The sequence below is a fragment of the Equus quagga genome, chromosome 5 (assembly GCF_021613505.1).
Source record: "Equus quagga isolate Etosha38 chromosome 5, UCLA_HA_Equagga_1.0, whole genome shotgun sequence".
NCBI lineage: Eukaryota > Metazoa > Chordata > Mammalia > Perissodactyla > Equidae > Equus > Equus quagga.
The window spans coordinates 101,844,795-101,988,973 of NC_060271.1; the positions used below are offsets into that span (position 1 = coordinate 101,844,795).

General features: G+C 47.6%; 1 protein-coding gene across 1 annotated transcript; it reads left to right on the forward strand.

Annotated features, from left to right (window-relative positions):
• The first annotated feature begins 94,748 nt into the window (after positions 1–94,748).
• Positions 94,749–97,954, forward strand: SIX2 (SIX homeobox 2). The gene is made up of 2 exons (XM_046663159.1): positions 94,749–95,409; positions 97,624–97,954. The coding sequence occupies exons 1-2, from the start codon at positions 94,850–94,852 to the stop codon at positions 97,952–97,954; spliced, it is 891 nt and encodes a 296-aa protein (XP_046519115.1). The 5' UTR covers positions 94,749–94,849.
• Positions 97,955–144,179: the final 46,225 nt, after the last annotated feature.

Genomic DNA, 144,179 nt, shown 5'->3' on the forward strand with positions numbered 1-144,179 from the left:
GGGAAACTGGGGACATGGGAGACAGGTTAAGATTAGGAGCTTCATGGAGCTGTCTGGAGGTGAGAGTTAGGTGTTAAAGGATGATCTAGGAGTTCTGGTCTTCTCGGAGTAATTGACATAAACAGGAAGAAAGGGCATGACGGAATAAACCAGATGGTCTGCAAGGCAGACTATGGCCATGAGGGTGGGAGTGTCTTGTGCGAGCACACAGAACTCTGAGCCCACTTTACTCCTGCTGATGGAGATGAGGAGGCTGGGGGGAGGTTGCATTACCCTCGGTCTGTATCTGATTACCTTATCAGGAAAAAAATGCCTACCAATTAGTCCTATTTTGGTGTTCCTTCAACTCCAGGTGTCTCTATCTTAATGACAAGTGTAATTCACTCTCTCGGACTGAACATAACAAGTCAGGGATGCCCCGGAAGGCCAGGCCTCCACCAGACTAAACTTCTGGACTCCTCATCCATGCAGCTGCTCCCAACTCAGAATTCCAACTAGAATGTCCAGCCCGACGGGCCCTCTGAGGGCCCTCATCCTCGCTGCCTTCTAATGAGCTGGCCTGGGCTGTTCTGTAAACTGTTGAAGCCATCTTCAGCTCACTCTAAACCGGAAGGACTAGATGTATATCGGGAGAAACCAAAACACTGTTTGATTAATCACCACCTTGCAAGCAGGAGAGTGATGGCTGGGCACGAAATGTGGTCGTTATCTAAATGGACTGCCGGCCTGTCCCCGGGATGCCGAACAAATGGACTCCCCTCTATTTATAAACAACCCTGAGGGATGAGCAGCTCGGTTTACGTTGGGAAGGGGCCATCATTCATTTTTATCCATCATACTTGCTTTTAGTGATATTACACACACACCCTGCTTGGGCTAGAATCTCAACAATGCAAGAAGTTTATGTGCTTTTAACACCAATTTTGAGGGTCTCTGTGTACATTTCATCATGTGAGGGTAACGGTGGGACTGAAACACAGTGTGTGAGCTGATTTCTTCCTCAGGGCCTCATGCAGGGTTCACGATGAAGATGAAATGGGGTAAACTACTGTTGGCCCCCAGGGTATGTTTGTGAACTGCAGGTGACTACAGGAGGGGAGAAGGCATGAAGCACTTAGACAACCAGGAATCTCCTAGCAGGAAAGGGCGTGAAGTGGAGCCAGGTGAGGAAGACCGTCTGTGATGTGCAGGTGAGCCTGGTGCAGCCCTGGCCTGAAGCAGACATTTGGTACGTAACATTTGCTAAATGGATAGAAGAAGAGAAGGGGGGCCTGGAAAGAGCAGAATCCCTCCACTTTGTGAATACAAATTACTTAACATTAGAAGAGCATTTTCATCTTTTTCAGCTCTCCTCAGATAATAATTCTTATGTTGAAAATAGCCCTGAGCGGAGGGCAAGGAATCTGATTCTCACTTCCTAGATGAGGCATCTGAAGCCCCAGGCAGCGAGGAAGCTAGCTCAAAGTCACCCCTGTGTTAACTGCAAGGTCAAGGCAAAGCCGCAGTTTTCAGATTCTCAGCTTAGGAATCATTCCACTCCGTCCTTAGCGTCTCTACTGTATGTGGAGCTCTGTGAGGATGCCGAAGTCTCTTCCTTCCACTTCCACCCAACCAGGGAGGAAAGAAAGACAGTCTTATGAAACCATCAGACACCAGGCAGAGATGCTGTCTCTGTAGGAGCTGAGAGGGAAAATGAGAGGGTGAATCAGGGCATCCCTGAGGCTGTGGGGCTGGTGTCCTTACAGCGGCGCTGTCGCAAAGTAACATGATGTGAGCCTCACAGGTCAATTTACATTTTCTAGTGGTTGCACTACAAAAAGTAAAAAGAAACAGGTGAAATTAAATTTAATAATATATTTAGTCACACACAATATCCAAAATATTATCAACACATAATCAATATACTCGATTATTAATGAGATATTTTAAATTCTTTTGTTTGGGTTAAAGCTTTCAGATCCCATGTGAATTTTATTTTATTTTTTAACAGCTTTATTGAGGAATAATTGATTTACAAAAAACTGCACATATTTAATGTATACAAGTCAATGAGTTTGGACACGTGTATACATCTGTAAAACCTCCCCACCCATGTATATTTTAAACCTCTATTCAAATTCTAAATTTTTATTAGAAATACTTGATTTATATTTAGATTTCACAGAATATCCAGTTGAAAAAGTAGATTCACATATGAAGGTTGTTCCAAACAGACTTAAAAGTTTTCTATTGGCTTAAGTATCAGTTTTTAAATTTAAATTTAAATGAACTAAATTAAATATATTTAAAACTCAGTTCTTCAGTCGTGCTAGCACATTTGAGGTGCTCGGGAACCACACATGGCTCTTGGCTACCATATTAGATGGCTCAGCCCGGGACTAATAGTGGCAGCCACAGTGGTGGAAGCTTGGCTGTTTATAAATTCTCAGATTCTGGGAAGTGGGCCAGGCTTTCCCTTTCCCATCCCGCACCTGCCTGGCATCTTCTTTCCATTTGTTATCCTGTTCAGTGTGACTCCTTACAGCGAGGACAGGCCTCAGTCTGTGACCCACCCATTAAGGGATGAATAACTGCAGGACGTGGTGCGTGTGGATTTGGAATTCCGCTCTCGTCTCCTCTGACAAGGAGGCTAGTGCGATGTCATGGCACGCCAGTGCCCTCTCAGGCCCACAGAAGGATAATGATCCTTCCCCATGGCTGTCAACATACACACACAACCCCTACACACCACACACACACACACAATCCCCCATACACACCACACGCACCACATATACACACACATACACACCATGCACACATATACTCACACACCATAAACTCACGCATCTGTTCTTCCAAGGTCTCTGATGTTGAGTGAGGAGGAGGAACTGTCCATTCTACATTGTTGACCCTCAAAACTTAATTTTTGAATGATAGGCTTTATGCACTGAACTGGAAGTTTGGAGACCTATGATCTATTTCTGGTTCTACTGCCACTGAGCCATGTGTAACCCAGACCAAACCAATGAACTCCAGTTTCCTGTAAAATGAGAGGTTAGGTCCTTCCCAGAGCTGATATTCTAGTCCAGGGATTGGCAAACTACTGCTCCGGGGTCAAATATGGCCACACCCATTCGTTTACATATTGTCTGCGGCTGCTTGCAACTCTGATCTCTCAGAGTTGAAGGTTTGGGCCAGAGACTATATGGCCCACAAAGCTGAAAATATTTCCTCTATAGTCTTTTATAGAATGAGTTAGCTGATCCTGTTCTTGTCTATGGTCTCAACTCATTTTAATCCTCTCTACATGTTAATTTTATTCCTTATTCACTCAACAAAAATTCATTGGTCACATTATTGTACAACATATTGTGAAAATTGCTGAAATACGATGGTGACCAATACAGACAGTCATTGCCCTCAGGAATTTTAACATTCTTGCTCAGAGTAGAGGCTGGATCTCTGGTGTGATAGAGACTGCTGCTGTCCTCCAGTGGCCATCTCCACTTCGTCCATACAGTGATGGTTAATTTATGTGTCAACCTGGCTGGCCCATGGGGTGCTCAGATATTTGATCAAACATTATTCTGGGTGTTTCTGTGAGGGTGTTTTTGGATGAGATTAACATTTAATCAGTGGACTGTGAATAAAGCAGATTGCCCTCCATAATGTGGGTGGGCCTCATCCAATCAGTTGATGGTCTGAATAGAACGAAGAGACTGGCAGCAAGAAAGAATTCTCCAGTCTGCTGGCCTTCAAACTGGAACTGCAGCCTTAGCTCTTCTGGGTCTCTAACCTGCCAGCCTACTCTGCAGATTTTGGGCTTGCCAGCCTCCATACTTGCATGAGCCAATTCCTTATAACAAATCAGTTTCTATATGTAAATGCATCCTATTGATTCTGTTTCTCTGGGGACCCCTGACTAATACATATAGTAACAGAAATTTTAGCTGGCAAATGGCCATCTGGAATAAAGACTACGTTTCCCAGTCTCTCTTGCAGTTAGGTGTGGTCATGTGGCCAATGGGATGCAAGCAGATGTTCACGTAGCAGATTCTAAGGACCTTCCTTAAAAGATTGCTGGCACGTGGCTTTTGCTGTCTCTTTCCCTCTTTCTTATTCCTGCTGCTTGTAACAGAGATGTGGCAGGGGGTGCTCCATCTTTGACCACAGGAGAAGGAGGACCAACCTGTGAATTGGAGATCTCCAAAAATGAGGAGAACTCAGAATGAATCTAGGTTCCTGAGGGCTCTGTAGAGCAAAGCCACTATGTTGTTGTTCTTGTTTTTTTACAGATTGGCACCTGAGCTAATATCTGTTGCCAATCTTCTTCTTCCTTTTTTTTTTCTTCTTCTTCTCCCCAAGGCCCCCCAGCACATAGTTGTATATTCTAGTTGTGAGTGCCTCTGGTTGTGCATGGCCTGATGATCGGTGCCATGTCCACACCCGGGATCCGAACCTGTGAAACCCTGGGCCGCTGAAGCTGGAGCACAGGAACTTAGCCACTCAGCCACGGGGTCGGCCCCCACTGTGTAGTTTTGAAATTTTGCTTGAGAGAAAAATGAACTTCTTTGTCTAATCCACTGCTATTTTGGATGTTTGTTACAAGTAGCCAAACCTGATCCTAAATGACCTACCCAGCCCTTCCTGTGTCCCTCAGCTGTGCCTGAGGACAACATCTGCTGCAACCGAGGGGACCTGCCACTGAGTCCAGAGTGTGCTGAATGCACGTGTGTAGGTCATGATTGCATTTACAGATCCCAGAGGCTAGGTTGGGACAAAGTAGGGTTGTCCTCCCATGGAAGTAAGTTTAAAAAGAAATGAGGATTGTAAGCTGAACATTACGGTTCCTCCTCTCTCCCATGGATAGATGAAATTCTGTTTAAAAAACAAAAATTTTTTTTTTAAATCAGTCGGTTGAATAGTTTTTCCTTGTTTTTAATGGAATGTGGTTTTTTTTCAAACATGGTACTAAAGTGTTGAAGTGAGCTATTTCTGTTCTTTAAGGTGACTTGGATATTACAGGGTACAAATATACCTATGTGTCTTAGACTGTATTGCAGGCACATGGCATTCATAGCCACGTTTTTCTTCCCATAAAAATATTTTTTACATGCAAAACAAATGTTCGCTAAACTGATAAAAACTCTGTGTGTAGTCCCTGCCACAGCCTCACCCACCAGCGCTGTGCAAAATGTCTCTCGTATTAGAGATGCCAGTCATCTGCTTTGTCGGCGCCCTGACTCACAACCCATGCTCCTAAGAAGCACATTCCCCACCCACAGCTGACTGCACTCTGGGTGGGTGCCCCACACAAGGGCAGCCAAGTCACGGGGCTCTGCCCCGTCAAAATGATCAAGGCCAGTTGAGCCAGTTACACTTCTCTTAAGACACAGAGAAACAACCATTTAGTTTTGGGAACAGAGGCCAAAAGTTGTACAGAGAGTTGCCACAAGTGAGAGGAGCGGGCAGTTATGATGGGCCACATGCAAGGTGGAGTAACAGAAACTCTGAGTAAGAGGAGAAGAGAATGGAACAGACAGGTAGACAGGCAAAATGGAACAAGAAATGTTGGGAGAGACCGCCCTCTCCAGGGCTGCCTTGATTCCTCCTAGCTTTCCAGGCCCTGGTCCATTTCCAGCTCCAGCGCACGTGCTCCTGCAGCAAAGCCACATCTACAGGGACCTGGGGAGTTCCTCCTCTTCAATGGTCTGTCCTTTGCCCCTTTCCACTTTGCCCAGTCTTAATGGGGCCAGGTAATCTCTGAATGCATCACAGCCAGACTGCAAACACCAGCTCTTCCCCTAAGGACTGTTCACTCAAGTATTCCTGAGAGTGTCAAACAGAAGAGGACAAAGGGCAATTTTCTGGAAGGGCAGATGTAAAACTTGAGGGAACAAAACCTGCCATCTTGCCGCTTGGAGTGGGGCCTCTTAGAGGCATTTGTTGGGCTCTGGGCTTCTTCAGAGTTAGAGGTTGCCTCTGATGGGAACCCCAGGAAACAGTTGAAGACAGAGAGGAAATACCTTCCGCTGAAGTTAATCTTAAAAGGTGGGGATTATACTGTGAACACCCCAACTTCTTCCGTTTCTCTTTGGCTGAATAAGACCAAGCCTTGTTTGCTGGTCAAAGCTAAACAAGGCAGTGTCTCTTTGGACTCCTCCTCAACAACCCCTCTGCCGCCCCGAGGCTATCTCAGGCCTGAAAGACCCATAAATGTAGGTCTGTGTGTAGAAACTAGTTTTGGGTCTCTCACTGAAACCCAACCCCCAGCCCAGCCATACAGCATGAGCTCATTCTGCCCCAACTGGGAGAATGAGAAAATGGTCTGTGAATTTCTCTTCCACTCTGTCAAAATAAGAACAGAAAAAATACACCTCTGCAAAAGTGTTTTCTTTCAGCTTTTATTTGCACACATTCTGTATAATTATGGTCAGCAAGAGGACATTTTCCACAGCCACACTGGCAGTATTTTCCACACAAAGGTTTATGCTGGCGGGCAGCCTACCCTTGAGCTATTTATTTGTGTGGTGGATAAAAAGCCATCAGACCTATGGCCAGTTAGACCCCAGCAAAATGTTTTCACTTGGCCCTCTCCTGTAACAGGGCGTATTATTCTAATTTCCCCTCCACCCCTTGTCCATCTTACACAGGTAAAGTGGTTCAATATGGGGCAACCATCTTCACACAACCAACTCTATGGTATACCTTTCACTTAACTACTAATGTCCACATTTTAAAATGCTTCTTCCTATCTTTCAAGATCTTAGAAGTTTCTTATCCAAGTTTATTCCTCATGACTCCATCCTGTTCCCTCTCTATCCAGTTAAGCCTTTTGCTTCACTGGCCCCTCACACACCAAGCCCATTTCCTCCATCAGGCCATTTTTTATGCTGTGCTCCACCGTCCGGACCCTGAATGCCTGCCTCCTTCCTTCAGCTTCTCTGAACCCTACCCACCATTCAACACACAGTTCTGGCCCCCTTCTCAGGGAGGCCCTCACTGACTGCTGAAGTTGTCCCAGTTCTTCCTTCCTTCCATGTATGAGCTGGCTACTAGCTGCCCATTTGTAATTAATGAGTCACTAGACAAGTTGATCAAAATGTTGACATTGGTTTGTGCATAGAGCCGTAGCATAAATCAAATAATTCATTTAGCAAGTATTTACTGAGCACCCACCTTATGTTCAGCCCAGTGGGGAACATTTCATGTCAGAAATGTGTGGGGATTCATGGGTGAATTAGACCTGTTTCTATCCTTGAGGAATTTGTAGAGACCTTTGAGAATACAATCTAAATAAATGAAAGAACTATCCCAGAGCTGGGGCCCAAAGTATGATGGTTCTTCAAGAAAACATGAGGTAGACAAGAAGGGTAGGAAGAGCCAACGCCATCCCCTAAAGTGGGGCAGGGGTTGGGAGGCAGTTCCAGCTGATGGCAGAGCCAGCTTTCTACTGTTCGTTGGATGGATAGATGGAAGGATGGATGGATGCATGAATGGATGGATGTGAGTATGGATGAACCAACAGATGGATGGTCCAAAAGGCGTCCATCCATCTACCAATTCAAGAAACATTTAGGGAACACTTACTATGTCTCAGTCATGGAGGATACTTAGATGATAAGAAGCCTCAGTGAGATTGTAGTCTAGTCCAGTGGCACGGCAATTCAGTCATAAGTCAACCAACAGTGACTTTAAAAGTTCAAAGAGAAGTAATAATAGCTACCATTTTTTAAGCCCCTGTAATATGTTAGGTGCTTTTGAAACATTATTGTTATATTTCCCACTCTGGGGTGCTGTAGCAAGCTCGTAGGGGCACTGAGAGTTATTCTAAACTTTGAAGGAAGCATAATGATACTCAACATCTGTTAGACACTGTGCAAACTACTAGCTCGAGGTGGTTCACAGTTTTAACATGAGATTCTGCGACATTCCTTTTGGTGATGTCATATCTTGCAGAGCCGGGTCTTTGGGGGCGTCTACAATAAATAAACAAGAACCAAATGAAAATCAACATGGAACAGGAGATGGGGGCAGCAGGGTCCAATGAGACTCCAAGGTTTGAGAATTTGTACAGTGCCCGCGAGATGCATACATCTCATTAATAAGTAATTGTTGCTACTTAAGGATGAAATAAAATGATTACTTGTTTTCTTTCAATGTGTATCTATTACTTTGTCCGGACATAAATACTTCCTAAATTGTTTGGTCCTGATTTCTTAATAAATGGGACTCTTAGGTGTTTCTTAAGGTCTAGAAACACAGAAAACACTGAAAAAATCACTAAGGACAACTTGAACTGAGAAAGTTTGAGAACTTCTGCATTCTTGCCAATTCTCTCAGGTTGCTAACTTGCCAAAGATCACACAGGTAGTAAGTTCCAGAGTCAGGATTTGAATCCAGATCTCTTCTAGCGGTCTCTAAGCCCACATCACTTTTGCTTATAATAACGATGGCAGCTCAGTGGGCTTATCGAGATGGGTAGGCAGGACAACACGGTGGGGCAGAAGTTGGAGAAGTGAGGTGGGACTGGCAGATCATGGAACTGAGAGGACTTGATCAGAGCCTTGACAGGCACACTGCCCAGTCAGTCTGTTCTGTCACCTTTTTGGTGCTGAGTTTCCATAGGACCCTGGTCTGGTGGGAGGAACAGCAAACAACCCTAAAAGGTGTGCAGCAAACAGACCCTATGATTTTGACAGGGCTGATCACACTGAGAGGGAGAGAGGGGGAGGGTGTGGAGACCATGGTGACCTGTCAGAAATGGAGGCTGAGTCTGCACACATTTTGAGGGACAAATAATTTTTTTTTTTTTTTGCAGCCTGCTGATTTTTGAAAATGTGAGCGGCTGCTGTCGCAGTAACACCCCCAAATGACCAGGCTTCGGTCATTTCAGGTGGGCAGAGTCCAACCAAGATTGTGAGGAGAGTGGAGGCAAGTTCCCCTGAGAGAGAAACCCTCTGGAATTGGGAAAAACTTAGGTCAACATCATTTGAACCTTGACCTCGTGCTCTTCTGTCCCCTGGCAGACGTTTCCTCAACCTCCAGAAATTCCTTCTGACTTAAGGGGAGACTCCTCCTCCCTCACCCTGAGAGGCCTCCAAAGTGGGCTGGAACAGAGTCGGGGCAGGACCCCAGGGAGGCACGAAGGGCCCCGTGAGTGTGGAGAGGCTTCTCTGCAAAGATCTTCAAAGGCTGAGCCCGAGGCGCTGAGCCCCCAGGAGGGCCTGCTCGGAGGAGGAGCGCTGGAGGGAGAGCCGCCTGAGGGGCCGACAGAGACCCCCTACTGCGGCAGCAAGCCAGCTTGTAGGAGCCCCCGAGAAGCCTAATTCAATTACTCTTATCAGAATGCCTCTGAACTTAACAAAGCAGATAATCAGTTCCAGAGACAGATACTGTGTGGGGGGCCAAAATTATTTTGCTTCCCAAAATTGGAGGCTGAAATCGGAGATGTTTGGGTAATGGAAAACACAATCTCTCCCTGGGCCCCACTCCCCCCGGGTACCCACACCTGAGACACCCCTGTCATTGGAGCCAATGAGGCTGGGGTTCAACATCCACATCCATCTTCTCCTTAAGACACCTGGCTGTAACCTTGACCTCCTTCCGATACCCTCTTTGTGCCGTCACCAGAAAGAAGCTGTGTAGAGGCTGGAAGCAGGAAGGGAAAGGGATTAACATTTATTGAGTCCCCCCCCCCATATGTTTCAGGCTCATCAGATACATTCTCTAATTTAAACCACCCAATGTGTCTTTTGAAGAAAAATGTTAGTGCCATCCCATTACAGAAGGCAATGGAGATTTGGAAAAGTTAAATCAGTGCCTGAGGACTGGCTCCTCTGAGCAACACAGGTTAGAGTCCCACACAGGTATCAGACTACTGCTGATTGTCCAGACTCTGTCCGTCTCTAAAGGCGAGCTCTCAGCTCCTGATTACCGGGAACTGTAGAACATACAATGTTAGCACCAGAAGGAACCTCTCCTATCAGTGGATCACACCCCTTACTTACTTATTTAAACTTGCTGTTTTTATTAGGTAATATTTGATGTGTACAGAATAACACGTACGTGTACATGTAAAATCTTGAAGCACAGTCATCCTAAGACCTGTGAACCCCCTGCTCCACCTGAGAACTAGACCATCACAACGGATGCTCCTTCCACGTTTTTCTGCCACCTCCCCCACAGAAATAACTACTATCTTGAATTTTGTGTTTATAGTTCCCTTGATTATTTTTATTTTTTGCCAAATACGTTTGTGTGATACGTTGCATCATCAGTTCTTTAGATACCCTTTGACATATGACTTCCCAGTTCCTCCCATTAGGGGTGGAATAAATTTCCCCGGCCATTGACGTTAGATTTGCTTTGGCCAGTAGAATGTTGTAGGCAGTGACGGCTGCCAGTTTTGAGCTTAGGCACTAAGGGGTGTTACCTATTTCCACTTTCTCTTCTTATATTTCTGCGTGTGCCATGAAAAGACAGTGCTCCAGGTCACCTGCTAGTCCAAGGAGGATGAGACATGAACTCTAAGCCCAGCTGAGTCCAGACTTGATCAACCAATCCCAGCCGACCCACAGACACCTGAGCAAGAAGATGAATGTCAACACCTGCTGAGTTTTGGACTAGCTTGCTACACAGCATTATTGTGGCAATGGCTGATGATACACAATGTATCTCTAAACAGCATATTGTTTACTTCTGCTTGGTTTTGAGCTTTGAAAAATAATAATTAATATGGCATGTCATCGTCTACTACTTACTTTTCTTTCCCACCCAGCATTGTGTTTCTGAGCTTAATCCAATGGAATATAATACAGCAAATGCACTATGACGATACCCCCCTCAGTTTGGAGATGAGGAAGGTGAAAGATCCACGGAGCTCATGAATGGCTGAGCCAGCTTGGGGGCCCAAGTCTCATTCCCTCAGCAACTATGTATTGAATATAAGCAGATCGCTTTCCTCAGTGCTGAGAATATAAAGGTGAACGGGACACATAAGATTCTCGCCCTCGAGGCCCTTGCATTACAGAGGCCACTTCATGGAAAGAGGGCAACGCACGTTTGTGTCTTCTATCATATCACTGCCAGCATTTGCCTGTTGCATCTGCCCTGCCAGCTATTTCCCCTCATTCCATTCACCAACTCCTATCCCTGGGGGAGATGGTGTAATTAAGGCAGGATGTGAGGAGAGCAGGCAGATAGCTCTCCTGGGGAGAACTGCTGGCAGGCTGAGTTCCAGGGGAAGAGGCCAAAGTAATAGGGAAGCTCGGGCGCCAGGATTGATTACTTTTGGGAGGCAGGTTCGCGTTTCTGCAGATGACATGTGTCTGCAGGGAGCAGGCAGCTGTCTGGGCAGAGTGGGCCCTGCAGTGAGCCCAACAGCCCCATGGACTTGGCTCCTGGAGTGACCACAGTCATCAGCAGAACATGTTTGGGAGACAAAGAAAGGATGAGAAATGTTCCTCCCCCTTGAGGACTTTGCAGTCAAATAAGCGGAGCAGGAAACACAAAAAATGCAGGCCTCAAACTCCTTCAACAAACACCAAACATCATAGACAACCAGAGCTGAGCAGATCCACGTGGACGGACACAGATGTGCAGATGCCCAGAAGTGGCTGAAATGACCGGGACATGCTGTCATTCCATAAACAGGTGTCTTTTGTTTCTCTACAATATTTGGGTAGTTCCCCTGAGAGTTGCCTTTTATTCCAGCTTTGGAAAAATACAGTAAGAATCACTTCACATTAAAACTAGACTGAACACAACCTCATACTCCCTCAATGACTCGGAAAGCATTCCAGGGTGTTGCAGGGCCTTGGGGACATCATTAGGAAAATCAGTTACCATATAGGATTGGAAGAAATAGCATCCTGATGATATGAGGTTTCACAGTGATTGGGTCCTGGATAAAGAAGTTATTTTCAGTAATGAAGGATTAGCAACTCCTGCCAGATACGGAAATGGCAAAACCAAGGAGAGCGAGCGCTTGGCTGTTCCCAGCTCCCACGCTCAGCTCGGGGAGGCTGGTGGCTGCTCCCCTCCACCTGGACTCCCACCACCACCGAAGTACCTGAAGGGACCAACGTCCTTATTGCTGCAGCTGCTCTGACAGCCCCACCCCCGTCATCCTTCCCAGCCACAGGTCAAACTAGGGCATCTTTGTAAACTCTCTCCTGGGTCTCATTGTCTGCCCTTTCTGGTCAGAGATTGCTCAGAGAGCGGCCGCAACCATGGGAGATCACTCCTTGAGCTGAGGGTTTTCTGGACTGGGAAGGTCTGAGTCAGAGTGCAGTGGCCCCTGCCTGGGGAGAGGAGTACTGAGGAATGTTTTACCTGTCTCTCCACTACTCCCATTTGAAAACTCCCATTGCTCTGTTTTGTTGTTGTTTATTTTACTCCAAAATTAATGTTTTCAAAGACAGTGATCCTGCCCCCATGGTTATGTGTGAGGGACTCTCCCAGGCGAGAAAAGCAAGATGTAGCCTGCAACGAAGTGGGCGAGGAGCCAGTGGTCCCTATCAGTGACCCAGATCTTGCACGTGGTGGGTGACTGCCAGGTCGGAGGGCAGCAGACTGAATTGGAAAGAGCTAGAAGTCCTTAGGTCAAGTCCCAGCCCTCCCACTTCCTAACAGTGCAATCCTTGCAGTCAAGACTCCTCACCTCCCTGGGCCTTGGCTGTCCCATCTGTAAATAGGGGCTGAGAGGATGTTGGCTTCTCACTGTAGACATTTCCCCCCTTGAAGAGCCTGTAGGGAAACCAAACGTATCCAGAGAGGTAGCAAGAAGAAAGGAAGAAAATGACCAAATTTATTTGGGCCAAAGTTAAGAATATACCAAGTGGCTCTTACCCTCTGTTTCACAAAATGTGGTATATTTTCTTTCTTTCTGGTATTCATTGCTATTATACATGTGTGTTAGTTTTATTTCCCCAATCAGATTACATGTTTCTTAGGATCAAGAAAAAGTTTCACAGAACTCATTGAATTTAAGAACAAATTTTATTATTAAGAAAATATTGCAAAACTAGAAATTATATTAATTTCAATTTATTAGGTTAGAATAAATATCTGTCAGTTTGTTGTATAGCATTATAGATGATCTCATTTATTTCTCACATCAACATTTTCAGATAGATTGTGTTTCTGTTTCCACTTTACAGATAAGGAAACTGAGGACGAAAGAGGTTAGATTTGCTAAGGTCTATATAAGTGATAAATGGTAGAGCTGGGCTTTGAACTAAAGTCCTCAAACTTAAATTCTTAGACTCCTTAGAGGTCATTTGTGTTTCTTCTTTGTCTCATGTGGCACTCAAGACAATGCAGATACATAACAGACAATCAATAAATAATTGTGGGTTGATGGATACCACATAATTACAAATTGCTCAGCTTTAAGGCTGGGGCGGAATCACATGGCCCTGCATGATTTTTTTCTCACCCAAGAATGCCCTTGGGCCCCTTTGAGAGTCCCATCCTCTAGGAGCCAAGGCTCTGGAGGGACCCGCCTGGACCTGTTGGCGCACAGTTCCAGTCATGTGGCTGGCCAAGGGACCTGTGGTTCCCCCTTCCCATACGAGAAGCTGGCAGGCACGGGCCAGGACTGGAAGCCCCCTTTACAAATACATTCCTGTTTGCGTTCACCCCTGGCCAACAGACAGGGCCCTACAAACTGCCCAGCAAAACCAGCCAGGAAAAAGCCCTCAGTTCTGGCCACAGGAACTTCACCAATGCATCAGCGTGAGCATGAGGCGCCAGCTCGGCCCACAGGATGCCCGGAGGCAGTAACTCCAGCCAGGCCAGGTTGCATAGACTCACTGAATTTAATTTGCTCATCAGGGGACTGTAATAAAATTGAAAAGCAAATACCTGGTGCAGTTAAGATGGTCATCTTAACCACAAATAAGACTGGACCTGTGTCCATCCCATCCGACCCGCCAACTCAGTGTGAGAATACATTTGTATGCAGCTCACTGAGGGCTAGGTGCTTAGCTCTTCTCATGACATCAGCTCTGGATTTGGTCACTTTGCCAGCTTACCCTCTTCCACTGACAGTGTGTAAGCATGGCCTTCCTCCCCCAACACCTCCCCATTCTTCATCCTCACAGTAGCCCTTGTCTGGTTCTTCATCCGCTAGCCCAGATCTCAGCTCTGTGTGGGCCCCTTGGTCTACCGACATGGTGCTGCAGGTCAGCTTCTTAAGGATCACTTCCAACCATCGTGCTCTATGCACAAATCTTCAAAGACTCCCTCGTTCTTATTGTGACAGATTTGGACCTGGACGCCACCTCAGAGCTCTTCTAAAGCCTCCGCCAGGCCCCACCAGCCATCTCCTATTTCTCCCAGCACACACCTCTGTCTCACCAGCCTGGGCTCCCCATTGTCCCAACACACAGTAGACGCAATCTGACCTCATGGTCTTAGTTCATGTTCCTCTCCTCACCTGGAGTGCCCTTCTCTATGTCCTGTTCTTTCCTGACCTTCCCATCCTCCCAGGCCCCTTCTCAAGGAATCCTTTCCTGCTGTCAGTGATCTCTCTCTTCTCTAAAACTCCACAACACTTAATCGTAACATCTCTTGAATTGTTATTAAACTATTCCACAACGATCACTATATGAATAAATATACTATATAATAAATAAATCCCTCTCTTAGGCCTGGCAACCTGGGTTCCTGCTTGGGCCTTCATCCAGCCCTGCCTTTCTCCATGGGAATACGCAGGCCTTTTGGTGGGAAGAGGCTAGAGTCCTCCAGTTGCCCTTCAGTCCACCTGCTAGAGGATGAAACCAAGACAGAGGAAAGTAGAATGGGATTTGAAGAGAGAGAGATCGAGCCCAGGTGGTATTGTTGAAACTCTGGATCCAGCCTGTGCCGAGAATTTTCAATTAAGTAAACCAAAATATTTTCTTTCTTTGCTTAAATTCATTTGAGATGGGCTTCTGTTACTTGGGACTAAAACTAATGAATACAATCGTGGTGATGATGAGGATGATGATAACAGTGATGACAGTGGTGGTGGTGGTGGTGGTGGTAGCTAACATTTATCAGACTACCTGCATGTTCCAGGCACTCTGCTTTACCCATGTTCGCTCTTTATCCTTCCACCTACCTCATGAGGGAGTTGTTATTATTATCTCAGTTTTCCAGGTGAGGAAACAGAGATTGAGAAAAGCTAATTACTTGCCCAAGGTCACACAGCATTCAAACCCAAGTCTGTCTGACTCCAACCTGTGCTCTTAACCTGCTAAGCTTGTTTTCATGGGTCACCAACGGTGCAAGTTGGACCATATAAAAGTCATGGGATCTAGATAGTGTGTAGTTAGCCACTATGGGACCGCCAAGGCTCAGAAAGAGGAGGAAAGGGCAAAGGTCAAGGTCAGGATGCACAGGATGCAACATGCTCAGACACCCAGCAATCCTTGTCAACAGACGAGGAGAGGAGAAAATGCTCCTTCTCCAAAACTCGTTCTTCCACACCTCTCCCTCTATACCCTGGTCGAAGACTTTCAGCAGAGCTTTGGGAAGAAGGACAAACCTGTGAGTCTTCCAGGACCCCTTTTAATGTCTCTGCAGGGCTCAGTCCATTATGCTTTTTAGCAAATACACAGAGTAGCTTATACCGTCACTGGGTTAAATCCTAACAATGAGCCGAGGTATGTTACAGCACAGACGGTTGAGGGTGGCCAAGACCAAGTGTTCATCACTGCCCAAGATCGAATACGTATGGGATATCCCAGATGTGGTCCCTGTAGAGGCCTAGCACACACCCAATGAGTGACTAGAAACGTGTAATTTAAATCTGGCCTCTACAAGTGTAGGGGAAAAACTGAAAACCTCAAGAGGGCTTTGGCTCATAAGTCTCTTATGACCACATGCATAGTTGTGAGATCAGTCACTGTTGTGTCCCTCCTTTAGGGGGAGCAGAATAGGACTGAAATTAGCAGAAGTTATATGTGGCGTGCAAGATAGCGGGACTATAATAAAAGGTTTATTGCTGCAAGTGTGGGAGAACTGCAAAAGGCAGCCTCTGCTCTGCCACATGTGAGAAATGCTCTCATCCCATTGTCACCACCATAAAATCTTTATAGAAGGGAGTGCAGACCTCCCCACAGTCAAGCACTCAGTGTCACTCACCAAACACTCAAGAAGCATGAAGGGCCTTCTCATTTGCAGGTGTGGGTTTTCAAAATCTTCCAGGAAGGTCAACAGTCATGACAGAATAATCTCCATGGTGCTTCTTGGAAGGGAAACTCACTCAAGTTCGGGCTCCAACTCCAATACGTTTTATTCCCTACTGCTCTTTAGTAGGAAATATGCATAGTGAGCAAATGCATTTTCTACTGTGGGCCACTATTTCCAAACGTAACACCCAAACATCAGTCAGTCGGAAACTTGTCCCTTACCACATGGAACTGTTAGAATAGTTCCTTCATTTGTTCGTGTATTCATCAATATTCTTGAGCAAAGGGTTAGAGAAGTGAAGAATTGAGACTGTCGTAGGAGTAACAGTGAAGTGGGGACATGAAATGTTGCCCACGTATTTGATTACATTACAGTTAATACAATTACATTTCAACCAACACAGCTGTGACAAGGGTTATGTAGGAAACTGTCAGGGCCATGAGAGCGTGGAAAGGGAGAGAGAGACTAACCTAGGCCTAGTCGTCAGGAATTGTGGAAGTTTCCTCTGAGGGAATGCCTTTTAGATGGAGACTGGATAGATGAGCTAAAATCAAGCAGATAAAAAAGTGGGGAAGAACAATTCAACAGAACAGAGCAACACGTACAAAGGCCATGCATCAAGGTGTTTGACAACTCCTTCCTTCTTGGACCCTCTCTTCCATTGACTTCCATGACGCCACAATTGCTCCATCCCTATGTCTGGAGGGTATTCAGTCTCCTTTGCAGGCTCATTTCCCTTTACACAGCCTTTAAAAGTTTTTGACCTCCAGTCTCAGTCCTGAATTCTATTCTTTCTCAATACTCTCTCCAGGCAACGTCTTCTCCTATGGCTGAACTGCAATTGAGGTATCGTGAACCCCAAAGTTTACGTCTCTGTCCCAAATCCCTCCTCTGTGTTCCTGGCAGTGAAACTGCATCCTTGACTGCTCCTCCTTGCCCCAGGTTTTGTAGAGGCGGGACCCTGCATAGAGAGGCTGCAGTAATTGGTTCTGCTTATGCACGAATGTTCAATCTTCCTATATCTGGGGTTCCGTGTTGGGAAATCGCCCGGCACTATGCCACTAAGCCACAGTTTCCATCACTGGCTTTATCAGTCATAAAGCTGACCCTGGGATCTTCTTTCCTATCAACCTGACATCATGGAACACCAACTAGAGCAGAGGAGAGAGACTGTTATTTTTTGGACTTCCTCAACACCAACCAGGCCTTAGGGAAAAGGAAATGTCATTTTTATTTCCACCTCAGTGGGCATGTGTGCCATTTGCTGAATAGGTAGTGCTGAAGGGAGACCAGGTTTTGGTGGCTAAGGAGAAAGCAAAACTCTAGTGTTGATCATGGTGAATTAGAGGTGCTTTTGAAACTTCCAAATAGGAAATTCAGAGATCTGTGATGGAGATATGCGCTGGAGGCTGACAGGTACCTCAACTGCAGTAGAAACCATAGCTGATGACGAGATTGCCGAGAGAGAGTGTAGAAAAGAGTAGGAGTTAGGACCAAGGCTTGAAGCTTATCAACTGTTTTGTTTCGTTTTAATGCATAACAGCTTTATTGAAATATAATTCGCATACCTAAAATTCAACATTTTAAAGTGTAGAATTCAGTATTTTAATATATTCACTGAGTTGTGTAACCATCACTACTCTCTAATTCTAGAATATTTTTGCCACCTCCTAAAGAAACCCTGTACCCATTAGCAATCACTCTCCATTTCCACCCCTCCCCCAGCCTCTGACAACCACTTAGCGACTTTGTGTCTCTGTGGTTTTGCCTATTCCAAACATTTCACATAAACCGAATCATACAATATGTGACCTTTTGTGTCTGGCTTCTTTCACTTAACATAATGATTTTGAGATTTGTCCATGTTGTAGCACGTATCTGTACTTTATTTCTTTTTGTGGCTGAATAATATTCCATTGTATAGATCTACCACGTTTTGTTTATTCATTTATCAACTGATGGACATGTGGGTTGTTCCCATTTGGGGGCTATTATGAATAAGAATAAGGCTGCTGTGAACAAGTGTTCGTGTGAACATATGTTTTCAATTCTCTTATATACCTAAGAGTGGAATTACTGGGTCATATGATAACCCTATGTTTAAGTTTTTGAGGAACTGCCAAACTGTTTTTCACAAAGTAGCTGCATCATCTTACACTTCCACCAGCAATGTATGAGAGTTCATCTCTCCACATCCCTGTCAACAATGGTTATTGTCTGTCTTTTTGATACCGTCCTAGTGGGTGTGAAGTGGCCTCTTATTGTGGTGTTGATTTGCATTTTTCTAATGATATTGAGCATTCCTTCATGTGCTTATTGACTATTTGTATATCTTCTTTGGAGAAAGGTCTATTCGAGTCTTTTGCCCATTTTTTAAATTGAGTTGTCTTTTTATTGTTTAGTTGTACAAGTTTTGTATTCTGGGTATAAGTCCCTCATCAGATATGCGATTTACAAAGATTTTCTCCCATTCTCTGTGACTTGTCTTTTCACTTTATTGATGGTTTTCTTTGAAGTACAAATGTTTTTAATTTCGATTAATTCAACTAACCTATTTTTTCTTTTGTAGTATGTGCTTTTGGTGTTGTCGCTAAGAAACTATTTCCTAAGCTGAGGTCACAAAGATTTAGGTCTATATTTTCTTCTGAAAGTTTATAGTTTTAGCTCTCACATTTAGACCTCTGATCATTTCAGTTACCTTTTGCATATGTCTTTGGTGTGTGGAGATTCAGTTGTCTCAGCACCGTTTGTGGAAAACACTATTAGTTCCCCATTGAATTTTCTTGACACTCTTGTCAAAAATCAATTGACCAAAACCATAAAGGTTTATTTCTAGATTCTCAACTCTATTCCATTGATCTATGTGTCTATCTTTATGCCAATAGTACACAGTCTTGATTACTGCAGCTTTGTAATAAGTTTTGAAGTCAGGAAGCCTAAGTTCCCCAAGTTTGTTATTTTTCAAGATTGTTTTGACTATTCCAGGTCCCTTGAATTTCCACATGAATTTTAAGATAAGATCATTAATATCTGCAATGAAGCCAGCTGGGATTTGGGTGGGGATTGCACTGACTGTAGATCGGTTGGGGAGTGTTGACATCTTAACAATATTAACTCTTCCAATCCAGGAACACGAGATGTGTTTCCATTGATTAAGTGTTCTTTAATTTCTTTCAGTGATGTTTTGCAGTTTTCAGTGTGCGTCTTGCACTTGTTTTGTTTAATTTATTCCTATACATTTTATTCTTTTTGATGCTATTGTAAATAGAATTATTTTCTTAATTTTATTTTCCGATTTTTCGTTGCCAGTGTTATAAAAATATAATTGATTTTTGCATGTTGATCTTATATCCTGCAATCATGCTGAACTCATTTATTCATTCTAATGGGTTTTCTTATGGATTCCTTGGGATTTTCTATATACAAGATCATGTCATGTGTGAATAAAACTAGTTTTCCCTTTCCTGTTCCAATATCGATGCCTTTTATTTATTTTCCCTGCCTAGTTGTCCTGGCTAGAACCTCCAGTACGGCATTGCATGGAAGTGTCAAGAGTAAACATCCTTGTCTTATTCTCCATCTTAAAGGGAAAGTATTCAGTCTTTCACCATTAAGTTAATGTTAGCTGTGGGTTTTTCATAGATAGCTATAGTTGTTTTCTTTTGCTGCTGTAACTAATTATGACAAACTTGGTGGCTTAAAACAACACAAATTTATTATCTCCCAGTTCTAGAATTTAGAAGTCCCACGTAAGCTTCATGCAATAAAACCAAGGTGTCAGAAGGCCGTGTTCCTTTCTGGAGACTCTAAGGGAAGAGCCATTTCCTTGTCTTTTCTAGTTTCTAGAGACCACTCACATTCCTTGGCTCACGGTCCCCTTCCTCCATCTCCAAAGCCAGCAACATGGCCTTTCTCTCACTTTTCTCCCATGGTCACACCTCCCTCTGACTGACCACAGCAGGAAAGCTTCTCCATTGTTAAGGATTCAAGTGATTATATTAGTCCCATCTCAAGGTGCTTAACCTTGGTCACATCTGCAAAGTGCCTTTTCCCACATAAGGTAACATATTCATAGATTATAGGAATTAGGATGTGGATATCTTTGGGGGGCCATTATTCTGCCCACCACATTTCATTCTCTGACCCCCAAAGATTCTTGTCTGTCCCATACGCAAAACACATTCACCTCATTCCACAATCCCCCAAAATTCTCAACCCCTTACAGCACCAACAATTCGAAAACCTCACCTGTATCTCATCAGTTCAAAAGTTCCAAATACCATCATCTAAATCTTCTAAGTAAGTATGGATGAGATTCAGTATAATCTACCCTGGAGCATAGTTGCTCCCCACGTCAACCAGTGAAGCTAAAGAAACAAGTTACATGCTCCCAAAATACAAAGGTAAGACAGGCATAGACATCCTAGTTCAAAAAGGGGGAAAGTGGAAAAGAAAAAGAGTCACTGGTCCCCCAAAATGTAGAAATCCAGCCAGGCAAACTCCATTAGGTTTCAAGGCCTGGAAATAACCTTCTGGAGCCCTCAATTCCAACCTCTGGGCCGATGGCTCCATCTTCTGAGTCATCCTTCCTTTTCCATGAAGGGTACTATCTATTTGCAGCTAAGTAGCTTTATCTGCCTATTTCCTGCCTGCAGAATTTTGGGGGTCCAATAACCTTTCATTTTGTTCTCTCTCTGTCCCTTTTGGTCCAAGCTGGCAGTGTTTCTGCTGGTATAAAATTCTCAAGAATCTGTCTTTTTCCCATTTATATCACTCCGTTAGACAAGAGGTCCCTCCATGGATTCTTCCTAAATAATCCCCTCTCTATTTCTGGCTTTTTCTTCAGTGGCTCAGGGGATCTATGTGTTGTACACTTAATCTTGAAGAGCCTTTTGTGTAACTGAATACTCTTTTTAATCTTTCTCAAGTATTAGCAAGAGTTTGTCCAGCCACATCTTCAACTTTTTTCCTGTAATAAATTTCCTTGACAGTGAATCTCTTAATTTTAGTCTTTTTCCAGCTGGATAAACTGAGAATTTCCCAAATCATTAAGCTGTGGTTCCCTCTTTAAAACATAGGATTTCTTCTCAATTTCTCTCTTTTCTCTTGCGTTTTACTATAAACAGCAAGAAAAACTGGGCCACGCCTTCAACACTTTGCTGGGAAATTTCAGCTAAATGTTGAATTTCGTCATTTGCCAGTTCTGCTTTCCACATAATTTCAGGGTAAAATTCTGCTAAGCCTTCTGCCACTATGTAACAAGAATCCCCTTTCCACCACTTTCCAATAACATGTTTCTCATTTCCTTCTGAGCCTTCAATATCAGCACCTTTAACACCCATATTTCTACTAACAGTTTGTTCATGATCTTTTAGGTATTATCTAAGTTAATTTATGTTTTTTCTACTGTGCTTCTCATTTCCTTCTGAGTCCTCATTAGTAAAATTATGAACATCTGTATTTCTACTAATAGTCTGTTCAAAGCAATCTAGCTAGGCTTTTTCTATCATGTTCCTCAAAATTCCTCCAGCCTCTGCCCATTGGCCAATTCCAAAGCCACTTCCACAATTTCAGGTATTTGTTTCAGCAGCACCCCACTAATACAGGTACTAAAATTTGTATTAGTTTCTTATTAGTATTAGTATTTTATTAGGTTGAGCAAGTTCCCTTCAGTTCCTAGTTTGTTGAGTGTTTTTCACATGAGACGATGTTGGATTTTGCCAAATGCTTTTTCTGTCTCTTGAGGTAATCATGTGACTTTTGGTCTGTCAACTTTAAAAGACAATGTAGAGAAAAAGGAGCCTGCCAAGGAGACAGAAGCAGCCTGAGGAGAAGGGAAACCATGTGATTGTGGTGTCATTGAAGACAACAGAGGAGATGGTTTCAAGAAGGAGTTAAGATGAGATGAGAACTGAAAATTGCTCATTTTGATTGGTTTGGTGGAGGTTGTTTGTGACCTCGCTGATAGCTATTGCAGTGGGATGAGAGGAGGAGGCAAAAGACAATTGAGAGTAGGATGACACTCCCTAGATTTCAGGGAGTCCAGGGTAAAAGTGAGAAGACAGCAATTACACTGAAGTGGTTAGCATCAGGAGAACTTACTGGGTCTTTATAGAGTGGATTTTGGATACATTTTGGCTGAAGCAAGGAAGGCTAGAAGTGTGTTTTTAGTGCTAATGTCTGAGATCCTAGAATAAGATTCTCAGCTTTTTCTAGAGTCAGGAATGGACATTTCCAAGCCTGAACTTCAGAAACCGGTCCCTGCCCTTTGTGAAGACATGGCGGGCTTGCACCTGCCTCAACCCTTGAATGAAACCAACCATGCTATGAGAGGTTGTCCCATCTTGATAACACACCCAGGCTTGGCCCCCACAGCTGAAGATGGGGTGAAATCCACATATAGTTTCTAGTTTGTTGATGGCTCTTTAAAATGTGAAGCTTTTTTTTGTGGAGAGGGCTGGATTCTTGGCCTCAGGGAGAGACATTTCCAGTCAGCCGCAGTGTTATCTTCCACACTGAGAAGCCAGCTCCACCCGGTTCTCTGGGCTCAGCCTTCTTACAACATTCTTGGACGGGGCCTCCCACTCGACAGGCCCCAGGGGACCCCAGTGCTCTGCTGCAATGCTCATTTCCCTCTACCTGGCAGCCTTGTTTGATTGAACATTTCCCTGGGATATTTATGTGGAAACCAAAGAAAATACTCCAGGGTCGTTTTTAATAAGTGCCAATCCCTCCTAGGCTATCTCCAGCCATAAACATTTACGTCTAATATCCCAAAGAAAATGTTGATGCAGTCTGATGTGGGGGCGACAGCACACAGATTAGTCTAAACAAAAACATGAGGGTGACAGTCAGCTTTTTTCTGCGTGAAGCTGCATTCACTCATTTTTGACATAAAAGTGCAATTTGCATATTCTTTCAAGTCTGTTTAGCTGCAAACACATGTGTGTTTGGGGCATAGAAATTTAAAATTTGTAAATTATTCAGAAACTATTGCCAAATTGTAATCAAGTGGTAGGAAAAACATTCTCCGTGAATAGTTGTATGTTCAGAGGGAGACTTTCTCAGGCTCAGGAAACATTTTTAAATATACTGGTGCTTAATCAACTTGGAAAAAACCGGGGGAGAAATGTTTACTTTGTTAGTAACAATTTAATATAGATGTTGGGTTTTTCTTTTTCTGTTTATTGAACATTGCAGAATGGAATGATTTTAGTATTGTGACATTAAATAAATAAGGTGTCTTCCGAGAGAAAACTAAACATTGTGATTAAGGTAAAGTAGGAATTTCTAATGCCTCTCTAAAAACCATTTTAAGCCCAGAACCATAATTACTAGAAAGCAATCCAGAGTAATTTAATGCATGTGTACTGTACCTTGCAGACTGTAGCATTCAGAACGAGTTGCATCTCATCTTTGATGTCTTCCCCTCTCCTCATTTCCTCTTTTATTTTGTGCTTCTAGCAAATACTGTTCCAAGGGCCTACTTTTTGCAAAGCACTATGCTGGGCCCCTTAGGGTCTAGGGAAGTTGTATATGGAGATGGACATGCACACGGGTAAGTGAGTAAACTATTCGCGTGAGAGGTGGGGGGCTCGAACACATTGGCAGGAGTGTTGAGTGTGGATGGAGAGTGGATACACTTGCCTCAAGAAAGATAAAGGGGCAATGAGGAGAGAGGTCACTTTCACTTCCTTGCCAGAGCTGACAGATGGTGGATTGAAGCTCGTTGAAACTGTACAATAATTATGGCATTTCTTCCATGACCATAACTACACACTGTACACACAGAGATTGACGCAACCGAATTCAGCTTTTAAAAAAGTCAAATTCAATCCAACATCCACTTCTACTTTACAGTTTGACTATCGCCAATGGCAACCTCTACGAAGTGGGACTGAAGTGGTGGGGAGAGAGATTGTTGCACCATCTTTGAAAACAGTCTACTATGGATGAGAATATTCCTTTGATGAAGTCAAGTTGTGAATGGGAAACCAGCTTATCTGAACATCAAACAGAAAATAGCGAATAAATTCAAAATTTAACAGGATGAGTTGTCAAAGATAATTGAAGATTAGGGCCGACTTCTCTCATCTATAATTCCACTCATTCACTCCTTTCATTTATTCATGCATTCACTCATTCAAGGAACATCCATGGAACACCTACCTGGCAAAGTACAGAGAAGGAATACAAGATAGAAGACCTGCCCTTATATACAAAAATTTTCCTTCATGCAAGATTTTCTTGCATTCTCTGAAGGTGATACACCACATGGTTGTTGATGTGCATATTTATTATGTACGTGTGCTGCGTACCTTTTTGTGCATGTAAATGTTTTATATCAAGAGGGGCATTCAGTGAGAAATCATATTCACATCATTGCTTCAATTAAAATATCCAATATTCTTTCCAGTGAAGGCTTCCTTGTCCTGACACTTTTCATGGCTCATTTTACATACGACTTGAATTAGGACCATCAGTCTACAGAGAGATTATTTGGAAGTCCTTTCGAAAGGAAAAGTAAATAAAAGCCCATAAAAAGTGGAAAGGAAGAAGTAAAACTCTTTATTTGCAGCCGCCATAATTGTATTTGCAGAAATTCAAAAAAAATCTATAACAAACTATTAGAACCAATAAGTGAATTAATACAAATCAATCTATAAAATTGTACTTCTATAAAAGAGCTACAAAAAATGGGAATATGAAAATTTTAAAATTCTATAGCATTATAGTAACTAAAAATATGAAATATTTAGCAATAAATTTAACAAAACATGTGCAAGACTTGTATACTGAAAACACAACAACAACAACAAATTGCTGGGAGAAATTTAAAAAATTAAAAAGGAGCTATTGAATAAATGACACACGCATGCTCACAGATTGGATGATTCAGTATTGCTAAGGCATTAATTCCCCCCTGAACTGATGTATAAGTTCACTGAAATCCCAAACAAAGTCCCAGAAAGTTTATAGTTATTGAAATTGACAAGTTGATTTTAAATTTTACAAAGAATGCTAGGGACTTAGAATAGCTAAGATGATCTTGAAGAACGAAATTGGAGAATTTACACAAGCCCGTAGTAATTAAGACAGAGTGGTATTGGTGACAGGAGAGATAGACAAATGTTACAAAATAAAGTGCAGAAAAAGACCCACTTATGTGCTCATCTGATTCACAAGGAAAGCAACAATACAATTCAGTGGGGGAAAGAATGATCTTTTCAACAACTGACGCTGAAACTTGGGATATCCATAATGGGGAAAAAATTAAGTGTGAACCACTGCTACACACATGGCACAGAATTAATTTGAGATGGATCATAGCTTTAAATATGAAAGGTAAAACAAGAAGGTTTCTAGAAGCAAACATAGGGGAGTATCTTCATGCCCTGGGGTAAGCAAATTTTCTTAAACAGCACATAAGAGGGGAGTGGCCCCAAATGGAAAATAACTGATTAATTGAACTTCACTAAAATTGAAGACTTCTATTCGTCCACAGAAATCATTAAGAGAATAAGAAGGCAAGCCCCAGACAAATGTCTTTGAGCAGAGAGAACAAAGGACTTGTATCTGAAATACATGAAAAACTCTTACAAATCAATAAGAAAATCCAAAACCCCATTTAAATATATGTTAAAATGTTGAACTAGCACTTTAAAAAAGAGAATATCCAAATGGCAAATAAGCATATGAAAAGGTGATGAACACTATTCCTTCTCAAGTAAATACAAATTAAAATCATAATGAGATGGCACTACACGCCCACCATAATGACCAAAATTAAAAAGACCTCAACACCAAATGTCTGTGAGGCTGTGAAACCATTGTACCTCTCAGACATTGATGGTGGGAATGCAAAATGGTATAACCACTTTTGAATATTATTTAATAGTGTCTATTAAAGTAAACATGTGCACACCCTACGACCCAACAAATCCACACCTGGGTGGACACACCTAGAAAAAGAGGGTACATATGTTCACAAAAAGACGTGTACAAGAATGCTCATAATAGCTTGATTCATGAGAACCACAAACTAGAAACAACACGAAGACCTGTGAACAGGAGAATGGATTTAAAAAAATTGATAAACTGTGGTATATATGTTTATGTACATAAACATGTGTGTGTACTGTGAACACACACAGATGTATACATACACACATATGCACACACACACACAACGGAATACTACAAAGCCATAAAAAAAAGTGTAAACTACTGAGAAGTACAACAAAGTGGATGAACCTCAAGATATTGTGTTGGGTGGAAGAATCCAGACACTAAAGTGTGTACTGCATGGTTTGATTTACATTGAATTCACAAACAGGCTGAACTATTCCCTGTTGATGGAAATATGAAGAGTAGTTACCTCATGGGTTGGTGCAGATGGAGAAGGAGCATGAGGGAATCTTTTGGGGTATGGAAAGATTCCATATCCTGACCTGGGCATATGTATACATGTGTAAAAATTCATCCAGATGAACACTTAAGATTAGTAGGCCTGGAGCCAGCCCGGTCACCCAGTGATTGGGTTCGCGCGCTCTGCTTGGGCAGCCCAGGTTTTCACCCATTCCCATCCCAGGCACGGACCTAGCACAACCCATCAGGCCATGCTGGGGCGGTGTCCCACATAGCAGAGCCAGGACCCACAACTAGAAAATACAACTATGTACTGGGGGGCTTTGGGGAGAAGAAAAAATTAAAAAGAAAAAGAAGATTGGCAACAGATGTTAACTCAGGTGCAAATCTTTACCAAAAAAAGATTAGTAGACTTTACTGTATGCATGTTATACTTCAATAAAAATAGGTAATTAAAAAAAGAAAGAGAATTTGAGTATAATACCACATTAGTGAGCTTTTTAAAATCAAAATCTTTCTTTTAATACTTATTTCATTAAACACAAGTTCAAGACAAGAAAATGATATGCGTATGTAAATATATATGATAAAAATATCTCATTTAGTATAGCAAAACAAGTTACTAAATATGGATGAATACTTTTATGACAAAATATATATAATCTATACAAATAAAATTGCAAAACTTTACTGAGATGTTAATGTCTTTGAATAAATGGAAAAACATGTCGTGTTTCTGGATGGGAAAGTCTAATACCACTTTCATACTAATTCTTTCTCCAAATTACGTTACATCTTTAACATTATCCCAAATAAAATCCAAACAGAAAGTGTTTACACTTGATAAAATTATTCTATAGTTCACATAAATAGAATAGCTAAGATGTTATAAAATAAGGGTGATAATTGGAGCCTTCACCTACCAGACACTAAAACCGAAATAAAGTAAAGCTGAAATAATTTTAAGACTATACTCCTGGTCCAGAAACAGACAACCCTGGTAACAGAACAGAAATTCAGTAACGTACTCAAATGTATAAAATAAATGTGTAAATTGTGATCACGGTAACTTCTCAAATCAGTGGAGGAAGGCTAGATTATTTAACAAATAAGAGCAATAGGTTAAAAATTTGTAAAACAAAGTCAGAAACTTACCAGTTAGCTTAAAGTAAAATAAATTCAGGATGGATTAATTGTTTAAATTTTAAAAATAAAGCTGTCAATATGGTGAAGTAAACCGCAAGAAGCCCCCGGATTCCCTACCCTACTTCCAAAGACATGGGATTTCTGAGTTAAATATGATTCATACCCAGGCAGTCTCAAAAGTAAGAAAAGAAAAAGAACACAACCCACCAACTGGGAAAAAGCATTTGCAAATCATATATCCAATAAAGGGTTAATCTCCATACTATATAAAGAACTCAAACAACTCAACAACAAAAAATCAAACAACCCAATCAAAAAATGGGCAGGGGATATGAACAGATGTTTCTCCAAAGAAGATATACAGATGGGCAATAGGCACATGAAAAGATGCTCATCATCACTGATCATCAGGGAAATGCAAATCAAAACTACAATAAGATAGCACCTTACACCCATTAGAATGGCTAAAATAACCAAGACAAAAAATAGCAAATGTTGGAGAGGTTGTGGAGAAAAAGGAACCCTCATACACTGCTGGTGGGAATGCAAATGAGTGCAGCCACTATGGAGATTTCTAAAAAAATTAAAAATAGAAATACCATATGACCCAGCCATCCCACTACTGGGTATCTATCCAAAGAACTTGAAATCAGCAATTCAAAGAGACCCATGCAGCCCTGTGTTCATTGCAGCATTATTCACAATAGCCAAGACATGGAAGCAACCTAAGTGCCCATCTACTGATGACTGGATAAAGAAGTGTACACACACACACACACACACACACACACACACACACTGGAATACTACTCAGCCATGAAAAAGGATAAAACGGTCCCATTCACAACAACATGGATGGACCTTGAGGGTTTTATGTTAAGTGAAATAAGCCAGAAAGAGAAAGACAAACTCCATATGATTCCACTCATATGTGGAAGATAAGTAAACATGTGGGCAAAGAGAAAGGATTAGTGGATACCAGGGGAAAGGGGGGTGGGGAATGGGCACAAAGGGTGAAGTGGTGCACCTATAGTATGACTGACAAATAATAATGTACAACTGAAATTTCACAAGATTGTAAACTATCATAACCTCAATTAAAAAAAAAGATAGTATTTTTGGATAGTGACATTGGGGAATGATGTGTTTTTCCCTTATTGTTACAATGTTTATGTAAAAATAAAAATCCCAGAAAAATGAAAAAAAAAAGAAAAGGAAATCCACAAGTACCAGAAAATGGAAAAAGAAGCTAAAATCAGAGCAGTAAAAAGAAGTTAGAAACGAAATGGCCAAAATGGCAGGTTTTTTTAAAAGATTGGCACCCGAGATAACATCTGTTGCCAATCTTCTTCTGTTTTTTTCTTCTTCTCCCCAAAGTCCACTAGTACATAGTTGTAAATTCTAGCTGTAGGTCCTTCTGGCTTTGCTATGTGGGACGCCATCTCAACACGGTTTGATGAGTGGTTCCGTGTCCGCGCCCAGGATTTGAACTGGCGAAACCCTGGGCCACCGAGGCGAAGTGCATGAACTTAACCACTCAGCCACGGGCCGGCCCCTCAAAATGTTATTAGAAGCAGGTATATGCCCAAGGCACTCAGGTTTTCATGAGGTGCTTAGACTATCTGCATTTATGGAATTATTGACAAATAATTCTCATATGAGGTTATCTACCATCTTGCTATTTGTTTTCTCTTTGTTCCCCTGTTTTTGTTCATTTCTCCCTCTTTCCCTGGATTATTTTTCAGTACTCCATTTTATCTCCTTCACTGGATTTTTAGTTATACCTCTGTTTTACTTTTAGATCTCACTCTAGGATTGCAACATGCAACTTTAACTTTTTACAGACTACGATTTATTAATATTCTGCTACTTCACATGCAGTGAGAAACTGTACACCAATAAGCTTCCATTTAGCTCCTTCTGTACTTTGTACAATTATGCTCATTTATTTCACTTTTACATGTTCTAAACCCCATGATATATTACTATTATTCGTTTTGCTTTAAACCGTCAACTGAACTCTAAAGAAGTTAAGGAAAGAGAAAAAAAGTCTTTTTTTATTTACCCACATGCCTGCCATTTCTGGAACTCTGTATTTCCTCCTGCTCATTTGTTGTTTCTATCTGGTATCGCTTCCCTTCAGTTTGAAGAAGCTCCTCTAGCACTTCTTAAAGAGACGTCTGCTAGCTATAAATTCTCTCAACTTTTGCTTATCTGAAAATGTCTTTATTTGAAGGATATGTTATTTCACTGGCTCTAGGCTTCAGCATTGAAGGGTGTTTTTCTTTCAGCACTGTAAAGATGTCTTTCTATTATCTTCTGGCTTGCATTGTTTCTAGTAAAAAATAAATTCATACCCATGTCATCTTGTATGTGATCTTTCTTTTTCACTCTGCTTTCTTTTAATATTTTCTCCTTACTTTTTTGAGCAGTTTGACCATGATGTATCTAGAAGTCTATATTTACCCTATATGAAGTTTGTTAAATTGTTTGGATCTGTATATTGATGTTTTTCATCAAATTTGAAAAATATTTGGCTACCATTCCTTTAAAATTCTTCTGTCGTGTTCTCTGTCTTTTCTATGACTCCAATTACATTTATGTTAGACTATTTGATATTATTCCATACGTCACTGATGATTTGTTCATTTTTAAAAATATTTGTTTCTCACTCTGCTTCAGTTTCATTAATTTATATTTCCCCTCTCTGGGTTCAAGGAGCCTTCATTTTATAACACCCAGTGTCTCATCAGCTTTTAACCCCATCCAGTGAAATGGTTTCAGATAATTTACTTTCGAGCTAGAATTTTCTTTCAGTTCTATGTTAGAGTCTCCATTTCTTTTCTGAAACGCCCCCATATAATTCTTTACTCATTCTATCTTTTCCTATAAATTCTTTAACGTATTTATAATAGTTATTCCTTGTCTGATCACAAATTGAGGAGCATTCTACAAATTGCTGGATAGCACTTTTCAAAATGAAAAGAAAGATGGAGGAACTGTCCCAGATCAGAGGAGACTAAGGAGATGCGACAATTAAATGCAGTGTGTGATCCTGCCCTCTTGTCAGTCTCGGCTGTGTATACACACAGCCACAGCTGCAGCCGGGAATATGCTTGTCCCAACCCCACAACCTCAGGCCAGTAGAGCCATGGGCTCTCCCAGCTTATCTGCCACTGAGAGAGTCACTTCCACCAACAATGTCACTGGGCGTGACTTTGCCTGCTGCTCCAAATCCAGTCATTGCGTTCAACCGGGTCAGAGAGGCTGCCAGTATTCCTGGCCCACCCCGCCCTGTAAACCTCACCTCAGCTGAGCTGCAGGAAGGGCGCAGCCCCTGGCTGGAACACCACAGATTTCCACCATCCATGCCCTAAGTCCAGCAGTTTTTCAAGCGTAAAAGCTTCTCAGGTGGTTGTTATGCCTTTGTTCAGATTCCAGAGTACTGAAATGGTTATTTTTGTCAATTTTGTCAGGCTTCATAGTTGCTTTTTGGGAGGAGAGTTTGCCAATCTCTGCATTAAGCCATAGCCAGAAATCCTGCCTGAATATTTTTTAAAGCATAACTGGAGAGACATATTTTAAAAGATAAATTTATTAGCAATATTGTTGCAGACGAGTGGAGGAGAATTTATTTGGAATTAATGTATTTTAAGACCCTAATCTTGCTTGGAAGATAAAATTTGTTAAGTTACACAAGCATATTAAAAGCTTAAAGAGCAACTGCTAAGAAATAGGACATATAACTTCAAACTAATTGAGTAAATGAAGGGAGGAATAAGGAAAACTCAAATAGGTCCATTAGAGGAATAAAAAAATGAGGAAGGAAAGAAGAAAGACAAAGTATAGTAAATAAAAAATGCAAAACAGGGGCCACCCCCATGGTGTAGTGGCTAAGTCCGGTATGCTACACTTCGGCGGCCCAGGTTCATGAGTTCAGATCGTGGTCACAGACCTACACGACTTGTCAAGCCATGCTGTGGTGGCATCCCAAATACAAAATAGAGGAAGATTAGCACAGATGTTAGCTCAGGGCTAGTCTTCCTCAAGCAAAAAAAAGAGGAAGATTGGCAACAGATGTTACCTCAGGGCCAATCTTCCTCACCAAAAAAATCAAAAAGCCAAAATCTAGATGCACACTGTTTATAAGAGGCATACCTAAAAGAAAGACACAGAAAGATGAAAATTAAGAAATAGAAAAAATATACACTATACAAATCAAAAGAAAACTGGGTCTGCCATATTAATAAGAAGTAATTAACAATAAAGGGAGTAATCCACCAAGAAAACAGAGCTATCGTAACTTTCATGGGATTGTAAATTGCTACAAACTCTCTGGAAAATAATTTGTTAATATGTATCAAAAGCCTTAAAAATAAATTTTAAATCCATTTCTTGGAATTTATCCTAAAGCAACAGTTGTACGGATGTGGAAAGATCCATACAAGATGATGTGCCATAAGTAGGGGTTGTTAGAACCAGGGGGTCTGGAGTCTAGGTTCTAATTGTATCTGTACCTCAGTCTCTGGTCTGTAACTTTGGGATAAGAATAGTACCTACTTCATGAGGATGTTATAAATATTAAATGAGGAAATACGCAAGGCGCTTAAAAGAGTAGCTGGCGCATAATGAGAAAAGCAAATGCTAATGTGGTACTTAATATGTTCTAGGAGTTCTAACCTATTAACTCGCTTGATTCCTGCAGGATCTCTTCTGAGGTAGGTGCTGCTGTCATCTTCATTTTAGAGATGGGGAAACTGAGGCACAGAGAAGCTAGGTAACTTGCCAAGTTGGCGTATTTAGTAAATGCTGGGGCCAGGATTTGAACCCAGGCAGTTCAGCTCCTGAGTCTGTGCTTTTAACCACTATGCTATTGTTACTAAGCTGCAGCATTGGAAACAATCCAACAGAGGATTTGGATGAATAATTTATTCATAAAATGGAATACTGTCCACCTGTTTTAAATGCCAACGTAGAGGTAGATAACAAAAATAACTAAATTTTATTAGGTACTTCCCTATGTAAAAGACACTATTATAAGCATTTTATATAGATCATGTCAATTAATCCTCATAAAAAATTAGGAGGGAACTATTATTACTCCCTCCCAGGTGAGGAAATGGAGGCACCGTGTGTAGGAGACCCCCAGTCCCCCACACCGAGCTGGCAGAGACAGGACTGGAGCCTGGGCAGTTAGAGTCTCACCCCTCCTCTCAACGCTGCACACCAGCTCCTCCCCCAGCCTCCCTCAGCCACGTCCGACAGGACATCCTCCCCCATTGCACCGTGTTCCCTTCCCCACAACTCCAGGTAAAAACCTCGGGCTCGATCTTCAAATTTCCCTCTTTCTCTTGTCTCCCACATTGGGTCCGCAATCGAGTCCTATCTAAGTCTACCTCTGAACTGTATCTGAAATCTGCCCACACTTTTCCGTCCTCCCCACACTGCTCATTTCTTCTTGTAATGACGACTGCCATACGTCTCTCTGGATCTTCTTACTTACCCATTCCTCTCCTCCAGTCCACTCTTATCCACCCCCAGGGAGATCCTTTCTAATTGTAAAGAGATTCTAAAAAATTATTTTATTCCCCTGCTTAGAATCATTGAGAGTTTTTGCATTGCAGTTTGTATAAATTCTTAACACATCCTACAAGGTCCCACACAACCAGCTTCTGTCCTCCTTTGTCACCTCCTTGTGACCCCTCTGCCCAAGGCTCCTTTCTGTGCTTGCTTCACGGCAAACTCTCTCCCACCTCCAGGGCCCCCCACACTCACGTCTTTACGGGGCTGGTTTCTTCTCACCCACAAGGATCAGTAGAAATGCCATCTCGGGGAAACCTGTTCTGACCATCCAGGCCAGGGCAGTCACTACTAGCTACGATGTTCTCTCTGGGGCCTTCACAATTCTTTTTCTTCATAATACTTCATCCTTTCAGTCCACAAATATTTAGGAGCACCTACCTCATGTCAGGCCCTATTCTTGGTGCAGGGAATAGAGCAGTGAACTAAAGAGGGCTTGCAATTACATTGTGATTTATTTATGCAGTGGGATAATAAGTTTTCCTTTATCCCCATGGATAGAGTAAGCCCAGGAAGGAAAATGTGGTTCCTCTCCCCCGATTGTCAAAGCAGTCTAACCTTTTTGGGCCAGTTGTCTAGGCTTTTTTTGGAAGGGTCGCATCTCCCAGGTATTGGTGGGTTTCTGAGGAGGCAGCTAGCATTGGGCAAGGGAAGGAACAAATGGAAGCTGGTGTTTTGAAAAGAAGGCAGAGGGGGTTGTACCAGGAAACTGAGTAGATTCCCAGGGGCAGACTGCAGTGGGGGCGAGGATTTCCTCTGAGGTTGAAAAGCCAGTGCCTCCAACGCTGAAGCAACCCAGGCTGGTGGGAACCCGCATGGGGGTTGATGGGAACAGCGGAGGGCTGTGAGCAGGCTGAACACAGTGACCACAGGGACTGCGATGGTGGGCTAAGCAGGCGAGCGCCGCCTCCGATTTTCTGGCCACAAAAACCCCAGGATTTTGGTGCAATCCGTGGGAAAGGAAATGACCCCAACAACTAATGTCGAACTGAGTGCAGACCTTGGCATGGGTGGAGCTGAGAGCCAGATTTGATGGGATTTGAGGGGAATAATTCTTTCACACGCAAGTGTCATGAAGTAATTCATACCAGTTGCTCTGGTGGGCCCACCGTGTGCCTCCCCCTCTAGTCTCTAAGTCCGTTTTGTTCAGTGTTGCATTGTGTTCAGTGCCTAACAAAACACTTAGCCCCTAGGGGCTCAGTCAATGATTGTTAAATGAGCAGCTTTGGAAAATTATACTTAAAAATGCTAGTGTGACTGACACTGGAGGAGGGCTTATCAGTGATTCTAAAATGAAAGTTTAATCCATCAAAGTTTACAAATGCCCATATCTTTTGACCTTGAACTTCCGTTTCTAGGAATTTATCCTATGGCTATACGAGCATATGTGAGAAATTATGCATATATAAGGCACTTCTCTGCAGCCTTTTTGTCCTAGCAACAGATTGGAAACAATTCAAATACCTATCCATACAGGGCTTACTGAATAAACTGTGATGAAATACTATACAGCTGGAAAAAGAATGAGAAAAGTCTTTATGGAATGGAAAGGCATGTGATCTCCAGGATATATTGCTAAATAACAAGGCAATAAATAGAACAATGTGTGCGTATGATAGGTAAAAAGGAAAATTTGCTTATGAGTACCATACTTCTGGAAGGTACACAAAAAAACTGGTGACGCTGGTTGCCTTTGGGGAGGAGACGGTGGCCGGGGCTGGGTGCAAAAGAAGGTTTTTGCTGATTATCTTTTTGTTCTTTTTAAACGTTTAATCATATTAATGTGTTTTCTATTTTTAAAAAAGACAAATATATCAATAAAATCATCATTTACGTTTTTTGCTGCTTTTTTATGTTTTCTCATAAATGACAGAGACGACTTGCATTATTTTTTTTTTAATTTTTGAAAAAGAAAAAGAGGTAACAGGGGAGCCCTGTTAGCAGAAAGTAAGGTCTAATTGAAAAGGAAAAAAATCTACACCGTTTTTCATCTGGAAATGTATTTGGAGGTGCCCCTTTGTATTAAGGATGTTAAACCAAATGTGGTTGAGCCTTTTCATCAATGGACCTGGTAATAGGAATCATGTAGAGGGCTATATTTTTAAAAACATGTCCTGTGAATTCCTCTAAGTAGAAGTGATTTAAAAATCCACTTATATTGCAGTCTTCTCTTCAGACTTTATTGTCATCAACATCTGTTTTTTAAAAGAAAACAGCTTTCATCCTGTGAATACTGCTGGGCTCTGTCAAAGCTACTTACAGGAACCAAAAGTGTCTACAGTCTGGGGGAGTGAACTGCAGCCCACATGCACGCCAGAGGCTGGGCCAGGGCTGGTGCAGGAACCGGGGTGAAGGGCTGGACCACGGCGTCCATACCAAGTCAAATCAGAGTGTGGATGGGAAACCAGGGGGTAGGAATTCGATGCTTTTAAGATGTCGTTAGTTTACTAGCCAAACAAATGAACACCCCAGACTGACTATCACAGCCCAAGCATCCTCAAGATCTGCCTCCTGTAACTCTCTTATGCCACCTGCCTTAATGGGCTTTCCAGTCTTCAGAGACACATCCTAATGTCCCCACCGTTGGTAGGTCATACAATGTATTGTATGTTATCCTCATTTGATAAACAACAGGTAGTACCTTCTTGAATTACGTGCCCACCACAGAAAGTGTGAGCTAGAAGGGACCTTGGGGCTGTCTCCATTTTCTCCATTTTGCAAATAAAGAAACAGAGTCCTAGTGAGTTATAGGAAGTTTGTCTAAGGCCACGAATTAAGTTAGTGGCCGAGTCCTGTGCTCTCGAACAGCCCCTCCTTCTATTGTCTGTTGTCGTTGTTGGGTGGACCTCATCCCTCAGAGGCAGAGGAGCAGGCTGACTTCTTTCAAGTCCTCTGGCACTCCTGATTAGCTGGGGGACCTTGGACAAGTTCTTGAAACTGAGTCTCAGCTTCCTCATCCAAAAATTAAAATGGAAAAAATCAACCTCATGGTTGGATGAAATGACCCGGAAAATGGAAGATGTTGGCAAATGTGAGTTTCCCATCCCTGTTCTTGGTCCCTTTCACAAGGTGGAGATTTGCCTTTATTTGAAAGTGGAGATGGCCCCTAAGTTCCTTCCCAGCTCAAATATTCTGTGACACGCCTTTGCACATAGAAGGTGCTGGAGAATGTTTATTGCTTTTGATTAACTGTTTAGTACTGTTTACCCAAATTGGTTTCCAGGCTTTTGCTGAGCTCAGAGTCCTAAGGCTGCTTCCAGCTTTACCCCCAGGATGTCATTGGGACTTTGGGGCTGTCTTCATTGTGCATTTCTCCTTCCCCGCATCCCTGCAGAGTGAGCCGGGCTTCAGGTCATGGACAGCAGGGCAAGTCAAGGGTTTTTCATTTGCCACCTACCCATGGTTCTCCTCTGTCCATCTGCCTCCAGTCACCATCCTGCCTGTGCCTGAGGGGTGCAAGGAAAGTCCTCTTTGTTACTCCCCAGAGTTTCCATCGCAGACCCTTAGGCAAACTACTAGTCTGCTTGGCAGGACTGGATCCCCATAAACCTTTAGGTCCTGCCCCACCCTAGAAGGATCCTCACCCATATTGCAGCACAGTTCTTGTGGCTTAGAAGAAGCTCAACTAATTTACTCCTCCAGTGGACACTCTCTCATACACCTCTAGGCCTTTGCACACCCTGTTTTTTCTGCCTAGAACATAATTTAGGCTTGCTGTCCATTTACTCAATAAATATTTATTAAGCACCTACTATATGTCAGAGACTGTAAGATCTAGCATACAGTGGCAAACAAAACAGACAAAAATTCCTGTTCTGGTCAAGTTTACAGCTGTTTTAGGTGGAATTTCCATTTCACGAAAACTTTCCTGACCTCTCAGGTGGTGTTGATGCCCCTCCTATGTAACCCCTGGGATGCTGTCCTCCCGCTGCAGGGCAGCAGCCTTCCCTTGGGCACAATGTTCCATGGATGGATCTACGGGGGCAGCCCTCTCAGATCCAGAATGGACCATCCTCATTGCATAGTGGCCCAGCTGGCAGCTCCTCCCAGGCCCCTCCTTGCCCAGGAGATAAATTCATTTCACAGAATTATTTGGAAGATTAAATGAGATAATTGGTTGCCAACTGCCCAGCACAAGGCCTGGAGCAAAGAAGATGAATACATTTGTATTCATTGTAATGTAGTGATTACAAGCAACAATTATGAGGTCAGACGGGGCTCAAATCTTAATGGATCACTTGCAAACTCTGTGACTTGGAGCAAGCTATTTAATTACTCTGTATGTAATTCAATTTCTCCATCTATAAAATGGGGACTAATGATAATAACAGCGAAAATATTTTTAAGATGTAGAACGTGCATTTCTAAGCACTTTGCATACCTCATCTCTCCATCCTTACGAGAATCCTGTGACACAGGGACATTATCATCCCCACTTTACAGCCAAGTTAACACACGCACCAAAAATCACACAGCTGGCAGAAGTGAGCCAGGCTGCCCGTTACAAACGTGTGGGCACTTGACCCCTCCATTCACTCTAGCCTTCACAGGGGTATCTACCTGGTGGGTTGTCGTGGGAATGAGATGAAATGATACATGTGAGGCACTTGATACAGTGTCCCACTCATGGTAAGTGATCCATAAATGTTAGTAATATGTACAACTATTATTGCTATTACCATTAATTTTGTTTGATAGCAAAATGGTTCCATAGGTGAATAAAGACTTAATTGAGGGAGTAAAGCCATTTGTTTTGTCCAATTAGATCAGCAGAAAGAGCAGCCAAGTATCAGAGAACTCAATCAAAGCTGCATCCAGGGCAATTAATTTCCCCACAAATGTTTCAGCAGTGGCCTGCATTGTGTGAGACATGACAGGAGACACACCAGGCCCTTGGGGGATGTTATTTCCCAGGCAGAATGGGCTCCCAAGCTTTTTAACACAGGCTGACCTCCTGACGAGGTCATTAGTCCATCAGCAGGTATTCCTGAGCCCCTCCTGAGTGTCCGGGTGCTGGAGGGAGGCAGGAGAGGAGGGTGGAATGGGAGCGAATGCAGGACTCACAGAAGCATGAATGACAGACAGTCCCGCTCTCAGCGCCACTGTGAGACAAAGCATGAATATGAGACATTAAATAATGCTGCCCGCCATGCGTGCAGCTCCAGGCTAACCACCAACACCAGAGTACAGAGAGTAAGATTACAAATGTGGGGAAAAAGAGATCCCACGGCTGGAAAGCTGCTTGGAGAAAAATAACCTTGAAGACAGGTAGAATTTGGGTAGGCATTGAGGAATATGAATAGGAAGGTCACTCCAGGAAGGGAAAATGAAATTAGCAAAGACTCAGAGCCAAAATACGTCACAAAACTTATGCTGAAGAGAGCGAAAGATGGATGTGGCAGAAGGCAAGGGGTGGGTTGTGTAGGAGACAGAGGAACGCCAAGGGTGAAGTGGGCAGGGGGAAGCCACGGGCTCCCAACACAGCCAGGGGCATAGCGAGCTGGAAGGTCCAATTGACCCAAGGTGCTGGTTGCCCCATTAAGCTGTGTCCGGCTCAGAGCACTGTGCCTGGCTCACAGCAGGTACTCACCGGCCCTGTGATCAAAATGGAGTCGCTGCTCCCTGGCAGTTAGAGGCGGCTAGGGATGGCAAGATGGCAGACAGATTTTAACTTCATTCCCCCAACTCCACTCCACCTTCCATCATGGCACATTGACCTCTCCAAACATGGTGGGGGGAGGGTGGAGGGGGTGTTCAGTGTGGCATCAACTCCCATGTCCTTAGGAGAATGGCCTGTGTTTCTGGATGGTTCTCTTTAGAGTCTAACTGTCTAGAAGGCTATTTTGTCTAATGTGGCCCAGTTAGTCTTTGCTGATTTCCAAGGTTCACCCAGAGGTGGACAGAGTCAGCAGGCAGGGTCAGACCACAGACTTGGGGTGTCCCAGGCAAGCCCATCATTGGGCACCCTTTGAAACTGGTAGCCATTAAACATTCATTAAACGTCTAGAGGAAACAGTAAGAGCAGCGGGTGAGGAGCAGAGAAAGAGAGCCCGCCTTGCCCCCATTCACAAAGCAAAAGTTCTGCCCAGCCCTCACCTCCCCCCAGCAGCCCCAGGAGACAGGTTAGCAATCGTCAAGCGCTGCTGGAGCACACCTCTTGTGGCTGATCAAACTACTCCTTCTGTTTACAAAGCTCTCCTTGAGAGCACTTCCTTCATTCTGCAAATATTTGTTGAGCACCTGCTGGGGGCTGGGGATGCTGAAGTAAATCAAACGGTCGGTAGTCCCTTAAAAAATTGTATTTATTTGACAAACATATTATATGACAGGGACTGCTCTAAGTGCTCTGCAAGACTCACTTACTCTTTCCTCACGAACAGCCCTTTGAGGGTGGCACTATTATTACCCATTTTGTAGATACTGAGAACAAAGCTAAATAATTTAAGTGACAAAAGAGGATTGAGACCTGGATAATCAGGCTTCTTAGTCTAGATGCTTCACTCTCAACAGACAAAGGCGTTTTTCTCTAGCCCATCCCATTTGCTGCTTCCCGTGGACTGGGCCCTCCTAACCCAGAATGTTCTTGGGGCAGGGATCAGCTCTCAGCTTTCCGCAAAAGGAGTGACAAAGGGATGGAGCTCCCTCCCCCACCTCCTCACAGATGGTTGGGTAAAATGGAGCAAGCCTTCCTTCAAGGTCTTGTGCACTCAGTTCTCTCTGGGGGTAACTTTGAATTTGGGGCAAGCATGAGGTGGCATCTGAAATTCTGGGCACCTGAGACATGTTCCATTCCTACAAATCGTACGTGACTGGATCCCCACCCTCCCCAGGAGGCAGAATGTCCCGTAGGACCCTGAGAGGAAAGGGCTTCCCTCTTCTGCCCTCGCGGATGATTTTCCCCTCCCCTCCCTTCTTCTCAACCTTTCCTTCTAGGTCACCTTCTAGCTCCTTCTAGCTCACCCCAGGCCTGGGGGAGCTAGTCAGGGCTGGGTTTGGGGGCTTTTCTTCAGGATTTGAACCTCTGTCCCGCACATGCTGGTGGCTGTGGGCAAGTCACTCGATGTCCCTGAGCCCTCCCTAGGTCTCAGCTGCTGTGATGACCCAGCAGAGATGGTGGGCAGGAAGGCTCTCATAATAGACAAACGCCAACGGCTTAGTGGCCTTCAGTTGCCATCTCAGCAGCTCAGCTTAAAGGGCTAATTTGGACAACAAGAATCCCAGTAAACTCTTGGATTTGTGTAGATCCTTTCCTCCCTACTATCTTAGCCAGCCCAGGCTGCCATGACTCAATACCACAGACCAGGAGGCTTAGAGAACAGCAATGTATTTTCTCACGGTTCTGGAGGCTGGGGTCCGAGACCAGATCACCACCATGGTCGGTGCTGGAGAGCGACCCGCAGTGCAGTCAGCAGCCTTCTGGCTGTCTGCGCACATGGTCTTCCCTCAGTGCTTTTGATGTGGGCTCGGCAAGCCAAGGAGTCTAAAGAAAGATTTCTTGGACTCTCCAGGTCTGGTAGTAGTGCTCCTTTATTCAGAGACTAGCATGGAGTAACATAGGGACAGGACCCATTGGCAGTGAAGAGCTGCAGCATGGGGACAGGACCCATGGGCAGTAAGAGCCGCAATGGGTTGAGGGTTAGAGCTAAATTTATAAGGCATGGGTATGTTAGTTATCTCTTTACAAGGCAAAGGAAAGATTATGTTAAAAACTCCTTAAAATGGTATCAGTGCAGGTGGGGTCTGGCTATGGGGTGGTCCTATAACTTTAGATGAGAATCAGATCAGGTCAGGGAGTCCTATGCTATGCTTCCCGGAGGAAGACATAGACGGTATGCAGGCCAGGATGCGTGGGGCTTCTCTCCCTGGGGCAGCCTTGCTCCTCATCACTTTCACGCAGACAGAGATCTCTCTTCCTCTTCTTAAAGATTTTATCTAATCTTCTTTCAGATTAGGACCCCACCCTTACGACCTCCTTTGACCTTAATTACCTCTTAAAAGCCCTGCCTCCAAATTCAATTACACTGGGAGTCAGGGCTTCAGTATGTGAATTTGGAGGACACATCCAGTCCAGAGCACTAACTCACGTGGGCTTTCCTGGCACCCAGGACAGCACCTGGTGGATGTTAAGTACTGGCATGCATTTGTTCTCGAAGGAATAAAGAGAATTCCCAGTACTCCTCTGTCCCCACACCACCCTACCTGCCTCCCCCCACCACAAGCAGCAAGCTCAGGATGTTGTCAGTTTCTGGTCTGCTAAGTTCCTGTGCCTGAGATGTCTACAGCCAGACACCATTTCTTCACACTTAACTCCTCCCCAAGCAACTTCTAGATCTTCACTGTCTAATACAGTAGCTACAAATGGATACTGAGTGCTTGAAATGTGACTAGTGCGTCTGAAAAATTGAATATTTCACTATAATTCATCTTAATTTAAAAATTGATGCTGGATTCAGTTATTGGAAAGCTGAATCAAGTTCTCTGGAACAACTCGGGTATGTGAAGCTAGTTTTTCAACTGTCAGTTTGATGAAATCTACATATGACCAAGTATTTCAGATGACAATCTAGTGTCTGAGTTATGTGCTGTAAGCGTAAAAGATATGCTAGATTTCAAAGATTAGTATACAAAAAAGGTAAAATATCTTTCATAGTTTATTGTATTGATTACATGTTAAAAGAATAATATTTTAGATGTATTAAGTTAAATGAAATACATTTTTAAAATTAATTTCACCTGTTTTTATTTTTTAATGTGGCTTCTAGAAATTTTTAAACTTCCTGTATGTCTTGCATTATATTTCTATTGGAGAGTGCTGGCTTAGACCCTCCTTTCCTCCAAAACAAATACAAAGGGAGGCGGGGGAGCAGATTTTGGAAAGTAGTGAAAAGAACTCTAGGAGAAAGAAAGACCCTGACAGCCTCTGGGAAGGACTGATGTTGACCTTTATTTAATTATAACTGCAGCTAGTATTTACTATAAGCCAAGCACTGTTGCATGAACTCACTTAATTATCACAAAAATCCCATAGAGGAAGTACTTTATTATCCCCACTTTACAGATGAGGAAGCTGGGGCACAGAGAGGTTAAGTAATTTGCCCAAGGTTACTCAGCTGATAGTGGCAAATTCTGTTTTTAACCAAGGCTGTCTCTAGAGCCTGAGCTTTAAACTCCCGTGATGGCCTGCTTCTAATTTTAGATTATTGCTATCAAGCCAATCCTCCTGTGGGTCGGTGTCAGATTGAATTCCACTCTCCCCCTCATCTAAATATTCATGGCTTCACTGCCCTCTCCCACTTCTCCTGCACATCTCACATTCCTCAGCTTGGTCCCCAAGTTCTCCCGCCTGCCCAGCCACCCCCACCTGCCAGGCCCGGGCAGAGTGCTCATGGCACCCAGGGAAGAACCTTCTGAATGGAGGCATTAGGACTTTTCCGAACCCCTCAAAATAAAATGTGATTTTTAAAAATGTGCAGCCACGACCAGTAACATTTTGGTTGGGCAGGGTGGTGGGCAAGGGGAGGTAACAGGAGGAGGAGAGAGATATTCTTGACCACTTATAAAGTGTGATGGACTCAGGGATTGCATACCTGTCCGTTGAACAAGTGAGGAAGCAGAGGCTGGGACGAGTGAAGAAGACGCCAGGAGCTCTGTGCGATGGCAACGGGGGATTCCAGATGAGATGTGGGGTGGGGTCTCTGACTTAGGGGAATGGAGACTCTGCTGGGGGTGCGACTCATTCCGGCCTATCATTGGCCAGGAGAGGCGGTCGCCCTGTGTCTGCTCACCCAGCTATCTGCTCCTGGGTATCTGGACACCACTCCCTCCCGTTGGGGCCCCACGCCCAAGTTCTGCCACCTGTGTCTTCAGAAAACAAAACAGGCTCACATGATATCCCCCTCCGTGGGGGAGTCAGACAAGGCCAAGGGAGTGCTCACCAGCAAGTAGTTTGTGAAAACCTCTAACTGGATGGGCGAGAGGCTGGCTGAGGGCAAGAGGCTGGCTGAAGCCCGTTCTGACTCAGGTTCTCCTTCCCCTACCAAGAGCAGAGGGAGCGCACTGCCTGACAGGTGCGCCCCAGCATGGCTGAGTCCCCATAAGGGGCCAGGGAGAGAGGGCTCAGACACACCCTCTAAACAGCACTCAGACCTGGCTGGGACCAGCTCAGGCCTTCAATTTGGAGAAACTTGGGCCAGATAAGCTCCAGCTTGGTTGGAAGAGTGGCTTAGAGCCGAGCTAGAGCAGTTACTCGTTGCTTTCTCAGAAGCATTTCTGGGTGTTTGCTGAACAACGAGGTCCTGAAGGCTTCATCCTTCCAGGGCCCGCTAGCAGTGACCATCAGGGGGACAGCAAATATGGCAGACAGACGAACTTCCCAGCTAGCAGTCAGTGGAGCCAGGGACCAAGGAGTAGGGTTGGAAGAAGAAATTCAGTTGAACAAACATGGATTGAGCATATACTACATGCCAAGCTCTATGACTGGGATCAAGATGTCCCATCATGCAAGGCAGAGTCTGGGACACACTATTATAAAAGGCACAAGACGCAGAGAGGAGAACCTGTGACTGAGGAACTGGGACGTCCATGTGCTCAGATGGCATTTGACCTGGGTCTTGGGGAATGAAGAGGATTGTTTCAACAGATGGAGTTGGGGAGGACATTCCAGACAGAGGGCACAGCAAAGCAAAGGCAGAGAATGGGAGAATCACGGAGGACATTCAGGGAACAGTTGGTAGAGATGAGTGGGAGACAGAGTGGAAGGTGGAGGGCCCTGCATGTCTTATTAAACTTTGGGATTCCTTCTGTAGGGAACACAGGGCATCAAAGGTTCATAGGCAGGGCATGGTGTATTTAAGGAGCTGACCAGTGACTACACAAAGAGAGGTAGTGGGTAGTAGGGGAAGAATGAAAGGAGGGAACGATGGCCCACTGACTTTCACAGTCATTATCCCTCCATCAATAGCCACACTGGACGAAAGCTTGGATTTTAAAATGACAAGGTATGTCTTTTCATGTTCCTGTCTAAAGGGTCAAGATTTCACGGACCTGGGTCCCCTAGGCAGGGTCTGGGGGCTCTGACAGGAAAGCTAGGATGGGCTCCATGCTAAGGCAGGACCCAATTGTCCTGCCAAGGGGACAGCAGCAGGTGGCCGTTGGGACTAACCATTCACACCCAGCACTTCTCTGCCAGCAGCATCTAATCCCCCTCAGTCCCATGTGCCCTGCCTCTGCCAGTTGTGACAGCACAGTTTTGCTGTGTGAAGCCCAAATATGACCCCTTTCAAATGAGGAGGAAAAACAAATAAAACCACACATGACAGAAGAGGAAGCAGGTAATGCGAGGTTCTCAGCTGGATTCACAATGTTCGTAATGGGCAACACCATTCTTTCTAGAGAAGAAATCAAAGATTTCATGTTTTATTTTACTTTAGTTATTCATGTCTTTATTTGAGGAAACCAAAGGTGAGTTCAATGCTGTCTTCCCTCCACTCTTCGGTCATTTGCTTTAGGAATACTTCAGAGTTTTTTGGAATCTTTGAGGGGAAAAAATAAGTGTTCGGTTTAGTTGAGTTGAATCTCCCTAAAACAGCCATTTCTTCCTGTGCCCTCACGCCACTGTCTGGGCCCAGCGGCAGGCCTGGGAGAGGAACTCGAAGCATTTGGGCACCTTCTCTTCCCAACCAGCGGCCGGGGTCCCCAGTGCCCCCCTTTCCGTCCGTTCCCCGGGAATGGCAGATTCCTCTGTCTGGGTCGGGTTTCCAATCACCATAGAAACAAACTCGAGGCAGTTTCATTAATCATTTAGAGCACAAGAAGTCTAGGTCGGTCTGATTGCAGCATATAGGGTATCATCTCCGGGCCACATGGGACTCAGTCGATTTGAATTAAAAAAGATTAAGCTGCCCTGGGCTGCCTGGCCCCATCAGTTTAAGTTCTCATGTAACAGTGGTCTCTGGAGCCATATGGATTAGTGAGTGAAGCTATGCATTTATGTGGCAGGATTCGGTGAAACATTAGATGGCTGCAGGTGTCTGAGGGGAAGAGGACAGGGATCACATACAGTTTTTTTTTTTTATACTTGTTGCTGTTCTTTTGAAACTGGAAACAATAACTCAGTTTTATTTCTCCAGTGACAGTTACCACTCTTGCTGACCATGAAATGGTACATTTGTTACCCAGGGTTTACGGTTCACGACAAAATGGTCTGCGGGCGAGGAGCCGGGAATGGCCGTGTCCCGTGCCTGCTCCGGGGTGGTGGGTGAGAATGCTGACGTTTTCTTTCTTCCTTACCTATGGAGGGGTAAGAAATGCATCGAATAAATACCAATGGCATTTAAGTTTTGCTCGAATCGAGATTTATGAGCCCCAGGAAATTGACTTAGAGGCAGCTACAAATCAACGTGACTCTGAAAGAGTTGTATAGGGATCCCTCAAAATGAACAGCCCCTTCCAAAGTACCTACCTTATTTATGGGCCACGCCGGGACTTCAAAGAAGTTCAGTAACTCAGGCCAGACTGTTTTATGGCTTCGTGGAGCTAAGATGTTTCAGGAGGAAGATGCAGGTTACGATGTATTAAGGAGCCTCTCTCAGGCGGTGGGCAAAAGCTTTCTGCATACTGGACCGTTGATCTAAAGCTTATTACACTCTAGCTTCCTACAGAATCACTCCTAAATCTTCTCAGCCGACTCGGCATTGTCTGCAATCCCAGGTGGTGAGCCCAAAATGGAAAGAACTTTTGTACTCTCTTCTGCCCACCCCCTTTCTTAGAGCAACCAGCTTGGACCAGCAAGGAGGCAGCCGGGCCCGGTGGAAATCAGCCATGGAGTTCCATGGGGTGTTTCCAGGGGCCAGTTATTCCCAATCCAATGTTTTGTTTCTCTCCTCATTGTGACAGTGACGTCCTGAGTGCTTTGCTGAGAATGCCAGAAGGCAGGGGCCAGCCTAAGTCTGCATCCCGTGCCTCTGCCCTCCTTTAGTAGGGGCAGATGGGGTGGTGGACAAGACCAGGGGTTGGGGAACCCAGGTTCTCAATCCAGCCATGCTACTGTCACCTGGCTGTGTCACCTTGGGCAGGTCATGCTGCCTTCTGCTCCTCTGTTTTCTCATCTCTGAGATGAGAAATGTGACTGACTTCCTCCAGCTCTATGGTTCTAAAATCTCTTCCCACTTACCGAGCACTTGATGAGTTCCAACAGAGGAGACAACTTGGCCCCAGCCTCCGGGAGCCTGTGATGGGCAGAGTAGACGGGGCGTGAGCACAGGTCTTCTGATCCAGCCCAGGTCCACCTTTCCCTCCTCTGAACCTCACAGCACCAACACACAGGGTTCACAGCAGCACTCAGTGCCACTCTGTCCTGCCACAATTGCCAACATCTTCCCGGCCCGTAGTCCTGGCTCTCCCAGCAGCCTGCAGCTCTGCTGCGGCAGGATTTTATCTTTGGAATCCCTCTCCACCCAGCGGGGGGCTGAGCCCCTAGGAGACCTTTAACAACAAGCACTGGTTTGACTGAATGACTCAAAATAGTTTAGCCAAAGTAGTATTAACTGCCAGAGTTTGTTCAGAGACGAGGAAGAACACGGTACATAGAAACCATGGAGGTAAAGTTCCCAGGATAAAGCCCCAGCAGAGACGCTGGGAAGGCAGTAGAGCAAACTGACTTAGAACACACAGGAAGTGCCTGCATTGTGGACATCGCCCGCTAGCTCGGACTTTGAGCAAGCCATTTCACAGCTCCAGGCCTTCGCGCAGGCACAAGAGCCCAGCTGCTGGAGTCAGATGTCTTGATACTAGTCCTGTCTCTGTCACTTGCTACTTAGTGCAAGCTTAGTCAAGTGACTTCATGGGGGACTCTAATCCCTCCAAGATCCTGCTTCAAGAAGGGAGGACTTACACTTGCAGCCACTGGGAGTGCCACCGACAGAGAGCCGTCAGCTGTCAACCCGCTCAGAACTGCCTCAGTTGAAGAAAGCGATTTGCCCAAGGTCAGGCCCCCTTCCTGGGATAGCGTGTGTCCAATGAGTGGCCAGTATAGGGGTCTAAAGGCCTGTCCCCTTAGTGCCAACTTGGAACAGCTCTGCAGGGCTGTCCCAGCCCCAGAGTTCCCTGGGGGGGGGTCAACTGAGTCCTTTATTGGATCTGTATCACCCCTTAACTTTTCCCTCTGCTCAACCCTGCCTCCGTCCCCTCCTTTGCTCCCTCCCCTCCATAGCGTTAAGCCCCCAAGAGCTCTCTGCCCATTTATTGCTAATCTCCATCTCAGAGATTTGTCTCCCAGGAAACCTAAACTATCGCATTTCACAGCTCCAAGCCAGAGCCACATCTCCTCATCTGTAACACTGAGGCAGTGACAGTGCCTAGCCCACAGGGCTGTGGTGCAGGTTAAATGAGATCATCCATATAAAGCATTTAGCTCACTACCCGGCATAAAGAAAGTCAGGCTGGGCAAACCCTGACCCACTTTCCCCCGAAATCATCCCTCATCCTCCTCCTCCATCCCTTGCACTCCCCACCTCTGCTCACAGCACCCGCAGCCACCCAGGCATGAAGTCTCGGTGCCATCCTAGACTTTCCCTGTCCTCGTGGTTCTGCAGTGGCACTCATGAGTTCCCTGAGGATAAAGACCCAGTCTCCCCAAGTGGTGCCTGAACATCCTAGGTGTTCAGTACCAGTAATGCCACCCCTACTTCCCCCCAGAAAGAAAAACACGCTGTGTACCAGGCAGAATAAGGAGAGTATTTTCCCCACAAGTTTAAGTCAAGGGGAGTGGGGAGATAAAAGGTGGAGAGAAGGAGGGGAGGGGTGGTGAAGGAGAGCCTCGGCTGGAGGAGCTGGCCAATTTGCCCAGAGGTCAAGCTTGCATCATAGTTTTCGTAGCAAATCCTTCTGCATCTGAGAGCACTCAACGACCTGTTTTAAAACACAGAGGAAAAGGACATTTCACTAAGTATAAAAGACGTTGGTCCACCCGGCACTCTTTCAGACTGTAGCCACACGCTGCTTTGTGCCCCACTCCTCCGGGCAGACAAGCAAGCCCTGCCTTCCCTGACTCATAGCAAAGCAGCATCCAGCCTTTTGGGTTTACTGTGAACAGTTTCCTCCTGAGGCCATCTTACGCCCGGAGTAGGGCCATGCCTTCTCTCCAAGCCTCAGCCCCTTCAGCACACACAGAGACACGTACATGTGCGCCCACTCACACACACGCACACACACGCGCGCAACTGGATACACAATTATCAGGCAATAAAGAGAGGTTGATTGATTTATTACCAAACACCACCATCAACACCAGTGGGCACTGTGAGATAACAGGATGATGTCAGCTTGAATCTCTTAGCCCAGTGTCCTTTTTCAAAGGTCAGGACGCTGCCTAGAAAACTGTAAGCGGACTCTAAAGATCTCGGTCAGGTGATGTGTCCCCATCCCCCACCCCACCACACACATACCACTCAGACCTCCCAGGCCCGGGCTGACCAGATTCATACAACATCTCAGGAGGCCAGAGAAGACAAGAGGGGACTCAGTCTCCCTACCCTAAGCCTTTCTCTGCATGACAATCCTGTTATTGGGTTAGCATGACCTTTCTCCAGAATGTTCAGTTGCACTGCCCAAGCTTACCCTGGTACCCCTATGTCAAAAGTGTTGAAACACTTGATCATGGGATCCAGGGCCTTTAGCACGTGGAGCACATGCATGTTTGAGAGACAGAGAGGGCTAGGAGGAGTCGCCATGGTCTGTACTCTCTTAAGGAAATCTGGAGGAATGCCTGGATAGGACACCCATCTCTCAGAGGGGCTTTTACTCAGTTCTGGCTGCCATAACAAAGTATCAGAAAATAGGGGGCTAAAACAACAGAAATTTACTCCTCGACCTTCCAGAGGCTAGAAATCCAAGATCCAAGTGCCAGCATGGCGGGGTTCTTGGTGAGGGCCCTCTTCTGGGATGCAGATGGCTGTTTTCTCATCTCCTTTCAAGGCAGAGGTGTCGAGATAGGAAGCAAGCTCTGTCATCACCTTTTCTTATAAGGGCACTAATCCCTTTCATGGGGGCTCCTCATGACTTCGTCTAACCCTAATTACTTCCCAAAGGCCCCACCTCCAAGTACCATCACACTGGGGGCTAGGGTTTCAACATAAGAATTCGGGGGGAACACAAACATTTAGTCTGTAGAAGCAGTGAGACAGCAGCTCGTGAGCCATTGGATTCTCTGCCCAGGTACTTGGCCAGAGAAAGCCCTAGATTTCATTGCCAGGCTAGCACTCCTCACCGGCTGTGAGGATTCAAAGTCCTCAGAGGTCATCCCAGTGTGGAATCCTCTCTCCAGTGAAGGAGGAAGCTGGTCCCCAGATCATTCTTGATCATTCCAGGGGCGCAGGCTTCCTCTCTGCCCTGCAACGATTAGGAAGTCATTCTTCCTCCTGGTCAGCCACAGTCTGCCTCCCTGTCCCCCACCTGGAGACACGTCAAGCACAGCTGATCTGTCTTCCACATATCAGACCTCCAACTTCTCTCCCTAGAGTATGGTTTCAGACAGTTTTGACCCAATTCCCCTGTCTGAGGGCCCTCCAGGCAGCATAAGAAATTCAGAGGTCTAAAGGCTTCAAGATAGCCGGTTGAGAAAGTTACTTCATTTCTGTGCCTCAGTTTCCACATACGTAAAATGGGGATAAGAGCAGAACCTGGCCCCTAGGACTGATATGAAGATCGCATGAGCTAACACACAAGAATCCCCTAGCACACTGCAGGGCATGCTGTAAGGGCCCAGTAAATGTCAGCGACCATAATCCTATACATATGCTGTATGACATTTTTTAATGGAATCATATCATACATTATCTTTTGTAACTTGGATTTTTTTCACTCATTTAGTATGAACATTTCCCTATAACATTCAACATTCTTCAAAGCATTTTTAGTGGCTGTCATATTTCATCTTAGGAGTTATGGTAATTTATTTAATCACTCTCAGAGGGATTACTTCTGTAAACTATCTTTTTTAACCCAGGCTCCCAGGTCAGAGCCACAAGGGCAGAGAGGTGGGGGCTCCTACAGAGCTACTGACCCTCCTGCCCCCACCCTCCCAGCCTCCATTACCCTCAGCCCGCGCCTGCCGCCCTCCTTCCTCAGCTGGAATCAATTGCCCTCCCTTCCGGCCCTCCCCTCCTGCCCCATCACATCAATCAACCAATAAGCCACCGCTGGGTGCCCAGCTTGGTGCCAGCAACACAAGGGGCGCCTGAGAGAAGAGGGGTTGACCTGCCTTCCAGGACCCTGTTCTCTGTCTGGAGGGTAAGGTACAGGCAATAAGAACCGGGGGGGATGGCGCACTGAGGGAGGGGGTGTTCAGAAAGGCAGAGAGGAGGGGTTGGGGGGAACTGGTGTTCCCTGGGAGCGCAGGGAACAAGGACCAGAGGGCACTCCAGGGGGGAGTCCTCGGGAGCAAGGTGCACCCTGACTGCGTGGGGAGGGGACTGGTTGGAGGATATAGTTTGGCAGGAGCACAGCTGTGAGCCCTTTGGGGTCACAGTCCTGCTGGGGTCTGAGTTGCTGGAGCCGTCTTCTGCTCCACAGACTGCCTTGGCCGGACTGGGGGGCCCCAGTTTGGAACTAATGCCCCCGGTGGCTGGGGGCAATCATTTCTAAATGAAGGTAATGATCCAATTAGTGGTTATCCATCAAGTTCAGTTATCTTTCCTTGGGCTGGGGAGCAGAGAAGCTGAGTAAACACGTGCCTTGGACTGTGACATAAAACCAGACCCCCTCGTGCTGGAAAATGAGTTCAAGATGTGGGCTGAGCTGCCTCTCAGGGCTGGCAGGTTAGTCTGTCTGTGGTCCAAAGAGGTAGGGGAACCACTGAGCTTACAAGGAGCAGGGTCCCTGAGACCACAGCTCTCGACCTAGGCTCCTTGCTCCACTGTGAGCCGCAGCGGTGGGTCTGGGAAAGAACTTCACAACCACAGCCAATCTCTGACCTGGGTCTCAGTCAGCTGGCTTCAGTCCAGCTCAGCCCTGGCCCCAAGCCCCCAGCTCGGAGCTTCCCAAAGCATTAGGCTGCCTCCCCAGCTCACCCACTCCTCTCCACACTCGCTGTCTACGCAACACATTTCCACTCTGGTGTGCTCTGAGCCTCCTCCTTTAGACTCTAAGTTTCCTGAAGGGCTTTCTGTGTCTTCTCATGGAAGGACAGGATTTATAGTTGGAAGGTACAGGAGGAGTCATCTCTTCCAAGAGTCTCATTTAAAAATGAAGAAACCGAGGCCCAGCGATGGGAAGTGATTGGAAGGACACCATGACTAGGAGAGCCCTCGCTCACTGAGCATCTTCTCAAGTCTCTTTCACTGAGAGGGGTAAGCCTGTTGACCCTCACCTCCCCCAGAAGTGTACCAGCTGTCACTTCAAACAAACATTCTGAAACTGGTGAGCCATTCGTGAGCCTTCCCCTCACTCTGCCCCCTCACCCAGAAGGCCCTGAAATTCTGTTAACATTGGGTTTGGAATTGGCCTCCAATTCCTCTGCTCTCTCCTCATGGTACCCACCTCTGACCTGCTCAGGCAATTGGCAGAGGGCGTTAGAGGGTTATCCTGCTCAGTCATTTCCAACTCAGAATCCCACACTGCCGTTTGTCTCCATTCCCTACCCAATGTTCACAGCTGCTTTAGGAAATTATTTTGCAGAATACAAACACTTTATCTCCAAGTGCCCGTCCTGGAGCCTACCCCTCCAGTCATTGCCCATCCTTCAGGCTCTCCCAAGGAGACAGCACACAAGCCCAGCACCGAGGCCCGCCCCCTTCTATAGCAAGCCTGCAGAAATTGAGGCACAGGGCTCCCCAGTCTGCAGAAGTTTCCTAGTAGGTTCATCGCTTCTTCCTCTTGGCCCAGGTGAGCACTCAATGACCATAGGTGGCTCTCTCTGCTCTGGATGCACAGGCCTGCTTTCAAACAAGACAGTTTCTCTTCATGTGCTCATCTTACACTGACCTCATTATGCGTGGGCCATCTGCATACTAATTGCAATACCTTTTAAACAGTTACGCAATTTCCTTTTCCTGAGGCCTCTTCTGCCCCCTCCCTTCTACCTATAAAGGTTGTATCGTGTGTCTAAATTCAGTTTTTTGCACGTAGATGTCCAGTTGTTCCAGCATCGTTTGTTGAAAAGACTATCTTTGTTCCATTGTATTGCCTTTGCTCATTTGTCAAAGATCAGTTGACTCTATCTGTGGGGGCCTATTTCTAGGCTCTCTATTCTGTTCCATTGATCTTTTTGTCTATTCTTTTGCCAATACCCCACTGTCTTGATTACTGTAGCTTATCTTAAGTCTTGACATGGGGTAGTGTCAGTCCTCCAACTTTGTTCTTCTTCAGTGTTGTGTTGGATATTCTGGGTCTTTTGCCTCTCCATATAAACTTTAGAATCATTTTGTCAACATCCACAAAATAACTGACAGGGATTTTTTTCTTTTTTTTTGGTGAGGAAGATTGGCCCTGAGCTAACATCTGCTGCCAATCCTCCCCTTTTTGCTTGAGGAAGATTGGCCCTAAGCTAACATCCATGCCATTCTTCCTCTATTTTGTATGTGGGACACCTCCACAGCATGGCTTGATAAGTGGTATGTAGGTCCTCACCCAGGATCTGAACCCATGAACGCCAGAGTGCCAAAGCAGAGTATGTGAACTTAACCACTATACCACCAGGCTGACCCATAACTTACCGGGATTTTGATTGGGCTTGCATTGAATCCATAGATGAAGTTGGGAAGAACTGGTATCTTGACAATATTGTGTCTTCCTATCCATGTCTCCATTTATTTGACAGAAATACCTGAAAGCATCAGAGTTTTGCAGTTTTCCTTATATAGATCTTGTACGTATTTTGTTAGGTTTATACCTAAATATTTCATTTTGGGGATGATAATAGGCACCTCTTCCATCTCCTCCCCTCTATTTCTATCTATGAAAATCCCACCCATGTGAAATTCAAAGGTAAATCCCAGCTCTGCCACTTGTATGCTGCGTGACCATAAATAAGTGATTTAAGTCCTCTGAGCCTCAGTTTCCTTATGTGTAAGCTGAGAAAAATAATAAGTACAGTCATGCATCACTTAATGATGGGGATATGTTCTGAGAAATGTGTCATTAGTTGATTTCATCATTGTGCAAACATCATAGAGTATACTCGGAACCACCATCATGTATGGCATCCATCATTGACCCAAACATAGTCATGCAGTGTGTGACTATCTCCAAGTACTGTTGTTAAGATTGGTAAGATCAAGGGCAGACTCCATGCCTGTCATACAGCAGGTCCTCTGTTAAATAGTAGCGGTTATTAGGTTGTTGTTTTAATAATATTTCAAATGCCACTTCTTACAGGATACTGCTCCTCACTGCTTCATCTGAAAATCATTTTACCCATTGCATTTTGTATTTTTCTTATTCTCATTTTTATTTTTCTTCCATCATGGTAATGGTCACTGAGGGAACTAAAGGAATAGAGACGGTGTGAAAATAAAAATTGTGAAGTAAAAAAAAATAGTTATTCAACAGTAGTTCGATGATTGAATGAGTAAACCCAGGAGTCAAATGGGCTTCATCTCGTATAGTAACATGACTTCAGAAGGGACTGTTTGAAGTACAGAAGAATAGTGCTGTGATTAATTAATGGTAGCTACTCTGAATGTTGAACCCTGTGTAATGTATTTGCCAATGATGGAATAAACTATAGATCTATAGGATACTATTAACTGGATATGACTGCCAGAGACATTTGGGGAAAACTCTTTTCATAGGTGAGAAAATTACAGTGTATGTTAAGATGTACAGTTGTATAAAATTTTTCTTTCTTTCTTTCATCATTTGACAATTTCTTTAAATACATATAGCTGTGTCCCATAGGAATTAGGATATAGTAAGTTATATAATTCTCAACTACAGTTCCTTTCTGTACCTCGCTGTTTCTTCCTCAGGTGAGACCCCAGAACGTTCTGAAAACTTGGAACCTAAAAAGAAGAAATACATTGCTCCAGGATACAATGAGTGCTTCCAACGTAGTCAAGAAAGACAAGTTAATGTATAAAACCATCAAATAAACACAGTATGTACATTGCTTCTCCAAAAGAGACAGGAGAGGTTACGGAGAAGGGACTCCTGGCCAATACACACCTAATGCCTGCCAGCATTGTAGCCTGGAGAAGTCTAATGTCTGGGGGCTTCAGCAAGAGTGGACTTGATCAGGAGAGGACTTTATCCAGGATAACTGCTGGTCAAAGGGTGGGGATGAAGAATACCAGTAGGTGGCTTTAGTGGCCTGAGACTTGGTTCCCTTGGAAGTTCAAGAGAGGGATACTGCTGCAAGTAATGTCATCCACACCTTGCCTCCCCAGGTCGGAGCTACTGTCTATGCAACACTCAGAGATTACCAGACACTTTACCTACATTGGCATTTGGTCAACTCAACAACCTTCTGAGGTAGAAAATATTATTTCCATTTTACCTGTAAGAACTGACATTTAGTTAAGTGAATTGCCCAGGACAACGCAGACAGTGGCAGAGCCGAGACTTGCACCCAGGGCTTCTGACTCCAAATTCTTACACTATTTCACACTGTTCAATGGCGTAGGCCCCTCCAGACATGGTGCGGAGTAATTTGAACAAAGTCCTGCTTCGACTCCGAGAATGGAGTAGTAGTTCTCTTAAGCTCTGACCCCCTTTGATGCCTGGGGTTTGTCTCCACAGTTGCTTAGGCCAGGTCTCTGAGAAGACTACCCCTACTGTAACTGCTCCTGATTATCACCCACGAGAGGTCCTGCTTCCTGAGGGAGATGCCCCTGAGGAATATGAAAAGCCCGAAGCCTCATTTTTTGGCAGGCCTTCGCTGGCTCTGGGCAACTAGCTGTCCATGAGGAAGGAGCGCTACAGTGCCTCTAGCCAGCCAGCTCTCACTTGTTGAGTTTCTGTTGGTATGCATCCTCTGCGGGATCCAACCATATTAAATTGCTTCAAGCAGCCTATAAAATAAAGACAATTGCAATGCCATAAGGAATAGCATATCCCCAACCATAAATAAATTAGGGCTCTAATTCCATCAAGGCCTGTGGGTGACATCACACACCGTGAGAGCCGAGCTTGGAAGGGCTATTCACAGCACCACAAATCTGAGATGGAATTACCATCTTAATTTATTTACATCTTCTGGTGGCTAGGTTGCTGTGACAGATGATTTCTGAAAAGTCTGGTCCCTCCAGATTATGACCTCATGTTCTGCTCTCCTCCTCTTCCCCCACCCCCTCTCTCCTATCCCCTTTCCTTTCTTTTTCTCTTTCACACGCCTAGGCATATAGTTCCCTCATTGTATTTTATTTTCTCTGTGGTCTTGGTAAAGCATGGAAGGAGGGAAGCACCTAGCACTAAGAAGAGATGGCAAATTCCAGACACAGAGGAGAGGCCTCCGAGAAGTGGGGGAGGCACAGGAAGAATGAACCTCTCTTGCAACCCTGATTTGTTGCATTGCCCCGGGGCCATTTATCCACGACCTCTCTAGGGACATATAGCCTTTCCTTGCTTAAAATTTCAATTTAATTAAATCCACTAGGTGTGTTCTTGGATGTCAACCATGTCCTAGGCAACGTGGGGCAGTCAGAACCATATGGAACCAAGGACTTTTGAAGGCAGACCAGCTTTCAACAGTCTCTGAGTTCATTCAACTCCTCATTTTACAAATGAGGGACCCAAGGCCCAAAGAAATTAAGTGATTTTTCCGAGATCATGTGGCTAATTAATGGCAGTGCCAGGTCTAGACTGCAGAAAAAGTGAGAAACCTTAGCAACATCCACCAACATCTTACAGCCTAATCGGAGAAATAAGACAGATATCTTCAAAGGGGTTAGCTAATTACCTGACAGAGCATATAATCAGAGCCCAACTGAGGGTTACAAAAACTGAATTAAGGGAAGGAAGGAAGCAATCCCGGCTGGAAGATTGGGGTAGATTTCACGGAGGAAGCAACAGTTGAGTTGGATGCTGAAGGGTAGAAGGGATCTCCCTTGGGAGAGATCAGAAGGGAGGGCTTTACAGGCAGACAAACAGCCCGAGCAGAGGCCTGAGAGCTGGGATGAGCATTGCCTGGGCGCAGAAGGTCAGTGGGACCCCACTAGGAGAGAAGGGTCAGTGGCTAAGTATCAGTACTTGATGGAGCCAGAGAACTCCAGACTTAACCCTGAGGTCAGCTGAGGGTACTGGAAGTTCTTGAACAAGAAGCAATAAATGAAAGCATGCTTTAGAGCTTGGCTACACAAAATGTGGTCTAGAGACCACCAGCACCAGCTTTACCCCACCTGGGAGCTTTTCTAGAAAAGCCCAATCTCAATCCCACCCCAGACCTACTGGATTAGAACTGCATTTTCACTAGAACCCCAGGCGACTCACACGTACGTTAACATTTGAGAAGCTCTGCTTTCAGAAACCTGGCCCAGTGTGAACGCTGCTTCTTGGTTGTTCCAGAGTTTTTCCCTGATGCTGCTAGTTTTTTTTCCAGACCAAGGATGACTTAACAAACATTATTATACTCAGAAATGCTTGCAAAGTGAGAGAAGCTAACTAGCAAACTGTTTCCAAATAGAATGAGGTCTTCATCAATAGTAAGTTTAACAATTAATGAAGACGACAAAATTAGATTTTGTGAACACAAACATTTATTCATTTCTGTTCTGCAGGTCTCTTTTTTGTACCACGGACTTTCTTCAGATGATTGGACATTTTCTCAGTCCTTGAAAAGCTCTTGGACTTTAGTATGCAATGGATAAAACAGGCCGTGGTAGGTCTTGCAGGAGGAGGGACCACCCACATAACTCAGGGCAGCTTCCTGGGAGGTGGTAAGACCTCAGCAGGGAAGACTGAGAGAGTCCCTGCCTCCTCCAAGACTCCTGCCCCCTGCCGTCAGACTTCAAGGGAACTCTCAGGCCTGGAGTCTGACTCATGAAGGGTTGGAGGCACTTCCCCTTCTCCAGGCACCACATAAACCCGATCCTGGTGCTGCCTGGGGCCAGGTGGTAGGTGGTGTCAACAATGACTGAATTTCCCACCAGTCCACCTGATGGGAGCTTGGAGTTGGAATTAAGTTGATTTAAAGAAAATATATAAAGTGATTTGTGTGTGCGTGTGTGTGTGTACCAGAGTTTGTAGACCAAGATGAATACTTACTATATTTTCTTTACAAAAAAACAAATTCTCCTCCAAAGGGAGGAGAGTGTGTGCATGTGCTTGAGGTAAGCCACAAGTCAAGTACAAAGAGTCAAGGGAGTCTTTCAACTCTTCAACTTTAGACTGACATTGACAGGGAGCGCAGTGCCCCTCCTTCCACCAAACCACAAAATATGCACCAAGTCTGGGGCATAGCTTCCTCTCCCAGTGACCATCTTGAAGTGCTTGGGGCGCATTTTTAAAGGCAGAAATTCCACCTGGGTCCCCTCTGCAGAAGCTGACACTGCTTTGGTCTTCTGGGGACTGTTGCCCAGTGAGGAACGGACCCTGGGGCCTGTCTGCCTCTTGCTCTGCAGGCCATCTGTGCTGGGGCTCTGCCTGCGAATCTACTCCTCAGATGGACCCCAGTCATGCCCCTCAGTGAGCTACAGTCTTCACAGCTCTGGGTCCCTATGGCTTCCCCTCCAGTCAAGGGGACTTCCACGATGAGGAAATCCCACAGCCATGGGAAGCTTGCCTCCTCTCTTAATTTTATCATTTTAGTTGAGATTTAATTCACGTACCACAAAATCTATCCTTTTAAAGTGTACTATTCAATGGTTTTTAGTACATTCATGAGATTGTGCAACTATCACCACTGCAGAAAGAAACTCCATAGCCGTTAGCAGTCACCCCATTCCTTCCTCCCGCCAACCTCTGGCAACCGCTAATCTGTTTTCTGTCTCTATGGATTTGCCTATTCTGGACATTTCATGTAAATGGAATCATACGACATGTGGCCATTTGTGTCTGGCTTCTCTACTCTTTTATCTTGCCACAACAGACTTGTCTCAGTAATTTCTTATGAAGGTCTAGAAGTTACTAGTCTGAGAAAGATGGTAATAGTCCTGGAGCAAATTCTCCTGATAAAAGCCATTGGCTTTTCTCTTCTTGATCGTTCCTCAGGGCAGCTGCTGCAGACCCCACGTCCTTGTTGGGACTCAACTTTACTGAAGGGACAGGTCAAAGCAAGTAAACATATTTCTGTTGAGGGTGTGGGTCCAGTCCTGTGCTTACAACACAGAGCAAGGGCTGGCCACTGCCACAGAGTTAGTTTTGCTCAAACATGTCCCACTTGACCATGGCCATTTCATATCAAATGCTTGAATGGCCCTTCACAATATAAAAAAATGCCTCCTTGGTTGATCATAACTGTAGAAAGAAAGGGTAAAAGACTTGCCCAAGGTCACACAGGTTGGAAGTGGTAGAGGCAGGATTCAAATTCAGGATTTCTGTGCCAGTGCTTTCCCCAACAGCTGCTTCCGTGTTACTCCATGACTCAGACTGCACTTGTGGTAGACTAGCCTCCAGTCCTTCTCTCCGCCTCAAACTGCGCCCTCTGGAAAAGCACCCTGGGGAAAAGGGGGTCGGCAGTGAGCTGACAAGCACACTTTTCCTTTTCTTTCTCCCCGCTTCCCCCCTCACTGAGCTTCTCTCTTTCTATATCCTGCAGTTGCCCAAGTGGTCATGAACATTGCTAGTGATGCTACTAACATTGAAGCCAAATGCTTTGTTTTCCAACTCTCTGACTGTGATCTTTTTTCTTTTCTTTTCTTTTTTTTTTTTTTTTTGAGGAAGATCAGCCCTGAGCTAACATCTGCTGCCAATCCTCCTCTTTTTGCTGGGGAAGTCTGGACCTGAGCTAACATCTGTGCCAATCTTCCTCTACTTTATATGTTTGATGCCTACCACAGCATGGCGTGCCAAGTGGTGCCATGTCCACACCTGGGATCTGAACCGGCGCACCCCAGGCTGCCGAGAAGTGGAACAAGCACACTTAACCGCTGTGCCATCAGGCCAGCCCCTCTGACTGTGATCTTGAGAAAGTTATTGAACTAATTGTGCCTCAATTTCTTCATTTTACAAGTGAGGATAATGTTAGTATCTACCTTTTAAGGCTGTTGAGAGGATTGATTGATATGTGTAAAGAGCTTAGAACAGTACCTGACACATAGTAAGCATTCAATAAATAATAGACTGTTTTGTATTGTATATATTTATATTTCTCATGATGTTGATAAATACTCTATTTGTGCATACTATGTTTTTTACAAGAGAAATGTTCACAAATACTGGAGGAAGGGAGGAAAGAAAGGATGAAGAAAAGAAAAAGGATGGAGGGAAAGAACGAAGGAACAAGGAAGGAAGGAATTTACAGTAGCTTCTAAATACAGAACAAAGATTGATCTGTAGCTGTTTTCTTTTAAAATATCTTCATATACACCCCAAGAGAAGGTTCCTGCAGTGCAGAAAAGACAAATTCATTGACGATTTATGAAATTCACTTGAAGTTGCAAACAGAAAGGCTAGGATGTGTCCTTTTGTTGGTCAACGCTATACTAGTGTTGGAGAATCAATACTCAATCCTTTTAAATTCACTGTCACCTCTAAACCTACAGTTACCTTGATTACATCAATTGCCCTTTTATTAGATTCTCGTTTCAGCATCCCGAAGGCCTGGCTTATTTTGTCCTCTGAATTGGCTGGGTATCAAGTTCTCTGTTGGGTCTATCTTCTTTTTCTCTCCTTGTGATCTTCCCACTGAAGGTCAATGTTCTCACTTGTAAAATTCACAGCATTTCCTCACATCAGTGTTAGGACTGCTTTGCTTGCTGATTTCCTTCTCGCTCGTCCACCCTCATGTATCTCATGTCAGCAAATGCTCTCAGCATTGTCTGGTGAGGGTGTGTGTTGGGGGAATGGGGAGGCAATGTTATGAGAAGACTGAGATTCCAGACAACTAGGAGGTTCTTTCTCTTGACCATTCCTACATTTACTTGAGTTCTTGGTTCCCAATGTAGCGGCTGGAGACAGCACTGGATGACATCCCTAAATGTACAGACCCAGCCTCAGAACCCTGTCACACCCTCAATACTATTCTGAGAGAAGACACCTGTGTTATGGGTGGCCTTTAAGTAGCCATATTTGGCCTTAATGAGCCCCCCCCTTACCACTTTTCTAGCACTGGAAGAGATGATTGGACCATGGGCAGACACTTAGATCAAGGGCAACCAATCCAAAATATGAGCTGTGGCCATCTGATTCTCTTTCTAAAGGATTTGAACCAAGAAATGCCAAGTGAAGGGTGTAATTAGCAATAAGGCTAAAAAGGTTTTGTGATTCAAGAAGAAACCAGAGAAGCTGTGATAATCTAGTGTGAGCCAAAGTTACATGGGAACAGAAATTATAAGTAACAGAAGCCAGACTCAGAGTTATCAGGAGAATGGAGAAGACACACCAAAAGATGCACAAACACAGTCAGGCAGAGTAACCAGGTTGCTCATGGGAAAGAATCCTAAGCCAGCTCTCTCGGTTCTAGACCACTTTCTGGTCCAGGCCATGAGTTTCCTTAAGATAAGTATTCTTTTCTCCTGAGGTAACTTGAGTAAGTCTCTGTTTCTTACAACTACTAGAACCTAAGCAGCACCTTCCTGTTCCTCAGGAGTCTCCTGAGACTGGGAGCCAGGGGTACTGGGGTCCTCCAGGCCACAGGCAGTAGAAGAGACCAGTTCAACTCAAGTCAATGCACTGCGCTTGGAGTCTGGGATCCAAGTTAATCCAACAAGTGTGTAATTTGAGCATCTACCACCATGAGGCCCTGTGCAAGATTTGCAGAGGTAGAGGTGAGTAAGATGGCCCTTGACTTCAAGGAGCTTGTGATCCAGACAGAGTGGGAGGATGTGAGAAATGCACAGAACTAAGTCAATACAAAGCAGAGCAGACATGTGTATCAGAGAGGGGAGAACAAGGCTTTGGTGTTTCAGGGGAGTTGTGGTCACATTAGGATGTGGGGTTCAGGAAAGGCTGCTCAACTTTGCTGGGGATGCAAAGGAAGATATAAGAAATATCACGCAGGTTGCTCTTGCAGAGCTTGGCAACTGATTGGACAGGAGGGGTGAGGAAGATAGGGTGTGACACTGAGATTTCAAGTGATGTTGTCAACATAACAGGGCAGATGTTGGTGTCGGGTTCAGGACACGCTACCCCAAAATATGGCGCACTGGCATATTGAATATCTTAAGCTGAAGGAGTTTGAGGAAACTGCAGAAACAGGAAGGTCACTCTGACCTCCCCACCCCATCCTTCTTCCCTGAAACAGGTCATAAAACTCCTATGTGAAAGGTACCCTCCCCGTAGCAGGAGGAAGGAAGACATTTTATTGCCAGAGAGTTTGGGACTGAGAAATCCATACAAACAAAGTTTGTTAGACTGACCCTTATCTTCCTACTTACTACTTCACCATTTACTACTCCCAACTCAAACCCCTCTATCTTGTCAATTCACAAATTATTGTTTCTTTGCCTAAAAGGTTTAAAAGCTTCCTGCTCCAGTCAGTTCTTTGGGTCTTCATTCTCTTGCGAAGGTTCCCATGTACCTGTAAAAATTTAATAAAATTTGTATGCTTTTCTCCTGCTAATCTGTCTTTGTCAGTTTAATTTTCAAAGCTAGCCAGGGACCCTGAGAGGGTCGAAGAAAACTTTACCTCCCCTCTGCTAGAAGTGGGAAGAAGTGGATGAGCTCCACATATGGTTTGTTGAATTTGAGATGCTAGCTAGCAGAGGACATCTGAAAGGAGACAGCCACCAAACCATCGGAAATGTGGGTCTGGGGCTTAGGAGAGAGGGCAGATTGGGAATCTGGAGGAGGGAGTCATCAGCAGAGAAGTGAAACCAAGGAAGAAAATGGAAATACTACGTGGCTGAAGAGAGCTCACCAGGGAGAAGGGAGGAGGGGAAGGAACCATGGAGCTGGCAAGAATGAGGAGGATGTGCGAGTGAACTGAGTGGAGTGGAGTGGAGAGGAACCCAGGGGAGAGAAGAACATCTCAATGAGAAGGGGTGGACAGAGTGCCAGCTGCTGCCCAGGAGTCGGCTGTTGGAATGGTGGAAGGGGAAGGAAGGGAAAAGGGCAATTGTTTGGGGAGGACTTGAGCAGATGGAGTTGGAAGGAATGAGGAAAGAGGAAGGAGGGAGAATACAAAAGGCCCATGTGTAGTAAAGGTCAAACAACTGAACCACAGGGACCAGCAAGCAAGTACCTATTAAACTCATCCTGCACTATGGGGTTTGGGGCAGGGTGTGCGAGCAACGACGCTGATGGGAGGAGTGAATGAGACCCAGAGACAAAGCTCCTGAGCAGTGAGGAAGAGTCCAAGGGGTAATAGGCTGAAAGTTAGTTTCCCTCCAAGATTCAGATGTTCTCTAAATTCATCTCATAGCCACCCCAGTAGACTTCTGTTTGAAAATCATTATTATCATTATTCCTGGATTTTCCAACTTTAGGAATAAACCAGGTTCCTTGTTTTAAAAAAAAGGATTCAAATAAGGCAAAAATCTATAACGTAAAAAGTGAAAATGTGCCATAAATCCTCCCTTCCTAAAGATAAATACCATACATTTTTTCCGGAACAGTATATGCACACGAAAACACAATTAGCTCTTTCAAGAAAAAAAAAGATCAAAGTATACACACTGACGGGCAAGTTGTTTTTTAATGAGTATATTGTGCACTTTTCCCAGATGGGTACATATAGATCAACTTCATCTTTTTTCAATAATCACACAGTGTTCCATTGTGTGGATACCAGATTAGTGTAGTTTATTTAACTAATTCCCTATTGATACAGGCTTTCCAACTTTATGCTATGATAATTAATGTAATGAGTACATCTATGTCTCTCACAGTTGTGTGAGTATTTCTATAGGATATATTCCTATATGTAGAATTTTTGGTTCAAAGAGTATAGACATCCTAATTTTTATAGAAAATGCCAAATTGCTCTCCAAAAATGTTGTGCCAATTTACTCTTCCATCCCCAGCCTAGAAGTGTCTATTTTCCCCACACATTTGCCACACTGGGTATTAGCAGTATTTGTCGTCTTTCCTACTCTGATAAGAAAATTAAAAAGCTGACATTATTTTAATTTGCCTTATTTATTATTGGAAAGTCTGAGCATCTTTTCATATGATTTGAACATTTGTAATTTACCTTCTATTAATTTCTTCTGTGAATTTCTATAAATTTTCCCAATTTTTCAAATGAGTTAATGGATTATATTCCACTCATTAGAAGACAAGATTTTAAAAGCGGTATACAGAAATCTGTGCTATGAAACATTTCTAAATTATTTATCATATCCAGAGAGCCACACGATCTCCAATAGCTGAGTCCTTCCTGGATCCTCATGGTGGCAAGGAGGATAGCTAATGCAGTAGAAACAGTTAATATCATTTAAAAGATTGACCTTGAACATTAGAGACATCAACAATAAGAAAGTTTTCCAATAATACATTACCTCCAATTCAAGGAAGGAGAAGTTCAATGTGAACACCAGCTTGTGACACAGAAGCAAATGAGACAATGATACAAATCAGGACAGATCCTGCCTTGGACAGCCCCTTCTTAGGGGTTATACCAACATGGAGCTTGGAGGAGGTGCCACTAAATGTCTGAGCGCAGCTGCCTTCATGCATGTCCATGCTAAGTAATTTACTCTTTCCAGTGGTGTGCTTAACGGTTTAATAAACTGTGTATCTGATCTATTCCATTTTGTGAATTTGAGTCTTCTCAATTAATCCTTTGTTGTTCTCATATAGTCCCAAGAATTCTTTCCTGTTTTATTAAGGGATGACACCTGGACTAGGGCAGAAACATGGATGTGAATTAGGGGGCATGCGGGTAGAGGAGTGAGGCAGGAGTAGAGATAACCAACCAGCAGTTGTTGTCACCATGTGATGCCCAGAGCGGACAGAAAGAATGCCTCAGATGATCCCAGAGCAGCAGCTACTCCCGTGTGAGGCACCACCATTGACACAAGCAAGAAGAGGGATCATGGTCTAACTCCCATGGTGCCCAGGACCAGGCACTTGATAAATATTTGTTACAGTGATATTTTGATTGAGTTCACCATCAAAGTCCCCCAAGGAATCAAGAAGGAATTAAAATTTTAAACTAGCCTTATAACTTAATTGCCAAAGCCAAGCGTACATGGCTTCATTTTTTCTTTGTTCTTAGGCAACATTTATCCCCAGGGGACATTTTTTTCTTCTACCGAAGTTCAATTTCTTCCTCACCCAATGCACACTTGCTTCTCTCCCTCTGACAGGTTGTGTGAAACCAAAGGTATGCCTGACCGCTGCTCTGTTTTGCCATGGCTAACGGCTCCATCCTTCTGAAGCACCAGCTGGCTGGGGAGCGCTCTCTGGCAACTGATTAGTCCACAGCCCTGCCTCGCTGGTTCTGCAGCTTTCTCCAATGCCGATGACTGAAAACATGCCTTTCCCAATGAGGAAAATATGTCATATTTAGTTCCCAAGTTATGTTTCATGTTTACAACGGTCTTCTCATCATCGTTAGTTGGATTAAATTTAGTGATTACAAAGATTTTTGTTTTTATCAATAATACCCTTGATCTTGAAAAACAAGAGCAATTTAAACAGACCCAGATGCCCTAAACTCCAGCACATGTTTGTTGTATTTTTTTTTTAATCGCATTGTATTTGAGGCTGTCATTTAAATCAATTAAATATGAACGTTATTCCTATGGCCACGTTTCCCTGGCTTCTTACACTAAACCTTTGCTGTTTTTAGCTATTCGATTGCAGAACCTTCGAAGAAAAATGTTTACTGTTATCCCCCACACTCTTGTGAAATAGGTATGTCCCCCTGCCAAAGCCCATGCAGGAGCTGAAACGTAATCCCAGAGAAAAATCACCCTGGCCCAGCCAAGTCATTGGATTCTAAGTCGCTGCTGTCTGTTTATCCCCTTTCAGGAAAAGTTTTTTCCCCTTTAAAATGGGTCATTTATTTTCGTTATTATCACTACAATTATCAGTGACTCTTTCTGTCAATGTAATTCAACCAAGACTTAGTAAATATCCACTGACTCTCTGTAAACATTTCCTCCATCTGTAAATCAAAGCAACTTCAGCGATTTTGGTCATGAGACAGTGAATTCTAGGGGCAGAGAGGAGAGAAGATGGGGAAGGAAGGCATGAAATAATAAAATATCAGGCTGTGTGTATAAAGCAAAGAGAACATGGCTTGGCATCATGAGACATGAATTGAATCCTGACCTTAGCATCAATCAGTGACCTTGGGCCTGTCATTTAACCTCATTTGAATTTTAGTTTTCTCAACTGTGAAATAAGCATATGCCTAAAAACCTTTGTGAGGAAACACCCCTCCAGACATGGTGGATAACGCTTGTGCAGACACTCCCACAACAGTGGACCTGCACAGGGCCAGAGACGTTCCTGTTTGTGGGAGATGGGGCCTTCTCTGAGGAACCAAGGTCCTTCCTGGGTCCCTCAGGTCTTACAGATGAAGGGAGAGCCTGAGGAGATCTGGCCAGAACCAGGAGGGGCCAAGATGTGTAGGAGGGCCCTCCTGGATGAGGATGGGGATCTGGTACTAAGAAGGAAAGCCAGCAAGGGACCAGCAGAGGTGTCCCAACCTTTGGAGAGAGAATGAAGAAATAAATCTCACCTTGGGACCCTCCTGGGAATGAGATTGAAATGAGGGCTGAAAGTCCCTGTCCTCTTGAAGCCAGCCTGGCTTTTACTCTTATTTGGGGGGTTTATTTCCCTTTTGTCCTGCCTTAAGATTTACAGAAGCCTTTTGAGAAATTCCAGCTGTCACAGCCGAGCTAAGGAAAAAGAAAAAGGGCTTGTGCCCCGTTGGGCTGGGGCATTAAAAGAGCAGCCCCTGCTCCTGGGGCCAACAAGGCAGGAGCAGTGGGGATCAGGGTGGGAGAGCCCCAGGGATGACGTGCTGGCAGACCAGGACCTCTTGGTCCCAATTCTTCCTCCCACCTCGGAAATCTCTTTCCAGAGCTAAATCCATTTGGAGTTTTATTTTATTACAAGAGGCAGAATTCTCTCACACTCTTTCCAGGTCTCACACCCCAGTCACCCCAGTCCCTGATACACCAGTTGGCTAACAATCCCTGCCCCACAATCGGTTGGGGTCAAACACTCTGTTTCCAGCAATGGTGAAGGGTTACATGGAGCCATCCACACTCTTTCTCAGACCACTGGATGACCCACTGCACATACTGGCTGGCTAACATAAGGGTGCAGCCTTTCGCCTGGAAAAGTATTTCTCTGGTTTCTATGCTCAAAGGTTGACCTCATCTCAGACTTGGCTCCAACCAACAGAGTGAACCAGCCCATGTGACTCCCCTTTGTGATGTAAAGAGCTGGATAATCATGAATGGACACCAAGGCTAGGACCCTGTTCTAGAAATTAATTTGCTGTCAGGGGTCAAGTGCCTTCCGTTGAATGTCAGAAGGCCACTTAAAGATCAGTGTAACCCTCTTTGTCATCTGTGTTTGTTATCTATGTGCTACACCAAGCATGGTAAATGCGAACTCAGTTCCAGGCAGACTGCTTCCAACTCTTCAAGCTCAAATTGTAATAATAACAGCAGCTAATGGGGTTGCATTCTTTTTTCCAGAACATAATATATGCCAGACATAGATTATCCATAAAATCCTCACAATAAATCTATGCATTTGGTCTTATTTTCCTCATTTTCATAAGGAAACTGACATTCAGAGTAAGCAATCTGCCCAAAGTCACACAGCTGGTGAGTGGGGAAGGCAAGACGCAGACGTAGGCTTGGCCTCTTCCCCGCTGAGCCACACTGTAATAGCGGCTGGAATTCGTTTCTTGTGGTCACTGGTACCAGACACCAACAGTGGCTGGCTAAATAAATGAGTAAATAAATAAATAAGGGGGTAAGGAGAGGGCTTAGCATTTACTGGAAGATTTCTAGAAGCGCTCTCAGAATCGGGGAAGGAATCAGGACAGCGGGCAGTCTGAGCAGCAGGATTTGTGGCCCTTCTCCCCAGGGGCTCTTGGTGCCAACTCTCATCTTTGGTGGTTCAAAGGTACAAAACTAGAAAAAAGAAGTCAGGCTCTCCCAGCTTGGTCAGGTGCGCATCCTGGACAAATCAGCTCCAGCTAGAAGGCCAGGGGCAGGAGCTGACACAGGATGCTGGGAAGAGGTCTAGGTAAGAAGTTCCCAGAGAAGGAGAGTGGTTGTGAGCCAGGAAGCTGCTTTCCTGCTTCCAAGAAGGTCAGTGATGATATCAGAAGGGGTGACTACGAGGGGCCACGAAATCTTCCTCCTTATAGGGACTCAGAAAACACATGAAAGTCTTACCTGAACTCCTGGCTGGCATTCAAATGGGATCCAGTCTCACCAGGCAGGTTCCCTCAACCCCCAGTCCTGCCCTCGCCTGACAAGGCTGCTGTCAGTGCCTTTCTCAGCTGGGTCCCCCCGCCCAGCTCACCCTCTCCACGTCCTCTCCAGCAACCATATCTTCCCATCCTTCAAGCTATGTCCCACATCCTCCAAGAAGCCTTTCTTCTCCCCCTGCCCTCGCTGCCTCCACGCTCCTTCATCCTGTGAACACCAATTGCACTCAATCTGTACCTCACATTTACTGCTTTAACCTTAGTCTGTACTATTTGCTTTCTTTTTCTTAGTCTTCTCTATGCCAACTAGAATAGGCTTTCTGAGAACAGAAACCTTATTTTCTCGATCTCTTATATTCTTCTTACATAACCTAGTATTAGGCTGAACATGATTTTTAAAAAGCCCCACAACATAACAACTGTCTTTACATAGCCTTTTCAAAAGGCTTTTGTGTGTGTGTGTATTATTTCTTTAGCTCTTCACAATAACTCTGCAAATTAGGAAATGAAGATAATATACTCCCAACTCTGCCACATGATGTGTGGGGCCTCAGCTGGAGGCTGAAGTCATCCGGCAGTTGACGTTGGCTGTCAGCTGCGACTCAGCTGGGGCTGTTGGCCAGAGCACCTGCCCACGGCTTGGACTTCCTCACAGCATGGCAGCCTTGGGGGAGCTGAACTTCTTAGAGGGTGGTTCAAGTCTCCAGAGGTGAATGTCCCAGAAGAACCAGGCAAAAGCTGTGTGTCCTTTTCTGACCTAGTCTCTGAAGTCCCGCAGTGTTGCTGTCTACTGCATTCTATTGGTTATGAGTGAGTCACTAAGGCTGGCCCAGATTCAAGAGTAAGGGACATAGACCCCTACCTCTCAAGGGCAAGAGTGTCAGAGAATTTGCCCAACATGTTTTACAATTGCCACAATCCCCCCCGGACAGAAAGAAAACCTGATGCTTAGAAAGGGTAAGTGGGCTTGCCTAAGGTCATGCAGCTGAACGGAAAACAGCACAGTCAAAGGCATCCCGGCTCCCTGCAGGTGGGTTCTCCTACCCGGCCCTGCTGGGTGACACATTAATGGATTATGTATGAGGGAAGGTGGCAGCAGGGCCAAGAAGGAGAGAGAAGGAGAAAGGTCCAGTGGTTTCTCTGGACCCTTCCTGGTCTATGTCTTCTCTGCTCCGGTGGGCTCCTTGGACCCCTGACCATTTTGGACTCTCCCAGTTTGAGAGGTGCCCACTTTCTCTATGCTGAGACATAACTCTCTTTGATAGCTGGGAAATAAAGAAAATGAGGACATCAGTGCAAGATATGTGTGTTGTATATTGATCAAGATATAGACAGAAGATCTGTCTGTGGCCTATTTCAGGGGACCAGCTATACAATCATGCAAAAGGGACTGGGGCTGAAGTCCCACCTGGAGCTGGAACTGGAGTCTGGGGCTGGTGCTGGAGGCTACGTGCTGGGGGCTGGAGGCTGAGAGCTGGGGACTAAGACTGGAAGCTGGAGGCTGGGGCCCAAGAGTCGGGGGTTCTTTGCTCCACTTTCCAATATGATCTGATACTGAACCCAAAGCCTGCATGCCTATTCACACATCTGTTCTGCACTTGCCTGCAATCACTTAAGTTTTATTATTGGACTTGTCACCATATTAATGTAGCTGTACATTTAAATTGATTGTAATTGTAAGTTTCCTGAAAAACCTTGGGGTTTTTGCAAGTATTAATTAACTGATGCATTTACATTAAAAACAATTATGTAACCACAGACCTGCCTTCCGTGCTCTCCACGTCAAAAAGAGGATTTTGTATAATGCATAAGATATGTGGATTAATATTTCACAATTAAGGTCAATTTCCATTTGGAAAGGAAAGACAATTAACTGACTCTCACCTGTAATCTCCTGACATGTTTCAATTAAGAATACAGTTCTTTATAAACTTTGTAATCTGGACACTCAGAGAACATGTTAATGAAGCTATGGATAAATAAAATCATTAACAAAATGAATCAGGACCCCTGGCTGCAAAGCTGAGGTGGCGTCTGTTTTCGTGTTAAGCCAATGAGGCTAGAATTTGGGAAAGCTATGCAAAGGCACAGCTGGGAGCCTAAGTAGCAGAGAAATAAAAAATGTGGACTTCTCTGGCCTGCCCCTGAGGTGAAGCCCTCCCCGCAAAAGCGGGGCTAGGTGCAAGGGCTTTTCATTCTTCCTCTGCAGCTTCCTAGCTGTGTGACTCTGGGTGAGATACTCGATCTCTCTGTGTCTCCGTTTCCTCGTTTATTAAATGAGAATAAGTTGTATCAGTCTCACATTGCTATTAGAATTGTACATGAACTAATATATGTAACGTGCTTAGCACTACGGCTGGTGTTAGTGAGGCCTTAATAAAAGGAGGATGCTGTTCACTGAGTTCAGGAGGGGAGGTTGAGACAGGGAGGTGGGGAATCTGGCTGTGGAGCCTTGGGCAAGCCCCTTCCCCTTTCAGGCCCTCCAGCCCTATCTGTGGACAAAGCTACCTGGGCCCTCTCCTTCCCAGTGGCCCTCCCTGACCTCTCCCCTACTGTGATGGAGTAAGATGCCAGCTGCCCCACCCACCACTCCCTCACATGTGCTGGGAGCTCACCTAAGACCTCATACCCACCAGGTTAAGGGGTGGAGACTCCTGAAAGCCAAGAATCTCATCCATTTAAGGTCTGCCCAACATCATGGCAAAAGAGCACAGAAATCCCACAGCCCACAGCCCACAGCCATCTTTGTGACAAGGCTCTGCCTCCATTCCCCGCTTGGAGAAACCTTCACCATAAACCCCAGAGATCCCATGTTTTTGCAGACCCTAAGTCCCTCAGGGGCTGTTAAACTCCCCAAACAACAGACCAGACCCCTTGAGAGCCATTTACAGTCACCCAACAACATTAACTTCTAGATGTGTGTAGGCGGCAAGATGGGGGAAGAAAACGCGGCCTTGGCTTGGGCCCCACCACCTGCCAACACCAAGTCACTAAATGAACTGGGCCTGTTCAGCCTCTCCAGCCTTAGTGTCCTCATCAGTAATTGGGGGGCTGATTAGAGGATCTCCAAGGTCCCTTGTGCTCCCCAGTTCTATATAATTTTTTCTTTCTCATCTCCTCCAGATTCTTTTATTTTACTATTTTTACAAAGTCAAAGACTTGACAGAGGTGTTAGACATTCTTTTTCTTTTTAATAATTTTTGTGTGTGTTTGTGTGAGGAAGACTGGGCGTGAGCTAACATCTATTGCCAACCTTCCTCTTTTTGCTTGAGGAAGATTATTGCTGAGCTAACATCTGTGCCAGTCTTCCTCTATTTTGTATGTGGGACGTGGCCACAGCATGGCTTCATGAGTGGTGCATAGGTCCGTGCCCAGGATCCGAACCTTCAAACCCTGGGCCACCAAAGCAGAGAGCATGAACTTAACCACTATGCCACCAGGCCAGCCCCAACATTCCTTTTCTGAAAAGAAGACATTTCCCTCCTTTGAACTGGGGCTTTGATGTCTCTGGTAATGGGGTGGGCTCCTTTCCCTGACCCATCCACCCCACATGGCTGTCGGGTCTCTCTGTGAGATGATCTCTCATTGAGTTTCCATATGGTAGACAGTAGGATGGTGCTCAGGATCCAGCCAAGGAGGCTGGGAGGCCGGACCAGCCCTCCGCTTGTGAGGTTGCCAGACCAGCAGTGACTCACAAACACAAGACACAAAGGACAGTACCCCATGGACCCACCACCCTTCAGTGGGTGGTGACTGACACGGAGGAGGGAGGCCTTCGGCCACACTGGGTTACTCTAGTCCATTCCTCTTTCCAAGACACCTTTGCCTCTATACTCTCAGCAGAAGGCAGAGCTGTTAGAAAAAGCAACTGTGGTCGGCTAAGTTCTCATCATTGCAGGGAGAGCTCCCCCTGCACACAAGTCACTCCATTCTCCCCTCCTGGGATCCATCCACTCATTTTCCTGCCTGACACCAGCAGCTGCCGACACCCAGCAGGATGGCAGGAGTGCTTGGGATTTAAGGGCAAAGCTCCAAGGGCTGGCCTCCCCAAGCCCACCCCAACATGCATCCTCACATGGTCCCCCAAAGGCAGCTGTTTCATAAATTCCCTGGCTCCAAGGAGACTGTAGGGCGGTAAAGAGATGACAGGGAAGGCAGAGGGCTGCAGGGACAAGAGCTTCTGACTGTGAGCCATGAGTCCTGGATTCTTTTGTCCATCCATCCAACAAATGTTTACTGTGTGCCAATCAAGTGCCAGGCACTCTTCTAGGCACTGGGGATACAGACGTGAACAAAACAAATAAGAGCCCTGCCCTCATGGAGCTTACTTTCTAGTAGGCAGAGAGAGACAGTAAAAAAAAAAAAAAAAAAAAGTAAATAAAGCACAGAATATGGAGAAAAATAAAACAAGGAAGGTCCCTGGGGGTTGGGGTGGGGGGTGGGGGTGCAATTTTCAATGGGCAATCAGGAACGGTTTCACTGAGAAAGTAACGTTGGAGCAACGATCCAACACAGGTGTGCTTCCAGTCCTGACTCACCACAGCCTCCCTGGAGGAGCTGGCAGAGTCCCTTGCCTTCTCTGGGTTTTCCTGGAAAATAATCAAATAAGTGAGCGAACCTAAATCAGTAACTTGCAAACGTTTTTTCCTCCGCGGCAGACCCCTTTAGTCAGATGAAGAATTACCCAGATTAGGGTTTCCCAAGGGAAGACAGGACATTCAGTTCAATGTGAAATTCAAGTAAACAACGAATCATTTTTAACCTAGGCATATGCCAAATATTGCACGAAACATACTTATACTAAAAAGTATTTGTGGCTTATCTGAAATTCAAATTTAATGGGGTGTCTGTCTTTTTATTTGCTAAGCCTGGCAGCCCTGGTATGGGTCCCACAGGAGTGGGAGCAGGGGAAGCACTTCTCAGAGCTCTGCAGCTCTTCCACCAGCAGCGTCTCTGAGCCTCACTGGGGATTGTACTGCCGCCTCTCTGAGATCCTAGAGTTCCTGGCCTGGGATTTACCCCGGCTGAGCTCTGGAATGTGATCACTCATTCTTCCCATGGGGCCCCATCGCTATGTCTCTGCCACAACTTCCAGCCCTCCCACGGAGAAACTGAGGCTCAGAGAGGCTGCCTTCTCATCCCCCCAGCTTTCTGGAGGTCAACTTCTGGTCCACTTATCCCAGATGGTCCCACCGCCCCACAGGGCCAGGAAGAGGCTGATGGAGAGTGTTACTGAGTCCGGGAAAAGGGCCCAGGAAGGCTTGGTGGTTTTCTTCCCAGAAGTTTGCTCATTCCTGGGCTGGGGAGCTGAGCTGAGTTTGGCCCAGAAACTCATTCACCCTGGTTTGTCTTGGAAGGGCTGGCCTTGGGCTATCCCACCCAGTGAGAGTTTAATTGGAAAAAAGGGTGACATTTTTAATGAAAAGCAAAAGCAACCCTCAAGTCTAGATAAAGAGCAGAAACGGGAATGGCAAAATATCTGAAAGCCTGGCAGGTATTGGAAACGGTCTTTTAACGGCAGGAGGTAGAAGCAAAGCCATCAGCTTCCGCAGAGCCTGCAGCTCTGGAACGTGCTGTGAGCAGCTGGGGCTCCTCACGGGCAGCAGGCACTTCTTCTCCCCCGGGGCAAAATCAGTAGCCCAAAGAGTCTGCTCTCAATTACCTGCCTGTGGCTTATCTGAGGTGGGATAATTTCAGAGTGAGGAGAGGGGGACTGGGGACAGAGGGGAAGGGTGAAAGGGGCCCTGACGAGCAGCAGGGTAGAGCTGGAAGAAACCACGGCATGTGTCTGTGTCCGTTCCTATTACTGTTGCTGTGTAACAAAGCACCCCCAAAACATGGTGGCTTCAAACAGCCATTTACTTTCATTTCTCATGGTTTCTGTGGGTTGACCAGGCTCAGCAGGGCTCCCTTTGAGTCCCTCGTGCAGTGGCATTCAGATGGCAGCAGGAGCTGCAGTCATCTGCAGCCTTGACCAGCTTGGGCATCCAAAAGTACTTCTTCATGCACAAGTCTGGTGCCGGGGCTGGATGGTAGGACCAGCTTGGGCATGGCCTCCACACATTCTCGCTAGGGGGCTAGCCTGGGCTCCTTCACAACATGGCAGCCTCACAGTAGAGGACTTCTCACACAGTGGCAGCTTCCCCCAGATCCGTGTTTACAGAGTCCATGACATAAGCGCAAGTCTTCCCATGACCTGACCTCAGAAGTCACCCAGTGTTACTTCCACCACCCTAATGATTAAAAGGGCCAGCCCAGACAGTGCTGGAGAGACTACATAGGGTGTGAATTTGGGGAGGCGGGGTTCACGGGTCACCATTTTAGGAGAACTAACTACTCTAGTGTCCTTGCTGTGCAGCTGGGGCTGGGGTGGGACAACACCCGCTGGGGGGTTGCGGGAGAGTTGCCCATCAGTCCAACTTCTAGGCAGAGCAGAAGCCAAAGTGACAAGGACAGCCACTTTGTTCATTGGTGCAAACGACACCCTCCAAACCTCAGAGGGTAGGGCTATGTGGTGCAAAGAATCAAGAAACCTGGATCCTTCTACTGGCTCTGGCTTTTTCTGGCTGTGTGTCTTTGGGAAAGTCCCCAGACTTCTCTGGGCACTGGTTTGCTCAACTTAAAATGGAGGCACTTGGATGAAATCAAAGTTTCCTCTTACCTCTGAGTTAAGAAATGTAACATGTTCTATGAGTTCATCACAGAGCCCAAATCTCTCTCAAGAGGCAAGAGGACACAGCCGCGAAGCCATTCTCAGAAGCAGACATGAAAAGTAGAGGTGCCAAGTTACCAGTCACCAATCTTCCCACCTTTCTATAGTGACAAAATCCATGTGGCTAATTGGTATGTCCAATGCAGGGGACCCTGCACTTCCCTTCCTGACTGCATGTGTGTGTGCTTGTGCGTGTGTGTGCTTGTGCATATCTATACATGTGTGTGTACTTGTGCATATCTATACATGTGTGTGTACTTGTGCATGTGTGGTGCTTTTGGGGCGTGTAAATGTCAGGCAAGTGTCCCACTGCACGTTGTGTTTCTGCGCAAGAAAAGACTGCCAAATGGGTAGTTTATACTGGAAACTGCCCGGAATATCTCACTATTTATATAACTACGCGTTGTATGGTCTTTTAATTTAGCCCTCATTCCAAATGCATGACACGGCCTTTTGACACCTTGAAGAAATGTTCCTCAGATGGCAGGCTGGGCACCGCAGCTCCAGGCCGCAAAAGGAAAACACACAGCCCTGAAAATTAAAAGTGATTTAGGTCCTCTTAGGAAATGCCTTGCTTCAGGCTACTTGATGTGGTCATTTATTAAGTGACTTAATCAAGAAAGTAACGCCGTCTCAGAGCAATTAAGTCCCTTTCTGGGCACTCCTGGATCCTCCTAATTACCAGGGGGATAATGCGTTCATAACGTGACTATCAGAAGAGAACCAATTCCTAGGGCCGAGGGCTGGTTAGCTGCTCAGTTAGGGGAACCCCGTGTCGCTGAGAAATGTACCCTAAATCGCTGACTCTGGGGAAATTTCCCTGTGACTGAATTCAAGCAGTTTTTAACACGGTTTCACTTGCCCAACAGCAAGACCAGTTATGGTTATAGAATCCGAGCCTGAGTCTGAAGAATCTCAAAGCTCTCCTAGCCCAAGCTTGTTATCTCTCTGCCAAGAAAACAAACAGAGAGAATGCTAATGCCCAAGGCCACACACCTTGTCTCTGCAGATCTGGGATTAGCACCCAGGTCTCCTTTCTCACAGTTCAAGGCACTTGGCTAAACTAGAGGAGAAAGCGACTCTTTGAGGCTCTGTTGGAATAGTGAGGGGACATTCTGGACCCTCCAGATAACCAGCTGTTGCTCCAGCAATGAGCAGGGTCAAATGGACTCACTACTCAAGGAAAAGCATCCTATGCAAGGTGTGAATGGCTAAGCGAATGCTCAGTGAGAGAATGTCTTCAAAAATATTTATTGAGGGGGGCGGGCCCCGTGGCCGAGTGGTTAAGTTCGCACGCTCCGCTGCAGGCGGCCCAGTGTTTCGTTGGTTCAAATCCTGGGTGCGGACATGGCACTGCTCATCAAACCACGCTGAGGCAGCATAGCACGTGCCACAACTGAAAAAAGGACCCACAATGAAGAATATACAACTATGTACCGGGGGGCTTTGGGGAGAAAAAGGAAAAAATAAAATCTTAGAAAAAAAAAACAACTTGACCTTTAAAAAATATATATATTTATTGAGGGCCTACTATATGCCAGGAACTATGCTAGAAACCAGGAATACAGTAGAGAATACAATCTCTGGCCCAGTGAGGGAGCTTACATTGGAGTGGGTGAGAGGAAAGCGGTAGATAAGGGAATGAGCAGATGGAAAAATGGATGGATGGGTAATTAATGGATGGAGGGACAAGAAGTGAATGGATGGATGGATGGTTGCTACATTTAGAAAGATAGGAGAGCAATAACTCAGGAATAAGGTAGGGCCTGGACTTAGAAACCTGGAAACCTGCCCCTCCCAGCAAGCCAGCAACAGAGCCAGAGCCAACTCTCCCGCTCAAAACGACCATGGACATCCAGTCCTCCACCATCTATACTCTACCTCCCATAGCCTATGCTGCTCCAATATTTGCTTTTCACTTCAATCCTAGTTAATTTCATCACAGTGCCCCCCACCCCCAAACCAAAACCCCTCTGCTCCCATGCTCCGGCTAACACTCCTTCCTGGAGTGCCCTCCCCTGTGCCTTCTGCCTCTTCACCAAGTCCCGCTCCCTCCATTCAGCATCCCCACTCACTCCAGGCCTCTCCTCCTGGCCTGCCTTTGGCACACGCCTAAGTTCTTCTGGGAGGTGTGCTGTATCCAGTGGCTAGACTTGTCTCTCTCACCCCCATCTAAACTGTCAGGTCCTCAAGGACAGGAACTGCTTCTCCTTCAAGGTCTCCACAGACTGGAGCATGAGGCTGGGCACATAAGAGATGATCAATAGAGACTTTAGGAATAACACAGACTCTGGACAAAGTAAATGGAAAGGGACCCCGGGACAACTGCCTAGCTTGAGGTCCCCATAGGAAACTCTGAAACCTGGGCTTTCCTCCTAAAACCTGCTTCACCCAGCCCCACCCCCTCTCCCCTGCAGTGCTTTCCTGGAGGCATCCCCTCTGAATCAGAACTGGGTTGAGGCCCAGCATGTCGGGCAGGGATTGGGAGAGGGCCCACGGACTGTTTCACAACAAAAACCCTTCGGAGCTGACCAGTGACTCAGCATCTTGGATCCCAAATGAAAAAAAGCTGTTTTCATCCTGGCATGCAGGAAGCCCAGAGGGTCCAGCTGACTTTGTGAAGCCACCATGCCAGGCTCAGCGTCCAGCCATGTCAAATCTGGGCACCTGAAGCATGAACTGCTCTGCCAACCTCCTAACCAGTCAGGAATGGAGAAAGAGCACCTCCTGTTGATGGGCTTCAGCCACCCCATTTTATAGATGGGAAAGTTGAGGCCTACACATAGCAAAACCCTTTAGGGTTCCCCAGGTTGTTCCTCTTTCTCCTCGATGTCTGGGCATGGCCTCTCCGAGCAGGCAAAACGTGAAGAATTAACTCTTCTTCAAAACAGCTGCAACCTGACTGAAAGAAGAACCCTAAATACACATTGATTTCACAAGGATCCTTAACCAATTTTTGTGCCTTTGGCATCTGATGAATCCTACACACTCCTTCTCAGAATAATATTTTCTAATGCATAAAATAAAATACTTATAATTGCAAAGAAAACCACTTATGTTGAAATAAAGTTGTAAAAACAATTTTTAAAAGTGATATAATAACATATGTGCTTCCTGATTAACATTATACATTACAAGCTTTAGCAGTTGGTCTAATAAGTATCATAATTTCAAAGTAGTGATGAGCCTAAGCATTTCAAGATGTCTGCATCAACTCTAACATGATACGAAAATATCTGTGGTTTCTGCTGGTGAGGAAGTCATAGGTATTGCCTAATTCTCCCATGGTTGATGCCTACATTCTTGAAGGCACTGCTAAATTTCAGTTCAAGGTTGGTGAAAATAAAAATGCAGTTTTTTCCCATCCAAGTTCACAGACATCTTGAATGCTGTCCACTGGACCCCTTAGTTAACATTTTCACAAAGTGGCTGACTACTTAATGGTGAGATCGCAGGCAAAAGCCTGACATCCTCGTACCTGAAACTTAGTGCCTGGCACACTTCCAGACACCCAAGAAGCCGTGTGCTGAATTGAATCAAACACTTTTCAGCCCTTCCGCCATGGGCGGGAGTGGACAGCACACTGCCTGCTTCTCCGTCCAGCGCGTTCCTGAAAGCCTGGGGCTCTTCACAGAGGGGCTTTATTTTCATCTGAGTATGTCTGGAAGCGGAGGGAGGTGTTAGATAACACCTGTGACCGCTGAAGGGAAACCTGTGCAGCGGCAGGAAACGTTCAAGAACAGTTCATCCTTATGAAAATATCCTCCCTCTGACACCAGCCAGCTCGGGAGACGCGGGAGGAGGCAGTCGGAAATGAATCTCCATTCCAGCATGAGCCAATGCTTTCAAGGAGGCGGTTTCCCCCCTACCCGGGCCATCGCTGAAATACAATACCAGTAGGTGGTGTTGCACTGGCTTGTCCTTGCATCCCAGCTCAGGTTGCCACGGGGCCTGCCTGGAAGAGGCACCGAGGGCACTGGTCCTGCAGCGGCGCTCAGTCGTGCCTGCATCGATTAGCCCGCCTGGCATCGGGCCAACCTTTCATCCCCTCCTTCTCCCTTTTGCTCCTGCCGAATCGTGGTCAGAGTGTTCAACACTAACCAAACAGTTATACAGTGAATTGCTCAGAGTAGCAATACAGGACAGTGGTTACATGGCCAGACTCTGCAAGCAGTCCTTGTTCAACTCCCTCCTCCGCCACTTCACAAATTTAACCTCCGTTCACCCCAGGTACCCACTTTACCCTCTGTAAAATGGGCCTAATAATGTTATCCACCTCAGAGTTGTCAGGGGAGTCAGTGAAATCCTGCTTCTAAAGCCCCTTGCTCAGTGTTACACATGGCAAGCATTCAATAAAACATAGTTATCATTTATAAATTAATAAAAGCCTTTTTTTGAGCTTATGCTGGGACAAGGCACCATGCAGGGTGCTGGGCCATTTCCATGTTCATTAAAGATTGCAAGGGCGGCAAGGAAAAATTACTTAATCCAGTTAATTTTGAACAGCTATAGAAAAGGAAACATATTTGGTGTCTGGGAAATTGACCATATTGACTAAAGGCTTAAAATGGTGTCCGTCCTTGATGAGAAGGGAGATGCTAGTGCTGTGGGATCAGGGCGTGAGTGCAAAGAGTCCTCCATCCACTCTTGTGCTTGTCAGGCTCAAGGCTGTGAAGGGAGACAAAAGCCCTCTCCTTGACCCCAAAGGGGTGCTAGAATTCCAAGGAAGCAGGAGGCCTCCAGCATTTGTGACCCAGGAGGCCCTTACAGCCTGCACACAGCACAGATTGAGGGACGAGCTCAGGGCTGGGGAGTGCCATCTGTGAATCCCTGAAATCGAATGCCACCTTTTGTGTATACGTGTGTATGAGCATTTTCTTGGAGACATGATTTTCTTCACATTTCCAGTGGGTCTCTGACTCTCAAAGTTAAGAACCCCTGCTCTTCAGATTAGCTTCATCCCATCTTGCATGTTTCTCAGTCTCCACTGTGAGCACCAGTCCTTCCTCTGCGACAAGACTGCAGTTGCCATCCATGGCTGTCACCCGAAAGGGCCAAGTGAATGTGCATTGGTGAATTCTGCCTATTTCTACATCTTTTGACTTTTCCCAGAAATCTCACTGTCTCTCTTTGGAGAGAGGTGGAGGGAGATGGGCAATGAGCACAAACCCTTAGAGGCCGGCCCAGGTATAGCTGAGGTAGGTCAGGAAGGAAGGCGGCACTCGGCTAGCACTCAGCCAGACTTCGGTTTGTCACACCCATACCTCTCCCTCCACCCAAATTCTCCTTATTGTTCAAAGCCCAAATCAAGACGACTTTTTCAAAGAAGCTTCTATGCCCACCCAGACACACAACATTTCCTCCTCTCGACCTCTGTGCCCCAGCCGTGATGAAAAGCAATGGTGTGTGGTCTTGTTTTCTTCTGCTTCGCACAGATTGGTTCTGTTGCCCAACTAGTCTGTGAACTTCTAGAGGGCAGAATAGTGTCTTCCTCTCTTCTCCCCCGACAGAGCCTAGCACAGAGTTGGACATAGAGTCGAAGCACTTTAAATACTCCTTAGACTGATACTTTAGGGAAATAAGTATGTTTATCTCATTAACTGTAATTAATGGGATTGAACTGAATTGCTAGTGGGCATTGTCAGTATTGATGTGAGGGACTTCTGACCTTCCAGAAACTTCTCAGATTGAAAATCAGCTAGAAAAATAGCTAGTAGAAACTATAGATTCCTTAAGAACAGCCCCAGCCCCAACCACGTGCCAAGTAGCCACAAAGTTTATAATGCATTGAGGGTACAAATTTTTCCAATTAAGAACACTTGCTATTCAGAAGGAGGAAAGCTCAGTAACTGAATATATTTACATTTTCTAGTTTCACCCTCTACCCTCTTACCACCTAAGTCTCCTTCCCCCCAAACCCCCAAATTGTGAGTAAACTCTCATATAGGACTGGTTTGGGGGTGACCCAGAGGTGTATGGTGCATCGAGGGTGAAATGGTCCCCACGACGTCAGGAATTATTTCCTCATGTGCGTATGAATGTGTGTATCCATCATTTCCTATGCATTTAAGTATATAGGTGTTTGTGTGTGTCCATGTGTATATGTGTAGGGATAGGTATTTGCCTATGTATACATTTATTTACATGTGTGTGCAGGTACATTCCTGTTTGGTTCTGTGTGTGTGTGCACGTGTGTGTGTGTTTGTGTTTCTCCACGTACCCTTTGAACAAGGACCCTAAATGAAAGTCTTGCTGAGGCTACAAAATATATCACTTAATAATCTTGTGGGCTTAATTTAAGCCTTCCCGGTGAGGAAATCTCATTTCGTGAAATGCTCGTGGAGGTCACTGTCTGAATCTGTCCTTTGACTATGCTTATGTCATATATGGTAACTTTCCCCCCAGCTCCAGCCCTCCCCCTTTTCGTACAGCCTCAGTTGAATAGGGAGGCCTCACCCACTCCTACCTCACCTTGCATCCCCATTAGATTATTTTTGTTTACTCTTTAACATTAACTTATTGTTGAAAGGTATATATTTTTAACTTGTATCGCTGTGTAGAAAGTTACATGCATGTTCTTTGAGGAGGAAATGTGTTGGCTGGTAGTGCACTCTACTGAGTCAAGAGCTCTAATAAGCCTCTGGAAGTATTAATCAGACGCTGAAAGCATGAGGGAGGAGGAGGCTTGAGTTTCACAGCCATGGGTGGAGATGACTACATGCTGGGTTCGTGAGCCGTTGCAGACCCACCCACAGAAGGACCTAAGCTTCTAAGGTCAATGCCAGAGGACTGTGCCAAGTGTGGCTGGGAATATGCACCTGATGGTCTGTGATTTCCTGCCCCTACATACCTCCATGGATGTGACCACACATGTGCCTAAATGATGTGTGTCTGTTTGTGTGTGTGTGTGTGTGTGTGTGTGTGTGTGTGATGGGCAACACCCTGTGACCTCTGAGAAAGCTGTTTTTTTCAAACACACCCAGGGACTGGATGTTGACTTTGGCCAACATGGATTAACTGTGGAGCACACTCAGTTTATGGAGTCTGAAATAGTGGGTCCTGTGTAGTAAGAAGCTCAGAAGAGCACCTTCAAGGACCCAGCTTATGCCAGCTCTGATGGGGCACCTACTGTTTATTTGTAAAGGCCTCACTATTCATCCATCTGCTGGGACAGGGTGAAGGGTCTTCCCCTTACGAATCAGCTAAGGGCTGTGTTCCACAGGGTGATACATTCTTTTCCTGTGGCTACGGTAACAAATTACTATAAGCATGGTGGCTTAAAACAAGCGAAACTTATTCTCTCACAGTTCTGGAGGCCAGAAGTCCAAAATCAGGATCACCAGGCCAAAATCAAGCTATCAACAGGGGTGTACACCTTTTGGAGGCTCTAGAGGAGTCGATTCCTTGCCTCTCCCAGCTTCTGGTGCTTACCAGCATTCTTTGGTTTGTGGCCACATCATTCCAATCTCTGTCTCTGTAATTACCTTGTCCTCTGTGTACCATAAAATCTCTCTCTGCCTCCCTCTTACAAAGATACATGTGATCACATTAGGGCCCACCTGGATAACTCAGAATAATCTCCCCATCTCCTTAAATCCTTAAGCTAATCATATCTGCAGAGTTTGCCATATAAGGTAACATGGACAGCTTCCAAGTATTGAGGACCATTGTTCAGCATGATACAGGTGATAAGACTTTCTTGGAAAACGTGTCATAAAATCTCAAAACAGTTTTATGTATTTTAATGACAAGGATTAAATGTGCTACACAAAGAAGTCTGTCAGGAGAGCAGCAAGCAGCTGAACACGATGCCCACCTTCCCTCCCCTGCTACAAATCAGACTGAGGGCTCCAAGGGTCCCAGAAATCCTCATTAACTGATAATTGCTTGATACCTAGTGGTTCTTGATGAAACATGCCCAAGACTATCTTTATTTTCCTCCAAAAAGGAACCACTGCTTGTGTTTCACAAAAGGCCCACTACGTGTGAGAAGTTCTACGGTCTTATTTTTATTTTTTCAATGCAATCCAGGCCCCCCAAAATCTATTAAGCCTCTACTATGCACCCACAAATGCTAAGTGCTGGGCAGGGGAGCACAGTGACCTTTGTGGGGATGGGAAGCTATGAGAAACAACAGAGATTGGTCCTCCAAGAAGGCAAAGGACGTACAGGAGCAATCACTCAGACCGCGGCCCCGGGTTCAGGTCAGGCAAAGGCATGTGGATGTTATGTCCTATGAACAGCCAGGCAGCAGGGAGGAAACATCCTGAGGAGGTCTTCACAGAGCAGTTCACTTCAACCCGGGAATTCCTGACAAGGAAACAGCAAGAGCAAAGGCCCAGGAGTAGGGGTGAGGGGAGAAAACACAGCAGGTCCAAGGGCAAGGGAGGAGGTCATCTGACTGGAGTGGACAGTCCCATGGGCAGCAGCGGGGTCTAATCCTGTAGAGGTGAGTTGACCAGCCTGGGGAGGGCCTGGGATTCTAGCTAAGGTATGAGGATGCTATTCTGGGTGGTGGAGGTCAGGAGCCACAGAAGCACCTTGAACAGAGGATGATATGAAAAAGAGAAGTGCTTTAGGAAAAGAGATCTTTGGGATGTTGTCCAGGACAGACTAGACTTTAAAACAGAAGGGGTATGGCGGGAGTGGAGGTGGGGAGTGACAGGGACTCAGGAAGAGCTGTCTGTAGCTTTAGCCCTTATGTCCATTCAGCAAGCACTTCCTAGGCAGCATTCATTCTGGCTGAATAAACCTGTAGGAATATTGAAAGTTTACCAAACATGGGTCATGGATAGAGTCACATTTGATCCTCACAATAACCTCATGCAATAGCCCATAATATGAACCTATTTGTAGATGAAGCACCCAGGATTTGTCCTAATTTAGAGAATTCCAAGGAAGCCTTGAGCCACAGTGGCACGACCCAGGGAAAAGAATGGAGCTCCTTTAGGAGTGGGGACTGGCCCCAGCTGGCTTCTGGCCCATGGTGGCAACAGGTGGTCAGTGCCTGGTGTCCAGTAGGGAGTAGGGCACTCAGGATTGACTCCCCACTGGCCTGTGTGCCCAGGAGCTCTAGTCTAGGGGACAGGCATCGGGGAAAGTAATACCCGAAGCCAGAGGGAGGGCAACTTCAGAGTTCAGATCTTGAGGCTAAGATCCATCAGAGAGTTACCCCAGCCAGAGGCTGGGCATGTGGGCACAGTATCTGGCCCCCGGGTGAGAGGGCTGGTGTTAAGGCCCAAGGCAAAGGGAGTGATGCTCAGAATATGTATTCATATCCAAGAGAAAAGTGGACCGCTAAGAGGAAAGGCTAGTGTTCTGATTATCTATTGCTGTGTATCAATCACTCCAAAACTTAATGGGCTAAAACAATAGTAGTTATTTATTTTGCTCATGAATCTGCAATTGGGACAGGACTTGGCAGGGACAGCTCATCTCCTCATTGCGGTATCAGCTGGGACAACCTGACTGGAGCTGAAGGATCCACTTTCAAGATGGCTCACTGAGATGGCTAGTAACCTGGTGCCAGTTGCTGCTTGGAGTGGAGCCAGAGAGGGGGCCTAAGTTCTTTTCCACACAGGCCTCTCAACAGGGCTTCCTTACAGCATGGTGGCTGCTTCCAAGAGCAAGTGTCCCAAGAGAACGAGCCAATCACTGTATTGCCTTTCATGACCTAGCTTCAGAAGTCACATTGTGTGACTTTTGCCATAGTCATAAGCTCACCCAGATTTACAGGGCAAGAAACACAGACCACTCCTTGCTTATACCCATACCTCTCAACAAGAGGAATGTCACAGTCACATTAAAAGAAGAGCATATGGAGGGACTGGCCCAGTGGCATAAAGGTTAAGTTCACGCACTCTGCTTCAGTGGCCTGGGGATGGCGGGTTCAGATCCCAGGTGTGGACCATGCTGTGGTGGCATCCCACATACAAAAAACAGAGAGGAAGATTAGCTCAGATGTTAGCTCAGCAACAATCTTCCTCGAGCAAAAAGAGGAAGACTGGCAACAGATGTTAGCTCAGGGCCAGTCTTCCCCATCAAAAAAAAAAAAAAAGGTTTATTAAAAAAAAAAAAGAAGAGCGTATAGAGCCAGCCCTGATGGCTTGGTTAAAGTTCAGTGGTCACTGCTTCAGTTAATGACTTACAATTATGATATACAACCATGTACCAGGGCTCTGGGGAGGGAAAAAAGAGAGAGAAAACAAAAATTGTCTAACAAAAAAAAAAAAAAAAAGAAGAGCATATGGGACCGGGTATATTGTTGTAGCCATCTTTAGAAAATCAAATCTGACACACAAATGTAGAAGATTATTCATACTACCAACTTCATCCCTTTGTCAACAAATACGTTTTTTTCTCCCCAAAGCCCCAGTACATGGTTGTGTATCATAGTTGTAAGTTGTTCTAGTTCTTCTCTGTGAGCCGCCGCCACAGCATGGCTACTGACAGGCGAGTGGTGTGGTTCTACAAACAGGAACCAAACCCGGGCTGCCAAAGCAGTGAGAGCACTGAACTTTAACCACTAGGCCAACAGGGCTGGCTCTCTCAACAAATATTTTTGCAGACTTACTGTGTGCCAGGTAAACCAGAGGATACAGTCCCTGCCTTCAAGGAGTTCACAGTCTGATGGTGAAGTCAGGTAAGAGATCAAGAGATTATAGGGCTCTGATGATGAAATGCTGGGGATGACAACAGGAAGATGATGTGGGAACTGGAGCAGGGCCACACCTGACCTCGGGGAGGAAGAGGGTCAGGAGAGTTTTCCAGAGAAAGTAACGTCTAGTCTGAGTCTTGGGGATGAAGGGGGAGGTTTCCGAGGAGAGGGAACACCACGAACCGAGATTTGAGGGAGGGGACCAGGTTACTCCGCTTTGCTGCAGTAACTAACCACCCAACTCTCAGAGGTTCACAACCACGCACACTATTTCTCACTCCATATTAAAGCCAGGCTGCAGACCAGCCATGACTCTGCTTCAGGTTGGTACTCTGCTCCATCTTCTTTTTCATCCTGTGACATAGGCTGGAGCAGCACCTATCGGCTGTATGAGGACAAAAGAAGAAAGAGGAGTAAAGTCTGGATGTACTCATGGCCTGGAGGCAACTTACAAGGTCTCTAAAAGCTTCTGTTCCTCCACTCACACTTCATTGGTCCCAGTCTGTCACATGGCCAAGCCCAGAGTCAATGAAGCATCCGTGGGCGGTGATGGATATCGACCACAGGATGGAAGAGTCCATGAACTTCAAATCACTCAGGATGGCTGAAGCCTTGACTAGGAAGTGGGCAGCATGGAGAGATAAGCTGGATGTATGTGCTAAGTCTGATGACAAAGGCCCTCATACGCCATGCTGAGGAGTCTAAATATCATCCTGAAGTTAATAGGTGCCATTAGGAGAATTTAAATAAAGAGTGGCACAATCATATCTGTGTTCTAAATTAGTGGCTCTGCCTGATTTGTGATGGATGGATTGGAAAAGGCACCACTTTGGGGAGAGGGGAGAAAAGCGGAGGGAAGGAACTAATGTTTGTTTAACAGCTCTCATGTACCAGGCACTAGACTTTCATATTCCATAGCCGACTAGAACAGTAGCCCTCCAATCACCTCATTCTTCCACGTCTGGGCTCATAGTCCCTGCAGATTGGGTAGTGGACCATATAGTCCCTCCCACCCACCACCTGAACATCGCTGATTGGAGTGCGAATCACCTGACCCAAGATGAGCCTATAGGATTCTCTCTCAAGAATTTGGAACGGGGCAGAGATTTTTGAGTGCTTCCTGAGTACCTGAGCCAGGGGGACACAATAAAGGCTGGAGAAGTATTAAAAGGAGTAGAAACGGGGAACACTGCTCTTCAGAGAGAGAACAAAGATACTCAGAGGGGAGCAGAGAAAGGAGACCATCCTGCCACCTAGAAGGAGGGAAAGTGGCTGCCTTGATTTCTATTTTCCAGTTTCTGGTTCTGCCCCTCTTAAGGATAATGGTATTCCCTGCCCTTGCATCCACGTGCTACCCCCGAATCCTTGTAATAAACTTATTTTTTTTCTGTTAGTCTGAGTGGATTTCTGTGGCTTGTACCTCAAAGTACCTAGACCAGGACATTTTAATTCTGAGTCCCTCAGGCTCGCCCCCGGCATAATAGGGCCATGAGTACATCCAGACTTTACCCAGTGGGGTGCTGAGGCTACGGCTGTACAGGTTGCCCTAGTCACAGTGGGCTCCTGCCCAGCAGGGGCTGATAGGGACTGAAGGCCACCAATCCCAGGTCCTGGGGGCTGAGACCTTGGGGCAGAGAGAGCCTTTCCTAGAACCTAGACCCACTTTCCTGACACCTCCAGGGAACTCTCAACCACTGGGAGCTGGAAGTGCCTGGGGAACCTGAGCTCAGAGAGAGGAAAGGCCTGAGGGTGAGAGATGAGAGCTTGGCAGAAAAGCTGCCCCAGTGGAGTGGGTGAGAGCTGACGTCCTGCAGCCAAAAGGCCTGGATTCAAGAACCCTGCTCTTTTTCTCCCTAGTTGGGGAAACTGACTCCATAAGACTATGCCATAGCTGCTGGATTTGTGCTTAATCTCTCTGAGCCTCAGTGTCACCACCTGTAAGATGGAGCTGTTAATTATGCTGTCCGGACTCATAGAGCTGTTTTGAAATTATGTGAGATAGCACATAACAGGCACTGAGTAAATTCTTCCTATTATTACTTTTGCTATTACAGAGGAACTAAGGTCCATAAGGCTTATGACTTACGGTACGGGTTTTGGCATCAAGGACTGAAATTTCAGAGGCTCCTTATTAGCTGTATGACCTAGGTCAAGTTGCTTAACCTCTCTGAGCCCACTTTATAGGTAAATGCTGATAATACCCACTGTATGGGATTATGGTACCCACTATACATTAGTAAACTGCTCTGTGTATAGAAGATACTCTATTAGGGGCAGTTATTTTTTATTTTAACAGATACACCTGGCTCTATCTTAAGATGCAAGGGGCTGATGAGGAAGAAGTTAGGGAGGGGAAGGAGAGTCACTTCATTTACTCCAGCTAACAATCACACAATCCACACCCACCTATCAAGCCTTCAGCATGAGCTCTGCTTTGCGCTCAACCCTGAGAGCACATACAACAGAAGGAGAAGCCCTGTGCAACCTCATAGGCACACACAATGTCACACCTGTTTGCAGTTGTCTTTTACTTTCTGAGACTTGCCTTAATGAGACCAAAATCTGGGAAACGCCATAAGACAATACAAAACGTTATGGCAGCTAAAGGTCTCCTGTTCATTTCCAAACAGGGACTCAGTCTTTTCACATACATTAGCTCACTTCCTCTTCCCAAAACCCTGGGAGCAAGGTGTTTGTTAGGCCTGCTCTTTTTCTCCCTAGTCGGGGAAACTGACTCCATAAGACTGAGTCGCTTGCCCTTGCTCACCCTGTTACTAAGTGGCAGAGGGAGGATTTAGCCCGGATAGCCTGACTCCAAAGCCCACACTCTCTCCAAGGCTGCCGTGGGTGGCGAACTGCAGAGACCTCGGTTGTTTCGTGTGTACGAGTTCCTGTCTTTCCAACTGCTCCAGAACGTCCAGTCACATATCTGGGCATGTCCCAAAGTGCCTGGCTCAGGTCTAGGCATAAATAGAGGCTTGGTAATATTTGTCACCTGAAAACTAAATCTGCCTTTTGACACTTCGGTCAGTGTTATTTACTGAAATAACACTAATTGTATGCAATTCTGCAAATACAGTATCTCATAACATCCTGATGACAATAGCCTTGATGGATTCCTGAGCACCTATTTTGAACCAGATGTTTCATAAACTTTGTCTCTAATCCCCATAGCAACAGCATTCAATTCAACAGCAATTGTTGAAGGCTTATTGGGTGCCAAGCACTGGGCTTTCATCCTCATTTTACAAATGAGCAAAATAAGGCTCCAAGACTGAGGGACTTACTGAAGTGGTGGGTCTGGACCAAGGACCCAGGCCTGTCTGATGCCAAAGCCCTTGTCGTCTGCTCTATCTACCCTGCCTTCCACATACGTGAGCATTGACTAACAGTGCAACTATATTAGAATGGTTGGAAGAAAGACGGTAATTGCCAGAGGACCAACCACATCTGTCATCACAAATCAGAATGCCACAGTGATACCATAGGACATCTATTTGAGGCTGACATTGACCTGGTACCTCTGCAGCAGTCTCACGCACAGGTTTCCCTGAGCTCTGTACCCTCCCCAGCAGGGCTGTATCTGGTTTCCACCTCCTTTATTAAAGCACTGTGCATAAATTAATTAACATACATTCTTCTGTAAGAAACAGCCCCCGGGTTTTAGCCTTAATTCACATACACAACAAAATAAAGTATTGGATTTCCAAGTTAAGAACAATGTTGGCTTTTTCCAGGTTCCCTATAAAAATGCAGAACTTGGTGGAATCCCCTTGAATGGCTGGGTGGGAGTGGCTTCTGGCCCAGGCCCTACCCAATTGAGGAGAGCCAAGACCAGTCACCAGCCAGGGAGAGAGGTATCACTGATGAGTGGGACCGATGCATTGTAATTAATGGCAATAAAGAGATACTGCAGGAGAGGGAAGTGCCAAGCCAGGAATCCCTGCTCCCGGATAGAATTTCTCCCAGGTAATGGAAAGAAAAAAAAAGTCACTTCTTACAGGAAACCTGATCTACATGTTGCCCACAGAGGATTTTTGTAAAGAAAAGGAACTAAAGAAATGCAACTAAAGACAGCAGCCCAAGAAAAATTAAAATAACTCTACTTAGAAAACTTTCTTTCCTGCAACCCAAGGGAACCCGGTAACGCTATAGGCAGTTAGACCTGGAATTTCTACGAGCGGGACGGTCAGTCTCTAGCTTCCATGTAGCCCTACGGAGACTCTAGCACGCAGTACTTCTGGCTGGAGGAAGCCGGCACAGCTCTCTGAGACCTCCCCACAAAGAAGAGGAGGGCAAGAAGAGGGCTGGGAGGGAAGAATAGGAGGAAAGAGGAGGAAGAGGGCCATTCTCCTATTGGCCCGGTACTTCCCAGTTGTTGCTGTCAGTCAAATCCCATTGGTCATTCAGGCATCCATTCCAACATTTCCTGGGCGCCCACTGTGTGCAAGGCAGATCCAGACTCTCCAGGGGGCATGTGCGAGGGTGAAAAGCCGGTGTCCGTCCCCCAAGGATGTTGTGATCAGACCCTGGCAACCTAGTGGCCTCCGGGCGTGTGTGTCTGTCTCCGAGGGAGCGCGCTTCGCGGACGCGCCCCCTCCTTGTGCCGGCTCTGCCTGCGCCTATGGCCGGTTGGGGGGCGTTGGGGGACAGGAGGTGAGGAGGGAAGAATCGGCCAGCCCTCCCGGCTCCCTCTCCCTCCTCGGCTAGAGGCTTGGGGGAAACTGCTCACCGACCCGCCGACCCTGCATCTGGGACCTGCCGCGTGGGGGCGCTCGCGGGCAGACCCGGCGAAAGCAGGTCGTGGACGCACAGGCCTTCGAACCGCCCCTCGGAAGGAAAATCAGGCGCGGACTCCCGCAGCTTCCTGAACCAAAGCCGAGAGCCTGGCCCCCTCAGCCGGATGCCCGGCCCGCCGCGCCCCCATCCCCTTCCCAGGCGAAGGGGCCCGGCGTCCCCTGCCAGCCCTGGAGGGAGCGCGACGCGGATGGGAAGGGACACCGGGACCGAGGGGGGACTGCGGGCTGGGACGGAAGGCCGCGAGCCAGGCCGGGCGTCGTAGCAAGGCGGAGAGCGCCCGGGCCTGGGTACCCGTCTCTAGTCCCGGTCGGTCACGGTGTCGCCTCGGGCCGATTGGCCGGTTTGGAGGCCTCCAAACGGGCGCCAAGCCCCTGTTCTCGCTCTTTTCGTTTGAACAAGATGCCCCGTGAGCCCGCGGCCTCCGAACCGTTTTCTCGTGAGGGCCCTCCCGGCCGCCGCGGGGGTCGCAAGCAGAGGCCAGAAGGGCGGAGGGGCTGCGGTGGCCCCAGGGCGACCCTGCTGCTCCGGCCCTTGGGGCCCTGTGACGTGCCTGCCACGTGCGGCGCGGGCGACACCCCGTTTCGCGCCGTTTCAGGAGGGCGGCCGCCGGAAGCCTAGTGCCCAGGCACCTCGGGGCGTCGAGGCGTCGCGGGGACCATTTTCGGAAATGCAGAATTCATGCGAGCGGAATCCTCGCGCCTTGACCTGCCCCAAACGCTGGGCAACAGAAACCCGTGGGGCGCGGGGCTTGCGACGGCCCGCTCTGCGTCCGCCCGGCGGCCGGGGACCGGCGAGCGCGAGGGCGAGGGCGAGGGCGCGGCGGGAGGCGCCGGGAGGCCGGGCGCACACAGCCCGCGCCGCGTGCCCGCCTTCAACGAAACGCGCCGCCTGCCGGGCCGGGCGGAGGCCGGCTCGGGCGAGTGTGCGGCGGCCACAGCGGGCTCTGAGCGCCGGGAGGACCGACGCCCCCTACCTCTTCATCCCTGGCCGGCCGGGGCTCCCCAGAGCTCTGAGCCCGGGGTGCGCGGCGGCGGGGAGGGCCGGAGGCGGGCGGCGCTACGCCGGAGTCTGCCCAGGGGATTTCTGTAGCCTTTATAGGCTGGAAAAATAAAGATCAAAAAAGAAAAAAAAAGAAGCTTCTGCTCCTCTGGTTTAGCACCGAGCCCGCTCTCCCTTCTCTGCCGGCGTTGGAAATAGGCGGCAAGCAGCTCCTTCTCCTTAGATCACCCCCTTCTTTTCGAAATGGCCCCAACCCAAAGTCAGGGAAGCCTTTGGGAGGCTGGTGCGGCTGCCTTCTCCCTTTCCCCAGAAGTCCCCCGAGTGGGCGATGTGCCAGCCCTGGGCTGGGCAATGGGTGCCATCTGTGGGGGTCCTTGAGTCTTGCTCTGGGGAGCGTCTGGTCCAGCTCTAGACACAAGGCCCTAGACTGTCCCTGAACAAGAGTCAGAGGCAAAGGTATTGTGTCAGCGTGAGCTCACTGGGTGTAGCACACCCACCTTCCCCTGCTGTGCCTTCCAGAAAGTCCCATCCCAAGGGACTTCCAGTGCACCTTGGAGGTGATAGGAGACATTTCAGTGAGGCCCAAATTTCCACAGGTCTACAAAACTTTGCTCCCCCGCAGCCATGGAGTTTCTCCTATTTGTGCTTGATGAAAGCAGGCCTCTCCAGCATGTCTTAGCAGAGGAAAGAGTATGTGATAACGTGGGTTGGGGTGGAGTAGACACAAGGCACCCGGCACCCGCAGGCCTCTCTAGCAGCTGCTCTGAGCACTGAAACCCGGGGCTCAGACTGCCTTAAGGTCAGGCTGGCGTCTATCAAATCCCTATGCAGACACCTCCCAAGTGCTCTGTCCTGTAGCAAAGACTGTCAGGGAGGGGGCTGGGCAGGGAGGGGGCTGCAGCCTGTGAAGGGACCCTAGCTGAGCTTGTAACCTTTTTAGGGCAGGCACTCAGCTGCCTGCTGGCAGGAGGTTCTAGTCCAGACCTGCTAGAACTGGTTTCCTACAAATATGGGGGGAAGGGGAGAGCTAGTGGCATATGGACACCCCCATACTTTGGGTTATGGTGTTACAGGTTTTCTGTGCTTGCTCTGTAATGACATTTCATATGGCACACATTATATTACCCAAGGTGGCAGGTCCCAGCTCCGTTCTGGCAGGGCTGACTCTTGGGCTTAATGCCCAGGGGCTGCAAAGAGGGCAATGCTGAAAGGGACGGTGAGTCTGAAGCTCCAGAAAATCTACCTTAGCTGAACATGGGCAGGACCCTGTCCTGGGGGAAGTTCAATCTTGAGGCTCCAAGGGTCCAGGGAGGGGCATATTCACAGTGAGAGCTGTGGCTGAGGTTGCAAAGATTACCCAATGTCAGTATTCTTCAACCCGCCCCAGCCCTGAACCAGCAGGGGTCTGAAAGATCACACAGGCCTCATGTAATAGGAGGCGAGAATGAGCTGGAGAGGACTGTAAACTGGCCCAAGGTCTCACACCAGGAAGTTACTGCCCAGTCCCACCCACCAGAACGGGACCAAGGTACTCCCCTTCAACCCCAGCCTGATCTTGCCAAGATGTAAGATGGCCATGGCCGGAGCTGGGCCCAGCCAGCCAGTCACTAACCATACGGCTGAAGAACAGGTCTCGGAAAGAGTAGGTTGCCCCTTCTTGGGGTTCAGCAAGGTAGGCTGTGAGGCTCAGTGCAGCCAGGGGTAACTATTTCCCAGGGTCCTCTAAGGCCAACTCAGGTGAACCCTGTGTGGCAGCACACAGGACTCTGGATAAAGTGGCCTGGATGCCACAGGGCTCCTCCCAGCCAACAGATGCAGATTCTGAAGTTGCCACCTGGATTTCTGCAGGGAGCTGTCCCTAATACTGGTATCGAACATTCTCTGACCACCCTGTGGTCAACACACCCAGAAGCAAAAGTCTCAGGGAGAGTCCGAGGGTTCCACTCTGTCATGCCTGCAACTCCCCCAGAGGACCTCTAGAACGCTAGAGCAGGGGTGGAAACTGTTGCAAATCTTGCAAAGGAAACGGACCTTTAGAATAAATATGAACCTTGCTCATAGGTACCCAGCAAAGCCAAAACATGAACTTAGAGCTCTGGGCTTCCATTCCAGTGCTCTTAGCACAAACTCCCCAGAAATTGTAAAGGGGTGGGAACAAAGAAAGGTGGCCTAGACACAGGTTCCACAGTCCTAAACTGAGGGCAGAGGCCCAGCTCTGTGGTGGCTTGGGTTCTGGCACTGGGAGCCCTGGTGGGCTCCATCCTGCAACAGCTCAGAACTGAGGGGAAACCGAAGTGGAAAGGACCAGCCTGGGAAGGAACTAAGCCCGGGGCTTTTCAAAACAGAAGAAACAGCAGCAACACTCTCCTCTCCTACCTACTCTGCCTGCCCTTCTCCCAGAGAACCAGCACTGCGTGTTGCCACTCCCGCCCTGAGAAAGAAGCAAAAAACAAGACCCCCTTTTTAAGCCCCTCATTCTGGAGCTCAGAGACCTGGTTCCCATGCTAGAAGTGGCCACAGCCCAGTCTGAGCTGAGAGGGGGGAGGGTGGAGGGGTTTGCCTCCACTCTGTCCTCCCCGACCGCCCACGGGGGAAGGGCCACAGCCGTCCTAGACTCCCTGCCCCCGCCGCCCGTGGGCAGACTGCCGGCGCTGCTGACCCGAGTCAACTTCCGTAGAGGCCACACGGGAGTGCCGCGCGCTTTTCGGGCTGTGGGCCCCGTGGGGTTAAATCTGAGTCCCCGCCCAGCCGGCGAGGAGCAGAGAGCGCTGAGCAGGGGCCGTCCGGCCGCGGGGCAGCCGGCCCGGTGAGGAGAGGGAGGAAAGGCGGGATCCTCCAAGAAGCAGATTCTCAGACGTCCGCCTGCGGCCACTGCCAAATCTTCCCGACTGACTTCTAACTCCTCCTCCCTCCCCTTGTCCCTCGTGGACCGCTCTGGTCCGAGTTCCTTGGATGGGGGTGGGGAGCTGTCAGCAGGAAAAGCCAAATCTTTGAGGGGCGCCCGAGCACGTCCAAACTCTCCCGTCTCACCGGCGTCTCCTGGGCAGAATCTACCCGGCAAACAGCGGCCCTGGGCGGGGCCTGACGACTCCGAGTGCAGGCGGGGGGCACCCGGCGGAGCCTTGAGAAAAGCTGCCCAAAGTTTCTTCCCCGTCGAGGCTCCCTCCACCCCTCTCCAACCCCTTCCTCCCGGCACCCCCTTAAACAGTCTTCCGCCTTTTCTTCTCCCGTTTTCCCTCCCCACGTCGGTCCTCCCCTTTTTTCCTCCGCGCGTCTCCACTCCGCCTCCCCACTCCCGTGTCCGTCTCCGCCCGTGCTCTTTGGGCGTCCGCCCCGTCAATCACCGCCGCCGCGGGCCCCTGCCCGGCCCTCTCCGCCTCCCAGGTTCTTGGAGCGCCTCGGGCTCCTGTCTCGGGCCGCCCTCCGCTTTGCGCGGAGTCGGGCGATCTGTCAGCGGAGCCGGCCGGGGGGAGCCGCCCAGCCCGCCAGGGCTCGGGTTACCAGTGACTGACAGCGTCTCCATGGCGAATAATTTGACTCCGACTATTGTCTGGCGCGGGCAGGCCCCGGGTCAGATAACCAGACCAATCAGGGCGCGGGCCGCCGCGCCTCATGCCCGCTTAGAATAATATTATTAAAAAAGCAGCGAGAGAGCTAGACGGGAGGGAGAGCGAGCGAGAGAGAAGCGAGCGAGAGAGTGGCGGGCGGGCGAGCGCGGAGCATGCGGAGCGGCGCCCCGGGCGGCCCCCGGGCTTGGACGAGGGGGCAGGCGAGGCGCGCAGGCAGCGGGGGCGCGGAGCGGCGCGGGACCCGCGGCCGGCGCGGGGGAGTCCTGCAGTGACTCCGGGTTCGCCGGGAGCAGCGCCGGGCCAGGGGGCCGGCCCCGCCCGCCTCTCGGCCCAGACGGCCAGGCGAGGAGGCGCCCATGCCGGACCGCGCAGCGCAGTGAGGACGCGCGCGGGCGGGCGGGGGCGCAGCCGGCACCATGTCCATGTTGCCCACCTTCGGCTTCACGCAGGAGCAAGTGGCGTGCGTGTGCGAGGTGCTGCAGCAGGGCGGCAACATCGAGCGGCTGGGCCGCTTCCTCTGGTCGCTGCCCGCCTGCGAGCACCTCCACAAGAATGAAAGCGTGCTCAAGGCCAAGGCGGTGGTGGCCTTCCACCGCGGCAACTTCCGCGAGCTCTACAAGATCCTGGAGAGCCACCAGTTCTCGCCGCACAACCACGCCAAGCTGCAGCAGCTGTGGCTCAAGGCGCACTACATCGAAGCGGAGAAGCTGCGCGGCCGGCCGCTGGGCGCTGTGGGCAAATACCGCGTGCGCCGCAAGTTTCCGCTGCCGCGCTCCATCTGGGACGGCGAGGAGACCAGCTACTGCTTCAAGGAGAAGAGTCGCAGCGTGCTGCGCGAGTGGTACGCGCACAACCCCTACCCCTCACCCCGCGAGAAGCGCGAGCTGGCGGAGGCCACGGGCCTCACCACCACGCAGGTCAGCAACTGGTTCAAGAACAGGCGGCAGCGCGACCGGGCAGCCGAGGCCAAGGAAAGGTACGAGTAAGTAGATCCCCGGAGCCAGCAAGCCCGGACCCGAGGGAGGGGGTAGCAGGGCGTTCATCCACCCCCGAGAGAGGCCTAAACGGGGCCCCTAGTCCCAGCCACGGCCCAGCTGCAGCTAGGTCTGACCCGGACGGCGCTCAGGCGCTCAGGTCTTTCGGGAGACCAGGAGGTCAGGGATTTGTCTAAAGCGGGCAGCGCAGTCGGGGAAGTTGTCAACTAACTCCTTGGTGGCTTGTGGACAAAAGTGGAGAAGTTTCGGAGGAAAGGCTAGACAGTGGGCCTGGACCCGGTGCAAGCCGGCGCAGCAGGCAGGACACGATCGTCCTCCCAGGGACTGAGGAGACTGTCCCAGTTGCCGATTTTAGGCCTGCCTGTTTGAATTCACCACCGCTTCCCTGAACTTCTCCTTGGCCTTACTCAGCTCCAGGCCAGAATGTGATTAGGGGTCAGCAGTGGGAATGGAACTTCTCGGGTATGACCTGGATGTGGAGGGGCTGGATGTGGACGGGCTTGGGCAGGAAGTTTCCTTGTCTGGACACACGAGTTCATAGCAAGAGACTTTTATCCCGCATAGAAAGGACCAAAAGGCGAAAGGGTTGGGGAAGAAGTGTCAGCGCTGGGGGAGAAGAAGAGAAATACATGCCCCTTTTCTCTGCCTTGTTGGATGCGGCAGGACTTCCCTTACCCTTGACCCCTCTCTCCTCAGAGTCTACCTTCTTTGGTGGGTAGATCAATAGGTCTGGGGTGAGCCGAGAGCGGCAGAAGAAAGGCTGGGAGTTGCTTGTCCTCAGGGAAACCAAGACTTCCTGAACTAGCCTAACAGTTGGCCATTAGACTGTGGTGGCTGCCAGCCCTGTGGCCCCTCAGGACCCCAAATCTGGAGGGGGAAATGGCAGAGAAACTGACGGTGGGGACAGAATCCAGCATGAGTTTCGGAGCAAAACAAGACGCCTGGGGTCAGTGGTATGGGGTGTGCGGAGCCCATAGTTTGAATGATCATGGTGGTGTGGGGGTACTGAACAGTGAAGTGGGACCTCTGGACATGGCAGGGAAGCTTCAGGCTGACCATGGTCTCTGAGACCATGAGTCTGGGGTATCCTCAGTTGTAAGGTCTCAGCTGCCAGCCCTGTGGGAAGTTCCCTTCAAGGAAAACAGGAAGAAAAGGCCTCAGGAAGCCCGTGAAGAAAGAATCTGTCCAAGATTTCAAATATCTGAATCTAGGCAGAGCTGTCAGTCAAAAGCAGGGCAGGAGGTGGGTTCTCCCTGCTGGGGTCCCTGTCCACCCAGACTGGCTTGTGTCCAGACTCCTGAAGAACTAGGTTCTCAGGCCAGGGCCCAGGTGAGGGCTGCAGAGTCTCTGTTTCTGGTATGGCAGAAAAGTCTAGGCCAGGATTAGCAATCTCCTCCATTCTCCCTTGTCCCTTGTCCCTTCTCCCATGAGCTGCCCTCTAATTCCCCAGCTCCCAGTCCCCCAGCTGACATTTCCACTGTGCTGCCAGGAAAAGGGAGTCCTGCATCCTTAGGGCCTTGTCCCTAGGCCCAGTAAGAAGAGTCCTCACCAGGTCTGCAGTTTGCAGCTGGAGGGAAAGGACCCTTAGCTCCAGGAACCCGTCCCCCGGTGAGGGATTTCCCTCAAGCAGAGAAAAGCAAAGGGAGATGAACGCTGTTAAGACTCCCAACTTCAAATAGGCCCTCAGCCTAGGATCTAGGCTCTGGTGTTCCTCACTCCTGGCCCCACTTCTACCCAGCAAACCCTGGTTTGAGGAGCCAAGAGTGATCTGAAAATCCAGGCATCTTCTCTTTGTTCCTGCCTCTCCCCCAAACTCCACGGAGCCGTGCTCCCCTGCGCCTCTGCTCTGGTCAGAAATGTTAGCAACCCAGTGAGCAGTGAGGGGGTAAGGGGGACAGGACACACAGAGAGCAAGAGAGATTTTCATAAGATTGAGAGCATGAGAGGTGGGGAGATAAAGATGATACAGGGAGAAGGCTAAGAAAGAGAAATGGGGTGTGGAGAGATTGAGAGACCTGGCAGAAAGAACGAAATCCCCAAGCCAAGCCCAGAACATGGTAGAAACCGAAAACACCCGCAGGCAGCCGGCGGCGGCTCAGTCTCCGAGGTGGGCGCAGGCTCTGGCTCCCGGTGTCGTGGCGCCGAGCGGCCTCTCTTTCCCCGCTGACCCGGCTGCTTTGCTCCTGCACTTGCAGGGAGAACAGCGAAAACTCCAACTCCAACAGCCACAATCCTCTGGCTGCGTCGCTGAACGGCAGCGGCAAGTCGGTGCTAGGCAGCTCGGAGGACGAGAAGACGCCGTCGGGGACGCCGGACCACTCGTCGTCCAGCCCCGCGCTGCTGCTCAGCCCGCCGCCGCCACCAGGGCTGCCATCCCTGCACAGCCTGGGCCACCCTCCCGGCCCCAGCGCCGTGCCTGTGCCCGTGCCGGGCGGAGGTGGCGCGGACCCACTGCAGCACCACCACGGCCTGCAGGACTCCATCCTCAACCCCATGTCGGCCAACCTCGTGGACCTGGGCTCCTAGAGCCCCGCCTGCCTCGACGCGCTTGCCTTCCGGCCTTGGCGTTGGGGACCTGAGAGAGACGGTGTCGGGAGGGCGCCCTGCGCCGGCGGCCCCACCAGGTACTGAAAGACCCGCTCGCTGAGTGGGCAGGACCGCCGGCCCAGCCAGGGCAGGGCGGATGGCTCTCTGGTTTGGTCTTTGTCCGGGATTTATTTTCGGCAAGTTGCTTTTGAGATCCTTTGGAGGCCTGGGACCAGCCTTGAACCAGGGAAGGGAATAAATTATACACCTTTCTCATACTCTTTCCCTACCTTCTCTTGGCTCTTTCCGTCTCTCACCTTCCTTGACTCTTTCCTCCTCTTCCTTTTCCTTCTTTCTCTCTTCTCCTTTTCTCCCTCCCTTTCTTGCTTTCCCTCTTTTCGCTGTCTCCCTCCATATTTCTTGCTTACCACCTCTCATTAGGTTTCTGTTTCTCTTTCTCTGTTTTTCTGTTTCTCCTCTCCGCCAGCCTCTTGCACTCCTGGCCCCCAGGTCTGTACCCCTCCGTCTTTCTCCTCGTGCCTGGCCATCTACCTGCCCCACCCATCCCTCTCTTTCCTGGGGTCGGGGGTGCAGGGGGAAGAGCAAAGGAAAGCTAGGGCCTTTGAACACAGGCCTTCTTCAGAGGCCCTCCCTTGGGGTCAGCGGGGCTGCAGGTGACAACTTTGGGCCTAGTAACTTAAGTGAAAGAAAAAGAGCAACGGCGGAAGCCCCTGAACGCCCCCTTGCCTCTCGCCCCTCTCTCTTGGTGAGGCCCCGCCGCGCGCTCTCCTCTTCCTCCAGGGCTGTGGCCACAGTGCTCCCGGCAGAGCGTGCCTCCCGAGCCGCGGACTTGCCATCTCCCTGTTATGCCCTCATGTGAATGTTCTTTGGGAAATATTTCTGCTTTTATTTTATAATAAAATTAGAAATCATAAATATATATATGGATATATACCACGAGGCCCGCGAGCCGGGAGTGCAGCAGTGTCTGATTTCCCTACAGGGACTCGACACCCGGGTGGACCGTCCTGGGCTTCGATGCCCTGTGAGTCCCTGAACCAGGAGATGCCTTCCCACATACAGAATGTGTATCAGTCGCGAGGTGAAGGGACTGAAAACTCTGAAACTTCCTCCCCCAAAGTACTTTATCCCTTTTCTTGTCCGGGAAGCTCCCTGCGGAAGCGGGGAGGAGGCGGCCTGCTCCACTTGAGGACTCCTAGCCCCCCACCAGCCAAGCAGTGCCCTCACCTGCCTCTTTCCTCACCTGGGGATGGGGGTGGGAAATGAGAGTCTGTGTACGGAAGGTGGGTAAGTGTGTTTGGAGATGCCAACGCGGCGGGGGAACAAATTGGACGGTGGAGGTTTCCTGAAGGGCGGCCTCCTTAGCGGTGGCCTCAGTACCCAAAACCAGGCGCGACGCACTGGACAGATTCTCTGACCCCAAGGGCAACCGCTGATCCAGCCGCGAGGCCCGGGTTGTGGGTGTGACCGTGGAGCCCAGGTTTCTAAGCTCAGAAATCTGTCGGTTTGGAGTGGAGATGAAGGGGTGGGGGAGAAAGGAAGTCCGAGGAGACTCGGAGAGGCCCGGCGCTCGGGCGCGTCTTCTAAATGGGAGCAAGCGGGCGCCGGGGCTTGGCCGGTCAGCCCAAGGGGGCACCTCCTCCCGTTGTCGTGCGCCCTAGGTGCCTCTGTAGCTGTAAATTAACCTGCAGCGCCCCCTCCCCTTTTAGGGATCTAGTGCTCTCCCCACCCGCTTAAGCGACACGTCTAAGCCGGTCTAGGCAGATCCAAAGCGGGCAGGACTCCTCTAGTCAGAAATCCAGGCTTTGCGAGGGCTGTAGGTACCAAACACGTCCCTCCTCCGCGACCGGGACGCTTCAGACTAAGCCTGTCGGTCCTGGATGAGAAGGAATGGAGGGGATGAGGCGCTTTTCGGCGGCGCCCCGTGATCCTAGAGCGCGGGGACCTCTTGGGACTTCCCGCTCCGATGAAATCAGCGCTCACCGAGGACCCTTTCGCGGGGACTTCCTAAGTGTCAAGGATTCCGCAGGCAGCCGGGCGGGCTAACGTGGCGCGGGAGGCTCCGCCTCTGCCTTCGCTCTGTGCGGGCCCGCAAGGCAAAGGAATCCCCAGGAGGCGGAGACTGCGCTGTGTGGCTGGAGTCCTAGGCCTCGGGCTGCACCAAGCGCCCACGGCCCGCACCCGATGAGGAATTCTCGTCTTGGCACCTCCCGCGGCCTCTCCTGGAGGGAGACAACTCCTCTCCTCTCAGGGGACAACTCAGGCCCTCCGGGGACCTGGTCTGTGCTTGTAGGGCCCCAGCGGCCCGGCCTCTGCTGACTGGCGGGTTGAAGAGACCGCTAACGCCTGAAGGTCCGGAGAGACTCAAGCGACGCGCGAGGCAGCCTTGAGCCAGCCGAGGCCAGCCGACAGGCCCGGACTTGCTTCTGGGAAGTGGGGACACAGAGTAGTCCCTGGAACCCGCATCACCCCCACTTGCCCCCTATTTTCGAGATTCACGTTCACAGGCAAACAGGCTCTGCGCCAACTTTCAAAAGGACAAGAACATACACATTTAACATTAGTTCGAATCACAAGTATTGAGAGCCTGTGAGGAGGCACTGCAGATGCCTCCAGAAACTCCCACCCCAAAGAGGGAAAGCCACAGACTCTGTCACACATGTGTTCACACACACACACACAGAAGCAAACACACAGACCCTCAACTCATTTTCATAGACACACAAACACGTGTCCTCAGGCGAAACACTCTCCTGCACGGATGTATACTCCAGATACAGGCACAAATGAGTCCCTCCCGCATACGTGCGCTCACATACACAAACACAAATACGCATCATGCTTCTATCATGCTTCTCGCCGGACGCACGCAAAAGCGCATCCACACTGGTACCCCTTCCAGCAGCCAGTCCCTGCCCATCGACCCACCGGGGCTAGGGCCGGCCTTGCAGCGCTGTTTGCCGTAAGGCCTCGGGACCAGATGGCTGAGAAAGAGATGGTCTTAGCCCGAGGTGGCCACGGGTCAGGGATCTCACCTGCGGCACCCTCTCTTAGCTCGCCCAGGTGGGAACGCGGGAGTTTGCCCGGAGCTTTCACTCGGCAATAGGGGGCGGGGTGCCTGTTCTGGAGCTTTATTCCGTAAAGTGACTTGGGCAGAGCCGCACTATTTATTGCAACTTCTCGCTTTTCTCTCCCTCTTGGAAAGCTAACCCCGAAAATATTTATTTAAACTGAGAAGCTATGCAGAAGTTCTGAAAATAAACCAGAGCAGCTACTCGCCCACTGCATAAATCTATACAAGCCAGTCCTCCACTCCGAGGGAGAGGCTGCGGCCCCCACCAGAGCCTGCCAACTGGACATAACTTTTGCAAAGATATTGCCGGGTGAATACAGCCACTCCTCATCGGCTTCCACCAAATAGGGTTCCCAGTGGCGTGTCGCCCCCTTCTCCCCGCTCCTCACCCGCTCACCCCGCGGCAGCCGCGGAAGCCAAGAGTTTTGCTCCGGCGACTCGAAGGACCGTAGCGACTAGAAGCGCGAATCTTCTTTTCTGCTCCCCTGTCGCGTTCGCCTCTCATTTGTTCCCAGTTAGGTCCCTTACCCACGCAACCCTAGAAGATGAAACGGAATGAAGAAGGTAGAATCCAGCCTCGAGGGCAACTGGTTGATTCATCTGCTTGGGGGCTTAAAAGCCGAGGGCTACTGAGGGCAGAGGGGAGCACGAGGACTCGCTGTGCTTCCTCTCAGACTCCTCCCCTCGCCCCGTGCTCCGCAGCCATCGTCTGGACTTGGGCCGAGCCTAGATACTGGTGTCCCTACCCCGAAGCGCATCTCGAGGGAGTGGTGGGTCTGCCTGGGGACCAGGCTGTGATGGCACGTCCGTCACACAAGGAGAGGTTAAACAGGGCCAGGGAGATCTGAGGAGAGAACACTGGGCTACTCCGTCCTCGATTTTCCCCAGTCCTCGTAGGAAACACCATTTCGGCCCCTGAGAAAAGCAGGGACTAGCCGAGTGCGAGCGCTGGAGTCAGGACGCAGGTATTTCGTCTCCACGACTCCACCAGCGCTCACCTCTTGCCAGGATGCTCTGGGGCTCCGGAAGGGAGACATGTGAATGTTTTTGTGTTGAGGGGCAGATGGAGAAGAACCGAGGAGAGCTTGGGCTCGCGACTGGGCCCCTTCCTTTTTTGATGTTCCCTATCCCAACGCCACTGCCTTGGCACCCGGAGCCCTCACAGCAGCCTAGGGACTCCGGAAACGGACGCGACTCAGTGCGTGAGGATGTACTGGGAGATGTGAGAAAGTGTGTGCGTGCAATAGGGTGAAAAAACGCACTGGTGTGCATAGATGGGGCGGACCTGCGCCCTGGGAGGGTGGCTATTTTTGAGTATGTAGGTGTGCGGGTGACCCAGTGCGCGCCCAGGGCACTCGGGAGAGCCAGGAAAGCCAGGCTATGCCTGAGCGCTCTGGCTCACAAGCCGGAGGCGCCTGGGGCTGGAGGAGCACCAGCCTCTCCTTTTGCGCCATCAGAACCTAACCCGGCACAGGTTGGTCCTCGTTCCTGGAGCCGCTGCTGGCCGCAGGCGAGGTAAGCTGGGAGAGAAGGAGGTTGCTGTTGCTGGGTGCCGCCGGACAGTGGAGCCGAGCCTGAGCCAGAAAGGTCTCAAGTCCTGGTGTCAGGGTCAAGGCCTCCCGCACCGCCTCGCGGGAGTCTCTTCTCCAAACTCCGTTGATCGCTCCCTGTGCGGCTGAAACTCGGAAATGGTTTCTCCTGGGTTGCGGGGTGGAATCAGAAGTGGAAAGGGTCAGACTGGGTGTCCTCCAATGGGGTGAGTTTTCCAGTCTATTTCCGCAGGGCTGCTCCCTAGCCAGGTGGACACTTTCTCCCGGCCGCCCAGCAGTCGAGAGAGTCTAAGTAACACCGTGTGGATGCTCCCGAGGAATGCCTCCCTCGCGAGGCCCACTGGGCGCCCCTGGTTGCCTCAAAGGCTCCCTTTCTTGGAGGGACTCACAAACCCAAGAGGCTGGCACAAGGGCGGTCACGTAGGGGGAGGCTTTCTTTTGGATGCTAGCAGCCCTGGCCCTTGCCAGAGCTAAGTAGAGAAGCACTAACGCGCAGCCCACCCGGGGTGCTCACTCACTGAGCAGCGCTTACCGGCCCCGACTCAGGCCTGCTTCGGGGACAAATGCCGCGGCTCCGCCTGCTCCCGGCGGTTGACGCCTCCGCAGTCCCACCTGCGCCCTCGGTGCCAGGCCTGACGCGGCCCGCTTTCTGGGGTGAGTAGCCGGCGCGCTGCTCCGGGGAAGGTGAAGCTGTAGGGCTTGAAGGCAGGGAAGCCGGGAACCGCTGGGCTGGGCTGCCCCATTCTTCTGGGCTTTTGAGCTGGCGGCCCGACATACGGCCGAGGCCTGGGAGCCTTGGCGCATGGGATGCGCCGCGGACGACAAAATCATCCGCCACTCTGTCACCCCCGGAAGGCATCCTAGCTCAGGGGACTACACCTCTGCCAGCCCAGGGCACCCAGGCCCGACTGTGCCGGGCCTTGGATTCTGTGGCGGAGAGCTGCTTCAGTTGCCCCGGTGGAGAAGTCAGACTAGAGCCTCGAGGTCCCATAAAAAGAACGACGGGCGAGACGGAAAGGCGAGAGCAGCAGCGGGGGTGGACCTTGCAGAGCTGCCAGCCTCGATTCCCTTCCTTCAGGGCTTTTGCAAAGGCTTGTATTGACCTGCCCAGTCTCGCTCTCTCACCAGCTCAAAAGCTCATTGCTGGCAGAATTATCCTGGTAACTTGCCCTGGGCTGTGGAGACCGGTGACTTCGTGGTCCCCAGAGTAACAGGTCTTAACTGCCATTTCTTGAACGCTTACTACGCGTCAGGCACTTCACCCACCCGGTATCTGTTTAATTCTCATAGCGGCCACACAAAGAAGCTTTTATTACTGGCAGATGAAACTGAGACGCCAGGTTCGGGAACTCGCCCAGAGTCACACACGTTACAGCCGCAGGACCGGCATTTGAACCTGGCCAGTCTGCCGCGCACGTTCCTCCCGGGGGACCGGCTGCAGGCGAGCGCGGTGCCGGCGATTGGAGCGGCTCCTCATCTGGGCCCCGGGTGGCAGGGGCGGCCGCAAACGACTCCCGCGGGGGTCGGAGGCAGCACTCAGCAGCGCGAGCGCGATGCGAAATGTCGGACGAGGACCGGCTCCAGACCCAGCTGCGGCAGCGGAGCTCGCGGCCTCAGTGACCCGCTTAAGTCGGGTGATAGAGTTTATCTCCGAAACAATCAAGAGAATTCCCCAGTTTCCTCACTTGCCCTCTGCTATGCAGACATGACGCACTGTTGAGTACCTCAAAGGGGGGTTTCCACCAGGGCAGGTCCCTCGAGAGTAAAGTTGGAACCTTGGGACCCCGGGGTCTGCCTCCCTCTTCGCCCTCCTTCTGCGACTTCTGCCCGGTCTCCGCCTTTGTGCTCGGGAAGATGAAGCTACTTCGGGGACTCTGAGGGCTGAGATATGAGTCCTTGGCGTGATGCCCTCCTCTTTGTCTGCTCCCTGCCCCCCTTTAATCCTGTGCTGGCCAGTCGGGGACTTGGCTCTCTGGGAGGGAAGTGGAGCGGGGCAGTATTTAAAGCGTCATTCCGTTAACAGGGGCTTGCTGCTGAGGTGCGAGGAGGTCTGAAAGGCAGGGGGAACCCAGACCCTGCTCTTCAAAGACCAGAATAGACCAGGCCCAGCCCCTACCCGCCAAACCCCATCTCCTGCTCCGCCCGCGGAGATGTTGATGGTACAAGCGCTCTGATTCCGCCTCAATTAGATGATTGTCAGTTTCAAGACAGTGTATATGAAATACCCTATTGTCCCGAGACAGAGCCATTGGTGACCCTGGAAAGCCACTCTGAGACACCTGAATTAGCGAGGTCACGGGTCCAAACCTAAGTAAGTGAGCGAGTGGGTGGAGGTGAAGCGAGGCTTACTCAAGGAGGCCGGAAGTGTAAGTGTACGTCACTCCTCCCTTTTCCTCCCGAGGGAGAGCCAGGGCCCTGACCCTGACCAGTGAGGGTAGGGGGCTGGAGAGAATCAGAAACAGAAAAGGTGAAGCTGAATACCTTCTAAGAGCAAAATAATATAGATATTTCTAGCATTTGTGTGGTACTCTGCAGAATGTCGATGGTTTCACAAACCTCCTATCATTTAATATCGCAATTATATAAGGTAGGCAGGAAAGTAATTCTTATCCCCATTTAACAGATGAGGACATGAGGCTCGGGATGTTGTTACCTGTGACTTTCCTGAGGCCCCAGAGTTAGTGGAGACTCTTTCCTCTACACTCCATTGTCCAGGTGATTTGTTGAGTTTGGAGGAAATAGCAGATGCCGAACCAGCCCCAAGAGTAAAGATTGTTCCCCTGGGGTTGGGGGAAGGATGCAGAGAGATGGCAGCCACCACGGAGATCTAGACACCGCTACAGAGACATAAAGCAAATATACCTCAAAATCAGAACAAACTTGTATCTGAAATCACTAAAAGGAATGCAGAAGCAAGTCTCTTCTGACAGGCCACTTCCACACCAGGGAAGCTTGGGGCAGCGAGCAGAGGTGAGAACTAGAGCTTTGCTCTCTCATTGGGCTCAGGACCTGTCAGCTAAGGCTCCCAAGAAATGACAAGAAATGAATTGGGAGCCAGAGATTTCCTCAGACGGTGACTTTTGTGGGTGTCCAAAGGGCTGTAGGTTGGGGTATTTTTGTTGGGGGGGGGGTTTGTTTTGTCTTTTTTTGTTTTGTTTGGTGAGGAAGATTGGCCCAGAGCTAACATCTGTTGCCAATCGTCCTCTTTTTGCTTGAGGAAGGTTTTTGCTGAGCTAACATCTGTGCCCATCTTCCTCGTTTGGGGGGGGGGGGGCGGGGTTGTATGTGGGGTGCCACCACAGCGTGGCTTGATGAGTGATGTGTAGGGATCCGAACCTGTGAACTCCAGGCCACAAAAGCAGAGCATGCAACCTTGACCACTATACCACCAGGCCAGCCCCCTCAGCTGTAGGTTTTTTAAATGGAGAAATGGGAAGAAACTCAAGACTTCTGTTTACTGTGAAAGACTACACCCTGGTGTCAGTTCAGAGCTGTAGATGAAGAAGTCAAGACTCACTTTATCACTTGTTATTGTTTAAAAGAGTCAGTTAAGCAATCACTCTGAAGGCAAATAATATTAAATAGGAAGAAATGAGGAGGAGAGTTAGGGACAAGGCAGGGGTAAAAACAAGACTTCACTTGAAAGGATGAAAATCTAGAATGGCTGGAGCCAAGGCACAGTCGCAGCGGTTAGGCAGGTCAGTGGGCAACACCTCCCTCCATGGAGACCAGGAACCAGGAGGGGCCAGGAAAGCACAAACGGGTAGTGCTACATCATCTAGAGGCAACTGGGATGTGCTGGGTGCCCAACTGGGGACCGGGAAAGACTGAAAATCCCACCATACCTGGTAGCTGTGTCAACAAAAGTCTGCCTCAGGCTCAAAGTCTACCCAACACAGGCCAGCTTGCAGCCCACTTAGAGCTGAGGCAAAGAGCAGGAAAAGAGACTGTGTTAGGTATGGCTACAACAAATAAACTCCAAAACAGGAGCTCATTTCTCAGCCACAAAACAGTATAATAGGAGCGTTTCCCGGCAGCAGGTGGCTTCCTATGGGGTGATTCAGGAACCCAGGCCCCCTCATCAGGTGGCCCCACTGTCACCTAGGACCTCAGAGTCCTTTGCACTTGGTTCCTGATGGGTCAGGACATGGAGGACAGGCATGGGAGGTGTGGGGTCGGGGGCAGGTTTGGATGGTGCATATCACTTCTACTCATATTCCGTTAGATCGAACTTAGTCATGTGACCAAGTCAGCTGCAGGGGAAACTGGGAAATGGAGTTACCTGTGTGATCAGGAAGAAATCCCAGGAAAAAGATTTACTGAGGTTTATGAACGGTTAGTGAAGGTTCAATGATTTTAGAACAGGGAAATCTGTACTCTGTAAATTTTCCTTTTTCTCTGCACCTGTATTTATTGTTGTTACTATTATGGGTTGGCAGTTTGTTTTGTTTTGTTTTTTGTCTTGCTTGTCTTGGTTCTTTTATAGTGAAGACAACATGTGAAGATACCACTCCTACATCATAAACTGCAAGTCACTTCACTTCTCTGGGCCTCGGTTTCCTTATCTGTTGCATGGTATATTAATTAGGGTAAGGCTAAGCTAGAATAAAATAATAAGAGTGGCTTAAGCAAAACAGAAGATTATTTCTCTCCCACATTGAAGTCTAGGAGTCTTGGCAGGCAGTTCAGGATTAGTCCAAAGTCATACTCCTCCCACTTTGTTGCTGTGCTGTGCATGACCTCAACCTCATGGCCCAAAGTGGCAGCAGGATGGAAGAAGGAATGAAGAACAAGGTGAAAGTCATATGCACACTGTCTCTTAAGAAAGATTCCTGGAAGCTTCCATACAACATCCCATTGGCCAGAACCTAGTCACATGATCACACTGCACTGCCAGAAAGCATGTAAAATGTGGATTTTATTCAGGACAGTGGTGCGCAGCCAAAACTCAGCAGTTCTCTAGCTGAGGAAGAAGAGGAGACTGGAGATTGAGGAACAGTGCATCTGAATTCGTAAGGAGTTGGACTTGGTGATCTCCAAGGTCCCTTACTGACGTTTGGTGTTTCTATAAAAGAAATAACAAGCAAAAACTATAGCAAAGTGTAAATTTAAAAACTTGTTTAAAAAAAAACTAAAGCAATTTGTTAACAAAAACCCATGACTAATTCATTTGTAAAGTTACAACTCACACCAATAAGAATATCCTTATTCCCCCCCACCCCCGCCAATATGTATAAAGCAGTTCCAGAATGCTATTGACTGAATTTACTTATAGTGGGACATTTATTATTATTTTCCCGTGCATTCATATGGAGACGTTTTCTGGGAGCATGGAAAAACACTGGGGGGATCTGCAACCTCTTTCACTGCTAATAGAATATTGAGGGCTGCAGAAAAGCTTCTCTAACTAGCTGTGTAGCCATACAAGAATCATTCCATTCCTTCATTCATTTATTCATCCATTCACTCATTCATCTATCCTAACATTCAGTAAATATTTACTGAGGACGTCTACCTGCTCGGTACTAAATGTAGGGATATAAATATCATTCTTCTCCATCTTCTTTAATAACAGAACTGTAGCCTGGCATATGGCTCATCAACTACATGACCTTTCCCAACCTCTCTTGTTAGGGTGACTTTGTGACCATGTTCTCTCCAAAGGAATGTGAACAGACATGATGTGGACCTCTTTGAGGCCTAGCCCATAAAATGTCCCACATGTGCTTTCCTGTGCTCCCTTTCCCCAGACTAGAATGGCAGTGGCCAGAGTCACCTTGGAAATCATGCATTGAAGATGGCGGTTACCATTAGCCTGGGTCCCTAAATGAATACATGAGCTAGAGCACTGTACACACACGTGCATGTGCGCGCACGCGCACACACACACACCCTAACCTGGAACAAATGCCCTGGATTAAGTAAGAGAGAAATAAACTTTTCCTGTGTTTGAACCAACATGGTATTGGTATCGATTTGTTACAGCAATTTAGTCTCACTCAGTTGCAGAGCATCACCAACCTAAGTAGGCACCATTCATACTGTATTCTATGTGTCTCTGGAGCACAACAGCCTAATTAACAAACTAGATAAATGTGATGTGCATGCTAGGCAGAGAATCTCCAATGTAGACAGATGACCGGATCTGTGTCCTCATCTGTGAAATGAGAGCTCATCCTCTCCAACTCTAACATGTGCAATTCTATGCAACAGACCTCAAGAGGCAGCAGGGAACTCCAAAAGAGTGGACTTCTCAGGAACCAATGCTTTGAGTGAGAATGTTCTCTCCCTGGAAGCCAAGGAGGGTGGCAGCCTGTTAAAGAACCCTAAGAAACCCTTTCTTCCTGATGTGTGGGAATGGAGGGGGGAGGCAAAGAGGAAGGGAGAGTAGGGAGAGATCAGCTGAGGCCAGCAGTTAAAAACAATGCACAAGATGAGATTCTGCTTCACCCACACAGAGCAACCTGCACACATCTCCCCAGCTTCATCCCATGGAGAGAGCACTAGGTAGGGAGTCAGAAGATCTGAGGTTTTACTTCTATCCCCACCTTCCTGTGTGATCTTAAGCAAGCCAGCAAGACTCTGAACTCAACTACCGTGACAATAAAGGGGGAGGGGACTATCCATAGCCTTTCATTATATAGAAGTGACAGAGGAAGTCTGATCAGTGTGGAAAGCAGCCTGAAATCTTTGGAAGGAAGACCTTGAGAAGGGTGGCATGGATAAGAGCGTTGTTCCTTTAGAACGCAAATGAATTTGGCAATATTCACACTATTCCACTAAACACTGAGTTGGAAGACAGCTATTTGAACCTACTGTTTGAGCTGCTGTGCTGGGATTTTTAAAGTGAGCTTTAGCGGGGAAAAATCTCCAGAGAAAATGGCAGAGTAAGGAACTCCAAAAGCCCACCCCTCCATAAAAACAAACAACAACAAAAATTGGCAAAAACTGTCAGCAGCAAATTTTTCAGAACTCTGGAAACTAAAAGCTTGAAGCAACCCAGAGAGCACTCATTCAAGAATATGGCTGAATCTCAATAAGAACAGCAAGCTTTGTGGCATTTTAACTTACCCTAGTCCCAGCCCCCACTCCTCAGCTCATCCATAGCCTTGAGAATAACAGCCCACACTCCCAGTACCAGTACAGGAGGGAGTGAAATGGACCTCACTCACAAATTGGCCTTAGTTCATCTGTATGGTGGCTCCCCAGAAGACCTGCTCAAACATTTATATTTATCCTGCCAGGCTGACTGGAACTCACCTTCTGCTAAAGCCAGAGGACATTTTTCAAAAACATTTACAGGCAAATGTTTCAGACTCTCCTGCCTGAGGCAATGGATAACAGTGGGGTAAAGAACAGACTAACCCAAAAGCTTGGTAGGAAAGGCAGAGGAGTGAGATGCTTTGGGGAGTAAGGTCTTTGAAAAGCTCCAAAGTATTCCTGAGATTCTAGAAGGCCATGCTGAGGGCTGTGTGCATGCTCAGGAAAGACCTGAGAAGGCTCTAAGCTTTTACTTCTGGCTGTCCTGAGGCTCTGCACAAGCAGGAAGTGAAGGCTAAGGCAGAGTTGTAAACTCCCTGGCTGAGTGTTGAGAGCATGCCCAACGTGCATACTGAATTTCTCTGCAAAGACTGGGGGATTTTTTTGCTTCCAGGTTATTAAGAAAATCTCTCTCCAATCATTAGCTGACCACTAAGCTAATAGAACAGAGACCTCAATGGCTGCACAGGACAAAGAATGCAGACTTTCTTAAGAAGAAGGAGGAGGAGGAGGGAGAGGAGAAGGGGGAAGAGGAGATTAAGAGGGAGAAATTAAGACATTTCCTTAAGTCAGTATCCTTAAGTACTACCCAAAGAGCCTCCGTTTTGCAGTGTTTACTGTTTACAAAACCACGCCTCTCCTTCCAGGGTGTCAGAAGATTACTCTTTTATTCTTTCATTATTTATTTATTTATTATTTATTTATTTATTGTTGAGAAAGTCCAGAGAGTTGTGGGAAGAGCTGTCTTCTCTCATCTTCTAAATGACTGACAGCTGAAGCTAGAGGCCAGGAGGAAGAAGAATTAGGACCCTGAGGGAAGGGTAGGGGTGAAAAATAGAGGAGTCCACAGGACTGGGGAGGGAAACAAGTAAAAGATCAGAGAGGAGAAACAGTCCTTCTAAGCTGCAGGGTGGGTTGTTACATCTAGCCCCTTCTCTAACCAAAAAGGAGGCACAACACCTGGTGGACCTCTCTGGGTTTTGGAGGTAACATTTTCCTCATTTTGGTGTGTTACTCTAGCCCACCGGAAAAGCACTGGTCTCTAGCCCACTCTAGTGACCAGAAATGCTGCTAGTTTTGAGTGAGGCCCAAAACAAGAGATGGCTCTCCAGCTGCTCTGCGCTTGGGCCATGAGATCCAGCAGATCCAATGATGCCTGAAGTGTCAACAGCAGATTGGAATGCTGTTTGGAGCCTTTGGTGGCCCCTTAAAGGTGAATTATAGCAAAGGCCCTAAGGATTTTGTAGCAAAGCCCTGCCATCCTCTGCAGATAACCACTATCCTTTCGAGAAACAGCTTTTGGCCTACTATTGCGCCTTAGGAGAGACTGAACACTTAACCATGGGCCACCAAGCTAATATGTGACCTGAGCTGACCATCATGAACTGGGTGTTATCAGACCCATCGAGCTGTAAAGTTGGGCATACACAGCAGCATGCCATAGTCCAATGGAATTGGTTTATACATGATTGGGCTGAGCAGGCCCTAAAGGCACAAGTAAGTTACATGACGAAGTGATCCAAATGCCCAGAGTCCCCACTCTTGCTACACTGCCTTCTTGCTCCTAGTCTGTACTTACGGCCTCATGGGGAGTTCCCTCTGATCAGTTGACAGGGGAAGAGAAGACTCAGGTCTTGTTCATGGATGAGTCTGCATGATCTGCAAGCACCACCTAAAAGTGGACAGCTGCACCACTACAGTCTCTTTCTGGGGCATCCTTGAAGGACAGTGGTGAAAGGAAATCCTCCCAGTGGGCAGGACTGTAAGCAGTGTACCTAGTTGTCCACTTTGCTTGAAGGAGAAATGGCCAGACATGCAATTTTGTACCAATTCATGAGCTGTGGCCAATGGTTTGGCTGGATCATCAAGGATTTGGAAGAACATGACTGGAAAATTGGTGACAGGAAATTTGGGCAAGAGGTATGTGGATAGACCTGTCTGAATAGGCAAAAAATGTGAAGATATTTGTATCCCATGTGACTGCTCACCAAAGGAAGACCTCAGAAGAGCAGGATTTTAATAATTAAATGGATAGGAAGACCCATTCTGTGGATACCAGGCAGCCTCTTTCTCCAGCCACCCCTGTCATTGCCCAATGGGCTCATGAACAAAATAGCCGTGGTGGCAAGGATGGAGGTTATACATGGGCTCAGCAACATGAACTTCCACTCACCAAGGCCAACGTGGCTATGGCTACCACTAAAGTGCCCAAGCTGACAGCAGCGAAGACCAACACTGAGTCCCCCATATGGCACCATTCCCCAGGGTGATCCGCCAGCCACCTGATGGTAGGTTGATTACACCAGACCACTTCCATCATGGAAGGAGCAGTGTTTGTTATTACTGGAATAGACACTTACTCTAGATACAGATTTGCCTTCCCTGTACACAATGCTTCTGCCAAAACCACCATCTGCGGACTTATAGAATGCCTTATCCACTATCATGGTATTCCACACAGCATTGCTTCTGATCAAGGAACTCACCTCACAGCAAAATAAGTGCAGCAATGGACCCATGCTCATGGAATTCACTAGTCTTACAATATTCTCCACCATCCTGAGGCAACTGGCTTGATAGAAAAGTGGAATGGCCTTTGAAGACTTAATTACAGTGCCAACTAGGTGGCAATACCTTGTAGGGCTGGGGCAAGGTTCTCCATAAAGCTTATATATGCTCTGAATCAGTCAAATATATATGGTGCTGTTTCTCTCATAGCCAGGATCCATGGATCCAGGAATCAAAGGGTAGAAATGGAAATGGCACCACTCACTATTACCCCTAGTAACCCACCAGAAAAATTTTTGCTTCCTGTTCCTGCAACCTTATGGAGGTAAGGAAGAGTATGTTTGAAATACAGGAGAGCCCGTAGGGCATCTCTTAGTATTACCACTTCCTGTGATCAAGGTCAGTGGAAACTACAACAACCCAATGCAGGCACGACTACTAATGACCTAGACCCTTCAGGAATCATCCCTCCAGATGAAGAACAATGACCAGCTGAGGTGCCTGCTGAAGGCAAAGGGAATACACAATGGGTAGTGGAAGAAGGTAGTCATAAATACCAGCTACAACTATGTGACCAGTCACAGAAATGAGGACTATGACTGTCATGAGTATTTCCTCCTTATTTTGTTATGAATACATTTGTGTGTATATCTGTATATATATTAAGCAAATATCTTTGGGTTTTTTACTCTCTTATTCCCTTATCATGTAACATAATATGTACTGACTTTATATCATACTATTTAAGAATTGTTAATTGTACACCATAGTATTTATATTGCTGGACATCAAGGAGAAGAGTAAACATCACTCAAGGACTTTACCTCCTCTTCTAGGGGAAAGGGTTAGTGCACTTTCAATTGTACTCAGGATAGTTCTATCCTGTTTGGAATTATGACCTTGTTATTGTCTTTATTTGTAGATTAAATATGGTTTAAGGAGATGCATATCCCAAGTTGACAAGAGGTGGAGTTGCGATGGTTAGTTTTATGTGTCAACTTGACTGGGCCACAAAGTGCCCAGATGTCTGATTAAACATTATTTCTGGGTGTTTCTGTGAGGGTGTTTCTGGAAGAGATTAGCATTTGAATCAGTACACTGAGTGAAGCAGATTGCCCTCCCCAGTGTGGGTGGGCATCATCTAAACCATTCAGGGCCTGAATAGAACAAAAAGGAGGATAAAGGGGGAATTCTCTCTCTCTCTAACTTACTGCACGAGCTGGGACATTGGTCTTCTTCTGCCTTTGGCCTGGAACTTACACCACTGGCACTCCTGGTTCTTACACCTTCGGATTTGGCCTGGAACTTACACCATTGGAGCTCCTAGTCCTCACGCCTTCATATTTGGCCTGGAACTTACACCGTTGACGCTCCTGTTCTCACACCTTCGGACTTAGACTGGAACTTACACCATTGGCGCTCCTTGTTCTCACGCCTTCGGACTTAGACCGGAACTTACACCATTGGTGCTCCTTGTTGTACGCCTTCGGACTTAGACCGGAACTTACACCATTGGTGCTCCTTGTTCTCACGCCTTCAGATTTGGACTGGAACTGCACCACTGGCTTTCCTGGGTCTCCAGCTTGTAGATGGAAGACTGTGGGACTTTTCAGCCCCCACAATCACATAGTTAATTCCCTGTAATCAATCTCTTTATTTATTATAAGACCTCCTTTTGGTTCTGTTTCTCTTGAGAACCATAATACACCTCCTGTTGCCCCTCTAAGGTGAGCCCAGTATAGACTGATTAGGTGACCCAAGGAAAAAAATAAGAAAAGAATTATTTTTCATACTCCTTAGTACTTTGTATGTGTGCTTGATAGGCTGTTGGTATCATTTTCTTTCTGGTAATGGACTGTACCTTCCCACCTCTGCACAGACTGCTATTGGCCCCCTTTATTCAGTTTCCTCATCTTTCTTAATAATAGAACTTGCAGTTTGTAGCTGGACACATGGCTGCCCAGAATAAAGATTACATTTTCCAGCCTTCTTTGCAGCTAGATATACCACATAACGAAGTTTTAGTTAATGCATTGGAAGTGTTGTATACAGATTTCCAAAAGTGCTCTGGAGGAAGAGGATCCTTTTCTTTTCCTGTCCTCCTTCCTGCTGACATGAATACAAATGTAATGGTTGGAGCGAGCACAGCCACCTTGGACCATGAGGCAGCATGCTAAAGTTGATGGAGCAGCCGGACAGAAGGAGCCTGAATCACAGAACTTTGGAATAGCTATTCCAGGCCTAGACTTCCTACCCCGCACTTCACTAACGTAAAAGAGAAAATAAACCTCTATTTTATTTACGCCACCAATCCATCAAGTTTTCTGGCACAGAAAACTTGTGCAGTTATATCTAATTCTAACTAAAAATATACCTTTCCAAATCCAAGGAGGGTAACCCTCCTTCCTGGAGCCCGATGGCCTTTTATGTGTGTAATTCGCATTTATTCTCTCAGTATTTCTCCAGGCTGTAGTATTGAGTCCGACCATTCCTATTTTACAAAGGTAGAGAAAACTCACATGACACTATTCAAAGTACTGCTAAGGCAAAGAAGAGGGCTTAGCTGACAGGTTGTAACTCCTACTTCCCCAGTGCATGCTGTCCCCACCAGAGGGCATTACGAAAAGGTAAGTTACAGCACAGCCCAGACACCGGAATGAAGAAAGTTCCCAGCCATTCAGATCCCTGGATGAATTTGTCTGGACTCAGGAGGCTACCAGAGATGCCCCTACTTTTAGTTAAGCCTTTTCTCAGGCTGGCAGTCTTAGGAAGAATCCAGAAGCAGACAGAGAAACTAAAAGATCCACAGATGCTCCTTCATAGCTATGGCAGATGATGAGCTGTTGGAAGACAGAGAGAATTGACTTTATCCCCTTCCCAGCCTGTACGATCAGTACCAGAACTATTTTTACCTCATTTATTTTTTTTTTTTAATTTTTGAGGAAGATTAGCCCTGAGCTAATATCTGCCTCGAATCCTCCTCTTTTTGCTGAGGAAGACTGGCTCTGAGCTAACATCCATGCCCATCTTCCTCTCCTTTATATGTGGGATGCCTGCCACAGCATGGCTTGACAAGCAATGGCATGTCCACACCCAAGATCCAAAACAGCGAACCACGGGCCACCAAAGTGAACATGTGAACTTAACCGCTACATCACTGGGCCGGCCCCCTTTACCTCATTTTTATAAATGATTTGGAGGATCTTGGTGAAATCTCTAGATTTTCAGATAACATATGTTCTTCTAGGGAGTGAAGGGCCAAGAAGATGAGAACAAATTCAGGAAGATCTCATAAAGGCACATAAGTGGGCAGACCAGGGACAGGTAAACTGAGGCAAGCCAGTAACAGACTGAGGGTGGATAATGACCTTATATTTTATATTTATATATATATAAATTCATGGGCTGGGAAGCTGGAGGTGGAGGCACAGGGATCATTGTTAACTATTCTCCAAAGACATTAACCAATGAGCTGGTGTAGTCAAGAAGTTCAGTTCAATTCAGGTGACCATTAATCAAGAGTATATGATGTGCCAGGCATCATATCTAGTGCCAGTCTGCAAATACGTGCAAGATGTGGGTCCTGCCTTCACAGGCTGCATGGTCTAGTTCCAAGTGCCACCAGGAAGGAGTTTGGACATATTCTCCTTCCCTGCCCTCTGGGACATTGTATGCAAAACTGATCCCCGTGCTCAGAAGAAGCCACAAGAGCTGGAGAAGTCCAAAGAAGAGGGCAAGTGTCAGCCACCATGCACTGGTTTCAGAGGTAAGGGTTTCTCTCTGATCTCAGATCATATGTGACCTCCTCTCTGAAGCCCTGCCTAATTGTCTCCCCTGGGAAGAACTGACTCACTCTTATTTGAGTGCCCCACAGCACTTTGTAAACAATTCTACATTCCAACTACTTTTTTACATCTTTTTTTTTTTTACATACAGGATATGTCTCCCTTCCAAATACATGAAGGCCAAGAGCGTACTTACTTTGTGTCATATTTAGTATAGTATGTGCATATAGTACATGCTCAATAAATGCTTGCTAGATTGATGGAAAGACAGAAATACATTCCACTGGTCTCTAAACTTTTTTGTTCATAAACTGCATCAGAAAAAAAATTTGAGCATGCTCCACATGTGTATTTTAAATACATTGTATACTACATTATGTACATTATAAAACATATAAAAATAATTAAAACTGGATGAGGTATAAAATTAGCTATAACATTTTTAATATGTTATTTTTTAACAGGACAACGATAACAATGGTAGATGCAAATTCTTATTTCAAATAACCTTGATAATTTTGATTGGTTTTTGGCCTGACCTCATCTGATCTGATTAGGATATCATTGTTTTTACCTCATAAAATGGTAGAACGAAGTGTCACCAGAAGCTGAGCAAGTGCCTGTTTTGCCATTTTAAAATATATATATTCTAATAGACTATTTTTAGGATTTAGGTTCACGATAAAATTGAAAGGAAGGTACAGAGATTTCCCATATAGTCCCTGCCCCTACACATGCACAGCCTCCCCCGTCAACATCCCACCCAGAGTGGTACATTTGTTACAACTGATGAACCTGCATTGTCACATCATCATCACCCAGAGTCTGCAGCTGACATTAGGGTTCACTCTTGGTGTTGTACTTTACATGAGTTTGGACAAATGTGCAATGACATGAACCCACCACCGTAGGATCACACAGAATGCCTTCACTGCCCTAAAATCCTCTGTGCCCTGCCGAGTCATCCCTCCCTCCCCCATCCCCTGACAACCACTGATCCTTTTACCATTGCCATAGTTTTACCTTTTCCAGAATATCATATAATTGGACTCATATAGTATGTAGGTTTTTCAGATTGGCTGCTTTCACTTAGTAATATGCATTTAAGTTTCCTCCATGTCTGTTCATGGTTTAATAGCTCATTTCTTTTTAGTATTGAATAATATTCCATTATCTGTATGTCCTGCAGTTTACTTATCCTTTCATTGCCTGGAGGCAGTTATTAATATGGCTACTATAAACACCTATGTGCAGGGTTTTGTGTAAACATAAGGTTTCAACTCCTTTGGGTAAATGCCAAGGAGTGTGATTGCTGTATCATATGCTAAGAATATGTTTAGTTTTGCAAGAAACCACCAAACTGTCTTGCAAAGTGACTGCACCATTTTCCATTCCCATCAGCACTGAATGAGAATTCCTGTTACTCCGTATCCTCACCAGCATTTGGGGTTGTCAGTGTTCTGGATTTTGGCTATTCTAATAGTGTGTTGTGGTATCTCATTGTTGTCTCCATTTTTTTTTTTCATTGTTCTGCTTGTATTGATTTAGTTTTTCAATCTAAAGAATATTTGCAAAATTCCTCTTAAGCTTCTTCACTATTTGGGGATGGGTAATTTCCTTGAAACTATCCTGGGGCTGGCCTGGTGATGTAGTGGTTAAGTTTATGCACTCGGCTTTGGCAGCCCAGGGTTTGCAGGTTCAGATCCCCAGCACGGATCTACACACTGCTCATCAAGCCATGCTGTTGCGGCATCCCACATAGAAAATGGAAGAAGACTGACACAGATGTTAGCTCAGGGCCAATCTTCCTCACCAAAAAAACAAAACAAAAAAATCCAAAAAACTGTATATAATCATCCTGGCACTCAAGCAGCTCTGTAACACGAGGAAGACAAATGATTAAAAGGCCCACTGTCAGTCCCTTTGGGGAACATCCACTCTTCCCTTGGAGTATCTTGATTTCAGCAGGTGACACATTTCTACCTGAAACATGGCCTGAAGGAGGGCACCAGCCTCAATCTATATACGAAACATTAGCAAAGCTTCATTTTAAATTTTATAGAGAAAATTAAAATATGAACAAAAGTTCTATTATTTTCTTGCCTCACCCCAAAGGATCATTTTGTGGATAGGGTCATAGATGTTAGGTATTTAGGGAGGCCGCCTTGAAACTTGAAAAGGAGGTTTTGAGTAGAAAAGAAGGACTAGATTTAGTAAGTGTAGACTTAGAGGGAGATAGAGAAAAGCTCATTTCAATTCAATAAGTGTGGTGGTTTCAAAACACAGTGGAAAAAGTTTTTCTCTCTCTCCCATCAAGAGGCAGAATTTATCTCCCTTCCCCTCTAAGCTAGACGGGCCTCTGGTACTGTGCAAGGAGCATTATCTGACTTCCTAGGTTGGTCAGAAAAGGCCATACAGCTTCCACCTGGATCCTGGAAAGCTCCCTCCTGCAGCTGTGAGCCAGACTTCAGCTAAGAAGCCCAGCTTCCCTGAGGCCTCTGTGCTGGAGAGCTCACGTGGACGTGCTCTGCTCCACAGGCTCAGCCCAGCCCAGCCTTCCAGCATCCCTGCCAAGCAGCTTCTAGCTTCCCTGATCCCTCCAGACCTGCTCATCGCCAACTAAACGCCACCACATGTCCTCTGTCGATGCCACATGGAACAGAAGAATCAGCCAGGCAAGCGCTCCCTGAGTTCCTGAGGCACAAAGCCGTGAAAGATAAGAACATGGTTGCTGTTTCAAATCACTAAATTTGGGGTGGTTGTTATGCAGCAGAGGATAATCGGACAAGACGGAAACTGTTTCTCAGGCTGCCTTGGGAGGGAGTGGTTGTGGGCAGTATTCAGTAAGAGCTGGAGGAACATTTGCCAACGGTGATTGGGAGGTAGCTGTGTTGTCATGGAAGCGTGCTGAGCTTGAAGTCAGAAGACACTAGCAGATCCTGCCACTAAGCAGCTGTGACTCCTTGGGTGAGTCACTTCACCCGTGTATTTCACTAGGTTGTAGTGAGCATTAAAAGAATTGTGAGGGGCCAGCCCCGTGGCCCAGTGGTTAAGTTCACACACTCCGCTTTGGTGGCCCAGGGTTTCACTGGTTCTGATTCTGGGCACGGACATGGCACCACTCGTCAGGCCACGCTGAGGTGGCATCCCACTTGCCACAACTAGAAGGACCCACAACTGAAATATACAACTATCTATACTGGGGGAATTCAGGGAGAAGAAAAAAGCAGAAAAAAAAAGATTGGCAATGGTTGTTAGCTCAGGTGCCAATCTTTAAAAAAAAAAAAAGAATTGTGAACACCATCTGCAAATTGGTAAGGACTCTGCTTTCCTCGGGTTATGGCATTGTGGGAGGGAGTCCGGCATTGGATGAGCCATTGAATTAGGTAAATTAACTCTGGGATTCCATAAAAAGAGAGGCAGTCCCACTTCATCCAGTAAGGCATAAACACGTGTACCAGTGTATGCGCCCATGGATGACGTAGTGTTCAGGATTTCATCTTTCCAGAGACTGCTCAGAGGTAAAGCCAGAGCCTGTTCTCCTTGCTGCTTCACCGGCCTCTGAGATCTGAGACTGTCAGCCAGGCGAGACAGGCAGGCCATCTCGTTATCAGGTTGAAAATAGAAGCAGATTTTAGACGCTCTAGATCTGGATGGCAGATCTCTCTGTGAGGAGGCTGGGGGGTGTTTGGGGAAAGCCTCAGAATTTTAAGGGGATAGAGAGCATAATTATGGCTTGCCCAAATTCTTCCTCAGTGCTCCAAGTCCACAAGGACAATCAGTATGTATTTCTGACAAGTTTGTTTATGATGCTCAGATTTAAAAAAATCAAAAATATTGACGGTATTTGGAGAAGAGTGGTATGGAGAAGGTTTGCTATTCTAAGGGGTATCAAAGCCCTAAATACCAAGGAGGGGAGTCCCAGGCAGTGACTCACATCCCTGGTTTGCAAACTCAGAGCTGCTGTTCCTGACGATGGAGGTGCCGAAGATAAAGTTATGGTGCCACCTGCTGGAGAAATGCGGGCTCGATTCCCTCGCCTTCAGCTTCTGTTCCTCCCTTACACTCAGCTCTAAAGTTCAACCCTCCGGAGATCCATGAGCTGCGGGGGAGCCACATCCCAGCCGGGTGGGAAACCACTGTCCTGCTTATCAATATGCCCTCAGCTTTTCAAAGCCTGTGCTTTTTGGGTGGAGAATTGGAATGTTATAAGCCCAGCAGTCTTTCCCCAAACTGGGATAGAATCAACATGTTCCAACCTCTTAAAAAGGTGGGGCCAGAAGAGAGATGGAGTCCCTGGAGGTTGCCATGTCTGCAGAGCAGCAGCTCTCCCTGCCAGCAACCATGGTGAGGGCCCTCTTTCCAGAGCCTTCAGAAAGGACACTGCTGGCTCTGAAGAAAGAGGCATGGGCCAGTGAGAGATGGAGCATCTTTCTGGGCACATGAGCAAGCCCACCAAGATCTGAAGCCTGAACCAACACGGATGAATTTGCAAGTGCCCCATTCTGTGTGGACCGGGTCTCAAGGCTCCGTAATGACCCAGTGATGGCGGGCAGATGCCTTGAAAATGGCTCCCCCCCTCCCAGGGATCATTAGAAAGCTATTAAGGATGTCTAATTATTTCCTAGTGCCAATAAGCCAGGCAAGTTTTCTCACTTTTACGAAGATAATTAGAAGGCCAATTATTTTTTATGTACATAAAGGCATAAAATCTTAGCTGCTGTCCCTGCAGCTGTATCTTATTCTGCCCCGTGACAGAAGCTGCTCTGTAGCACTTCATTATGCATTAACAAGAACTGGGTTTTTCAACTCCGCACCACTGGTCCACCTCAGGTTAAGGGTTAGTCTGAAGGAAGCACAGAGAGAAAATAGAGGGCAGTCAATCTTTCGGTAGGACTTTTGGGGTAAGGCTGTGGATTCTACTTCAGAATTTGTCCCACCCAGCTCTAAGACAGCAGTTCTCCAATTTGAGGACACACCAGAACCACCTAGAGGTTTGTTCAAACACAGATTTCTGGGCCCCACCCCCAAGTTTCTGATTCAATAAATCTGGGAGGAGGGGGGTATAATTTACATTTCTAATAGGTTCCCAGGTGAAAAACACTGCTCTAAAACAAGTGTTTTTAACTCGGAGTCCACAGCTAGCCTCCTTCCCTCTCTGCCAAGACTTTAATGGATAGGATTCAAAGGGATCCTTGACTTGGGGAAAAAACGACATCTTTATCTTCACTAGCTTCTAACTGAAATGTAGCTTTCTCTTAAATTATGAATTCGACAACCAACCTCTGTAGTATTAGCAGTGATAACAGATATTTTCAAGTCCCATGATAGTCGTAGCAGGTATCTGCAAACATCATCTGTGCACATCGTGCTTCAGAACTCCAGTGGTTATTAGTCCTGCCAGCAGATCTGATTATTTAATCCATTAATGGAGAAGCGCATACAGTACATCACTACTTTGAAAAAATATTTTGATAACTGTATTTCAAAATGACTGGTTTCCTTTGAGAGGTCTTCTGTATTTCGCTTTATGCATTTGGAAACGTTATTCAGACTGCCCAGGGAGGAGGGGAAGGAAGGCAGCCCCAGAGCACAAGAGAAGAGTAAAAACCTTGTTCTTAGGGTATGAAATTAATCCTCAAGAAGAATTCAGAGCTTCCTTCCAGGGGAAAGTTTGACAGAAGTGAAGTCAGTGCTTGGATGGGCAAGGGCGGAAGGGACACCCGCAGCAGGCCTAGAGACAGGCGTGTGGACGAGAGGGCCAGGTTGTCAGCACCGTGGCCCTGAATGGAGAGCTAGAAAAGTCAGCAGCTGTGCTGTTCACACTATAATTAGATCGGGCCTCTTAAAACACCACCAGCTCAGTTTGGAACAAGCAGTGGCAATAGCAACCACAATGTAATATTCAAAATAGTGTTAATTTCTATCAGGAGCCATACGGTTTATTAAGGATTTGAGTGTGTGATACACTTTCTTTGGGAGACATGATGGTGGTCATAATTTTATGACGTGCGGAGATGGCGAGGCCATTTGCTCAATAATTGGGGGAGCTGAGCTGCTCTCTCAGCTCCAAATCCTGCACTTCCCAGCCAGTTGAAGGAATGCGCCTATGTGTGTGTATTTATGCAGGTGGCAGTTGGGAGATACACCTGCTGTCGTGAAATCCTTCTTTATTCCTCCTCTAGGCTAACCCGTCCCGTCACTGCTGTCTCCAGATCCAAACCCAAAGTTCTCCTCTATGTGGCATCAAGGAAAGAACCTGGGGTCTGGAGTAGACTTGAGTTCCATGCTGATTCTACCACTGCGAATTTGGGTGATTCACCTGACATCCCTGGACCTGTCTTTACATCTGTGAAACGAGTATAATGTCTCCCTTGCATGGCTGTTGGCACACACTGGGTGCTTAGCAAGTGCCAACTGTCATCAATATTTCTACTAGCCTTGCTCTTATGGCCACACACCATCACCCTGTCTGCTCTCCTGTCCATCCTCGCCCTTTCTAGCCTGGCCACACCTCCTCTCTCTTCTTCCGCCTTACCCCAGCCTTGCTCACTCCTCCTAAATCTCCTTCCCTATCGATGCCCACTTCTGTGCCCTCGTGAACAGCTCACCGGCTGTCTCCAGCTATGCAAAAGAGGACCTGATTGTGCCTCCTTTGAAGGTCATGAGGGCCAGCGTGCCTGAACAGAGGAGCTGGTCAGAGGAAAGACAGTTTCACATGGCAAATCTTCCCCAGAAGAGTTCAAATCTTTCCAGCATATTTCTTAGCCAGAAATCGTCTGGAACTTGCTTTGATTTTTTTTCTTCCCCTCTCCCGTGTGTGTTGAGACAAGTCAAACCTGTGGCTCTGAGTGCAGGCCCCGCACCTCTGCATCATCCCCTTTCTCAGTCCACCCACTCCTTCTGGCTCCAGAGAAACACACTGAAGCTTTGTTTAAGAACTGGGAGGAACTGGAAATTTCAACACCTCAATGTCCTGCATGCAAACGATTTAAGCCTTTTATTTGTTCTGTGTCCTTTGGCAAGTCACCTATCCTCTGTGCCTAGGATCAACATATCCTGGTAGAGGGAAGAGGCGGTTGCTCCATTTTCCTGTGTGCTGTGGAAAGGGGTGTTGGAGGATTCAGCGAAAGCTGAGAGAGAAATGATGGCTCTGTTGCTAGACCCAAGATTCACAGTGCTTTTCCACATCCTCCTTCCCATCCATCCTTGATACCTGCCTCAAAAAGAAAGAGAGGACATCTTCAGTACAGGAGAGACAGACTTAAAAACACAAATGACAGCATGTTGTGCTAAGTGCTGTCCTGGACTTACGTAAAAACACTCCAGGTGCGGGGGAGCGAGTGACTGATTCTGCCTGGAGTGGAGCAGCCGGACTGACAGGTGGTGACACACGAGCTGAACACAGTGGGCTGAGTGAGAGGGAGGATATGGGGTAACTCCCCATCTTGGAGGATGATGTGCCACTAACCCAACTGGGATATTCAGGAGGAGAAGCAGGTTTGTAACAAAGGATGAGGAAAAAAATAATCCATGTGGATTCAGATGTGCCGGGTATTTGAAATAGGAAGACATGCCAAGTGTTCGAAATAGGAATAAGTACAACACAAGAGCCCCTGAACCGAGGGCCTCCCAAGGCATTTCCTCAGGGAAGAATGTGCCAGAGAAGAATAGACAAGGCAAAATAATAACTATGATACTTATAATTGTTATTTATTGAGCACCTACTAAGCGTCAGGGACTTGCTCAGTGCTTTGCTTTGTTATTTAATCCACAAAACAAAACCACAAAAATTGTATCATTGCTCTCATTCTACAGAAAGGAAACTGAAGCTCCAAGGGGTTGCACAACGAGCCCATCATCACCACCACAACGTGCCCAAGTCCTGCTCACCCGCACCTTGAGTGAGTGAGCGCCCAGGTGGGACCCCTCGGGAGATTTCTTTAACTCCAGCTACTGGCCAAAGGGCCAACAACCACCATGGGCAGAATGACCCGCTTGCTGTCCCTTCTCAATTGGCTCTGAGATTCAGTGACTCCATCAGTGAGAAAAAAACCATCTAGTAAGAAAGAATCAAGAGCAACAGCAAGGGCCGGCCTAGTGGCTGAGTGGTTAAGTTCGTGTGCTCCGCTTCAGTGGCCCTGGCTTCACCGGTTCAGATCCTGGGAACGGACCTAGCACAGCTCATCAAGCCATACCGTGGCAGGCCTCCCACATGGAGGAACTAGAAGAATCTACATCTAGGATATACAACTATGTACTGGGGGGCTTTGGGGAGGAAAAAAAAAGGAAGATTGGCCCTGAGCTGACATTAGTTACCAATCTTCAAAAAAAATGAGCAACAAGGAGAAATGCCCAGCCTGGAAACAATGTGGACAGCCCAGCAGGTCCAGGCTACAGGCCCTCACCCCCTCAGCTGGCCATGGGGGTGTAAGCCACCAACAAATGAGGCAGGAAGGGAGCCAGAGAGAGCTGGAGGGAACCTTTCTGCCACTGGAGCTGGCCTGGCAACTCTGACCCCACTTCTGCGTATTCAGATGCTCTTCTTACTTGACTGGGGACTTACATGTCCTTGCCAGGACCCTGATGCATTACCGAGGCAGGTGGAGAGGAGGGGAGGGACGGCGAGCAGAGAGGAGTCTCAACATCCCCACTCTCTCTCCTATTAACTCAATGGGTTCAATAGCCAAGCCCAAGATGCTGGCATCCACCCCACCTCCACACCCAGCGAGGAATCTTCCAGTGTGTGTGGGGCCTTACCTCTGACTTTCCCTGAGCTCCCCTGGCCCCAGGCGAGGTCAGAGGGGCAAGTCCAGGATATGCCAAAAACAGAGCTGAAAGCCAGGCAGCACCCTGGACAGCTGGCTCCAGAATCCCTGAGGGCCAGGCCAAGGAGCTGTACGCCCGCAGAGCCTGGGAGACTGGGCTAGACCAGGGTTGGGGGGCTGCCTAGGTCCACACCAGACAGGGTCCTGCCCACAGCCCGGAGCTTCTCTCTGAAGCACTGCAGTTCACCCTTCCCACACTCCCGCCTCAGACAGCCCCTTGGTCAGCTCTGGGAACGTAAGGATCACCTTCTCTCTCCCTCCTCACCTCCCGGCCTGGGGCAGGGGAGTTCTGCTGCTGCTGCTGTTTGAAAAGTGAGACTGCGGTGGCTTGTGCTTACCCCAAACTTCTGTCAGGAGTCCTAGAACCTTAGCAGCTCTCAGCTTCAGTTTCCCCATCTATAAAGTGAGACTAATAAATCAAATGGGACAATACGTGTAGAAAGCCACACACAGAGCCTGACCCAACAGTGGTGGGCACTCAGCAGCCACCGGTGTGCCTCCTCGCCTCCCCGACACCCTGCTCTCAGCCCCGCGTTTGCTCTCAGGACTCGGAGAGGAGCACGGCCACACGGCCCTGAGCAAACCAGGCCCCTGTGGCTGCTGCTGGGCTGACGTCCCACGGTTGGGTCTGGGGAGTTCCAGAACGAAAGTTTCAAGAGACAGGATGTTCACTCTCCGGTTGAGTGGGCACTGGCCTCTAGTATTTGAAGGGCTGCTGTGCTTGGAAAAAGGGAGCTGACTCATCCTGAGGAGGCCCAAGGGGTAGATAATAGACCCATAGAGGTGCTATGGGGAGAGAGTCATTGGCTCAGCAAGGAACAACTCTTCAGTGGCGAGTCCAGAGATGGTGTGGGCTGGCTTCAGGGGTGGTGAGTTCTCCGTCATTGGAGGTGTTCAAGCAGAGGCTGGGTGAGGTCAAGAGGATTTGGGACTGGAAAAGGGAACAGAGTAACTGACTTTACACCTCCCCTAATGTGGAGCTTCTGAGTCTGTGGAAATGGGTGGCTGCTAAGACGCATGATTTGAGAAGGACTCTTCACCCCAGTTCTCTCTTCTGCCCTTTCCTAGTGCATGAGAGCCCTTCATTACAGATTCATCGCTTTGAGTCAAGGCACTGTCCCTTGCAAAATGCCAGACTCCCTAGCTGGCGTCACACTGATCCATCAGAGCGCTTGTAAAGGTTCCGATGGGGGAAGGCAAGAAGATGAGGATGGAGGACATTTGCATTATCTCAACCCTTTTTAGGGAGTGAAAAAGCCCTACTGTGTTTTAAAAGAATATCAAGTATAAGCCCAGTACTGGAAGGGATATATGCACTGCATGGGGTTTTTTTCCATTTGAATCAGTTTGGTTGATACATGCTTTCAGTTCTTATTCAGTTAAAAACAAGACACATTAAATATATCCTCATTGCTCTATAAATGCACGCAGCTCATTCTGTATATCAAAAATAATAAATAATGGTAATAAAATAACAAGAAAGTTAAAAAAGTGACAACCCAGCCTCAAATATGATATATCCAGAACAATCCAGAACAATAACCCAACACAATACATCGAAGTGCCACACGTGAAAACGTGCAGCACGTGTATCTACCCCAGGACTGGGCTTATACTTGATATTCTTTAAAAACACAGCATGGCTTTTTAACTCCCAAAAAAGGTTGACATAATGCAAAACAGTGCAAGTTATGGCGTCACTGAAGAATCAGGTCCCTGCCCTTCCCTGGGGGATTTCTCCATTTGATAGGAACATAGAGTGTGTCATGGGAGAAGGAGAAGCTCTTTGGGCAACATGTAAAATACACACTCTGGACTCGAACAGATACTGGTACACTCACATTCACAGCAGCACTATTCACAATAGCCAACAGGTGCAAACAACCCAAGTGTCATCAATCGATGAATGAATAAATGAAACGTAATATATGCATACAATGGAATATTATTCCGCCTTAAAAAGGAATGAAATTCTGATACATGTTACAACATGGATGACCTTGAAGACATCACGTTAAGAGAAATAAGCCAGTCACAAGAGGATAAATACTGAATGATTCCACTATGAGGTACCTAAACAGTCAAATTCATAGAGGCACAGAGTAAAGTTGTGGCTGCCAGGGGATGGGGGGAGAGCAGAAGGGGAGGTTATTATTTAAGGGGAACAGAGATTCAGTCGGGGAAGGCGACAAAGTTCTGGAGATGGATGGTGGTGACGATTGCACAACATTGTGAATGTACTTAATGCCACTGAACTGCCACTGAATTGTAAATCTTATGTATATTTTACCACAATAAAAATAATTACACACACTGGAGTTTGGAGTTCAGACAGGCTCAGTGAGGAAGGCTGTGGGTTATGTTTCTAAAGACACAGGCTGCTAGCCCTTTGCCATGAACACCTGTCCACTGTCCCCCAACGGCTGGGGTGGGGGCTGGGACCCAGGCCTCATGTTGGTGGGGAAAGAGGTATTGGTAGGGCTTAGGGCAACCCAGCAAGGGGTTCCAGGACAAGCACGTGGTGGATGAAAGGGTCTAGAGTGCCAGGGATTGTGAGGAATCACCCAGCAGCCCCACTCAGGACTGTGCACAGGCCCCGGGGTGATATAAACCTGGCTGGACTGATGGCTATGGAACATGGAGTTGACAGGTGCCTGAGCAGGCAGTAGAGGCGGCTGGAGGAGAGTTGGGAAGCTGACTGGGGACAACAGTCCTGAAAGCATCCTCCTTTTAGGAAGGGGTCCTATGTCTGAAAAGGTGTCCTGGGATAGTGGGAGTTAAAGAATGCCTCTGGAGGCAGGGCTTAGAACATGCACTCTTTCGGTACCTTGAGAGTGGGATTATTTGGTGCCCCACTGCCCCTGGACAAAGCGGCAGGCTTTGCACCAAGACCTAAGGAGGAAACAGCAGGGAGAATGCTTCTGAGTCAATACAAGGAATAACTGGCTAGAACAACGAGAAACGGATTAGGCTACCTTGGGAGGTGGTGAGTTCCCCGTCACCAGAGGTATTCGAGATAAGCTGTCCTCTGCAGATTCGGAGCCCCATGTATGCTGGCCTGCTTGGTTAGGAGAGGGGCAGGAGATCCCCAGAAGAGGAAGTATTGTCTGAAGGAGTGGCTGCGGCTTTTTCAGAGGAAGTCACTAATCCTCACAGGGAGCCAATCTGGCCTAGGGCACTAGCTTATCCCAAACTGCCATCCTGGGGTTTCCTTTCATCCGGGTGCCTGGCGCGAGGGGCAGGGCAGCAGAGCCGTCCTGACACTTCCTGGCATCAGTGCTGGGCGGAAGTAGACTGTCTGGCTCCCTGTGCCTTTGCCTAAATGCTGGGCTGGGGAGAAGACCAGCAGGAGGGTGGCGCAGAGAGAGAGGAAATGTCATCCTCACTCTCTCAAAGGACTGCTTCAGAACCTAAGAACTGGTGGCCCCGAGTGAAGGGCGAGGACTCAGTTCCTGGGAGATGGCAGGTACAGGGGTGCAGCTCACAACAAGGCAGTATGGGTCCTGGGCCAAATGAGGTGACAGTTTTTGCTTTCAGCAGCATCCATCCTTTGGAAAGAGGGATGGACTCTATAGAGAGAGCTGCATTTTTAGGAATTTTTGGAGAGGACAACACGTAACCCAAAGACTTGGATGATACTGCTTGGTGGGATTTAAAAAGGAATTGGCAGGTTAGGCGAGAGAATCTTTCTGGGCAGAGGGAATTTTCTGGCACTTTTCCACCTCATCCCTCTGCCTGTCCCACCTGGGAGCCCATCTGGCCTACAGAACAAACACTGGAACTGCCAGTCAGCACTTCCTGGGCTGGAGGGTGTGTATACATGAGGGCCCCAAATCAAACCTCACATCAGAATCATTTCCAAGTTGTGTTAAAAATACTGACTCTTACCTGTCAAGATCTGTTGCCATCTGAGGATCATCTCTAGGAAAAACACGGGATTCTATAGCAAATGGATAGACCCAGGAACGAGAGCTGGGAAGGGAAATCACTGTCCCTGCTGGCCTTTCTGCTTTGCAGGTAAGGGTCAGGTAAGTGGCAGCGAGAGGCCCTGTGCATCCCTGGGTTCACGAACATCCTAAAGTGGACATTTATTGTGCACTATGTTAGCTACCGAGGGCATGCAGATGGGAGAGGTACAGCACGAAGCTTCAGGGGACAACCAGAAAGCTGTCTGATGATTTATCCAACTGTCTGGGTCCCAGAAATGGCCCCATAAGCCACCCCTCCTGGGACGAGCAGACAACCAACATCAGCTAAGTCCCAGCGGCAGCCTTGGTTGGGAATCAGTGACCCTCCTGGGACCCTTCTCCATCCTCCCTGAGAACCTTCGCCCTGTGTTCCTTCAGTAGCTCTTCCATGTCTGCACCAGTCTGGGCATCCATGGCTGGGTCACTGCCCAAGCTGAGTGTTTAGAGAAGCAGCAGGGGCTGTTTTCTCCTAGTGACAGGCAGACACAGGTGGGGAGCTCAAGTGAGCTGTCACATCAGAGGATGCTCAGGTCTGTCTCGTTCACTCTGTGGCAGGCTTACCAGATCCCCAGGTCAGAGGTGAAGGTCAAAGGGAGTCCAAGGAGTCATTTTGAGAGCCTATGCATGGACAGGATTGGGTCCTGGCTGCCTATTCCCCACCGTGGGGAATGGCAGGGGGTGGAGGAGAGGATCAAAGGGTGCCCATCCCTAAACTTTGGGCCCTTTGCTCAGGGCTGATTAGAAGGGCAGAACTGCTTTAATCTGGTGGTTGCTATCAAGGATCCCTCTCCATCAGATTCCGATTGAGTGTAGATTCTTATTAATGGTGATCTGATTAACTGAGAGCTCGTTTCTCAATCTGGTCTTCCACCTTTCTCCTCTCCTGCAATGCTCACATACTACTACTCACATAATAATTCAAATATCTATCATTTGCTGAGTTCTTAATATGTGCCAAGCTCTGCTAAACCCTGCGCATGCATTACTTGATGTTCATCACAGTAGCCTCCTTCCTGGATACACTTCTTTGACTTCCAGGACAACCCTCTCTCGGTTTTCCTTCTAGCTCCCCGGTGGCTCCTTCTCAGCCTCTTTTGCTGGTTCTTCCTCTTCCCCTTGACCCATAACAGTTGGAGTGCTCAGAGCATCTTGCTCCTTTCTTTTCTCCATCTACTCTCTCCCTTGGTGAGGTCATCCAACCCCATGGCTTTAAACACCACCACCAACTCCAACCCACCCAGACCTCTCTTGAACTCCTACTTGTATACCCGACTGCCCACTCCACCTCTTTACCTGCAAGGTTCATAGATGCTCAGACTCAGCATGGCCAAACTGAACTCCTGATTGCCTACCCCTTGCCCCAAACATGCTCCACCCTCATCTGTTCCAGTACCTGTGAATGGCAGCTCCCACCTTCCAGTTACTCAGAACCTCCGGGAGCTCCCATTTCCCTCAAGTACAAGCCAATTCTTTACAATGGCTGTATGGCCTGGCAGGACCAGCACCCTCATCCAGCATCACTTCTGTGACCACCTCTCCAAGTGCTCCCCACTCAAGTCACATCAACCTCCTCACTGTCCCTCAAACACAGCAGGCATGGCTTCGGGCCTCAACCATAGATGTCTCTCTTGCTGGGACATATTTCTTCTAGATATTTACTTGGCTCACCTCCTTCAAGCCAGCTCACATCTCACTTTCTCACTGAGGCCTAAGCTGACAACGTATTTTTGGCCATGACTTGCCCCCGCCCAACCCTTCCTGGTTCCCTTCCTTTGTCCTATTTTTTATTGTTCCTACAGCCCTTGTTACCTTCAAATACACTATATGTTTTACTAATTTATTATGTTTCTTTTTTATTGTACATTTCCCTCAACATGAGGACCCAGATCTTTGACTGTCTTTGTCCACTGATATAGCCCAAGTTCCAGAACAATGCTTGGTACATAATAGATGCTCAATTAACACTGTTGAATAACTGACATAAGCTGAGTTTCCTTCAGGCCAATTTGAAGAACTTAATAAGCTGCAAATCAAACATAATGGTAATATACCCATAATATTACCAGAACCACATTAAGCTTCTGGCTTAAAATTTTGTGTCTATAGAATCTTTACACATTTAATTTGTGGTCAGCTTGGATGTCTCAATCATTGGGCATGCTTGGGAAATCTTGGGAATTTTGAGACTCTAGTTTAAAATTTGTTTCAAATGTCTTACAAATTTTAAATTAATGAACTTTGGACATATTAATAAAAATACATTTATTGTGACTTTTGAAGTTTTCATATTTTGGAGCCAGAATGTATTTCTAAGATCTGAAACACTGCTGTCACAGGTCCAAGGCCATGTGACCCTGGTGCCTACAGAAAAAGCAGTCTGATGATGTGAGTGATGGAGTGGAAGAGTGGACCAATCCTGCCTGCTCAGGGGACAGCCACGTAACCTTGATTCTTGAGAGATGTGCAGTCTGAGCAACCTTCAGATGTCTGAGTAGCTCACTCTCCAGTCTGCACGGAGCCCTCCTAGCAGCTTTCCTCAGGTTCTCAGTGGCCCAGGCTCACAATCAAAACTCTTCTCATGTTCATTTCCACAGGAATCTGGACTGTGAATGCTGGTTTCTGAGGAAAGTGTGTGACTCTCTACCCTGAGGCAAAGGAACCCCACGAACCCTCTCTCCTCTCCAGTTCCTATTTTCTCTGTCATTTCTGCAGACAGGGTTGCTGGATGGGCCTTGGTCTCCCTCATTACCTTCCAACCTGGGATCCTTTCCGTCCTGGGATATGCACACAGTAGACAGAGCACACAAAAATAGGTTCTGCGACAGCCAGTATGAGGCTCTGCAAAGTCACAGGTTAAAGAATCTTTGCATTTGTTCGGTCTCCTGGCTGTAAATAGCTTGACATCCTAACAGCATTATCCTGTCTCAGGAAGTAAGGAAATTACTTCCCCTAACCCTCACCATGTGTTCTCCTCCTCTGTCGGTGCTGCCTACATACACTCACGCGGAGCCCTGGGAATGCCGGCAGCCCAGCAGTCCCCCATCTGGCTTCTGGATTATGGTCTTTTGGTTTGAGCTCTGAGCTTACACATCTGATGCCAGGCTAACCTGCATTCATTCTGCAGCTCCTGGCAATACCCCAGTTTCCAGCCTCTCATAAAAAGGCCATTTCTTCTGCACCTCCCAATTCACAAGGCTGTGGACCAGCCACATCTCAGTAACCTCGCAGACACAATTTTCCTACATCATGATGCCCCCTTCCTCTGGCCTCCAGGAAGCCCATCCTGCCTTCTGTCTGCTCCTTTTCCCCACCCCTAGCCCTTGATATTGGAACTAGATGCAACACGTGGTATAAAAAGATGATGAGCCTTGAGACTTACAGGTGTACAACTATGGGTTCCAGTTCTGAGTGTGCCATGTACTATCTCAGTGACCTTGAGTGTACCTTTTGTCATGTCACTTAACCTCTCTGGCCTTCCATTTTTTCATTAGCCAAATAGGTTTAACAATATTTTTATCTGTGAGAAATAATTCATGTGGAGTACCTTGGACAGCGCCCAGTACAGACTAAGTGCTCATTTAAGCACTTCCCCTGGCCTTGCCATTCTGCGCTCTAACATCTGCAAGTGGTGTTTTTAAGGGGGAGGGGGGGAACCTTGGCTTCAGTCTTAACTCCTGCTGTCTTCCAACTCAGGCTCACATATGTTGTCCACAGCTAATACGCTGATTGCCTCTGCCTTCTATCTTTCACTAGTCCTTCTTAGAGTCCTGCCTAGTTCCTTAGTGGGACAATGTGTATGAGGATGCTGGGTGGACTTCTCCTAGACCAGGGCCCCCCCGGCCCTGTTCTGTGCTTGCTTTGCAAATCTTCCAAAGCACCCTCTTTTCTCTCCCCCTTATGAGCCCCATCTTCTATGGTCAAGGGAGGGAGAGATAAGGGACTGTGTCTTTCCAACATTTTGACGTTAATCCTGAATGTTACAGAGGGAGTGAAGTTAACAAGCATGCCTCCTTGATAGAAGTAAACACATTACACTTTTTCTTTTTTTTACAAATAGATCCACATTTTTACACCACTCAGGCAGCATTCCCCCCAGATTCCTGCAGGGCCAGACACTTTGCTGCTTCCCCACTGACCTCGCCCAGGCACAAGTGCCTGCAGGGAACTTTCTTCTCCAGGAGTGTTAGCAATGGCTTTGACCTCTGATTCATCAAATATCAGATTTCAGAAATGACTATGATGTCATTTAGCACTTGCATATTTGGTTCAAATGCTACTAGATACTTCCCCTCCTCTGTCCCCCGTCCTGGCTGAGGAAGAGGACCCCACTTCTGAAGACTTTAGAAGACACTCTTCCTCCAGCTGGCTTGGCTCGTGGGTGGCCTTATCTGCAAGCAGAGAGATGGATGACATCGGTGGGTTCTCTGGCTTTTGCAGCCCTTTATCTCCTGGGACAGACATGGGCCTTCGCTCTCTGCTGCTGCTGCCACAGTGGAAATCCCTTTCCCACAGGCAAGTTACCGCCAGCCTGGCCGTCAGCATGGGAGCCAGGGCAAAGAACACCTGAAGCTATTCTTCAGCGGGTGCCAGAAACAAAAGTATATACCTCAAACCCTCAGGTTTGAGACCAGCCCCCAGTCCCCTCATTAGTAGAGTGAGTCCTGGGGGCTGCAGGCTCTGGGCCCACCTCACAACATACGCCCTTCCTCACCCCATCCCTATTTCTCTGTAGATAAATCAAGTTAAACAGAACAGCTCAGAGAGAGAAGTTGCAAAAGACAGTCTGAGGGAAGATGGGAGGAAGCAGTCCCTCCTTTTGCTTTAGGGCTGAGGACAAAAAGGATAAGGGGTCCATATTCCTTAAATTCTGTGAATCTCATGCCTCTTGGGGCCCCGAGCTGGTGGAGACAACCCGTGGCTCTCATGGGGCCACTAAATCATCTGAGATGACTGGTCTCAGGGCCCATGACAGCCTCCTCTGCTTTCCACACGCTAGGAACTTCTGAGGGCCTTAGAGACAATTGAACACCAATATTTCTGAAGGTTCTTTCCTGCTAATAAATTCTGGTTTATTCCAGGGAAAATGGGAGTATAATCAAATGCTTTGTTTACAGTATTTATGCAGCATTTAGGCACCTGCTTATGGTCTGTGCATTCCTTTCCATGTCTAACCACCTATTCTTCGGTCTTGCTGCAGGAAAGACAACCTGCAGGCACTGAGCCAGGTCAGTGCAGGTGATGGAGATGATGTCCCCTGACCCCAAAGGGGCTAGATCACTTGTGATCCTGCTTTTCCCTGTCAGTCAATGAGTAAGGCATCTTTTAACAAGAGGGGTGTCACTCTCGGGTTCTTTGAGGTGACACCACACTTGCTCTAGCAACAAACCCAACCTCTGGTCAATATCGAGCTCCTCAGACTTTGCCCACAAGCTCTGAACATTGGGGACCAAGTGAGAAGAGAGGTGAAGGAGAAACTGAGGCAGGGACAGAGGCCTGGCCAGTGGGTATCGCTGCTTCCGAGGCAGCTAGGGAGGAGGTATTCCATTTCCTGAGCTGTGCTTGTTCCATTTCAGTTTGAACAGATGGAAATATAGTTCAATGTTTCAACATCATTTGCCTTTCTCGTGCTAAAATATTGATAAGTGCTGCCCAAGCTGATGCCCCCGCGGTTCCGAGCAGTAACTGGAGCGTGATGTGTACTGAAGTGAGACACGGCAAAGCCTTTAACGAGTGTTTAAAATTCCGGGAATAATGCTCAACAAGGCCTTGGCTCATTCAGCTCCTGAAAACCTTCCCTCGTGGGCGCCTCCTCAGCAGCAGGAAGAGCGCGAGCGCCGCCCGCCCGGACCCCCTGCTGGTGGCAATTAGTGCGGCAGCTGCTCGTCTTCAGGATGGGAAACACGCGGGAGGTGCCTGCATCTGCCGCTGAGCCGGGCTGGGAGGCGGGCGCGCTCAGGGGGGCGGAGGACACGGAGGCCGCCTCCTCCGTCTGCAGGGGCCCCAGAGAGAGGGGGCACCGGGCAGGGCTCTCAAGAAAGGCCGGTGAGGGAAAGGCAAGAAAAGGGGGAAGAGGAAGAGGGTGGGAACTTAGGAAAAGAAAGAGAGGAGGACAGGGAGGGAAGAAAGAGGATTTTGCCAGGAACAGCAAATCCTCTGGGAAGACCTTGCCAGGTCCTGAAACGAGAGTTCAACTTGTGCCTCTAGGAAAGAAGAAAGGCCCCGTATGAGGAAGCCAGGGCCCCCAGGCCTCAGCCAGTGGTGCCCGCTTCCTCAGACACCCCTCTTCAAATTCCAGCCGTGACAAAGGGCCCCAGAGCTGGGGCGGAAAGAAAACCTACACGCGCACCTAGGATGTCACTGCCAAGGTCTGGAAGGATACGGGTTGCTCAGGTGAGGATCTCCCCGGATCCCAGTAACCCCCCACGAGGTCAGGTGGTCTAATAGTGAGGTCCCTGCCACCTTAAATTTCTCTCATCCTTTAAGTTTCTGGGTTTCAGCTTCATAATCTTTTCAAACTCTTTATAGATCTTTGTGGGGTGGTTCAGAAGAACATTTTCCACGAGGCCTACTTAAATCAGATCACAGGAGGAGGATGTCTGCCTTTTTCAGGAGTGACCCCGTTAAAGCATCCATGTGGGAGAAAGCAGGGCTGTGTCCCAGGAAACCGTGGGGTACCCCCGGAGGGAATTCTGGGTTGGTGGTTGTATGTGACTTAAATAAAAATAGCTCAAAGCCACTGACTGAAAACTTATAGAAATGATTATTGTACATTGAATAATACTTGCAATTACGAGACAGAAGAAGTCCACCAGGAGTCGGGAAGCAGGGTCTGATCAGCATGCTCTACTTCTGCCTTCCCCAAAACAAGACTCAGTGAAGTCATGGAAATAGAACAATCCTATTTTCTGAGACAAAAAAAATTTAAAGAGGGGATATGTGATTTGACCCACAGGAGGTCATTTATGGAAACAAATGAGGTGGAGTACAAAATTGCAGGGAATGGGACAGGAAAATCTAAGACACACATGGAGTGACTGGAGCAGACCGAGGGGCTCCAGAGACCCGCCTGGGGCAGCTCTGTTGAACAAATATTAGGAGAGGAGGAGTTGTCTGGAGCCAAGAAATGCTGCAGGCTCTAGGGAGGTTGGCAGCGGCCTCATCTTATTCTCCATCCAGAAGTCAGTCCAGCTGATCGGGGAGCACCTCGCCTAGTGGCACAACAGTACTTTGATTCACACACATCTTCTGCTCCAGGCCCCTTTCCTCACTTCTGTGATGTTCCATGTGCTGGCCCCAGTCCAGCCACTCTCCAGTCCCAAGCTCCCTCAAAAGGCCTGCCCATCACCCAAACTAGTTTCCATGTGGGCTGTTACTGAGACCAGCACAGTCGCTCTGGGCTGAGGCCCTGGCAGTGGGTCTGTCCCTCTGGCAATGGGGCTCTGTCTGTAATTGTTCTCCCAGTTCTCCTGTGGCAGCATCTGTCCATGAGTGATGGGGACATCTGATGTCCACAGCCAGGGGTGGAGGTGGGAGGGAAAGGGAGTGTGGTGGCCAAGATGATGGCCCACTTGATGCTGACTACCTCCTCCAGGAGTTTATCTGCAGGAGCCAAGGAGCCCGCCTTCAGGCAGTCAGCATGTGCACTGCGGCTGGGGGGAGGACAGCCCCCATGAGAAGACAAACAGGACGGCGAGCCCTAGGGTGGCCAGAGTGAAAGGAACAACAGCAAGGACAAAGACCAGATGACAGGAATAGTCATTTCTAAACTTTGTGAAATTTTTCCAACTCAGCACCCAATCTGATCATCACAACCCCTGACAGATATTATTACCACCAAGTTATGGAGGAAAAAGAGAAGAGCTCAGATTGGTGAAATGACATGACTAAGGTCAAGACGCCTGATTCTTCCCCCTACACATGTCACCTCCTTGAGGAATTGCAAACCCAGTAATGCTCCTGTGCATAGAAATCACCTGGATATCTTGTTAAATACATGGCAGGGTGGGACCTAAGACTCTGCATTCCTAAGAAGTCCCCAGGTGGTGCCAGTGCTGCTGGGGCCCTCCCACCCCCTCACACACACACTTTGAGTGGCCAGGTCCTAGAGCAGCGTTTCCTCATCTTGCTTGTTCATGGACTCACTTGAGCACCTGGAGATCCCAATTCAATAAGGACTCAGGATTGTAACCACTTGACAAGAGCCTCAGGTGCCCCCAGTGGTCAGGTGAGTTTGGGAAATGCTGCCCTAGAAGTATGGGAAAGATGTGGCCACAGCCAGGAAGCTGGGCCTTCTTCGTTGGTCTCCCTGGATTTACCAGGTGCCCTTTCCTCCAGGGGGAGCACACCTGCCTTGGCCCTCACATTGCTTTGGTGTTCAGTCTTGGGCAGGCTTCTTCCCATCTCTCTGCCTCCACTTTCTCATCTGTGATATGAGAACCAATAGCCGAAGACCAAGGCATGCAGCAGACATGATGGATGGAGGCACCTAGACAAGCGGGATGCTGCAGAAGCAGCCAGGGACGAGGCAGTGTCCATCCTGCAAACGGGAGAGAGAAGGATGAAAAGGAAAGGCAGCAGGAAGCAGGGAAGGAGAGAAAGCCACATCTGTGCTAGGGTGCGGTGGGCATGGGGTGGGCACCACACCCCACCCTTACCCCTTGGCATTAGAAAACATGGATCAAATGACCAAAGAAGTGACTAAAAGGAGCAGGGCTGAGAGGGGATTCTGAAGTGGAGACCCAGACCGTGTCTGCCACAAGTCTGCAAAGCCCATCACCGTAGTCCTCCATATCACAGAGGAGCGGAGCACCAGTTCTAGGAGGGCTTGGTGTGGGGGTGGCTGGGGGTTCTGAAATGGAATGGAGGAGAAGTGGGCAGAGCTGGCCCAGAATCAGGGGTTCAGCTGGGCCCAGCCTACCATGTGACTGGGCAGGAGGAGCCCATGAGCAAGACACAGCCCCTCCCAGCTTTCCACTCACTTGCTCTACTCCAGTCTCAGCCAGCATCACCCCATTTCAGAGCTGCCACCACCACACCTGGGTCCTCTCTATAAGCAGGTACCAAGCACTCACTGTATACCAGGCGCCAGAAGTATACATGTCTCATTAATGTTCCATCAATTCTGCAAGATATGTGCTATTATACCCACTTTACAGACAAGGAAAGCAGGCTGAGAACACTCAAGGGTGAAGACCTATTAGACAGAAGCGCTGACATTCAAAGCCAGGTCTCCCACGTAACAGTTCTGACTTCTGCAGATCAGAATCAATCTGAAAAGGGTGTTTGCACATGGACCCCAAACCCAGAGGAGCCTGATTTCCCCCCACACACAATGTCACCTCTTTGAGGAACTGAAACCCAGAGATGCCCTGTGCATAGAAATCACCTAGGGAGGAATATACTTACCCTTTTCCTAAAATCAAATTAAACGTAGATTACGGTGGTGGTTTGGGCTTGTGGCACACGTGTGGGGACCTTTCACCAAACGATATTGACCAACAAAAACTACTGGTTCCAATTCTAGGTTCATGTGATAGGAATGGGTTTGCTAAGTGTATGGGCACATGGTGGTTTTGCCCTAATGCACACAAACACAGTGAGTTCTTTTTCGTTTTCCCTCGTGAAATCCATTACCTCACTTGGTATTCCGAGGCACGTTCATTAACCAGAAATTACCACACAAAGCCAGCTCAGCCCACACACCCACATGGAGAAAATGGGAATGTCAATTTGAGCACATATGTTTTTCCTATTTTTACAATAAGATAAATGAGCGTGAAGATGTGTGTTTAAATAGATGACTATTAAATTCAATAAAGAAGCTGGGAGAGACATGAAGCCTGTTCTAAAATGTGTCAAAATATGATGGGTGGATTTAGAACCAGGAAAGAGCTTTGAGTACCACTGTCCATCCGAACCAACCCCAAGCAAGGGTGCTCTAAGTTGCAATTCCAGGTATTTCAGTGTGACGTCACCTCCAAGACCACACCTCTCCCCTCCCAACATTTTTTAGCCCTCCTTCCAGGGATGTCCCTCCCCTCTTTCTCTTGCCCTGGTCTGTTAGCTCTTCCTCCTTGCAAGCTCGCCCGCCTGCTTGTTGCTTCCTTTACATCTGACCCCAGAGAATCCTCTTGTTGGCTCCAGGCCCTCTCACCTTGCCCAGGCAGACCCCACCCCCACTCCTTTTCCAGGATCTCTGTGGCTCCAGGTTCAGCATGACCTACACGGGCCACCTGTTGATTTCTCTAGGCATGTTCTGGGGCAGACTGGTAATGCCTGGGTTCTTTGTCCGTGGCCTTGAGCTGGTGTTTATCACTCACTCACTCATCGATTCAACAAATACCTGCCAGGCTTTGTGTCAGGTGCTGTGGGCAATACAAAGGGGCATTCAATACAGCCCTGCCCCCAGTCCAGTCGTGGAATAAGCCATGTACCCAAAGCCTGTAAGGCCAGGTAGAATGTGGTCTTGGGCTCTCTGGTGGCCAGGGTTTCTCAATGAGGACACTGTGTTTGTCTGGCACTTTCCGCACTGCACTGTCACTGCCCCCTACAGCCTGCATGGAATCCCTCCTCCTGCTATTTGAAAGCCCCAGGCCCCTTGGGGTCACCTGCAGAGTACCTGTGGCCTCTGTCTGGGCTCCCTGAGTCACTCTGCCCAGCTCAGGCTACCATCCCCACCCTGTCTCTAAGCTGTTCTCCAGTGACTCAGGTGCTCAGATGTTCCAGGAGAGTACACCTCCAGACTCCCATCACTCGGAGTTTTAAGTTTATAATACTTTATATAAACATCAAAAACAACCCAGCTGCAGTGCTCACAGAGGGCTGAAGCGGGGAGTTCTGCTGCAGAAGAGCTGAACAGCCCCAAGGAGATGAGCAGCCTCACCTGGAGGGACAAGGGGATGTGTCATCATTCTGACTATTTGTCTCCTGTGGAGCCTCAGGGGAAGGAGTTCTATGGGGTTATCGTCCAGACAGGGCTTCCTGGAGCACCCCCAGAGCTCAGCGACCCCCGCCACTTCCTTACAAGGAATGCCGCCCCCCACCCCACTATCAGGCCCGGAAGAAGGAAGAGAGGAAAGCTTATGATGGAGCTCCTTACTCCGCTGCAAGATGACTTCGGGGTGATGGAGAAAACTAGCAAGCATCCTACAATTCTCTCAGGCCCTCAACTTCCTCAACTGTAAAATGGGAATAAAAATACTGAGAACCTAGACAGTAGGGGGACTAAGAGAAATAAGATGGTGAAAGAACCTAGGACACCGCCTGACGCCCAGGAAGCAGTCAGTCCATGTTCCTCTTCTTCCTCCCTTTGGGGCTGTGTCTCTGCGTAAAGGTTTAAAGCTTGCCGCACTTACCTGTGGCTTTATGGGGAAGATGGACTTCTCCCCCGGGCATCCAGGGGTGAGAATAGTGGGCATCTGGCTGTCCCCAACGTGACCTGGAGGGTGGAGTCCAGCATGTCCCTGGGGCTGGGAAATGTTGAAGGCTGGCCAAGGGGAGAGAATGGCCATTAAAAAGGAGAGCCGCCTCAGCCAAGGAGTCAGGTTAGCCGTTGAGTCAGAGATCTAGTCTCTGCAGAATTACACTTTCTTGAAAGGGACCCTTTTGTTTTTGCAACTTTGAAGCTTCTTGAGCCAAGCTCCTTCTTTCCACTGAAGGTGAGGGCTGCATCTTTCCCTTGACTCTGCAGTTAAAGAAGAGGGAGCAGGCACAGAGAGCAGGGGTGGGGAACCCCACAGGGCAGGAGGAGGACACCCCGCTGCCTGCTCTCATGTCCAGGCTGCCCAGTGAGCCTTCTCTATCTCCAGGCAGGACTTTGCTGTCACCACCACCCCTGGTTCCAAATGCCAACAGATGCACTCATCTCCTATCCTAGGTAGCTTTGAGCCCCATTTCTTCTTTTCCTCCAGGGTCAGGTTAGAATTGTTCTAAAGGAACGTATTGGGAAATAGGGTGTGCAGGGGGTACATTGGGGAGGAGGCCCCTGAAAACTACAACAGCCAAGTATACTTAGCTAGATGACTTTTCCTTTTATAGCTAAAATACAGTCACTGGCAGGCTGGGGAGGCCCTGTGCATGGGGGGCCTGCAGGTCCTCCCCCTTTGCCTCAATCCTCCCCTGGGAATGGCCTAAAACCCCCTTTCATCAACTGATAGATAGATAAGCAAATGTGGTATGTCCGTATATGGGATATTTTTCAGCCATAAAAAAGAATGAAGTATGATACATCCTATAAATGATGAACCTTGAAAACTTATGCTAAGTGAAAGAAGGCAGAAACAAAAGGCTACATACATTCATAGTATGATTCCAGTTACATGAAAGGTCCCGAATAGGTACATCCATAGAAACAGAAAACAGATTAATGGTTGCCAAGGGTTGGGAGGTGAGAGTGAGGGGACCATGGGGAGAAACTGCTTAATGGTTACGGGCTTTCCTTTTTGGACGATGAAAATGTTCTGGAACTATATAGGGGTGATAGCTGCACGACATTGTGAATGTGCTAAATGCCAATGAATTGCACACTTCAAAATGGTTTAAATGGTGAATTTCATGTGATGTGTATTTTACCACAATTTTTTTAAAAAACAAAAGCTTTTCAGGTCTTGAGTATTTCCTCCTCCATTTCCATCCTAACCCCTCCACCATTTAAAAGGAAGAATTCTATAGCTCGCTGGAGTGAAAAAGGAAATTTTATGTTTCTGTATTGTTGTTGTTGGGGAGGTAGTGTCTGTTGGCCAGAGCTCACCAAGGATGGCCCCACAGGGCATTGACTGAGACAGCAAGTGTCTCCCTCAGACCTAATGTCCCTGAACTAAGAATGGGAAGAAGAAAGACCCAGCCTTATGTCCATTCAGGGCCTTCATCCTAACCCATCCCACTGCCCCGCCCGCCCTCAGTTTCACCAGCACTGAGCTTCCCTGGTGGTCCCCAGGCAGAGAGCAGAGGAGGCTGACCCGCCACGCCTTGACCCCATCTTCCTCCAGATAACCTGGCTCCAGTCACAGAAGGGCAGGCAAGATGGAGCCCACGCTCGTTGTTTGCAAGGGCTGTTAGAAGGTTCACTATAAGCCCACACCACAGGGCTGGGCAGCTCACCAGGTCGGAACATAGCCCAGCCCCCTCCATGCTGACCAGTCCTGCTGCTGGAGATAGGCACAAATGACCACAGGAAGCCTGGAGCTCCTCCGTCCTTGGAGATAACCCGGAACTTCATGAGACACCGCTCAGTTTGTTGTGGACTAAACTTGGCCTGGGAGCCAGCCAGCCCAACTCACTGTGACATGTCCAACAGAAACCTACCCTGGGCTTGGATGTGTCAAGGAGGAGAAAGGGTGTGTGGAGTTAGGGACCTGGGCCTGGACCAGTCCTCCAACTGGATGGTAGGAAGACATCCAGAAAGACGAAATATCCCAGAGGGCTCTGTGGCTCCTTCTCTGGCCCCTAATGCCAGGAGCCAGGATTTATCTGCCTTCTCCAGCTTGTGTAGGAATCAGGACCCTCCAGGATGCCGCCAGCTTTGCTGGGATGGCTCTGTGGCCCAGCCCCACAGCCAAGTTGACCCACCCTTCCTGTGGACTTCACCCTTCCTGGTTTATCCACTTACATTATTTAAATTTAACTGTCCCAGCCTCCTCTCCCACCATGAACCTCTTTATCCTTAGACAATGCAGACTCAATCCAATAGACCACAACTGCTTTCTCAAAACCTTTGGAGTAAATGTGTTGGGGAATTTAGAATTCTGGAGATTTCAGGAAAGGACATATAATGGTGCATATATTCCATATTACATAAAACCACCCTAGAGGGCAGAACCTGTAATCCAACACATTAATAGCTCCTCAGTGAAACATCTGATATCCATGCCAAGTGGGATAAACAAAGACTATAAATAGCTTCACGTCAGTTTAGGTCAGGTTTTACTCCCAAATAGTTTGACAGCAAACATACCAAACAAACAAGCAAAAACAGAGCTTTCTGAATTTTGGCTTTCTAGAGAAGAGATTGAGGATCAGCATTTAGGCTGCACAAGAGAGAACCAAGCCAGCAAAACTATCGCTGGGAAAAGGAAAAGAGCCTGGGATGGCTCCTCCCGCCCCCTCCCCAGCCCCAGCCTCCCTCTGAGGTCGCCTGGCATTGGAGCCCTGCTTGTCCTGGGCACCATCTGGGACCCTACAGAGTTACAGGTCTCCTAACTAGCTGTGTGCTTAAGGACAGGGACTGAGCCACCCTGCGCCTGAGGTTCCTGATCTCTTCAAACGGGGAAGGACGTGATTCCAAAGGCTCCTTTTTCCTCTGACATATGATCCCATTCAGTACATTAGCCAGTGCTGGCCATACTGTTCAGAGCCAGACAGTGTCTTCACATCAGAGGAAGGAGCACTCAAGAAAAGAGCTGCTCTCTCAGCATCCAATGCCCCTTCCCACATGAGTGTCCTTGGACCTGCTCCTCCAAGTCCCTGGATTGTCCTTCCCTCCTCACCAGCTTGGAAAATTCATACTTAGGATTTAGTATGCCCTATTGCCCTGCCCTGGGCTCCCTTTGTTCACACTTCGATTTGACCCTTTAAATCGTAATTTGTGTATTGCATTTCTCTGCTTCCACTAAACTACGATCGCGGGGGGCAAGTCTGTGTTGCCATTCTCTGTCCTGGAGATGTACCCCCGCGCCTGGCACACGGCAGGAGCCCAGCAAGCGGTCGTGGAGGGGACGAGCGCGTGCTAGGTCGGCATGGCTTCCCGCCAAACAGACTACCATCGTGGAAGCAGAGCCCCGCGCTGCATCCGTACCAGACCCGGAGGCGTCTGTAGGAGAGGAAGTTAATAGTGCAAGAGAATGGAAGCCTTATTGCGAGTCCAGGTGGGCAGCTCCGGGATCAAATAGTAAAGCAAGAGGAAGGAGCTAGAAGGTGAACCCAAATCCCACAGGCCAAGGTGGAGGGTCTTACAGACGCAAAACTGTGGGCTTTGGTATAAGACAGGGCTTGGTCCATCGCAGACCCCTTTAAGACCAGAAGGAGGCTATTCCGGGGGAATTGGCGCTGGGAAAACCAAGCGGAAAAGAGCCCCAGGGCGAGGGCCTCCGCAACCCGCAAGCACCGCCGAAGCTCGCGGCGCCGAGGGCTGGGGCGCTGCGCACCGCCGCCGCGAGGTGGCAGCAAAAACCCGCCAATGGCCCAGGTCGCGCGCTGCCCCCCTCCTCGGAGCTGGTTTTGCTTTTCGCCTGGGCGC

Excerpts from the sequence above, each read along its gene's own strand:
- SIX2 (XM_046663159.1), top strand. The coding sequence starts at position 94,850 with ATGTCCATGTTGCCCACCTTCGGCTTCACGCAGGAGCAAGTGGCGTGC. Across the intron at positions 95,410-97,623 it reads GCAGCCGAGGCCAAGGAAAG|GGAGAACAGCGAAAACTCCA; the intron begins GTACGAGTAAGT and ends CTGCACTTGCAG.